We start from the raw sequence: 144,179 nt of genomic DNA, 5'->3' as shown, positions 1-144,179 counted from the left end.
AGCTATAATTAAACCTATTACATACCGGAATGCTTTCATGTGACAACCCAACTTCTCTCAGCAAGTATTCAGCACTAGAATTCATTCCTGTCTTCAGAGTGGGATTAGATTTCTTTATTCATTTGTTTATAGGATCTACTAGTATATTTTTCTACCAATAAACCATTGAAAAATATCTCCAAGTTTTCTTTCTACCAATACATTTATACGACCACAGCTTTTGATAAGGGGAAGGATTATTCATCATAACGCATACAGCCTTTATGGAGTATATGGAGACTAGAAAGGAGACAAAAAAAAAATTGACTCTCAGGGATAAGCGTGCGTCCGTAGCCATAAGCCTCGTACACACAAACAAGCCGTGGACAGTAAATTACGAAGGAGAATATCCATGGAGTCTTTCTCCTCTTCCCCCAAGACCTTCAAACACAAAATCCCTTAATTTTTCTATGATCCGGAACGAAGGTATGAGGCAGGGCGGAGAATCGATGCCCGCGGCCTGAAAACTCTATTTAGAGAAGATCTGTCAGAGTTGGAGCAGAGCCGTAATATCCTGGACCGTGTCTTTGGAAGATCTTGCCTGAAGATTAATCATTGTCGGTTCTTCCCTATGTAATATTCTCTATACCCCAACCAATCTTCAGTGTGACACCTATACGTAAAGTAACTGCTAGAATTATCAAAAGTCTTTGTTCTGAATTAAATCTACGTTGTAGAAGATCTCTTAAAGATTCTTCTCAATATCTGGAGGTGAGGGAGGGAGAGGCAGGGGGGGAAACATTCTACTACAAGACACGCAGGACATCGGGGAGAGAAAAAAATAAACTTAACCGGGTTCGAACGCCCGGCACTGGTGATGGAGGATGAAGTAATTTACCAGACAGAATTAAAACCTGCCCCGCAGCGCACAAATATGATTGGATTCTGTGAGGTGGGCAGCCTGTAGCCCCTCCGAGGTGGGGGTTCCTATTACCGCTGTTGCAGGTTACCATCTCTACAGTGACTCCGTCAGCCCTGGTAGGGACGTCTGCTCGCTTGTGGTTCCTGAAGGGCGTGAGGGAGCAATAAGTATCTATATCGTCTGCGGATTACCACAGGACTGTGGTCCATAACCCCAGCGAGACGCGGGGAGCAGATGAGTATTAACGGGGTAGCCAAGGGGAACCGGGTTGTTATGCTTGTAGAGGTGGTGGTCACTGGGTCGCTTTCAATTTCAGGGAGCGGAAATTCTTTAATTTGTTCGTATCTCCGTTAATGATACATTTAGCTCGAGTGAGAAATTAATATAATTACAGTGCGGTCGGATTACAGGATAAAAGTCGCGGCGAAATATAATTGCCCGCTACAGTGTATTTCCCTGTTTACTGTGTTATATTTGTTGTCATCTTCAATGTACTTATTTTGCCCAGTTCGATGCAGCAGTTACTAGTCCCATGTACCCTCAGGAGTAGGGCTCAATAAATTGGAGGGACGAACCAACTAAACACAAGAAAACATGACAAGGGTTGACCCGAAAATTGCCATGACGAACTCTTGTGATTTGTTAAGATGAGCAAACAAGCGACAGCAAACGAGTTTACTGTAATTGTATCCTAAAGTAATTGCTAGAGCTGTGAGGAAAACTGAGTGTATAATTAGCAAGTTGAGACACAATATGATTACCAATGAGAAGAATGCAGTGAACTGCAGATATTCTTGCGGTATATCACGCCCCCCCCCCCCCCCCCCCCCCCCCGGTGCAGTACGAGAGGTCATATTTACTTCTACAACAGATTACTTTAATACTTACAACTAGATAAGTATCATGCGTGCATTTTATCAAATCGGTTTGTGAACTGTCCACTGATAATAGAATACCTTGAGTATCGTCACTTCTTCTTACATCATAATGTCTGTTTTACATTTAATGCTGTGAAATTCACTAGCTTTGATAGCATAATTCTCCGCACTTGTTCGTCGTTTCTCTCTTAGTGACGTAGCCTTATGAACAGGCGGAGAATGATGTCATTTGCTTCCATCTGTTTCTCTAGCCATTATGTATAATGCACCAAAACTAGAGTCCCCTTATCCACAGCCAATTCACACAAACCTTTCAGTGTTCTTCAACAATTTCTCTCCCTTGAAGTACACTTATCTATTTTAGAGAAACTCCTACTTTTCCCACTTCTATATTTATTATCTAAAACAGCTGTAAAAAGATCGGAACGTGTACATACATATTCCCAGATGCCTGATTGAATAAAATATATGCTAGAAGTCTGGGGAAATGAAGGATACTTCCAGATATTTTTCGGCTGAGCATGGGAAAGGTTTGCCATCTGTGTCAGGTACTGTGGAAGGTGCTCCCACAAGGAGGTAGACAGGGCGACGGTATCTAACCCTAGCGATTCGTGGGAATATTCACGAGGGTAAGACAAGATGAAGCATCCAGCTTTACCAATGGAAAATTGCTGGTCTGTGAGTAACATTTAGCGTATCAGTGATTTTCCTTGAATGGAATATGTCTCTAGCTTAGGCTGAAAATCTTGTCCACGAACTCTCTGCAGAACAGATGTTAATACATACCATGTCCATTCCATTGTCCTAGATTATATACGTCCGTCATTCTTACGCATTTTTTTTATACGACTCCAGCCTATAATTACATGTTTAAATCAGGAGGGTAAATGGTTTAATGTAGATGAAGAGAGATTTCTCAATCAGAACCATGTAATTTATTGGCAATGATTATAATGCCCTGTGAGCTATGAAAAATATATATGATCGGCATCGACAGTGTATTATGGAAGGAGAGAGAGAGAGAGAGAGAGAGAGAGAGAGAGAGAGAGAGAGAGAGAGAGAGAGAGAGAGAGAGAGAGAGAGAGAGAGAGAGAAGAAAAGTGGGGGAGATAAATGTCAACAAGGTAAAGACTGAGGAGCAGGCATGGAGTCAATAAGGGAGGGTAAGGATATGGAAAAAAATGTGAGGGAAGAGAGCAGATAGAGGATGACAGGGGAGGATGACAGGGGAGGAGGAGGTACTCGTGAGGTAGGGCGGTCCTAGGGAGGTCAGGTGGGGTGGAAGTGAGTATCAGTAGCGACCATGGGGTCACTCGTTAAGATAATTAGTCTCATTACAGGATTACTGAGTGTAGGACGGAACCGACCCCCCTTTCACACACACACACACACACACACACACACACACACCCTCTGCTCTACCTCCATTATTCCCCTGTGATATTCAACCCTCCTCCCCTCCCCTCTCCCTCTCTCTCTCTCTCTCCCTCTCTCTCTCTCTCTCTCTCTCTCTCTCTCTCTCTCTCTCTCTCTCTCTCTCTCTCTCTCTCTCTCTGCAGATGCGATGGCATTGTTCCAGCCTGCTGGAAAATGGTATCAGAACGACGAGGGAAAAAAATATATATATATATTGAAGTGTTTTAAGTGCTCGCCTGTCTGTGAGCTTTCTCCCTGGCCACGCTTCCTGCTCGTCACTTGTCAATCGCCCTGACAGTCAGTGGCTTCAACTGGTGATTAAAACAGCAATTACGATCAAGATGGCTGACCTACTCTGGGCCCAAACTACCAACAGTTCTAATTAATAGAGGGTCATTTCAATGGTCTACTGCTCCAGCGACCAGGTTAGTAATTTTGTACCGTTCGTCGCTCGGCCAGAAATTTGAGGAAAAGTTCTGTGTTAATCTGGCCTGGATGACGATATAGATTTCCCGGTGCGCTGTAGAACTTCGGCCATAATCGTGTATGAATTCCGTAACTCATGCCAACATTGCATGCATAATTAAACTGAATGTCTGAGAGTTAAATGCCTGTTAGAATATGTTTAGAGGGACAGAGAGGAAGACGTAATGATCAGCTGACGAAGAAATAGATGAGAGAGAGAGAGAGAGAGAGAGAGAGAGAGAGAGAGAGAGAGAGAGAGAGAGTAGAGGTGAGATAAGACAAAAGGAAGAGACAGAAAAAGAAATGAATGAGAAAACAGAAAACAGCAATAAATGAGGATATAACAGGAGTGAAATAACAGAGAAAAATAGATGAAATAGACAGAGACACAATACGTGTACAGGAGGCGCCCAGCATGATCCAAACACGACACAGTGATGATCACGTGACCTATTACCGAGGCAAACTGTATCATTAGGTCCGGGGTAAATGGCAGTTACGTGTGACAAAACAACCCAGGAAGGGCGAACGATTGTTGGGTTCCGTCTTAATAGCGTCATTTGAGGAACTCTTAGGAGACGCAGGCACAGAAAAGACGAGGAAATTCTGTTACTCACAGGAAAAGGATGAGAGAAAATTATTGTACAGGAAAGAAGACAGTGTTGGTTGATGATGAAGAAGGTGTTGGTTTATATGGATCATTTCTGTCTAATAAATACTCTACAAAGTGTTGGTTTATGAATAATGAAGGTGTTGGTTTATATGGATCATTTCTGTCTAATAAATACTCTACAAAGTGTTGGTTTATGAATAATGAAGGTGTTGGTTTATAGGGTTGATTGCTATAATATAAATAAACGTAAAAAACATTGCTATTGAAGAAGAAAATTATGCGATCTACATGAGAGACATGCATACAATAGTAAACAAAATCAAACAATTTAGGTTACAAAATTAAGCAGAAGTTTAACAAGAAAAGTAATGATACTTTGAAAAAAAAATCAATTGTTTACAAACAAAGAAACACGAGGTGTTTACCAAAGTTAGGACTGAGGTTTTGTTAGTTTAATTAGTTTCACATTTTTAGTCAAATAAATAAATAGAATCTTAGTATTATATATATACCTGGTGGTCTGGCACAAGAGTAACAACTTGAATAATGAACAGCGCCTCGTACAGGGTGCTTCTCTGGGTTATTCTAATTAAGAGATATGCAAGAAGGGATTAAAGTGTTAGTCATCACAGAAAGAGAAATGAGTCTTCGTAGAATGTGGGAAAGTAGTAATAGTAAGTGTTTGGAGGGAAGAAAAAAGTTTCTTTGAAGATAATGAAACGACTTGAGAAGGAGAATAGTTATCATTATCATTAATGTTATCATTAGTGGCAAGACAGTTCTTTCTGTCGTCTCTAACAAAAGCCAGTTTTTGTTTGGGAAGAAATACAGTCTGCTTCTTTTTACAAGAAATTCTTGTCATAGATATCGCCAGATTGCTGTTGAAATTTCAGTTGGATGGTTAGTTGCTTGTTTGGACTCTAAGCCTATCAATTGCCAGGGTCATTAAGGCTGTCAAAATCAAGTTACAATCACCAACAGAAAAATCTTTCTAGCACCCTTTTCAGGTGTGAAATCTAAGACCACATATGCTCTCGCTAAGTAACTTCCTGATGCGCTGTATCTTCACAGAATGACTCCTTCACTGACCAGTGGAAACTAATTGACATATGACTGATACCATTTTTGAAAATCATGGACGGAAATGAATAAAAGAGACCGTAATGCAAAATGAGAGAAGTGAAAGAGCCTCGACAAGAGATATGAAAAAAATATATATATGAGGATTAAATGCGTATGGTAAATCGATGTCTCCCCCTTCTCTCTGTACGAGGAACAGACAGGTTTCAGGGAGAACTAAGGTAATTTTCACAATGTGGGCGACAGATATTCAATGCCCGGGTGACAGGCACATCGCAGCGCTGACAGGGGGCGTGACTCGCTTGTTTTACCAACCAGTTAATCCGTAATTGCGGATGGAATTGAGTTAATTATACGTTAAAGTGCTGCTCTTTGCTTTTGACAATGTCTTCATCATTTCCACCATGATATTTGGTGTGGGATAAAACATCATGCGGCCTGGCTGAAATGATCACAGAGAGAAACTAGCGAGGTGTCAAACACGTTAATCCAGAATTTGCAGTTCGCTTTGCACCTTGGAAAATCCACTGAACTGAACTAAAGGAAAATGATACTAAAACGTAAGGATCTGTATGGTTCAAGAGGCGCTGGTGACGTGGACAGAACCCAGTTAACAAGAGACAGACAACGTCCACAGGAGAAAGTTATATCTGTCAGGTTCTAAAGTGACGGAGGCAGATCTGAGAAAGAGAAAACCAGAGATAAGATATTTCGTCAATCTGAGGTTTTTATTAAATCTTGAATATATATATATATATATATATATATATATATATATATATATATATATATATATATATATATATATATATATATATATATATATATATATGTATATCTACTCGATGTTAGTTTGAGCTAATACCTGTAATAAGTACTGCAGGTATTTCTCTTATCAGATAACATTCAAGTTTCGTAATAAGTTCTGATATTCTAAACGTGTAACTATCAATGAATCTAAGCTTGACGCAAGACATGGTCTCTCTCAGGTCTTCCTCGTTAGGCTTATGTTTAGACTAGTTTAACGTTACGTCTGAAGTGACAGAAGAAAATAGACCTGGTGAATTATAACCTGTTGTTTACAACTTCAACATTTTATTGGTTAAATGGTATACTCTCCTTGTTTTGTATGAGTACAGCAGTTTGTAAGTTTGAATTACCGAGTCCCCAGAGGAAGGTGTGTATGATAATGATGCAATTCCACGTACAAGTAGACTGTAATTAGTCTTCTGTAATATCCTGGGAATCCACGCTGGACACGAAGGAATTCCCTCCTTGTATTTTGACTGCTTGACTGAGTGTTGTCGAAGGAACAGGATCTTCGTCTCTGCCGAGGGATCTGTGTAGGTGGTGACAAAGGTAAATGACCCCCATGAACTTTCTAATTCTTATCTGGTATATATATATATATATATATATATATATATATATATATATATATATATATATATATATATATATATATATATATATATATATATATATATATATATATATATATATATATGTAACGGGAACTTTCTGAATGCTGGAGCAGCTACTAATATACTTACAAGGAGTTACCGTTGTAGTTGTAACTTCTGCCGTTACTCATGTTGTAGAAGTTGGTTCATCTATTGTTGTCACAGACGAAGCTATTGTAGTAAATGTAGTGTGTGCCAGTGTCTCGGTGGCTACTGTCGTAGCTGCAGCTGTCCTGGTTGTATTTCGTACACGTCTTGGATACTCATGTGGTCAATATTGTCACTGAGAGATTTGTCATACATCATATAAACGAACTCAAACAGAAACAGAGCCTGTTGTAGCGAGTATCATTGTTGTATATCGTCCTACTTACTGGCATGAATACAACTGTGATATCTTATGAAGTTACAGTTACGCTTGTAGTATATGTAATTGTCGTAGATTATTCTGTAGGTAATTTACTTGTTACTACATTGTAATTACTGTTATCAAGAGTACCATCGTTGTACAGTTGGTTTCCAATTACTGAGACTGTAGTCAAAGACAACTTAATTATTGTTGTCATGATTGCTGTAGCTGTGGTTCGCAGTGCTCTACGTACTGGCATTTCTGTTGTAGTTGACGGAAGTTATACTATCTGTCGTATTAATGTATTCCAGTTTAGCTCAGAAATCCCCTTGTGGGTGATCCAGACCTCCTATCATCCATAAGATCATAACACAGGCGTAGAGGTGGAGAGTGTATCAGAGAGACGGATCCTTCTAATGTAAACTATATCTATTGTATGTCTGTATAATGTGAGTCCATCTGTCTACTGCAGGCGCGTCCCTCTGCTGTAGATTTGTCTGTTGTATATATATATGTGTGTGTGTGTGTGTGTGTGTGTGTGTGTGTATGTGTGTTCTCCTACGCCACCTGTGTATCATCTCCATATTCTCTCTTGCTCTGACTCAGCCCCCTTATTCCCTGGCAGACCCAGACACCCACCTCTCCACCCCCAGCTACCCACATGGATAAATTATAATCTCAATTTTCCATGAGACGTGATGGTCCAGAGCTGGACAGGTAACATTTGTCAAACGGGAGAAGTGACAAGCTCCGACCTGCCAGCCGTCAACCACAACTGTCAACACTTGACAGGTCATCTTTGATATTCTCCTATATGATTGGGAGATGATTTTGTTTTTATCATATTGTTTCTTGATCTTTTCTTGATAGTCAAACTGATACTCTCGACCCAACAGTTATATAAACAAGATGTCATCTTTGCTTAGGGAAATGGAAGGATAAGATTATCAGCTGGGACGAGAGAATTAATCTATGTAAATCCCCAACAGAATCTTGGCTTTTGCCACGGACTATGTTGTCGGTGGGGTTGATTAATCAAAAGATTCGTGTAAAAACCTGCCTCACGGGAACACTGGGTATCATGCTGTTGGTCAGGCCTAAAGATAAGCTAAGATAGTGACGAAAGGGACGTTTGCTATCTTAACATGAGAGGAAAGTGACACTATTATTGTCCCACTTCATCTTCAGGCACTGCGTGTGTGTGTGTGTGTGTGTGTGTGTGTGTGTGTGTGTGTGTGTGTGTGTGTGTATGTGTGTGTGTAAAGCTAATGGTGGTGACTGTAAACAAGTCGTGCATCAGTGTATATTGGACCTGTAGTAAATCTACGCCAACTTGTAAATCATATAGTCTAATATGTTTGATGGTGGTATTTTTCGCCTGACGAATCTATATTTCTTATATATATTATGTCTTTAGAACTGTATCATACATCTCTGGTACAGCATCAGGATAATATCATACATCTCTGATACAGCAACATGATTGTATCATACATCTCTGAGACAGCATCTTGATAGTACCCTGCATCTCTTGTCTAACAAAATTCTCTTGAGAGTTACCGCATAGTTTCCTGGATTGGAGAGTCCCAAAAGTAACAGTATATATGTACTGTAAGTGCATTGTAGCCACGATAATGTAGCACCTTTTGTACATAGACAGTGCTGAAATGAATGAACAAATCGTACCATACATCACACCTACACACCCTGGGTTGCTGACTATAAGCGTCTACCACAAGATTCTTATGATGGATCAGAAGACAAGAAAGATGAGCGATCATTGTATATCTGTGCCCTCATTAAAAGAAAAAAATTCCAGCGATTGTTTATATTTTAGGAAGTTTATGAGTTCAGCACACGTGCAAAACGTTGTGTGACTGTATAGAGAGCTGGAGATGGGGCCCTATTAGTTTAGAACTCATGCCATAATGTACAATGGTTTCTTAGGTTGTCACATTTGAGTGAATTTTCATACTGTTATAACCACACTAATATCTGAATATTTGTATATCGCAAAGCAACCAATGAAAGGCATGTTTGACAAAGTTTATCCCTGGCCAATGAGATGATAGATTCACTGTCTAACCACCTCATGATAATTCCACGAGCCCGTAATCATGGTGTGATGAGGAAGGCCTGTTGTTGTACATATAAACTCATAACTACATACACATAGGATAAATTGCATTCTTAACCTGTGCACAGCATCCAGAGATTTAATGTAGTAGTTACTCTTGTATTCTCAACTCTCTATCTCTCTCAGATCTTCACAGAGAACGAAGTATTTGGGTAACTCCTATAACCTTGAATGATCTGACCTCTACCAAATATGTTCTGCTCAACCCATGTGTTTTTCCCACCAGGTTTATAGTTATGCCTCTAAATATTCAAACTCTTTTTCCTTATCTTCTCTTCTAGAATATTACTCCTTATAACTAATGTTGTGTCATTAAAAGAAGTCTTAACTTTTTCATTTCCAGGCTGTCATAAAGGAAGATTTTTCGCTAAATGTAAAAAAGAATAGTGCTCAAGGATGATTTAGAATAATATGCCTATATTTCAGGAAGCTGGTTCTCTTCAGAAAATAAGGTGAACTCACTAAGGGTTTCCTGACTATATCTTAATTGCTTAGTTACTCTGATTTGTGGATAGGGTCATGTGCATTATCGTATGCTGAAGCTGGCCATATTCTTTGGCACTTCATTAGTGATGATATCGGGAATGAAAATGGTCAGAGGTAAGTGAGCTGACTTATTCAATGTTATTGTTTAGATAAATGTACTGTAACAGTCGTTTGACAGATCATAGGGAATCATAAGGAATGGTAAACCATAATCACTCTGTCTTAGTCCAAAAATTTTGATGTAAACTTTTGTACTGAATCTGAGGTGTGTGTGTGTGTGTGTGTGTGTGTGTGTGTGTGTGTGTGTGTGTGTGTGTGTGTGTGTGTTCAACCAGCATTCATAGTTGGTCATTATTAAAAGAGTATGTTTGAATCTTCAGCCAATCACTTAGGTACTTTAAGCGCATCGCACCACACTAAACTATAGCTAAGGTACAGGGGTGTATCTAGGGATAATAGCACCTATGGCAAGCACTGAAATTGCACCCTTAGCTTGATCAAAAATGTGCATACCGTGGATGTATATGAAAATGTATACAGTGTAATCATAAACTGTTGAAGATTCAGGCCAAACTAAAATCTATATAAACTCTTAAAGACTTAAAGTTAAAGACTTATTTGATCAAAATTGTGATATAGAAGCGGTAATGCAACTGACAATAGCAAAATGTTACTATAGTTGAAAAGTAGACGAGTTTCTTTTTAATCTCACACAACCAAACTGTTTGAAATGTCAATCGGGGAGCATAGGTCAAAATACAAACCAGCGAGTGGTCAACAATATGCTTTTGGATCTTTCTTTATATCAAGTAAGACTACAGTTAGATTTACCTTTAATACAATTCGGCTGATATGTAAATGAGACCAGTTTCCTTATATGATCAGCTGATTAAAGTTTGCCAGTCCAGCACCACTTGTTCAGCAAAAATATCCTGTATAGAAAACTACAAAATAAAATCATTAAAACTTTATTCTGTACAGTATTGTAGCTCAGCGAAGGAAAATACCATATGCAAGTTCACTAACCCTTAACAGACAGGATCTATATATGTAGGTACAGAGATGAGACGAGAGTGATGTATATCTTGTACATCCATTAAACTTTACCTGTGGTTGAGATAATGCATATATCACATATGAAGGAGAATCAGCAATGCACAAACTGTGGTGAGACAAAGTTCCAGTTATATATGTAAAGTATTTGATTATAGTCATTTAAGGAGTAGCTGTGCTACTGTATGATCCTATGGTATATGACTTTGATTGGAGATCATCTTAAAGCATTAAAATAATAAAAATGGATCAGAAAACTTGCTATTCTCCACCAAATGAGTTCTTAGAGCGCTTGGCTCTGTGTCCTAAAGGACCACACTACCTCACTTAGGATGTTCAGAAGGTAGATATCTCCAAGGCAGATGGAATGAGTCGTGGAGAACAGTTGTAGTTTACTTAGATAGACAGTAGACAGTGAGTGAAATAATCTAATTAGCATTGTACTGGCTATAGTTCTGTAGGAGTGCATTTCTAATTTCTGGGATGACAGAGAAAGCCGTGGAGATGGCGAGGCGTTACTCCTGCACCAGCAGAACGGTACTGCGAAACCAGCAATGGAGAACGATGGAACATCTGATCGACAGTACGTGGTTCATCGAGATGCGGTGGAGACCAGCGGGTCATCATCACTCTTCGTCCCGCACCACGGTACAGTTGTCGTGTACGGAGTGTCGTAACTCCGAGAAGCTGAACTGAAGGGCAATGACCAGATACGTCACCACCGAACTTGCAACCTGTAACACAAAATAAGTCTTCTTTTACGTAACATTTACTCTGTCCTCAGCAAGGAAGGGGGGACATTAATTGGTGGTCCTGAGACGCCACATGTGTTGTGTGTGGCTGCTGGTAATTGATTATTGGATACATAACGACGTAGCATCACACAAGGGGCTTGAAGGTCGTCCTCTGTTGGCCTCGCCAATAATCAATGACAGAGTTGCTGTGTAAAGGTAGTTCACTCTGACAGGGAGATGTGAAACTTCAGAAAATTTCCATCATCATGTAACATTATATGTATACACATATATATATATATATATATATATATATATATATATATATATATATATATATATATATATATATATATATATATATATATATATATATATATATATATATATATATATATATATATATGTATATATATATACAAACCAAAGGAGATATCAAAACAATGATATTATGAGCAATTCCTCGAGTAATTTGTACACACGTGCAACAATGATATCAATAAACTCGTAGATATTAATCCATCACTTACAACCTGTCGACTGTGTCTCAAGCCACTGAAAGCCAATCGAAACTTTTCATCTTCTGAACTTATCATTCCAGCGACTTTACCTTCATCTTGATCGATGATATAAAGAGGAATAAACTCTACTGGAAGAAGAGAGATGATGATTGAACAACTCACCGAGAGTATGATGTGGCGGTCTAGTGTGAAGAGTCGACACACAAGAAACTTGGTGCTGGTGCTGAGAATCTTCTCCACATCCCGCAATCCTGACTGTTGTTAGAAACGAGAATTAGAGCCATTTACTATGAATATATATATATATATATATATATATATATATATATATATATATATATATATATATATATATATATATATATATTGTTTTGCCAGACTATAACTGTACTTACTAGTGAGTTTATCCTACGGAGATCAAGGCTGTGCTATTACCAAATACGTCACAAGTGTTAGGCTCACCTCCATGTGGACGTTAGTAACTTTAGTAGCCAGCAGACGACGCACCAGCCTCAGGCTCTCATCTCGCTGAGGGGAAATACACCTAGTGATTAATGGGAGCTTTGTACAATAGTTATGAGTCTTCAGTGTCGCTTAAAGATCTTGATTTACTGGTACGTGCACTTACCTTACACCAGAGGCAGTCAGGGATGAAGGTAACCTGCACAGCACTCAGGGTCTTGAGGGTGATGTAAGCCACGTAGTAATCTGAGAGTTTGGTGATGGTCTGGTAGAGCATGATGGTGGCGTTGACGGTGCTGGTGAGGAGTATCATGGCGGCGGCGGGGCCTGTGTACTCCACCACCTCCATCACTATGTCGTCCAGCTCCAACAGTAGACGCGAGACGCGGTAGCACACGTCTGTTGTCGACTCCTGGGGTGTTATGGAGATGATCTTCAGTCCTGGGGCAGCTGTTTGGTGTTGGTCTTTGCTCTGAGCGTATAGACAAGACGTATTTTACTAACGCCCTTATTTAGAAAGGTGTAAATTCCATACAGATTGTACAAAACTCTATGTGTTGGGTAAATATCTACTTTAGAAAATAGCTTATTTTATGTTATTTCAGTCAGGAATAGTACAGTGCAATGCAAGGATGCACTTTAATTGTCTTTTACCATACACAGTCGTTGGATTTGGTTATGATATTCTAAAAGATAAATTCATACTTCATGACATTTCTTATGTTGTTGAATTTCATTGCTTTTAGATATGAATAAAAGATAAAAAACTATCTATATCAAAGTTCAATTACGAAATTGCAAAGATACGAACTTACCCTTGTCTCTATGCTGGGTTATGACACATCACTGGAGCTAGTGTTACGATCAAGTTGGAAATAAAGATTATTACTGGCACTCACTTGAGGTATTACAGGAACCTCCCAATGATGACTGAGACACTGACCTCCAACATACCGGTGAGCCGTTGGTTCCCTGGCAGCTTCAACACCTCACTCTTGTTGACTGGATTGTTCTTTGTTTGTTTAGGAGGATCTGGAGATGGATCCAGATGCGCTACAGCAGCTTCACTCTCCTGACTGAGGATCTTCAAGATGAAGTAGAGGAGGAGGCCAAGGGTGACGGTGGTTGTTTCAATGACGATATCACAAGAAGTGGCTGGGATGTCGTAAACCAGATGTTTTCTGGTCGTTGGATCGGTAAACATAACACTCAAAGACTTGATCGTTGCGTACGAGAGTCCAATAAGGATGCCCGTCATGCAAAAGATCTGCATGTAGTCTTCCTGGCCGAGGATCGGCCGTCGCATAGGGATGTGAGTGGCGTTCATCATGTGCAGAATATGCGCTAGCTTGTGGCTGCGGACGGCCAGGTACGGGAAGAACACGGCGGAAGTGAGGTATGTCAAGTAATTCAGGATGTGAGTACTTATGGTCAATGTTGTGCCGTGCTGGAAGTCCGGAGAGTTGACGACACACGATAGTGACATGGAAGTCATCCCAAGCACCATTAACCACGACCAAATCATAGCCAGCACAGACCTCTTGACCTCCAGCAGACCATCGGGGAGATACCTCCACCTGTATGGGAAGGCCCCAAACACCCTCAAAATACCAAACAACAGAAACAAAAGACTGCACGACCTGCGTGCCATGGTTTTGAGATGATTGCTTCACCTTTGGTACGAAAAGTCACCCAAGAAATCTGTATATTCCACGGCCTAAAGCCTCCCTCCCAAAGCCTGTTTTTCGAGGCTCTCCACCTCACTCCAAAGTCTTCATGCTCTAGGCGTCAAATGTTCCGTACTGGAAGAGGTAGACGCAAAAAAAGCTGCATGAATGAACGTCCAGGTCTTCCTGATACTGAGATGATATAAACAAGAAGCGATGTGGCTTAAGTGGAGGTGACCCCGATGTGTTGCCGCGACATCCGCCAGAACCCAACTGGGGCGCAGCTGCTGCTGGCGACCTCCTCACCTCGTCTGCTGCCAACTCTACCCAGCTCTTGCCTCCAGATTGACGCAGGGCAGAGGGAGGTGAGAGTGGGTGGGTGAACCACGGGTAAGAGAGTTAACGATGATGGATGAAGGACAATCCGCAGACGCTGAGAAGGGGCATTCAGGGTCTTCTGTGTGATACAGTGAGCTGTTCGATAATACCTTGTCAGAAACTTTCATGTGGTACAATGGTTGTCCCACCATAATTCATCAGAATCTTTCTCACAGTGCATTAGCTGTTCCCTTGTACCTCCTGAGTACAGGCGTTCAATCATGGTTAATTGGTTGTTTGGGTTTTAGGCCTATCAACTGCCATGGTCGTTATGGCCGTCAATGCAAGTGACATCCACCAACCGGAAAATCTTTAACGTCTTCTTCAGGCGTTAAAGATAATTCTAGGACCACATACACTTTCACTATGCATGTGGCCCATGGCTCAGTCATTGTACAGGCCTGAAAAAAAAAGAAAGAAGTAATGAATGCCATAGGTGAAGTAGATCTCAATTCTATACAATAATGAAAATATGTAGAAAATCTTTGCGACATTCAAAATCTGCATATCAAGTCACTGAACGCTTTGGTGCAAGCTAGTTCACCGTACAACACCGCAAGCGGTAACTTGTGTGAGACACGGAAAAAAAATCATAAAATCTTGAAGGGTGGGAAAAAGTGATCGAGTACGGTGTATAAAATCCTGCAGAAATGTTTGTTATCTGCCAAGTTTGACGAGTACATCAACAACAGCTTGGCAGCCAGTACCTCCAGGCAAACATTGATATAATAAAACCACGATATTCTTTTTCTTCCTCTCCATCTCTTCCACAAGGAGCTTGGCTATATCGTTGGTTGGAGTCCCCCGGCAGATTGCACGTAGTGAATAGCATTCTGTCATACATAGATGATATGTACACATCGCTGCTCCTGTGTGTGATATTACCTGGTGGAAGCTCCTACAACATATGCATTGTTGTGGTTTGGACATCGATCCTTCACGAATCCTAAGACGTTGATACAAGGCTGTGGTGGAAATCTGTGAGTCTGAACTGACTAGATGCAAATACAAATGAAACCCCAAGACGAGTCTTAATTTCTTCAGGGATGAATATGGAAATGAACTGGACCATCATATAATCATTATGGAAATATCGTCTCAGAATTTTACAATCTCTCTGATCAACTAACACAAAATGTAGGACATTCTCCTTCCAACCATCCTCTTTCCAACCCTACAAAATTAAATTGTTTGGCACTTATTTCGATGAGGCTTTACCGGACTTGCCTTCTTGTGGTTACCCCACGAGCGAAAAGTCTTCAGTGAGTTTGTATAATCGAAAACTATGTCATTCGAAAGGAGTCCTTCCTTTCCCTGCTACTGAGTGTAGTGCAGTATTCAAGCTGCAGGATTCCCTGGAGAAGGGGTCCTGGAGTTATATAATGATAGCGGGACCACAAGAGTGATAGAATTGCTCGTTAACGGGAAAGACCTTCCATTACCCAGCCCTGTAGTGTTAATTGTCCCATGAATTTTAGAATAACGTACTCCAAAGACAACAAAGCCCAGTAGTCAGACGGTAATTGCTTCATTTGTGGAGACATCGACCAGATAATTAGGAGAGAATTGGTAAGATCTGGTTTCAGTACGTAAATTAGATAACACTGAACCCTTGATAGTCACAAGTTGCATGGGAATACAAGAGTAATATTCCATCTTACTGCGTAAAAGACTCGTCAAGAAACTTTGAGCTTGTTTACCATCAACCCAACTCCAATTACCAGCTAATTCTTGTGTAATCAATGTTTGTAAATACAAGCCAAGGCAACGCAGTACCATCCTTCCTGATGACATGACTTAGGATACCTTGAACAACGTTTTCATCTTTATGTATAAAGAGAAAACATCCTTCACCTCACCTTTGAATTCCTAGTTCATCAGAATCACCATTCAGCATTTCACCAGGACAAAGTACATAACAGGATCTTATCTCATGTAGGAAATATTCCTCGCTGGACAGGTCCCAGCTTATGATACAGACTCATTAGAACAATACGCCACAAGGAATTGAACTCTATTTGCTGACCTATGTTAAAATGATGGAAATGCACATCTACAAGATTCACTCTTAAGTTACATACCTAAAGCAGGGAACGCTCACGTACGTACCAAGTTGCTGACCGAACTCATTGCTTCAGGATATAGACCAAAGGAAGTGCATTTATGACATCCAATGGTAAAATAAAAGGGAGCAATCCGTGGAATCCTTTAGGGTCTTAGTGAAGTCAGTGGGAGAAGCAACGTCATTTGTCCGTTTTCTCTAAAGCTATGTCCACTTTTATGTATTAGAAAGAATGTAATTTTCCGTCATAGTAGGAGGAACGATTCCATTTGCAAAAGCTGGGCAAGAGAAAGAGACATACAGATAGAGAGAAGGAGAGACTATGCAATTACTACTCTTTGTGAACAGTACGAGGAGAAAGTTCTACACTCATGGGGCCCCAGCTCTTGAACTTTTTCCATCGTCATACAACTATTTGAACTCTTTTTATGATGCTATTAGTATATACAATTTCATCACTTACCTTACATCATTCAACCACTACTCATATGATGTTACAGCACTTCTTTATATCTCTTTACATTTGTTTTTCTCTAACTATCGCCTCTGTCTATTCCATCTTTGCGTCTTCCGAAGATCTGTTCACTGTGGACATCATCAAAGTGGTAAGACTTTTAACAGTTGTGGTCTAGTTACCACTTACTCTTATCTTTCCTCATAGTGGCCAAAGTTAAGGCCTCAAACGTATCCCTTTAACACAGTTCTCTTCATTCTGGTTCCATCTTTGCTGCCTTCCTCTAGACCTTCTATATTGCTACATTATGCGTTTTAGTTTTGGACGATGACCGAAGCTGAGAAGCATGTTATGTACCTGACCTTATGACACAAGGAATGGAGCAAGGTGGAGCAAGGGTGAGAAGAGAAAGAGGAGGCTGTGATGGAATTAGACTTTAGGAGAAACTATAGATATCATAGCATAGTGTTACGTTAGATAGGATGGTGATGGTGGTCGTGGCTTCCATATATTTTACAGTACCAGAGAGTGACTGCCTCCTTTGTTGACAAAAAGAAATGTTTCATAAATTCTCTAGTAAATCTATTCATGAAGTGAATTGCAATGACTGTGTTCCTTTCCTAGACGTTGTTATGGAGGGTCTTTGACCTGACCACTAAGGGTTAAGTCCAACAAAGTATGTTATCATACCCAAATGCCTTACACTAATGCTCGAGAGAGTATGCTTTCAAGTTCAAGTATTATACCATCGTGTTCGAAACGCTACTGTCTTCATGAACCATTAAGGAAAGCAGAGACACTCGTGGCAGAATTATGTTTGATAGATAATTCCAAGAAATAATGGATATTGATGCTACCTTTGAGATAAACATTCAAGACAGCACCAGACTCTTGCGATGAAAGAGAAATAAGTCACACACATAGCGGTGTTTCCAGTGAAAGATTCTTCACTAAACTGGAGAACATGCCACACATTCAGAAGGATAATACAAAGCTAAATTTAAGCTGGACAGAGTTGAAAGAAAGCGGAGGAATACTGCCTGGCGCTTGGGCAAGTGGTGCTTTGTTCGACTCCGTCTGAAGTCTGACAAAGACCCTTTGTGACCTCTTGCGCACAGCTCACAGGATGAACATGGTAGGATGAACGTGGAGTGTGCAGCGAACTGGCTGTCGTTAGCAACAAAAATAGAAAAAACACTGAATTGCACTGACGTTAAGTAAACAGATTTCGTACGCATACCAGTAAACTTTTGCAGTAAAGGAATATTTTTAAGAGTCGAGATCATTTCAAAGATAAAAAAAAGGGTAGTAATCTAAGGATACATGTGTGTGTGTGTGTGTGTGTGTGTGTGTGTGTGTTAGATCTACATTGTCAGTAAAGAGGAGCATGTATATATCAAAGAAGCAAAAAGACGTTCGTCCATTTTCAGAGACATATATCAAAACGACCCACTACCGCTGCATGTATTTCTTACAACATGATAAATCATGCAGGAGTAAGCAGCGTTGCAAGTGGGTTTCAATAACGCCTGATATATTGCGGACGTTAGGAAACGAAATTACGTAATGCAATGGCAAGAAGGAAAGCCAAATTCACTCTCTTCAAAAGCATTAATCAATATACCATCTCGAACATATTTAGGGACGTGAACCTTCTGAAAACATTCAGTAAGCTTTGTGTATTCAAAACTATTATCCAAGCTTGATTCTTTCATTTCTTAGCACATTATCAAAGCAAAACAAAAAATTGCATGACTAGAAGAGACCTTTGTGATTTTATCATTAATAAAGAAATGAGACGCAACGATAAGTTAGAAACATTGATCAGACTTCAAGACATGGTTGGTAATCCAGCTGTTAAATCACCTGCCTGAGTGAGAGTGTGTGTTCGATATTCAGCAAAAAAAACGTAAGGTTATTATAGGGCTCAAGGATCGTAAAATTTACATTAAAACTGTAAAGATCTTTGGAAGTTCGATAAATGGGTGTATTTAAAAGTTGCAAAAGGGCCTGGGCTGAAGGTGAACGTTTCACTTTAGAAACAGAAATTTGGGACATTATGAGATTTTAGAATTGGGAAGAATTCAAGAAAGCAATTTCAATCTAATTCTAGATTTTAGTTTTAAGTTGTAAGAAATATTTTACTGTTCATGCCATGGAACCTCTGTTGCAGTTTTTCATTGTCATTTATTCTGAGAACTGTTCTCTTGTTCCACTGAACCATCGACATTTCTTAATCCATATATTTATGTTTTATTCATATACTCAGAAGGAAAGGTTATTATACCAACTGCCTTTTACGAGACTTTACCAACTCTGGAAATCAAGCACACCATTTCTTACGTTGTATCAGTTCAAGAATACAAACTTCTTTCCCTTGCAAAATACATGGCAAAATACATGGCAAAAAGAAATCATGGAAAACTAGAGAAACTAAGCACCTGTTCTGAAGGCAAGCCATCTTGAATCCTCTTTTCCTCCAGATTTTAACTATCAAGTTGGCGCGGAGTTTTTAAGACGAGCTCGCCTGATTACGCTCATCAAGGTTTCTTTCTCAGGAGTTAAGGAAACTTGTGAACAAGTTCTTACAAAAAGAAAAAACAATTATGACTGAACCAACCCATCTTAACATAGAGTTGATGTAAGGAAATAAGAAAACGTAAAGCCGTTCCACATCTGAGTGCTATGTTATAATACTTTCTTAACCCGTTCAGTTTCCAGTTTTTCTATTCCTTGATAACTTTCATTACTGCTTGAAATGATGGTCAACGCAACAGCCATGGAAAAAGGACTAGAATCTAGAAACGCAGATTTTAGTGTTCTTCACAATGCTCTTCAACAGGATTAGATCGGATGACGTAGTAATTTAAAAACAAATGAACGCTACGAGAACAGTTTTGTAGACTATTCATTAGTAAATGCATATCTAGAGCATTTGATTTTATTTCCGGCGGCAAATATTATCTTTCTTCTTAAATTGATTATGCACCGAGAATCATAAATTCTTCCTCACAGTAAACAATAGGAGTTATTGGACAGTGCCTGCCTCTTTCTCTCTGTCTCTGTCTCTTTCTCTTCTGATGCAGAAGGCGAATCTGAGGCATTTCCACAACTGCCTGACTTTCTCTCGTACATCTGCTCTGTGGATTAAATTGCTGAGCTCATGGAAGGTCCCTCCGCGTGAGCTCACGCTTGCTCTCGCGCATGAGGAGAATCCTGGCTACAACTCCCTTCTTCTCGTCGAAGACTGTCAATAGAACTATTTATTTACCTTTTCGTCCAACACATACAGGTTAGCCTCTCTCTTGTGTATATGTGCATGATTGGTGATCCTCTCCCCTTCAGAAGAATAAAACGAATAAGATGCCTTTGGTACTCAAAAGACAGTGTACGGAGAGACACAGTTAACGAGCGAAGTTGAAGGCATTTGTTAGTTAAACTGACGATGTACGAAGCGAGACACGTAACGAGTAAAGTTAAAGCATTAGTGAGTTGACTTGATTGTGTACGAAAAGTCACAGTTTATGAACAACTTGAAACAACGGAACGTGTGGCGTAGTTACAGACAGGGAGGCAAGATGAGTCTTCACCAGCAGGAGAGAGGATGGGTCTTCACCAGCATTATTAGTTTGAGAAGCATCCAGACACAGTGCCAAGTTTTCATCAACCTTGGCGCTTAAAAATAAGAATTAGGCGTCGTTATTGAATGACATACTACACGAGCTGAAGGAAAGATGGTGCATACAATCATAGTGTTTCTAATAGATACATATGGAGACAAGGAGGGTAAGAAAGTGTAAAAAGAAACAAGAATGAAGAGGTAAAGATAGGCTCGGCGTGTCCATGAGCGGCGGTACCGGGTAATGTGACCAAATGAAGACGATGCAGTGCTGCCGGGTTGGCCAGACGAGACGCCAAAACCCACCTGAAACTGTTGGAGAAAATTGAATCTAAGGGTAAATGTGGGTGAGTGTAATCAGCCACGCTGTACAGAGGAGTTACTGTCAGTATATGGTATCAAAGTGTCACAGAGGATTGGGGGAGTATCTTCTCTCACGTCAACACAGGATCGGGGATGTGCAGTCATATCTAATGATATGGGACACTGGCATGGACGGTGGTACCTTACAAGTTATGAATATACAGTGGCTGACGACAACAACCGAACGCGTGTGTACAAATCCGCTTCATGAATTATAGTAATGTCACAGTTTTTTCATCATCATTTTGATGGTAAACACAAGGTTCTTAATGGTTCCTGGAGGTTTTTGATTATGAAAAGAGATTAAAGAAAATTTCGTCGACGTCTTTCTGAGCCAGAAGGCGAACGTGTTGCTATCCTATGATCCTCCAACCTTTTCTAGTGTGTTTGTGTTGGGAAAACAAACTGCTGCTGCCCTAGACATAGTCTCAACGTGTGTACATTATATCTAAGCTTATGTTAGTGCTATCAGGGTCATCCTTGACGTTAAATGTTCATATTTGCCACCATGATCATTCCCCATCATTTGCATATCTATATTTCTTATCTTAAATCTGATCGTTCCTCCTGTCTTAATGAGGCAGCGTCAGGAACACATGTCTGAGTCTTTGCTTTGAGGACGGTTCTTCACTTGGCTCCATCCTCTGTTCCTAATTTTGAGGAGTGCTAATGCAGGAGAGAAAGATTTCCAGCTTCCTATTGCCGCCCCTTTTCTTTGCCTTGTATGACGAGGAGGATATACAAAACCAAAGACTGGTTCTTCTTCCTCGCAAGAAAACCCCACCATAGACTGTCTCTACCATAGAGCCAGGATACGTTTAAAAAAAAGCTCTGGCCTGGACTGCTGCCGTCCCCTTTAAGCACACCCTCCCAGGCAGTGTTTCCTAGATCCGATCGAAGGGATTGCCAAGCGGCCTTATCCTACGGCTAGGTGGAGCAAATGGATTCATCACCGCGGGCCACTGAAACGGCCAGTGTGATGAGAATGTGACGCTCTCTCTCTCTCTCTCTCTCTCTCTCTCTCTCTCTCTCTCTCTCTCTCTCTCTCTCTATATATATATATATATATATATATATATATATATATATATATATATATATATATACATATATATATATATATATATATATATATATATATATATATATATATATATATATATATATATATATATATATATATATATATATATATATATATATATATATATATATATATATATATATATATATATATATATATATATATATATATATATATATATATATATATATATATATATATATATATATATATATATATATATATATATATATATATATATATATATATATATATATATATATATATATATATATATATATATATATATATATATATAGGGGTATAAAGAGAGGAAGGATTACAAATGAGTGAGGGTTGAAACAGACGTCAGAAATAACAGATGAGAAACACAGAGTTGATGAGTGAGCGCAGACAAATGAGTTGACAAAGTAGTAATAGATGAATAATAGATATCATTTAAGATGAGAATAAGATCTGAATCACAATGAAAATGGAACGCACATCATTTGGTGGATGAGAATAGAGATGAGTTAGAAATATTAGATGGATGAGAGATAACAGATCTGTGAGAAATGACATACGGACGTGTGATGAATGATGAGAGAAATTACTAATAAATGAGAGGTTCCAGATGGTTGACATGTGACAGATGTGTTAGAGATAAGAGATAGGTGAAGGGCGACATCCTGAGTGACAGAGAATGGATGAACGAGAGATAACAGATGAGTCAAATATGGAAGATGGAACACCTCGCGGTTGGCCATATAAAACCTTCCATTAAGAATCAGGTAGATCATAATTGCTGACATTATCCATCAGCGACCATTATTACCGCTGCACCATTGCGTCGCTCGCAGTGAAATTGGTCTTTGGTATCAATTAGGACATGATTAATGGCGCTAACATCCCATTAGGACGGCTGTATGAAAGGGCGATAGTGTAGGGTGAGGAAGTCTGGAGGACGAAGATTTAGGAATAAAAGAAATGCAACAATTGACGACGATTTCGATGATTCTTCATAAATTCTTAAGCTAATGTGATGTCACCTTATACTTTAGAATCTATTAATTGCCCATATACCTGCATTTTTTTTTTTTCCAAAAGAAGGAACAGAGGGGGCCAGGTGAGGATATTCCAAAAAATGCCCAGTCCTCTGTTCTTAACGCTACCTCGCTAACGCGGGAAAATGGCGAATAGTTTAAAAGAAAAAAAGATATATATATATATATATATATATATATATATATACAGACGCAGATAGACAGAGAGATATTTAGTATATATATCATTGGTTCAGGTACAGAAGAATCATCTTACAAAATGTGTAACTTCTTCACCTCTTTCTAAACAAAAATGTAACACTGCCAATATGCCAGACTGAGTTTCATGGTATGTAATACACCAGTTCCTGCTAACAGTAACTGGATCCCTCCAGTGTTACCCTAGGTCGGCTTTGTTCACAGAAAGGCTCCAGCACGACCCGAGTTGGAAGCACAACTCAAACAGACTCTAGTCGTTATGACTGAGGAGCCAACAAGCAAAAAACACGTTGCCTGAAATATAATTGGTTTGTTACTGGGGTTTGTTTTCTGGCCATCTCGCAGTTTGAATAGCAGGGTTGTTTTGTTTAGCCAGACCGGTATTTGGCCTTTTTAGGTACGTAGCGAAAAGGGTGCATGTTTGGACATTTCGGTGTTTGTCTGTGCAAGCTTTTCTCTTCTTTATTTCTTTATTTGTAGCTGAGTGTTTTAACTCTCAGTTTTGTCTATCAAAACCACCACATATCTGAGCCAAGTTTAGGTTCATCCACTATACATCATTGATCAACCGCTGGAGAATTAAGATTCAAGTTTTACTTTCCAGACGTATCTTCCGTCTATGGGGCTGCTGAATGACATCAGCTCCAGAAAATACGATGGCTTATCCTGGCCAGGAGATGTGGGTTCTATATAGGCCTGTCAGGACTGACTGGGGAAAACCTATTCAGCTAAATCACCCAGAAACCATTCAGCATTTGTGAGGACTCTCAAAGTGGGAGGGAGGCGAGAGAACCGGTAGATTGTGAGGTCTTGGGTTGGTGACGGTGAGGGGGCGTTTGATGACTGTGTGGTCCGACTCGGCGATGGTCAGTGGGGGATCAGTGTGAGGTATAGGAGCAGCAGGGAGGAGGAGAGGCAGAGATGGAATGGTAGAGACTTGGGATATCACAGACTGAATATTAAGGAGTCTGAGAGGCGTGGATGGGGTAAAATGAGTTAGATCGATGTGCTCTAACCAAATACCTGAAAAAACAAGAAAAACAAAGGTGATGACTAGTGATTCGGGAGATAACATAGATTAGGAATGTAAAATAGATCATTCACAACCTTTCTTGTGTTTTATATCATTTACGATATTCCAGACTTAAAAGAACAGGATAAGAAAAATATTACATTCGATTTATATTTAGGTATATCTGTTTTCGTGAAATTAATCCCCAGCTTACGAAGAATGTCTCTTAAATTCTTCAGTCACTTTCAGCCTCTTGATTATAAATGTTGTAGAAATTTGTACCGCAGCAGATCTTGATAAAGTAGATAGGATGATGATATCAAGTGAGAATTATAAAGGGATTCAGGGATTTGAATCGGAATAAACCACGTATATGCTATAAAGTGAGTGGAGTGTGATACAGTCTATGTGCTCCCTCCGTCTCTATAGAAAGACGTATTTTGCAGACCTTGCAAGAAAAGATATGATAGGGAAGATTATAGAGTGAATGAGAAACGAGCTTATAGGACAAGAAATATCACACTTTTTCTTAGATAAATCAAGAGGAAGAGAAAGACATGATGTGAGAGATTAGACAGAGTATTTCACGAATATGTTGAGAATAGTGACAGGAACTTTGAATGATCACTTTAGACGTAGTGTTTAATCATATTCTTTTCACCTTTGAAATCGTACTTCTTTTCTCTAGTACAGGACAATAAAAACTGACACTACATATATGTAGCATTTATTTCCAGTCCATCATGGTGTGTGTGTGTGTGTGTGTGTGTGTGTGTGTGTGTGTGTGTGTGTGTGTGTGTGTGTGTGTGCGTGTGTGTGTGTGTGTGTGTGTGTGTGTGTGTGTGTGTGAGCAGTGGATGTCCATCCTTGGGCTCCTTAGGGGACCATGCACTACCCATCACCACCACACCCCAAACAACCCCCTCTTCATCTACCACCAAACCACCCTTCCCCACCACATACCTAACCACGACAGCCACGCTGCCCCAGCGGTATAATCTCGCACAGGGAGAGCAACAGGAGATGAGATGTGGTTCAGGGAAGGTAAAGGAGACATATGGGCTGCGAACAACACTAGAAAAATAGTGTTAACTTCCAGTGGGACCAGTTTATTGGCTGTGCAGTTCGTGAATGAGAATGGAGAGAGGGTGTGTGTGTGTGTGTGTGTGTGTGTGTGTGTGTGTGTGTGTGTGTGTGGTGTATGATGTGGGAGAAAGCAGGTAAAACCCTCTATAGTAAAAAAGGAATATACCAAAAAAGAAACATAAAAACAGAAACCTAATAAAGTACATTGATTCAGCAATTCATCGCACTGGCCACATAATGTACGTGTTTATAACACTAGTTAGGGACTGGCCATCATTATTTAGTTTATAAACAAAGTAATGATAATACTAAAGCTTCATTAGTATATTAAAGGAAGGATAACGAAATGAAAACGTAACGGAAATGAGCATTTCGTGAAAGGCAATAATATGATGATTGCACACAACAAAGAGCAAAATTAGAGAGATAAAACTAAGATACATTTATGATAATGAGATATATATATATATATATATATATATATATATATATATATATATATATATATATATATATATATATATATATATATATATATATATATATATATATATATATATATATATATATATATATATATATATATATATATATATATATATATATATATATATTCGGTCTATGCACACCTGGAGTTATCTTCACTTCTATACTATGAAAATCTCATGCCATTACACCTGAAAGTCCTTGTGAGTCCTACACATAATGCCACAACACGTCTTGACTTGCTCAGTCTGGGAACCGTAGTCTAAGAATTTAGGAAGAATAAACCAAGGAAATCTAGTGAGTATGTCGCAGCAGTACGTGTCTCTCACATGAGTACTTTAGTGTTATTAGGCTGGTTTTATGGGAGGCATTATATGTTTCTTAATATTAAGATTCATAATACAAGACAGTCCTCCTCTTCCACGTGTAAATGCGCAGCAAACTCCAGAATGTCTGTTTGTATAACTGAATATAAAACCTTACATATTTATGATATATATATATATATATATATATATATATACAGTGTGATTATATTCTAATCCTCATTTATTGTTTAATTGTTAGTAGAACATTCATGGATGCATGATATATTTTAAGTATCTTGTGTGTATTTCAGTAAGGTTCTATTACCACGATCGACTGTACTCTACACTATACATCACCAACAGGTTTATCAACTTTTCAAATGCCTTCTTATACGCATTCTTGAAAATGGTGTCATGATCTCTACGCCATTCTTTCATACAGAGTTTGTGAGAATACCATTTGATAACACTTGATCCTGACGTAAAGCTCTTTTGCTGTGTAGTTCACATCCCAAAGTGCTTTCAGCATATCTTGAGCAGTTATGACTGACACTGAGAATCCATTGCGCTGTGGTTTTCCCCCACGTAGCTGAAATTATCATTTTATGGTAGCAAGAGGCACTTACGATTAAACAACTTTGGCAAGGGAATTCAAAGTACCTAACGACCGTATTGGTCGTAACTCTGGGCCTTTCAAATGTTTGTTTCTCTTCCATATAACTCCTTGCTGCTGCCACCTATGAACTGACAAACTACAGACGATGGCGCTACGGAGGTGGTGCTCAGACGTGTGTAATGCCTGTGTTGTTGGTCTCCGCTCTTCTCTCGGCCAGGGGCACGGCCTTCCAGCCTGCGGTAATGCCAGGGGTGCAGATGGCCAACACCGGCACACAACAAGGCTTGAACAGCTCACGGAAAGTGTCTCTGAACTGCTGGCTCATGGAGCAGTACAGCAGGAAGTTGATGGCGCTGTTGAAGAGCACCAACATATCCATGATCTCCCCAAGCTTCTGGTAGCATGGGAAGAACCCAGAGTCCGGTATGACCGTCAGGAGACCTAGGATCCCCTGTGGCACCTCAGAAGCGAGGAACAACACAAGGATGGCGAGTAACATTATGGTAACCCGGTCAGCTTGACGCTCAGCGTCTCCACCACGGCCTGAGGAGTTTCGCTTCATGAGCTGTGCGCGTCGTCTTGCGGCACGTAAGAGCTCCTGGATCAGAGCAAACGATAGGCCAGTCAGGGCTCCGCAGGGAAGCAGTTTGAGCATAACGGCATAAATCCAAAAGTTGATGCTTTTCAGGAAGCCGCCATGAGCCAGCGCTAAGTGACTGAAGCCCACAATATACAGTATCTGTCCTTCGTGCTTCCTATCGCTGATGGTGAAGTTGAGGTAGTTGGGAATGTTGCAAATCAACGAACAGATGAAGGCAGCCACGATGACCCTGTGTGTGCGATCCATAGAGCACCACGTAGCGTTGTTCTGTGGGTAAGCGATCGCTATGTAGCGCCAGACGGCTAGAGTAACAGTGAGCCAGATGGAGATAGTATGGAAGACCTGGGCGAAGTGTGCATGGAACAGGACGAAGACAGCCCATCCCCACGAGTACTGAGAGGCGAGTGAGCGTCCCCGCCACACGTACTGGTGCATGGTGTAGGGAATGTACTCCACCATGACCAGTAGGTCCGTTACTGCCAGCCCCGTCAGGATAGCATTGGTGGGAGACTTCATAGTGCGCCTCGTCAGCACCACCATGTTGATCACGTTGGCCACCGAACCGAAGAGACACACCACCAGGGACATGCATCCATGAACAGCCTGGTAGCTTTGTCGGAAGTGGTTCCACTCGGCAGTGCTGCAGTACTCCTCCTGTAATAAAGAAATAATATATTTGAGGTTAGTCAGTAGTAAAGGGGAAAAGTAATATTAATTTCTTGACGAAATATACAAAGATTCTTTCCTAAGAATATTCATTCTTAATGGTATGAATACCTCAGAGCCTACAGGGAAAGATGCGTGCGATGATGAAAGACTCAGGCTGCTAATGTGAGAAAGCGAGGGATGGAGGTAGTGCAGAAAACATTAGCCAAAGCCTAACTAGACAACCTCGGTTAATGACTCTCTCTCTCTCTCTCTCTCTCTCTCTCTCTCTCTCTCTCTCTCTCTCTCTCTCTCTCATTATCCAGACTTTTACTTCATTAAGACATGCTCAGCGTCTTGCTTGGAAAGCGAAGTGAAATATCATCGTCTCATCTCTGGCTGCCTTGTTCGTACCATTTCTTAATACGTATAAGATCACAGTGCAAATAATTCTCCTCACACGATAAGATCTTCTTCCCGTAATGGATCTTGCTATTGACCATCTTGAAGATGTTTCCGACAACCTCAGATAATTTTCATGTGTTAGATCGTTTTCCGAAGTCAATCCAGCGTCTTATTAAGTTAAGCAAGCAGTTCGTACTAACTATATAGATATCACAATAAGGGCCCTTTCTTCACAGAAAAATAAGAGTAGCACTTTATCTTTAATGATGTATGTAATAATCATATATGATTATACTAGTTTTAATGGAAATTATGGCTATAATCAGGAGAATTCAAACGCAAAGATGTTGTTTCTCTAAAGCAAATCTATCCAGGAAGGACCTCTTAAACCTCTTGATTAATCCAGCGCAGTTTCGCAACTAAAAGAAACGAAAAGAAACTCTCCTTAATACACAAGTGTGACGTGTGACATTAATGTGATGCCAGGATGTAACATACGAATGAGACCAGATAATGTTACCTTCCTGTGACTCACACTAGTGACACGCAGGGCGAGTAGATCCTTCTTCCCACGGAAGAGACCAACGAAAAAAAAATCTAATTGAAAGGCGGTGGCTAAGGGCAGGGCAAGCGAGTAATAAGAGCTGGGCGTGTGCAAACACTTGACCCAATCAAGATAATAGATAGTGGGAGGATGTGACGGTCAGGGTGGCCACTGGTATAATTAGCAGTACGGATAGGCACAAGGACGATCACCCAGCGGCCCACACCAGCCCCTCACAATCGCCCAGTCTTCCTTCACCATCTGTGACACGGCTCTGAACCTCTTCACTAGCCCCTGCTACTTTTCGCCTCAGAGATCTCGACAAGGTTGAGTGCTCTCCAAACGAAATCCCTGAATAGAGTATCCCAGGTACTCTATACAACTTCCAGAGGGACCCGGTCTTTGGCTAAGCTACTGTCACATCCTCTACCAAAGCATATTCACTTCCCCACACTTTTCGTGGAAGCTGGATGTATAATTTCACCGGGTTAGTTTCTGTGGTGAATAATTCACAATGAAAATGTTTTTCTCGCTTAAATTCGGTCACCAACATCTACTTAACTAATATGATTTGAAAGATAAAAAAAGATAATATATAAAGTAATATGAATGTATATATTGTTTCGTAGGATGTGTAATAACACCTGAAAAATCTTCAACTCTTCGTAGTATTCACAGCCGAGCTGGTAGCCATAGTAACAGTAATACTAAATTGGAAATGATAGTTGTAGTGTGAGCATCTTTTGCTTTTCTTGCTGCTTTGGTTACTAACATTTTTTGTCCCTTCGCTCATGAATATCATTAGCAATGGTACTGGTACAAGTAGCAGCTATTGCTATGACATTGATGATTATCTTGTCTATAAAGGTGTTTTTATCAACCATTTTCAAGACAAATAAACTGGTACTAGTAACAGCTGAGTGATAGCATTAGTAGGGATAGTCTCTGATTATAAACATTACTGTCAATAGTATAAATGTATATAGTCCTCCAAGGTGTAATAGTCACAGGAGAAGGAGGTGATGAGGTGATATTATCTTACGTAATACCTGCCCCCAGAGATAAGTTAATATATGGTCTACTTGGCTTCCCCAGCAGTGTTATTGCCCTACCGTCACTACTTGCCCCCGAGAGATGAATAAATATTCAGACTTACTCAGCTTCCCCAGTCGCTATGTATATGAATTTAGGCCTAAACGCCTGCTGTGTACTTTATAGCTACCGTCATGACACGGAATACACCATGCCACACTTACAGCCATCTCAGGTAAAAAGAAAAAACGTAAGAGAAATAACTGAAGAACTCTATCATGGATCCACAGGTGTTTGTAGCCCAACTCACCATCTCATAACCTGACCTGCTGTTAACCAACCAGTTCTTTCCTTCCAGGTTGTAATGGTACATGACCTCATCCAATGGACCAGAAGACGATGTGTGGGTGAATTAATAGACTAATTGCGTAATTACGTGCTCGTCCTGCTATTATAAACATGTATTCTGTGGAATTCATATTATCTCTCTGGACTATCTGGTAATTCCTTGGTGATGCTATCTTTCAGACATGTAAAATGTCGCTTATATCCCTATCATTAACAAAATAATTAAAGTACCCTTGTTGTTTTGAATCTTCATAAGATGGGGGGAATGTAAATGTCATGAGAGAGAGAGAGAGAGAGAGAGAGAGAGAGAGAGAGAGAGAGAGAGAGAGAGAGAGAGAGAGAGAGAGAGAGAGAGAGAGAGAGAGAGAGAGAGAGAGAGAGAGATTTACCATTCAGTGTGATGAATGTATCTGGTGATGTACCTTAGAGAGACAACATCAACTCTCCTCCTTCCCCTCTCGTCATCTACGACACGCAGGATATTCTTCGCTAGTAATCGTTTTCTCTTATCTCCATAAATAGATAAATAAGATAGGTAGATGAATAACTCACCCAAATTATCATATACGCAGGACACACTAGCTAACACAGAAACATACAAGTGTAGCAGGCACCAGGTATCAAAATAAATCAGACTCACATCCATCAGATACCTTAATGGACGTCGTGTTACTCACAGAGTCTGGCACTGTTATGTTGGCCTTAGTATCGTTGGCTGTGACGTTGTAGTTCAGGTAGTCTGCGTCGTTGTAGTCCTTTGTGTCGGAGAGGTCGACTGTTACGTTAGCCAGAGTTGCGATGATAGCCAGTGTGCCTGTCACCCCAGCGTCGGTCAATGCCTTCATCTGCTCCATGTTGGGTGTTTGGATGGAGGATGAAGACGCTCCTCTGTTTAGATTCTCTGAGGAGTAAAATGTACCGACAGAGGCGGCTTTAGTACGAGGGAATGCAAGAGATGATGACTGAGGGGGACAGGGTAAAATGTTGGGGCGTCTGGTACAAAAGTAGAGGAGAAGGGAGTTCCATGAAAGATGAAATAAAACAATAATTGAAAAAATAATCAACCAAGCAGAGAATACGGTCGTTTCTTGTCTTAGATTAATATATTATATGAAGATTTAAATGTATATTCTATGGTTGACTCTTGTCATGATAGCAGGAAATGATAAAACAAATCGTAATATAACAGGCTGACCCGACTTTCGGTGTTGATAACATGGGAGGAAAAGAAAATGGGTGTTGGTGTCGAGGTCAAGTTTATTCTTTATGGTTCTTTCACTGGGTTCCCAGGTGTAGGTGTCCTGCTTTTTCTGTTATTCCTGGCTTGCTGGAGACAGAGTTTATTAATCTATGATATATAGTTTATGTTTCTCCTGTTCATGATCATCTTGGTATCAGAATTTAAATATCTTAATCATCTTAATATCAACACAGTAGTTATAACTAGGACTGTTTATTTGAGATGCAAGAATTACTTGTGAATTTTCATTTTCGTTATCACTTAACCATTTTCACTTGCAGTTCAAAGACGAAAGTTTCTCAGACAAGCTTTTCATCATGAACATTGTTATGAACTTAATGAACATCAGTTTTCACAATTACTTTCCATCACATTACGTCAGAGATCCTTCGGGTTGCACTGCCAGTAATGGATAGTCGACAAATTACTTTCAGATATGGAATATACGTCTCGTCCAAACGATCGCCTCACTGAGAATACAAGTTATGAAATACATCAAAGATCATCATCCAAATATTTGCCTCACTGAAGTTACCACAGATCACAAAATACAGTACTTCAGACCTCATATCCTAATGTCCACTACATGAAATTACCGCAAGTTACAAAATACTTCAGGTATCATGTTCTGATATCACCTTCACTAACAATACCAAAGATTACAAAATCCAAAACTTCAGTTTTATATCCTTCTCTTCGCTTCCTTGAGAATAATACAAACAAAACACAAGAAAACGTTGGGATTTAGTGCTCTTGACCACAGTTGTGTTGGCAAATGGGACAAGTTGAACGCCTCATACCCTGGGCTTGTAATTTCCGGGTCCAGACCGACATCACACCATCGACCAGTCTTGCGTTGTCTTATACCAGGTTGATCTTAGACTGCAGGCCTCTTGGTTACCACACTTCCTTATGTCCTGGGGAAGTAACATTGGTTGAAGTGAGCGACAATATGAACAGCTAGAATTGTAAATATATTCAACACAAACGCCATATGTCAACTAATTCTACTTTATCAATTAAATGACATCAACGGAAACAGAATTCCTTTCTTTGACATTTCTCCCTACCTCCTTTTAATGTATGATCTCCTCATTCTTTCCTCTCATACCACTTATCACCTCTCTCTCTCTCACGTCCCACAGCTTTTATTGCACATGCTGCTGGGACATAACTCTCTCACAGGAATATGAAGCACTGGCGAGAGAGGTAAAATAAATTTTACACACACGCTTGAAACTTTGTTGCAGCATTTATAAATAAAACAAAGTTTCCTCTGCAGCCACTTGAGGAAGAAATGTATCTGCAAATTCGACGAATCAAACAAACATTATTAATGTATATGTAGATGTATACATATCCTTTTTTTTTTGACATACACCTGATTGCTTCTCCCGCCGTAGCGAATGAACGCCAGGAACAAACACATCCACTCTCTAGCTGCCACGTACAACGCACTGAAACCACCGGAACTTACCAGACCACTTCACATGCCCTCACTCAGTATACTGACAGCACGTCTACCCCTATATACCACAACGATCCTCTCCATTCTGACGCATGCACGCCTGACTACCTACACAGAAGCTCCATCACACATTCCTAAGAGAAGTTTCAGTTATGCTAAATATATGCAAGAATTGCAAGAATTATTTTTCTCTTTGTAGCTGAATATATGATCACGTATCCTTTGAAAGAGATATACACACACCATTCGCATTTAGCGGAGGGAGTCTAATGTCTCCTTTACACTGGTCGATAGTGAGAGACAGACAGAGAGAGATAATGAAAGAGATCACCGTACCCACGTACCTACGAAGAGATTTTGCCAGAACAGACGGGATATCGCACAAGGGCGAGGGAAGGAGTGAGAGCGAGAGATCATCCAAGACCACCTCGGGACAAGACAACATTTATAATCCATTAGTTCATCAGTTAACTACGAACCCCATCACTCAGCACATCGGCCTTGGTTACACCCATTCACCTCGCCCTAATGCAGTAATTTCCTTGGTAATTAACCTCCCTCGTCTGCCTGATGCTCTAGTGATATGCAAGATGAGAGGGATAGTGTGTTGCATGGACCCCCAGGCGCTGATGCAAGATGATTAGGGTTCCACACACACACACACATATGTGAACTGGTGGAATAGATTAATATACCGAGCAATCAGTGATAAACTGATGGAATCCTTCCCCTTTGTATTGTTAGATAAACATCCTCTGCTTCTCCCCGGATCCATCAAGAATCATTTCAATTCGTCCTAATTTTTTTTTTTCTCTCTTCTTCATATCTTTTTAATATTCACTACAGATTCGGGAGAAGGTAAAATTGTCCTTGAGATTCCTGACCCACTGGCTACGTAAAAGAATTAATCTTTTATTTTTACAGATTTCTTACGTTTTTAATACATCGAGGAAGGAAAAGGAATATCATTATTACACCTGGTCACTATTTTTGATGAAGGAACTAGCTTGTGACGCAGTGTGACAGGTTATGGTGACCCAGTGTGACAGGTTATGGTGACCCAGTGTGACAGGTTCTGGTGACCCAGTGTGACAGGTTATGGTGACCCAGTGTGACAGGTTCTGGTGACCCAGTGTGACAGGTTCTGGTGACCCAGTGTGACAGGTTCTGGTGACCCAGTGTGACAGGTTATGGTGGCCCAGTGTGACAGGTTATGGTGACGTGGCATAACAGGTTATGGTGAGAAAATTCCCCGAAATTCTTGGCGGTCACGAAGAAAAATATAGCACGTTCTCGGAGAGTTGATGGTGTGCTAATTAAGCGGTGTCGTAATCTATTTCAGTCCCACTCTTGTATTTTACCTTCCAGGTCGGACTCCGCCGTCTGCTCTGAACCAGCACGGTCACGTAGTTGCCTGGTGATGATATATACATATAAATGAATGTACATATATATATATATATATATATATATATATATATATATATATATATATATATATATATATATATATATATATATATTCCTATGAGTCCACGGGGAAAATGAAACACGGGAAGTTCCCAAGTGCAATTTCGTATAATAATCACATCATCAAGGGAGCTACAAGAAAGAAATATAAGTCAGTTGATGTATATACGAGGATAATGCTAACCAATGAGCACACACACACACACACACACACACACACACACACACACACACACACACACACACACACACACACACACACACACACACACACTCGCTCATTATCGGATATTCTGTTTCAGTAAATCACATTTCTTTGCCAACAGTGACACCCTGATTACCTCCTTTTCATGAGACTCTATTAAGTGGCGGTAGAGCATGAAAACTGAGGGAAAATGTGGAAGATTCCAGAGAGTAATCAACGCCGTCATGTCTGGATCCTGTGTCTCTCGCTTAGATATTCATTGGCTCCAAGATGATGAGGTGTTCCTGAGATCATTAAAGAGATGGAATCACTTTCTGCAGCCGCTGAATTAATGAAAGAGAATTTGTACGCTTCATTTAGCCAAAGCTTCACAGATAAGAGGACCTTCTGATATCAGTATCGACCTAGAATGTTTCTCTTTTACTAAATACTTCGCTTATACATCGATCACTCATGAAAGAAATACAAGTATTACGTAAATGTCCAAAACAAATTGGCAAAAACGTGTTGAATGTCGTCTGGTATTCATAACACTGTGATGAGCCGTGGGAGTTGACCCATGTGTTCACCGTTGGTCTGCGTACGCCAGGCGTATTTCATTATCATTTAGAATCATCTCATTAGCACTGGACTGCTATCCTCCCGTCAAGGTCCACCGTTACCCTATCCATGTTTCAGTAATGAAATTTACCTTCAGGGACTATATCATTATCTTGTACTCCTCTCTATGTTCAGATATATATCTGATATATATATACAGAGAGAGAGAGAGAGAGAGAGAGAGAGAGAGAGAGAGAGAGAGAGAGAGAGAGAGAGAGAGAGAGAGAGAGAGAGAGAGAGAGAGAGAGAGAGAGAGAGAGAGAGAGAGAGAGAGAGAGAGAGAGAGATCCCAGCAATGAAATCCTCTTTGTTAGCGTGATTCTAATTACTGATGACATGAACATAACTTGAAGTGAATCTTCTGTGGAATGAATCGTATACTCTGGTGTTCTCTGTCATGCCGTCAGTGGAAACTTTCATACTTATTCTGGCTGTGGATTCATGTAAGGTTTAAAAGCTCCTTTCTGCACGGAAGCTCTGGTGTATATCATTCTTTCTTCTAAACCACTGGGATGTCGAATGAAGTTATTTTGCTAGAGTTTTGAGTCTACTGGGAGTAACTGTTCTGACCAAACTTAGTATGTAAACTGAGTTTGAGGAAATGTGGCTTCCACATAGTGTAGATCTTTCATAAGTTATTCCATCTGGTCACATTTAGTCTTGAGCATTTCTGGAGAGTATGAAGGCATGAAATATGATCTGAAATAGTACAAAATGCTCTCATCAGCGTGTGGGGGAGAAAGAGGCAGCAGATGAGTAAGGAATGAAAGAGGTGGGTATTAAGTGAGTGAAGAAGGAGACACCACAAAAGACAGCACCTCCCTAAGAGTATCTATTGCCAGATCTTGCCTTTGGGTTGGGCAAGCGAGCAGCGCTCACCGTAAGAATGTTTACGGCAAAGTGTTAGTTATTCTTTAACGTTGACATGTGACATTTCACTTTCAACAGATATCCGACTTAGTTCAAAGTTGGTAGAGACGTGGAAACCAAAGGTGAGTCTTACTTGGGATTTATATACAACAGGGACCCGTAATATGTGGCTCCTTGCAGTGCAGGAAGGCCATGTCCTGCTAAGAGGCCACTTAGGGCTAAGATCTAATGGTTTCAGTTCCCGGAAGACGCTGTAAAGCCTGTAAAAAGGCTATTTGAACGCCCCATGAACTTTCCGTCCTAAACTTTTATACGTTTAGAAGGTCTTACGAAAGCATCTGGCCACAGAAAACAGCAACCAACCAGAATGTGAGGCTCTTAGTTTGTGTCTCAAGTCCACTGAAGGAATATCATCAGATTCACCTGTCTGGATTTTCTGCTCAGAACTGAGGAATTTATAACCGTTTCCTTGGACTATAGTGTGTACTGGTGTGACTGACTTGTACTGGTGTGTGTGTGGTTTAACCTGGAGATGAATCGCCTTGGTCGATCAACTAGCTGTCACTGTGAACCAGTCCATCCTTTTTGCATGTAAATTTTCATTGATTGCACGTCAGTCACATCCTGCAAGGCGCCATCTCCTTCATCAGATTGGGGAAGAGCAGTGTGGTTTCAGAAGTGGTAGAGGATGTGTGGATCAGGTGTTTGCTTTGAAGAATGTATGTGAGAAATACTTAGAAAAGCAAATGGATTTGTATGTAGCATTTATGGATCTGGAGAAGGCATATGATAGAGTTGATAGAGATGCTCTGTTTAAGGTATTAAGAATATATGGTGTGGGAGGCAAGTTGTTAGAAGCAGTGAAAAGTTTTTATCGAGGATGTAAGGCATGTGTACGTGTAGGAAGAGAGGAGAGTGATTGGTTCTCAGTGAATGTAGGTTTGCGGCAGGGGTGTGTGATGTCTCCATGGTTGTTTAATTTGTTTATGGATGGGGTTGTTAGGGAGGTAAATGCAAGAGTCTTGGAAAGAGGGGCAAGTATGAAGTCTGTTGGGGATGAGAGAGCTTGGGAAGTGAGTCAGTTGTTGTTCGCTGATGATACAGCGCTGGTGGCGGATTCATGTGAGAAACTGCAGAAGCTGGTGACGGAGTTTGGTAAAGTGTGTGGAAGAAGAAAGTTAAGAGTAAATGTGAATAAGAGCAAGGTTATTAGGTACAGTAGGGTTGAGGGTCAAGTCAATTGGGAGGTGAGTTTGAATGGAGAAAAACTGGAGGAAGTGAAGTGTTTTAGATATCTGGGAGTGGATCTGTCAGCGGATGGAACCATGGAAGCGGAAGTGGATCATAGGGTGGGGGAGGGGGCGAAAATTTTGGGAGCCTTGAAAAATGTGTGGAAGTCGAGAACATTATCCCGGAAAGCAAAAATGGGTATGTTTGAAGGAATAGTAGTCCCAACAATGTTGTATGGTTGCGAGGCGTGGGCTATGGATAGAGTTGTGCGCAGGAGGATGGATGTGCTGGAAATGAGATGTTTGAGGACAATGTGTGGTGTGAGGTGGTTTGATCGAGTAAGTAACGTAAGGGTAAGAGAGATGTGTGGAAATAAAAAGAGCGTGGTTGAGAGAGCAGAAGAGGGTGTTTTGAAATGGTTTGGGCACATGGAGAGAATGAGTGAGGAAAGATTGACCAAGAGGATATATGTGTCGGAGGTGGAGGGAACGAGGAGAAGAGGGAGACCAAATTGGAGGTGGAAAGATGGAGTGAAAAGGATTTTGTGTGATCGGGGCCTGAACATGCAGGAGGGTGAAAGGAGGGCAAGGAATAGAGTGAATTGGAGCGATGTGGTATACAGGGGTTGACGTGCTGTCAGTGGATTGAATCAAGGCATGTGAAGCGTCCGGGGTAAACCATGGAAAGCTGTGTAGGTATGCCTATTTGCGTGTGTGGACGTGTGTATGTACATGTGTATGGGGAGGGTTGGGCCATTTCTTTCGTCTGTTTCCTTGCGCTACCTCGCAAACGCGGGAGACAGCGACAAAGTATAAAAAAAAAAAAAAAAAAAAAAAAAAATATATATATATATATATATATATATATATATATATATATATATATATATATATATATATATATATATATATATATATATATATATATATATATATTTGCTATCTACTTAGTAAGATAAAGAGACGCTGTAGAGCAGGATTATCAAGGAGCTGTGACTTACAAGGAAATAAACATAATACCGATTTTCAAATGAAATTCTGGCTACCATCGCCAAGGCGCGACGAGGCAGAACAAACGTCGAAAGAAGAACAGAAAGGAATACAAAAGAAAAAGAAGAGAACAAATAAAGGTTAAAAGAAAGCTCTTGACAATCTCCTTAAAGTAGAGAGAGATCAAGAGAGAGACAAGTAAGTGTGGCATCTGGCTCAAATTGAACCGCCAAATGGGAAGTAATGTTCAGTTGATGCTGCCTCCCTCGGTCGCCTTGATGCCAGTGCTGGGCTGCAGATACTGGCCCATCTGATGCAGTGAAGTGGAGAGGATTTTATCAGAGACGATAGCTTGCGGAGATAGGGATTTCACAGGACTTTCTTTATCTATATTGTTAGAATAGAATGAATAAGCGATTCTCTTTTTTTCCCACTAGAGGTTGATCTTGGATATTGCAGATGAGAAAGTCTTCCTCAAACGTAGTTATGCTTGTGGCAAAGATGTTCATTGTGTTGGTGTTGCTGGAGAGCATTCTCATGGATAATGTTGTACAGGAGAACGGGGGAAGGGATGCCCTCCGCCAGGCGTGGTGGAGTGCAAAGTTATTGGAAGAAAGAGGCCACTGCTTCAGTGCTGACGAATTGTAAATGAAACACAGAGTAACCTGTTATGAAGAAGGTAAGATCTTACGATGGGGAGGAGTTAGTTTACATATATGTGTATATACATGTAGAATTATACTTCTCCAGTGAATTCTAGAAGTTAGTATCAAGTTAATCAAAAACGTTCGCAAAAAAAGGAACACTATTGAAAATTTAAAGATATAAATGAGACATTTCAGTACATTGCTTGCATCAGATAAATGATGTATTGTTCTGCGGTAAAGTGGTCAGTTATGATGTCTTCATAAACCTGCCTATCCAGGTTGGAGTTCTGCTCTGAGTCAGCTGCTTCATGAACTAAGCCTCCCATTCATCCTTCCCAGTGGGGCTGGTCTGTATATACGATCCTAAAGTAAGCTGAGAAGTGGCAGAGCTTCAATGGCACTGTTTCGTTTAGCTAGGTGAGCAGACTTATTCAATGCTGGCTTAAATGCCACGATTTTGATGTGTGTGTGTGTGTGTGTGTGTGTGTGTGTGTGTGTGTGTGTGTGTGTGTGTGTGTGTGTGTGTGTCGTCTGGCATCAGCTGTGTGGCTGAGTCTTGTCGACAAACACCGTAAAACTCTAATTATCCTTAATAATGGCCTCAAGTCCCTCTCCATGTAAACAGACTGTTGAGTTTTCCAGCACTACAAGAAGAATTGCTCAGCTATTACGTCCATTTTGACTTCTCAAACAACTTCCCATTTTTTCACCTTCGTTCCGTCGTGTTCTAGTGCAAGGGATCAAAACTCTCGTCCGATTAAGGCCATCTGGAGAATACGATCAGCAGAGGCCATAAGAAGGAGAGAGATGCTCTTAAAACTCGAGATGTTGGGAATGTTGAATGGAGAGAGAGAGAGAGAGAGAGAGAGAGAGAGAGAGAGAGAGAGAGAGAGAGAGAGAGAGAGAGAGAGAGAGAGAGAGAGAGAGAGAGAGAGAGAGAGAGAGAGAGAGAGAGAATCAAGAACAGCTAGCCATGTACCCCACCAACAGGAAAATCTCCTCAGTAGAAGCTGTAACCTAACCACTTCTCTCGTACCTCCCAGGAGAACTGTGAGTCAAGACACCCTGGATGTCCCCACACAGGAGTCGCTGCTTCATAAAGCCCAGAAACCTGACGCCACTAATGCTCAAGATCAGACTCCAGGTATGGACGGCATTAGTGGTGTGTGTGTGTGTGGTAGCAACGGTCTGCTTCATAGCGCTAGTTTACAAGGCAAAGTTTGCTGCCTATGGCACAGCAGATAAGTGTCCTCAAGAGTCCACACGAAGGGAGATTTCATGCATGATCTATGAGCTTAAAGTTGCACTCGTCACACTTGTGATAGATTCTCCAATATTCGCGTCTGTGTAATTTTCCGCCCGGGTGATCGCATGCTTCGGTGGCTGGCAGTGGGTGCTGATGTGAGAGAGATGGAAGAGGAGATCTGTGCCGAGCGTTAGCAGTCTGATGTAGCTGGCTACTGCAGCATCATGCAGCGCAGGTATGAGCTGGTAAGGTGTGTGAGTAGCCCTAACCCATATATCCCCAGTCCCCTCTTTCCTCCAATCTACATCTCCTCAAAGCTATTTCTTCTTAAGTCTATCTCTTTTAAAACCTATCCAAACCTATATATATATATATATACATCCCTGACCCTACATATCCCCAAATCAACCTAAGAACTTCACTCTCCCAAAATCCACTCACTTAAAGCTCTTTACTCCTTACCTTACTTCATTCAAGCCTCCCTCTCCCTTACCCTACCTATCCAGACCTCCCTCTTCCCTCACCGTGTTCCATCTCCCTTAACATAATATCTCTCTACTATATATCCCCTCGACCCCAGCACGCCTAGAGCAAAGCTTCTCCTGACGAGCCCCCACCTGCCACTCACAACACAACGATACTCCGAGATATGATTTTCATAATGTTCTGTTTCTTGTATACTACACACACACACACACACACACACACACACACACACACATATCCCTACATGACTCCCAGTCAGACACCAAGACGATACTAATGCCAGAGGGGCAAGCGTGAATCACATAGCCAAGGTGTACTCCACGTATCTTGGGTTATACACAAATAACTTTCTTTTCAGCTGTCTTGTTTACGTTAACTGTTTTAGATGGGCTGAGTAATGTATTACCATATATAAGAACAAATGTATGGACACTATATTTGACAGAAAAGATTACATCAATCTTCCATTATGATTTTAGATGTAATATCTTTATTTATTCATTAAGAAGATTTCATTTATCCTCCAAAAGGCCATGGAAAAGACTAAAACCAAATGATGAAGATGAAAAAGATTTAGTCATATAGAATGGCTACAGAAAAAGGTAAACAAAGCAAAAATTCACAGCTAGAAATCAGAGGGAACGAATATTTTTTTGAATAAATGAAACACTTCTACAGTCTTTCAATACCCTAACAAGGTGACAAATGTGACCTCATTTCTCATCTATAAATTGACCTAAATGCAGCAACAGGTTGCTGCTCATCGCAGTCTGGAAGGGGTCTCACGTGGCTCCGGAGTTAATCAAAATAACTGAGTCTTTCAGATCAGCAACTGTGGTTGATTTCAGGTGAAGCACTCTCGCTCTGACACTGCCTCTCTATAAATCTGGGGATCAGAGGGCCATTGGAATTCAGTTGCGTCACTGATAGAGCGATCTGGAAATTCTTTCTTCATCTTCAAGTAAGCCAAGGAAAGTAGATCGTGACAAACTCAATCCACGCCAAACTTAATTTCTGTAGAGTTAGTTGGTGCTTCCTCATGCTCTTGTGGCTTATAGATCAGCTGCATATTCATGGAAGGACGCTACTGCAAATTATGATTAGCATTGTGTAGCCTCCACCAGATCCAATATTGCGATCAAGTCTCGTTTGAGGTGAAGGATACAAGACTCTCAGTCAGTCAACCTGATGACGACAGGTGACCTACACAGCCATCGTGATGTTCAGTCAGATTTCATCTCCCGGTGTTGCGACCATCCCACTGGTGCGTCATCATGGCCTGATGTTCTCAATCGGGTTCACGTGGGAAGACCTGGAAAACCAGTTGAGAGGTTCACGTGGTGAGGCCTGGAAGAGCAGTTGAGAGGTTCACGTGGTGAGGCCTGGAAGAGCAGTTGAGAGGTTCACGTGGTGAGGCCTGGAAGAGCAGTTGAGAGGTTCACGCAGTGAGGCCTGGAAGAGCAGTTGAGAGGTTCACGTGGTGAGGCCTGGAAGGCCAGTTGAGAGGTTCATGTGGTGAGGCCTGGAAGGCCAGTGGTGAGGATTATCTTATCATGATCTCCAGATCGACTTCTCACAGTTCCAGGGATTTCCAAAGGATTTCTATTCTGCAGGAAATAGAAGTTACCTTCATCTGGTGCCAACCGTGCGTCGCATCCTCCAATATTTCCACATATTGCTTCCCTGCATCCTGACCTATATCGGCCATTTGACCGATTCAACTTGCTGTCAATTAGGCCCGATAATAGATCGGTCGATATGTCACAGTGGCATCTTGTTACCTTGGCCGTAGCCTCGAGTAGGGTTGTTTCGTTGGACTATGTGAAATAGATCTAACCTGGATACTTCTTACATTACCCACACATGAGAATTGGTCTGGCTTGTTCCCTCTCTCTCTCTGTTAGCCTGTGACGATTCTGCCAATTGTCCTGGCTGGCGACTTTGTCCTGAGTGGCACCAGAAGCACCTGTGCCACTTATCAACCAACTGGTCTGCGATTTCCTTGACCATTTCCTTCTCAGTCACATCACCAACATCCCTGCAGTAGATCACTCCTCTGCGGGAATTTATCTTAGTGAGAATGAAAGAACTTACGACAGAGTAATGGAATTACTTAAATCTTCGCAGTCCTTAACTTGATTTACTGACTAACTTCAACAGAGTGGTCGCCATTATTTTCACGACGAAGTCTCCATTACTCTGGTTTCTTACTTGTTCCACAGCTCCTACGGCTTTCATCAGTCGGCTTTCTACAAGCAGAGCCTGTGGGGCCCGTGAGTGGTGGAGATATAAGGGGTCACACAATCAGCATTTCCTGAATATATAATGTTCAAAGTCGGTGGCAGTGGGACGTGAAGAACACTTCCCCTAACAACGCAATTGTGGAGGCTTGAAACAAGCTTATGAAGAGACGAGGCCAAACTGGCGTACAGGCCAGATCCGGTACGGATAACACTTGGGGCAGACAGGCCGCTGATATATACTTATAAACATTACATTTAGTAGTACATAGCCATACCCATCGCCAGAGCTCCCAGAGGAAATGGCATATAGACACCGAAACATGACCATCCAGAAACAAAGATAAGAGAGGTCTTATTACCCTGGGGAACACTATGATTTCCCAGCCAACAGCCAACCACTAAATCTTTTTCCTTTTTCCAGCAGTAAACATGTGCACCAGGTGTCCGAAAGCGTCTTCAGTACTTCGAAATTAATTCGATAAGAAAAGTCATACACTCAAGCTAATAAAGTTTATATGCAGCAGACAAAGGTATATTCACACATCCGTGTAGGTATATGTAACCATGTCTTTATGTATATATTTTTATGCATAAAAAACAGGCAGGAAGAGGTAAAGGTAAGTATACACACACACACACACACACACACACACTAAGACATACACATTCAAATACACAGAGAATACATGCACACACAAACACACGAAATGCAACACATATACCGACAAACACATAACAGTCGTATATATTGGTTGCATATATTGCACTCATGAACACATAGAACATGTGACGTGGGGATAACTTTATCCAACACAACAAGCAACTGGTAGTTACTCTATGGGGAAGTTAGGCCAGGCGCCGTTCAAACACCCATCATGATTTATTCTCCTTGTAAACAAAAAATATCTTATGCAAAGTGAGAACAAAGAGTAAGCAAGCACAGTAAACATAACCTTGACAAATAGGGTGAACAATAAGAAAACAAACGGGCATGTTCCGGGGAAATCGATTACTGGCCTGAAGATAAGCGTTTGTCTTTTGTTTTTTCTTGTTTTCTTTTGTTTAGTATGTGATATGTGCCACTCCACTCTACTCCACCTGTGTACTGCTAGTGTTTATTGTCCCCATACATCACTGCTATTTCTTGCCGTCCCTGGTGTGAGTCCCTGCTGTCTCAGGCCTGTTATGTGCCACTCTCTCACTAGATGGCGTGGTGGTGTCCTTTGCGCTGCGTTCCTGCTGTGTAGAATTGCTGTGTGTACGTATGTATGTATGTGTGTGTGCGCGCGCGTCTGTAACCGAGTGACTGTTTGCATTCATAATTGTATTTTCGAAGCTAAGATAAATAATCTAGTCTAAAGCTAAAAGTATCTGGGAATGCTTTCTGTATACGTATGTTTTATGCATGAAAATAATCCTTTGTGAATAGACCTGATGAAAAATAAACTACTCTACATCCGGGGAACCCAGGCTCTGTTGCCCGGGCCATTACCATTCATTCCCCTTGAGACTCGAATCATTTTCCAGTTTTTAACTTTTTCTCCCTCAGTTTTGGCCTCGTCTTTCACCAAGACTCGTAGCTTCGTGTCAAGAGAAACTTAATATTGTCTATTTCAGGACTTTACAGCATGATGTAGTTAAGTAACTGTTATACCTTTGAAAATATTATTATTTTCCTCACTCTGTTTCAGCGTCGTGTGTCGTAATTCTTCATAAAAGAAAGATATTCACTTTCCCCCAGTGTGCCGAGGTGTGTGTGTATGTGTGTGTGTGTAATAGACAATGTCAAATCGAAGCTTGTTATCGCCACCCAGGGGAGGTGGTAGTTATGGTGGTATGACGCGCGCTGACCATGTCTCTCATTGGTGGGGACTGGCCTTATGAAGTTCAGTCAAGCTTAGGACCCTCCCAGAGCGATGATACTTTCACCATTACCTGTACACACACACACACACACACACATTTGTCTGGTACAAGATTATCCTCATTCAAATGGACTATTTTTTTATATGAAATATTACAAGAATGTGTTTTACAAGCTTTGCAAGTGGTGACGCAGTGAAGAAAGAAGGAATATATCAGTTACACCTGACTGTTTGGTCCTTCCTGCCGTATATATGTTTACCAACGTTTTGTTCTACATGATATTATAATCTGTCGTCTGTTGACGCGAGAACATTTGATATAGGCATCATATATGTAGGTATATGCCGATGTGCTCGCGTATGGCATTCTTCTCAACGCTGTTGGCTTTGTGATTAGATATCTCCACGTGTTTCACCTTCACTTGTTTACATCATGCGACCTGTCTATTATGTAGGTGATCATAACATCGAGAAAAATGATTGATGTTTGCAATGCTTTACAACAGAAAATGGCTGAATTGTTACTGACTCATTTAATGTGTACATTAACATTTTCAGCGTTCGCCATTGTTTGCGTTTGTCGTATGCCCCATATTGCTGTATTTTCTTTATGGATAAAGAGCTCTCTGGATACCGTTTCTAAATACTGGGAAAGATCATGTAGGGGGGATTTCACATATCCCTTGTTGAGCAGAGTGAATCCATAGACTCCTGCCTTTCTCCTAAATCAAGTCCAGCATCAAGCGAGTTAAAATCTGGGATCACCCTATGCTGTACTCTCCTATTTTCTGTCTATCTTTATATATATATAAAGAAAAACTGGAGGAAGTGAAGTGTTTTAGATATCTGGGAGTGGATCTGTCAGCGGATGGAACCATGGAAGCGGAAGTGGATCATAGGGTGGGGGAGGGGGCGAAAATTTTGGGAGCCTTGAAAAATGTGTGGAAGTCGAGAACACTATCTCGGAAAGCAAAAATGGGTATGTTTGAGGGAATAGTGGTTCCAACAATGTTGTATGGTTGCGAGGCGTGGGCTATGGATAGAGATGTGCGCAGGAGGATGGATGTGCTGGAAATGAGATGTTTGAGGACAATGTGTGGTGTGAGGTGGTTTGATCGAGTAAGTAACGTAAGGGTAAGAGAGATGTGTGGAAATAAAAAGAGCGTGGTTGAGAGAGCAGAAGAGGGTGTTTTGAAATGGTTTGGGCACATGGAGAGAATGAGTGAGGAGAGATTGACCAAGAGGATATATGTGTCGGAGGTGGAGGGAACGAGGAGAAGAGGGAGACCAAATTGGAGGTGGAAAGATGGAGTGAAAAAGATTTTGTGTGATCGGGGCCTGAACATGCAGGAGGGTGAAAGGAGGGCAAGAAATAGAGTGAATTGGAGTCATGTGGTATACAGGGGTTGACGTGCTGTCAGTGGATTGAAGCAAGGCATGTGAAGCGTCTGGGGTAAACCATGGAAAGCTGTGTAGGTATGTATATTTGCGTGTGTGGACGTGTGTATGTACATGTGTATGGGGGGGGGGGGGGTTGGGCCATTTCTTTCGTCTGTTTCCTTGCGCTACCTCGCAAACGCGGGAGACAGCGACAAAGTATAAAAAAAAAAAAAAAAAAAAAAAAAATATATATATATATATATATATATATATATATATATATATATATATATATGTGTGTGTGTGTGTGTGTGTGTGTGTGTGTGTGTGTGTGTGTGTGGAGAGTGGGTGTGTATAAAGATAAAGCGGAGGGAGCAGGGCACAAAAGGAGGGAAAGAGAGAGTCAGTGAAAAGCAAAATATGTGAGTGGCTTAAACCCTTCGGCGCTGTATTGCTTTTTATCACCAGACCGTAGGCGAGGAGACTCTTGCTTCTTGCATTACTGGATATGGAGGTTTTCCTGAGCATTAATCTCATGACTACAAATGAGAGCTACACTCCACTCTCTGTTCAGGATCGCATTAGTTCTATTGTGCCTCACGAAAATGGAGGAACAGTGGAACTCACGAAGTGAGCATTACTTTCAACGACAACACATTTAAAACACTTGTTAAAACATCAGGAGATTGATGCATGGGCGGTATTCGTTGATCTCCCACGCCTGGTCAAGGAATGGGTTAGGCTGTAATCTTCAGGCGAAGATGAAGAGCACCTGGCGCTTTGAGGAAGTAATTTTTCATCAGATAACCTCGTCACGGACCATCAGGTCTCCTGTTACATGTTCTTCCCATATTCTCCCATGTGCTGCCTTCATGAATCAGAGGTGTTACCTGTTCCTCCCAGGTACTCCCATGTACTAACCTTGAAATGATTTTCAACCATAATATTTCTTTCTTACATCTTACCCTAACTATGTGTACGGGAATGTCACCAGAGTCCACATGCAGATCACCCAGAAGTTTAGACTACTTTTCTTGTTTGTATACAATAGAATTTACTTGAAAGCTGTTACCTCGGAACTCCTTCCAATTTAAAACTTTGTTTCGAGAATTCTTAACCTTAAACTTGCTTTATGACACAACAAGCAACAGGAAAACGTGTATCGCTCCTGCCAGGACAGCAATGTGTTCTGGTACAAAGTTTATGGAGAAGGCCGAGAGATTTGCCCCAGAAACACTTGTCTCAGCTGTCTGGTCTTAAATCTGAGTTCACCCGTGTAACTAAGAGTTAATGCAGCCAGTTTCTCTCAGTAGCAGGATGGAAGGTGTGGTGATCGTCATATGTATGATGCATGAAACACTGACCACAAGTGATCGTCCTGCTGGACTGGCTCAAAAAAATTACGCATTGCCATCAAAAGCAAACCATGGGAACTTTTGACCTTGGTCTACAAGGCCAGTGGCGCACCCGCCGCTATTTTCTGACGTGGCTCGGGGCAAATGAACCACCATCCTGGCAGCTCAAACCTGGTCCCGAGAAATAACCATCTCTTTCGAAAATCGAAGTCCCACCTGTGCGTTCGCCGCTCTGTGGATGATGAGGAGCTTACAGAGTCTGCAGGAGCCTGATCCGACCAGAGATGGGAAGACTTCTATAACCCTGGCTTTTAAGTTGATGACTTTAAGAGAACCAGCACCAAATAATTCACAATGGAAATATATTACAGTTAGATCTGGTCTTAAAGATTCCTGATAATGAGCCATTCCCTTGCGTGTCCAGGGTCGATGATTCTGCCTAACCTTCGATAGGGCAGAAAAAATGTCCTTTACGATTATCTTTTCGTATATTTTCCGTACATGAGAGGTACTCTTAGTAACATATAGATTTCATTCACTTCTTACAAATAATGCAGTAGCATGGTCCAGTATCAAAGTATTCTGCTGGAGTGCACTTATTTCTGGACAAAGACATTTTGGAACATATTATGGAAGGTGTTCTTAGTAAAGCGATTAGGTCTATAGTTTATAACGTTTAGGTACAGCAGTGGTCCAAATTCAGTTTCAAACAAACGAATTCATTTCACCATCTAGTCCTCAACTTACTCGTGTAGCCACTTTCACACCTGCTGCCAGTAGGGCACTGCGAGGACTCTGTCAAAACTCTTTCTTTAGGTCAGGTGTCAATCGAAGAAAAATCTCCTGCTTCGGTTTGAGATAAAGATTCTGCCGGGAGACGAGCGGAAGGAATCGACCCGACGCAACCATCGATCGTCAGGCTAGCCTGAGTGACTTTGGGCTACGTTGTCTCTAAAGACGTACCTCAGGATCTGACATAAGATTTCATAGCATCAAATTAAGTTGATTTACACATGTTTAGTAATATATGATGAGGAAGATGTTAACATATATACATATATATGTTGATATATATATTCTTTCTATGGAATAAAAAGGGGTTTAACAACGTAATGCCATCTTATCGAACTGGCTATTTTCTTTATCTTTTTGTTGGCTTCTCGTTTCTATTGACGTTGACTCACTGTTGGCCAGTGTTTGCACACTCACGCTCTGTACACAGAGACACAGTCACACTCCGTTACACAAACACATTCACATTTAGTACACAGAGAGATACAGCTGCACTCCATCATACTCAAACACCCACACTCTGTACATACAGACAAGCACACTCCATACACAGACACACTAACACTCTGTAAACAGACACTGACCTTCACATAAGTAACAGCTAACATGTCTCTTGACATGAAATGTTCCAAGGTAAGGTCGCTACTTAACTGAATTACGGATGAATTATATCCCCTTGTTCCTGCTCAAGATAACAGCAGTTACGTACTGATTCTATTACAATATTTAACGTCTTTAATAATGCCAAAAATTTTGGGTTAGTTACAGTTATTTTATGAATATCATCACAACTGGTGTTAAGAGTCAGGTGTCTTCATCTACCAACATAACAAGTGATGTCTGGATATATTCGGAGAAAAAATGAACGACTTTTACACCGTTGGCTGTGTCTAATCCAATTAAAAAAGGCGAGTCTAACTTTTGAAAGGTAATATTGAGTTTCTTTCCTTACAACGCTATGTAGGACTACCTCCCCAAAAAACTCATTTGTCAACGTCAATTGCCTGGCAACGTTCATTTGTCAGTTGAGGACCTGATCAATACTTTGTGGTGCCCTCAACGAGCAATGTGTCGTTCGGTATTGCCTTTGGGGAACGGGCGGCAATATCCAGCAAGCCAGTCACTTCCTCCAGTACCAAAATCTGTTGGACATTATTTACATGACTAGGAAAAAACAACCACCATAGTTGGTTGGTTATTTGGGATTTAGACCTATCGACTGTCAGGGTCATTTGAGGTCGTCAGTGACACGTGACGACCATCATTCGAAAAAGAATTCTTGTGCACCTCTTTCAGGTGTTCAAGGTATATATATATACATAAGGCCATATATGCTCTCAGTGCGTGTGAGATTACCCTCAAGGTCTTTTGCCTTATGACCATTCTATCAAATGCAGGAAGGGAAACGGTGGCAAGAGGGCCCAGATAACGTAAGCAGAGGCCCCAAGGATCACATCACTAAAATCCCGAAACAATCAGATAAAGTGCACAGGGGAGAATCGACGTGTTCCATCCAACGTTGACGATGTGATAAAGATTCTTGACAAATCATCGGTAAAGTGGAGTACTGTATAGGGCAAACCAAGTCTTGAAGACTGAAGATATACCACTGAAGTCCGTTAGCTCATCTGTGAGGTCTAGTGTCTAGCACTTCACTAGGGATTAGGATGAGAAAAAGTTGACAAGTCTATTTATTGAAATATGTAGTGTCTAATCCTGGAGAAAATGACCTTTATACTATTTCATTTACCTATTCATTGAGTTTATATATATATATATATATATATATATATATATATATATATATATATATATATATATATATATATATATATATATATATATATATATATATATATATATATATATATATATATATATATATATATATATATATATATATATATATATATATATATATGTATATATAAATTACTAGACTTTTTTTTCCAAGTGGTTACACAGCAAGTCACTTTCGGCGAAACTAGACCAGGAATACCTCCTCTCCCCTCCTTCCTGGAGTGCAACCTCGAAGCTGTAAGAGGCATCTACAAGGGTCACTTGTGCTGTATAATAATATCATCATCGGTGATGATAAATCAAAAGGTTCCTCAAAAGACGTCAAAACTTCTCAGCTGCTTGACGTCATCGGGTCACGTAATAGGAGAGAGAGAATGACGCAGCTGATCGTCTGCATCGAGATAGGTCACCTTACGTTATAAAAATACTGATCTACGAAGAAAAAACAAAGATACCAAACATGCTCCACATCTCAAGCCTTGCACCCAGTTTCTAGAAAGCTTGTTATAACAAATATATTTGCACCTGAGAGCTCTTGCCGATGCACTCAACCCCTGGACAGAGGTGTGAGAGCGATAATGAAAACACTTACCGATCTTCCCACCAGCGTCAATATCTGAGATAAGAGACAACAGGCAAGGTTGATATAAGACTGGAGGGCCCACGATGAAATGGCAAAGTCATGGCCTGTAAGCTCTGCCTCTCCTCTTGAAGCACTTGTGCCGTTATCTGCCTCAGATTGAATCGGTGATGATATTCTTGTCACTCTTTCCCTCAAGTAGCTGGATCAGACAAGTAAAGTGGTTTGGGCTAAATTCCAGACGTAATTTGATACGTTTTTTTACATCACTGTGACGGAACAGGATGAGAAAGGGCTCCTTCAGGGTATGAGGGTCGTTGTTGAAGCCTTATACTTCTTTCCGTCCACAGAATGTTATACAGACTTGTTCATGATGACTGTTCTCCCTCACGTTCACTTGTATACAGAGGTTTCGTATCTTCCTTTCCCAGTGGCAGTGGATCATCCGCATGCGGTAACACTAGCTTTTCAATCGTCCACTGCTCTTATATATAACCTTGCCCAGCGCCACACGCAAATGTATTGCCGCGGCAACAAAACATATCCACTCCGCCTCAAGTTACAAATGGAAGAAGCAATCTCTTTGGCTTGCAGTTATACTACAACATTCACTGGATAGATTTTTCACAACGTGAGTTACTCTGTAGTGTGTTACCATGTCTATCTATCTGCCTCGATCACTGTGTGCCGTCGGCTGTCTCTCTCTCTGGCATGAAACAATCGGGAATACTATTTTTTCTTTCAAGCTTATCTTAGAGATGCTATTGTGAGTCGTATGGGCTACTCAGTATTTTCCTACACAAATATAGAATTACATTGAAGTACTTGAACCTCTCCTTCACGTCCATCACTTTAGAAATACATTAGTACAATAAGAGGATACGTATGAACAAGACTCTGCCTTGGGAGTTTAAGAAGTTGCATCGACAAAAGGGAGCGGCCCGTTTGCAGCCGCTTGCATCTGTGAATGCTGATTAAGATGAGCGCTGGGGGAATGGAAGAATTCAGATGCGTATGTAGTGTAGTTTCCTCCTGCAAGGATGCCGGATAAAAGATACCAGTGAGTGTTCAGCCTTCCTAGATTTTGTGGAAGGTCTTAGTAACGAGCATTTGTACTTGGAATATTTTAAGCCTGGTGAAGGGAGGTGACAGGGATGAAATATACGATAAAGCAAATTTCTGACGGGTGTAAGATAAACATCAGAATCAGTGATGGCGTTTGTGAGTGGTTTGTTTTCGACATTTTGAGTCAAAGATGTTTTACATATTTCACATGCTTGCAACACCGTTATAGGTTGAGTTTTGAGTTACACCTTAGCTGATGTGTAAAGGCAAGAGTAAGGTTACAGACGGTGGAAACTAGGAATGTAGACGGTACTGGTCATGCAAGACATAGAGAAATACTGAAGTATTGATATCAAAAGTCCTCGATGAATACGTTTTATGTAGTCATCAGTAATTGTTGAACACGAACAAGATTACTGTATATAGAAACAAGAAACGTTGATGAAATGTTGGATGGTTTGAGTTAAGAGGGCTTAGCATCTTACATACATGAGGAGGACATCTGTTGTACATTGTGGGTTCCAGGCAGAGATCATGGAGGATTCTGAAGGGCAAACTAGAAACAAGTCGAGTGAGGAAATTGTAGGAAAAGAGATATCAATCCACAAGTATAGTGAGGACTGTTAAATGTGAAACGTGAGTCTTAATTGTATAACAGTAACATTTGAAACAAAAATTTTTCTTTAAAGAAGCGTGTCAGGAAGGAATTGAATACCGAGAACTTGAGAAATAAAGAGAGAAATGGTTTACTAAGCGAAAAGCAGCTAATAAAGTATCCCCATCTGGGAGAAAGATATACTTAAACTTACTGAGGAGGTTTATATGAGCGAGATGGACGATGGCAAGATAAGGGTAGGTAGGCCGGATGTTTAATGGAAGAGCCAGGTAACGGAGTACCTGTGAAAACGTGGAAATAAGGGAGGGTAAGCGGGCTTAAAGAAGATCTCATAAGCCACTATACTGTTTAGCGGACGAGGAGAACGGACTGGCGTTCGATATGTTAGTGTCTGTATCTGGTGTACAGCCATGCATCACTAACAGAACACAGCCCTTATTGATCGTGCTGCATTACTCTTCCCCCAGGCTTGATAATGTCATTACACAGACAGCTCATCTGGTTTCCATATCTCAGACGAAGCCTTACCAACAATGGTGCCTACATATGTGCCTTGTGAATGAGGTTGGCTCCTGGCGTTATTGGATGGTAGAGATTCTTGCTGGTTACAAGAAGTAATTCAGCCTAAATGAAGAGGTCGACTTGGGTTAGACGTCTTAATTGCCGTGTGGAGTGGCGGCCTTATGCGATCCTCCTGTACTCAGAGGGTAGATATTACTCCTCCGCTACTGCTCGGCTTGCGTTAATCGTTTCGAGGTGGGATTAATAGTATTACCCGAGCATGGCTCATACTCCATGAGCCAGGACGATATCGTTAATGCTTCGAGGATGTGAGTCAATATTAAGAGAAGAGAAGATTGGGCGGATATTGAGAACGGCTGGTTGGTGTGCCAATACTGCGTGTGTGTGGTGGGGAGAGGAATATTAAGATCGTGTGAACTAAAGTCAATTTACAATGATGTTGACTGAAGGAGCACCGAACGAGGCGGTAAGTCAAGGGATTTTTAGGTTTAGAAAATGTTATCCATATATCTAACATAACTAACTTCACTCACAACGTTTATGAGATGAATCAGGTACACACACAGCCTTTGAAATCACTCATACACATCCTTACTCCATGCTCAGTATATGTGCGATGTCAAACTGCTTCTGACAGTACAGGAAGACGCAATCCATCCACCCTTCTCTTTAGCCTAAACCGGAGTTAACCATCACATTGAAATATACATTGATTACTATCCCTATATTCGCGTTGTCTCTCACATAGGCAGTTCCTTCTTTGTAAGCAGCCATCATTTTCTACTTGACTGTCTTTTCCAGAGTTCTACAGACCACATTAATTCGAGAGACTAATCCGTACTTCAGCACAACTTCTCTGTCTCCTTTCTTAAAGATAGGTACGATATTTGCCCTCTTCTACCCCCATAGCACCATACCTTTCTAAAGCGACATATTAAACAACACATCAATGCGTGTGTGTGTGTGTGTGTGTGTGTGTGTGTGTGTGTGTGTGTGTGTGTGTCGTGAGAGTACGGAAGATATACAAGCGTCATTTTCATTTAAGGAAACTGTTGTCACATTTGTGCTTCATGGCTCTCAGTCCATCCATATCCTGAGGCATCTGATGGTGTTCACAGTCTCTTTGCTCTCTCGACATCCCACCCCACATTGTTCATACTCTAGTAATGCACATTTACATGCAAATTCACCTCTCTGTACACTCTCCCCAGCAGGAAGTTAACGTGTTTTCAAATATCTGAATATATCTGCAGAAAGGGGAAGACCGAACATCCAATTTAGCAGAAAAAACTCAAGATGGCGAATAAAGGGTAATTGTAGCTGACAGACGCTTGGGCCAATAACGGTTGATGGTTCTGAGCCGTCGGTTTCTCCCTCGACCCACGTCACAACCTGCACGTCAGATTATAACCTAGCCATCTCCAACACCACTTACCATCTGCTCCAACACTCCACCACCACCACCTGCCATCTCCTCCAGCTCTCCACCAGCAGGAAGATCACAGCCTTGTTTACATCATTTGCTGTTGCACTCCGTCAACAATGATACTGCTGTGCTTCACCTTGCCACCTGCGTATGTGTCCAGCTTCAGCGAAAATCTTTGATGATTTAAACCTACTGCAACCCGCCTTACCCTGCTTCTGCGTGGAACGTAGCCTGGAATGATATATATATATATATATATATATATATATATATATATATATATATATATATATATATATATATATATATATATATATATATCAAGAAAAGAAACAAATCCCTTTCTGATCAATGTGTTTCTCGACTTCAGCAACAGATGGCGCACCTATCTTCATGAAAGCACAAAGTTTCGTAATATGCATCACAGTCACCATTATCTGGCAGCTCTTTTCTAAGTATTTATGCTTTTAACGTCATGGGACTTTGATGTATATTACCTGCAAGATTATACTATGGAATAGTTGATTTTCATATTTCTCTCTTTGGCCACGCACGAACGTACAAAAGTTTTTGATCCCGCGGATCCACTTCTGTGTTTTCCTAGATTTTCGTCGCTGGTGTATCGTTCAAATCCCCTCCCTACCTTCCCTTTGTGAATTTAGCGTCAAAGGAACTCTAAGAAAGTTTTTCATTCGTTGAACGTTCGCACTTCTCACGTAGTGGCAGACGCGTTTGCATGACCTGACGTTAGTGGCTATATATTTCAAAGCAGTTTACAATGACTATCTACGTGTTACACTGATCTAATACTCTCCATTCAGAGTAAGATTCTTAGCCATCAATACTGCGTTTCCGTCACCAAGAGTGACTCCTCACGCCTCTGAGCTTGAGCATATGGTAGGTGAGGAAAGCCTTCTCTAGCCACAGTAAGGGAATGGCATCTATCTTAAATAGTGGTAAGGCCAGTCCACCTCGCTTTGACCTTGGGTGTACGGGTGTGTGGCCTGTGTATCTCTCTCTCTCTCTCTCTCTCTCTCTCTCTCTCTCTCTGCTCATAGTCTTTAAGCTCCAGCTTATCCCTATCACCCTTCTTCCAGCTAAGTGAAAGGCGGGGAGGCTGGAGTGAACATATGGCAGTAAGGGGAGGTTGGGTGGTTGGGTGTGTAGGGCGGAGGGAGAACCCACGAGGAAAATCACTTCCTCCTGAAAAAAATGAGGACCACCACCCACAGTGCTGCTCCCTGTATACCTCTGTAGCATGCACCTTAACTCTACACACGTCTTACGTAGGTGTTCAGTGGACATACGTAACTACCCCCGTCTGAGTGTGGCTTGAAAAAAGGCAAGACTGAAGTAGAGAACAGAAATATGTGTTGTTACGTCATTTTCTTTACCTTTATAGAAAATGTGTATTTAGATGCCTGATGATCAGGGCTTCGTTAATTCTGATTTTGTTCTGACTTCATGATTTACAGATGGAGTGACTGCATTAAAGGCTCAGTCCAGTGATGGAGACTACGAGTAAGAGAATTAGGTAGCATATTTGATTCCGTTTGTATTCTTTACAGTACATTTGTCTCATCAAGACGAGACAGCTATAGAAAATTATTCCTATTGATGGTGACCTCATCGATCTCTTTGTGTCTCGTATAATTAGCTTACTAATGATGTTATTATCCTTTTTCCTTTGTTTGGCAGAGGTAAATACATTTGTCAACAAACATTATTTATTGTAGGAGTTAATATTACTTTGTTGCTGGAGCTTAATACATGTCCCGTGAATAAAGGAAAATGTAAATCGTGCATGACTGAATAATATTGAAGTTTTCTGTAAGTTGAATGTGTTACTTGATAGCAATAAGACCACTATCACTTTCTCCTCATTAATATCTAATAGTTGTAACATACATATTGCATACCTTTCTCTGTATTCCCGGATCTTGTTGTACGTCTGGACAAAGGCACAGGTAGTCACAGTGCACACCCTAACGATGATCATTTTGAACATTGAACCCAAGAGTACAAACTCGTTTACAGAGTCCCTCCTCACAAGCTAATGACGCGTTGTCACTGGAAAAATCGGTGACAAATGACCCGTTGCATGAAGTGGTGCCCGGAGGCAAAACTTTCCACCACTGGAACAGTGGTACTCAGTGCCTGCCACGGTATCGGGTATATCTTGATTAAGCGTAAGAGAAAGTGCCAGAATAAAAGTTACACACTGGTGGAAGTGCTGTGGTTATAGGAATGTCTCAGACTGGGACGTTAGTGCCACTATATTAGGGAGGTACTGCAGTGAGATACAGTAAGCGGGAATGTTTCGTAATGTTGATAATCTGTTGATATTGTCACAGAGAAGAAAAAGAAAGAGAGAAAATCTATTGTGAGAAAATACTTACTTCTGTGCCTTGAGAATGCCACAGTGTTACATGGACGTCTTCTTAACATTGTACTTACGTAAGGAAAATACTGGAGTGAGTTGGGAACACCACAGTAAAAGAAAACTGGCTCAGTAAGACAGAGGCTTTAGTTATAGAAACAAACGGTAGCGAATGGTGAAATGTTGTTGTGGGAGAGAGGTACCTGAATCGAAGGGATATTTTGTGTGAGAGGGAAGTAACATACCAGGCGAAATCCCCAAAGGTGGAAGGAATTTGGACTAAGACACGAGGACAAAGACTGAAAAGAAAAGTGCCACTGTGAGAAGAAGTTAGCACACAGAGAGTGGGGAGTAGCATAGTCAAAGAGAAATATGAGAGTGGATGGTGAGAATTGCTGAAATATGGATGCCCTGGGAGGATAAAGAGCGAGAGGAGTGGGAGCTTATGATGTGTGTATGAGGGACTTTCCTTTGACTGGCTTTACCTTCACCAGAAATATTACTTCAGGAGTCTGAATACAATCAGGAAAGGGAGGAAGGAGGAAGGGAAATGTATGGGCGAGAGATAAGCATCTTTCTTAACACGACTTTGCGAGGGGTATGAGTGGGATTGAATTTTGAGGTTAGGTTGATGATGTTAGAGCAAAACAAGATGTAAATGAATTCGAGGCGACTATGCAGATGTAGAGTGAGTCAAGATAGTGAAAATCATTTTCATGTGAGGATGCATGAAATAATTCATGGTGTGTGAATGATTGTTATATCAACTATCACTTGTGGTCGGGTAAATTGGCATTTACAAGAGTAACTTGACTGAGGCTGAAGTTCTTTTCATCATGTAATAGATGGTTACTCGTAAATCGTTTTCAGCACTGGTTTGGAACAAGACATTTCCTCAGAAGAAAAATAAAAATGACCCCCATCGACTTTTCTATACCATCGTGTGAAAAAGATGCAAGGAATATGATTATCCAATTTTCATTATCTTTAAATGTCACATACAGTTTAATTCTTCCTTCTGTAACACTGAATGCCACACATAGTATAATCCTTCCCTCTATAATACTGAACTAAAGACATGCAGTCAGTTTACTTGTATGAATCTTCTTAGGTTCTGGCACATGCATAAGCCCTTACATTCTCAATTACCTCTATTACAGTGAAGTGTATGACAGTAATTCATCATTATTTACTAAGTAGGGTGACGTTTTACTCTCTTAACTCTCTGACATCATGTTAATGGCATGGTAATTACGAGATACAAAGTCAACACTTACGGAAAACTATTGTCTCACTTTTCTTCATATGCGACGGAGCTCCACACACCTCCAGAATCAAGCAACAGGCAGCTGTCGGGAACCAAACTTTTCATGTCTTATAGTTTCAGTCTAAGACATGAATTAATCTAGAGCAGTTGCTTCACCATAAAACGTCCGCTTTATACTGATAAAGCGCCAGGTTCACGTAGGTCTTTCTTTTCAGTTACTGAGGAGGATGGTCTTCGAGTGCAGGGAGTTTGGTGAGGAAGACGAGAGGATCAGAAGAAGGTTGTGGCTACGCCCAGCCAAGCTCAGCCGCGATCACTACTGATGGTTGAGTTGCCAGACAGCCCCTGGCCGGCAGCTATCGCACATGTGAACACACGCTACTCTCTCACGCGCGCGTCACGCGCGCAGGCATACACACGCATGTAAACACACACACAAACATAATGACAGAGGTCATGGTTTTGTGCACATATCATACATAGTTTTAAGAAGTTATACGATAATCGAGAATGTTCAAGATATAGCAGGGTCCCACAAGTGCAAAATTCCCTCCCCGTACAATACAAGTGGACAATCAAACACACACACACACACACACACACACACACACACACACACACACACACACACATGCATACATGCATACATGCACACAGCATATAGAAGTTTAAAAGGTTGTATGATAATAAAGAACGTTCAAGAATATTATTTAACTGTTAATAAACAGCAGGAACATAGACGCACGAAGAATTAAAAGGACAAGTGTCCGCTGGAGGGCAAGAGAGATGACAAGTGAGCTGAAGGTTGAGTTTCAGTGTAAGGATGATAAACACAGATCTTCCCACCATGGAACACAGATGACAACATTGATGGAACGAAAACATTTTGACGGGTTCTTCCAAAGATTGAGAGACAGAGTAACTACAGCACTGACGAGAAGTTAAGCAATCCTTTTGTAAGTCAGATGTAAAGAATTACTTTGATATGATCGAGTAGTTGATGAAACAGGTAAGTGATGAAACTGTGAATACTGAAACACGTATGATAACAGAAGGCTCAGGAGATGGCCGGGCCCTACGAGTGTACACTTTTCTCCTATACTATATACAAATAGGTAATCAATTACCACTAGATAATTAATACATACCCAAAATCTCTCTCTCTCTCTCTCTCTCTCTCTCTCTCTCTCTCTCTCTCTCTCTCTCTCTCTCTCTCTCTCTCTCTCTCTCTCTCTCTCTCTCGACTGCCATACCCTTTCCTCTGTACACACACACACATACTGTGTTTGCATTAGATTATTCGACAAACGTGGGGGAGGGGAGTGCTCACTGGGCAGGAGAGGTGTGAGGGAGTTCTGCCTGGACGTAGAACGGACGGTTGTATAACACTGAGGGATGACGGCAAGTCCGGAGTGTGTGAGTGACTGATGAATGACGGATGCAAGTGGTGTGAGGGACGGGGGAAACAGTGGATGAATGGGATACAAAGTGGATGAAATGGTGACACAGAGTGTGGCAGAGTGACAGAGTGGATGTATAGGTGACACAGTGGATGTACGGGTGACAGAAAGGATGCACGGGGGAGAAAGTAGATGGATGGGAGACAAGGGTAAAAGGACGAGTCGTCAGTGAAATATCTTGAGAAAGATTTAGGCCAAGTGAAAGATCCGAGTGTAAGTAAGAGATGTATGATGGAGGGGAAGATTACTGTTCTCATGCGTGATAAACGTCATGTTTCATCTTCTTTATTCAACACATAAGGTTGAGGATTTACATTCTACTTGTCCAGACCTTTGGTAAATCAATATATCGTTCCCTGATGTTTTCTCAGTAAACAGTTGACTCCTTAATGATATATCAATATACCAGAACTTCAAATTACCATACAAAAAATATGTTATCTACACAAAACACAGCTAAGTCGTTTCAAAGTTCTATGCATCATAGCTTGTATCCAGAACGTATAGTATTAGAACTTGATCGATAATGGTCTAAGGAAAGGAGCTGTTGTTCTTAGGTAACCGTAGATAAAGCCACGAAAATGTCTGGTGAGTTATTCAAACAAGTCCATGACCACGTTTATTGACTTCCTTTCTTCTCTTCTTTACTAACATAATCAAAGTCATTAATGTTATTATTGCTATGTTACTGTAGTAGTTAGCATTTCTATGGTTGTTCTTACTATCACCGTCATCATCATCTTAAGTTATTATATTTTCTAAATCTAACGTATTAATGACCGCATTCTTCGTATGCTTTCATTAAACAAAAAAGCAGTTCACTCTTAAGTCTTTCATCAAAGTTCGATACTTATCTTCTTCTTCCCTGAACTCTCCTAACCTTCTTGTTTTTCTTTTTCTTTATTTTTCCTCCTTGATCTATCGCCCCGTCACACGATGGCAAACAACCCTCGTTTTTTTCTCATTAAGGCTGTAAGTAACTCTCTTTAAGTCTCGTTTACCAGTGATTATGACGCAGTTTAGGAAAGCTGAATAAATGATAGGAAGATGACTGACGTAAATGGAGAGTTATTATGAGGAATGAGTTAACAAAGGAGGAGAAAATATTGGACATCTTTCTTGGATGTTGGAGGTGGAAAAGATGGCATGGAAAATGTCCACTTTCGATCAGTAGAGAGAAAAGCAAAGACACCGGGACGAAAGGCATTAGAGAGATCAAGAGTACGGCGAGGATGAAAATAATGCTTAATAAGAGATGTCATAATATTCCTGAAATGCGTCCTGTAATGGGCCAAACGCTGAAGAGAGTCGGTGCTGGGCTGCGTGTTTTCTGGCAAGATATGCGAGGCCGGGAGCAGAGAGGAGAATAACAAAGAACTGGAAATACAAAGTGTTGTACTGGCTTTTTAGAAGAAAACAGGAGGAAATTATCATTAAGACACGAGGGACCGAATCTTGAGTCTTACTTGTGTAAGCTTCGATTATGTGGAGATTGATCATTAATAATGATTATTTCAAAACATGTGCATCATACATATGATAGTGAGAGATCAGCAAGGATTCATACCATGATGCGACCCGAGCCAGAACATCCTGATGAATATTACAGATGAAAGAACGACTAAAAGCTAACGTCTACAGCTTTTCTTTGAAGAGAAGAGAAGATGCATGAAAGGGCTTGGATGGGAAGGGACTTCTGAAGTGTACTGAAGAAAACTTAAAGCAGTATCTCATACCTTGTTGATGAAAACCCTTTATGTTAATAATGTGTAGAGCAGATAAGGTTTTACTGAAGTTACAGAGAAGGATCACACTGTAACCTTAGGGTTGCACAGAATCCAGACTGATCTTTTCCCACTAAAAGTGTCCACGACAAATTTCATACATATCTAAAGATATGCAGAAATATCCTTACCATCACGAAGAGCCATGAAAAGACGACGCCTCTGATTGAATAGAATATGCTCCCTTGACCCCCTGCCCTTCCTCACATTTGCCTGGGTTGTTAACAAAGTTTCCTTTATGCCACGTCTCGTCTGGATTGATCCAGATACAAAGGAATGGCAGCTTGGTCGTGTCTCCTCTTTGATCTTGCAAAATCAGGAGAGGGGGTGGAGGATGACTCTCGATATCGAGAAAAGGAACGGGATTTAAGCAGTTATTGTACTACAGAACAATGTTTTATAAGATGTTGAAGTCAACGTAGAATCAAAGGATAAACGACCCCTCTATAACCCAGAAGAAGAGACATGCAAAACATATATATATATATGTTTTCACAGGCTATAGTTGAAGCAGAGACAGTCACAACAATGCATTTTTTTCATAAGCTTCCTTCCCTTCAGATACATCTAGTATGATAAAAGTAGTTTTCATTTATTCTATTTTATCCTGCCGCTCATTTACTTAAATACTTCCTACATGTTCCGTAAATGTAGTTTCGATCTTCATTAGGGAAGTTAAATATTGGTGTCAGGCCCTACATACATCCTCTCTACATACCTCCCATACCGCGACCTACACCACTCATGCTAAGTCCTTGACAAAAAAAAATAGTTCAATCTATTAAGTTTTGATCAAAGTTTCTATTTGACAAATTTGTCGCACTTTTTTTCCCTACCGTTCACTCTACGTGAGGCCATTTTCTTCAGACGAAGACTATAAGGCAGGAGTTCATTGTCACGAATCTGGCAATAATCTTCTGAAATAATGTGGGAATCTTCTGAAATAGATATTTTACGTTTCAGTGGAAGGAAACTATCTTTATTTCCACTTCAAGAAAGTTCTCTGTTTAGTGACATATTGCACTAAAAAATATAATGGAATAAAGGTGACCTAAGACAAAGTAGATATAGATATACCAACATTATCCCATTATGCATTACTGTGAGACGCCCAGAGTGACTTCAAAAATTTGAAAAGCTTCGACACAATTTTCTGCTTAGCCCAACGTTCGTGGAAGATGGTTGCAACCACATAATGACCTACGAACGCAAGATCTAAGAAAATCTAGTTGATATTGTTTCGGTATCTTTAGTGATTCTATATTCTTCCTCACATTTAGAAAAAGGAACTTATCTTCATCATAATAATCCTGTTAAGTTCTAGTGTGCTTCCAACGTCACCGCAAAGATACATCAAAGTCTGATATAACTTTTCAGAAGGGTGACATTTTTCTTGGCCTAATCATGAGTTCAGGGGAAAGTTCAGGAAGATGCCATCAGAAACTTAGGAACCATCTGTCAGGAATTTTTGTCTCCAAGAACTCCAAAGGAAGAAAGAAATTATACTGGTGCTCGCTGCAAAAAAAAAAAAAGAAAGTGTTAGAGATTTATGTCTCCACATAATTGCTCTCTCTCTCTCTCTCTCTCTCTCTCTCTCTCTCTCTCTCTCTCTCTCTCTCTCTCTCTCTCTCTCTCTCTCTCTCTCTGTACTTCACTTCTTCCATCCACATCCCACCCCTCCCGCGTCACTCCTATAAACTTATATGCCCCGTCTACCCTAAACACCCCAGGCAGCAGCCGACACCCCACAAACCAGTCGTGTCACCTAAATGCAATTAGTCATTTTTACATAATATTCACTTTTTACTACTTTATGAGCCACGGACTCGCCTTCCCAAGACGTGCATGAAATACCCAGTGGATGCTGGCTGCAGTACGCTTACAGTGGATGCTGGATACAGTACGCTCACTGTGGGCTCCTCGTACCTGCTAATTCTTTTGAGAATATATAACCGACTGAGACTATCCAGGCTCTCATAAGCTCTGCGTTCTTATGCAGATGAGCCAGAGTCGAGTTCCAAGTATATATATATATATATATATATATATATATATATATATATATATATATATATATATATATATATATATATATATATATATATATATATATATATATATATATATATATATATATATATATATATATATATATATATATATATATATATATATATATATATATATGCTCGCGCGCGTGTTTGTGTGTGTGTGTGTGTGTGTGTGTGTGTGTGTGTGTGTGTGTGTGTGTGTGTGTGTGATTGAATATAATTCGGATTCAGCATTTCTTACTGATGTTCTCAAATTGTCTACTGATGCTCATGTACTGCTCAGTAGGATTACCTATATTCTCGCCCAGGTTCACAATAGGGGTAAAATCATACTCATGCGCAAATCAGTAGCATAATTCTTCTTAGGTAGTCAGAGGAAGACTGGTAGATAAGTAGATAGATTGGTTGTTATGGATGACTAGAATGATTGACGGACAAGTAGATTGGTCAACGGTAGACGCAAGAAACTGGACACAAAACGAACGTTTGACAAACAGCCAACTGGCAAACAAGAGATACATACAGATATTAGTCAGACATGATTAGTCAGACATAATTAGTCAGACATAATTAGTCAGACATAATTAGTCAGAGGAGAGGGATCAGAGAATCATGTGTGAGATGATTATTGAAATGCCATATTTTCATTTAATCCTGAAATGAAACTGGCCTTTGTTTCACAGGGTGGTACAAATATCAGAAGTTACATCTGACATTTCCTGATGAAACAATATGTCAAATGTTTCATATTTTCCGGTGACTACATATTGCTGTTGCTGACAGGGGAAATTTTGGACGAGCTATTACCAGTGCAATCCAATTACCTAAATCAGCCTCGCATATCTATCTCACGTAAATGCAAAGTGGTGCTATAATTTTCATATTTTTTTCTTTTAGATTTATGGTAAAAGAATTACCGCCACAGTCATCATCATTGCTATAATACGAATTTCATACATACATCCTCAGGGTATCGCTCATGAAACACGAGAGAAATAGATCATAATCTTGTTTCTCAGCATCACTGCGATGGCAGCTGAGTTAGACTCTTGTGAAAAGAGACATCTGGCTCTCATAAGGATAAGACCTGGTTCTTGTGATCGACAGAACCTCTGGTTCTCCTAATTGACTGACCCTCTGGTTCTTGTGATGACAAGACCTTCTGGTTCTCGTATATGGCAGATAATCTGGTTCTTACAATGGACAAAAATTTGGTTCTTGTAATGGCTAGATTATCTGGGTCTTCATTATGGGAAAAACCTTCTGGTTCTCATAACTGCAAGACCTTCTGGTTCTTGTAAGAACAAGATGTTTTGGTTCTCGCAAAGACAGACCTTCTGGTCCTTGTAAGATCAGATCTTCTAATTCTTGTAAGAAGAGATCTTTTGATTCTCAGATATCTATATTCTTTGGTGGTTGATAGTGTGCTTATTTGTATCTAAGCAATGGCAAGGTCACTCTGACTTGTAACGGCAAAGAACTCTGGGTTTATCCAATGTGAGTATTTGGCGTGATCGGTGTGAAAGTTAAACACGTTCGGTAGTAATGGTGGTCATGTGACGCTCCAAACTCTGGACACATTAAGCCCAAAGGTTGGCCTTCATGAGTCCACATACTAGATTTGATCTGAGCACCATTTAGCTGAAGCCCTGGACACTTTGCCATCGAAGGCTGGAGTCATTCACTCTGGAAACTGGATTGATACAGCCCAGACCCTGGGCGAAGTGATATACGGGAATCGAATGGCTCTGCTTTCCTATGCACCCCATTCGCTGACCTTACGAAAATCATTGATTAAAAAGGCCTTCATGTGCAGATTGTGGCATGAACTGTATTACCACATAATGAAGTCCTTCGAGCAAACTTTGAAAGCGTTCTCCCTCGCCTCAAGTCGTAAGATTAACTACATGTTTAGAAGTCTTAAGCAGCGATGAACACGTCCCTGTACGGGATATGGTAATACATAACATCATCTAAAATTGCATCATGAGTTTCATATATTCCAAATATCATAAGTAAGGTAGAGATGTACTGAAAAAAGAATTTGATTATGAAATGTGTTAGTTATAACACCTGTTCTGTATCTTATTAATGTTCTTAATGGAGCCTTGTACGAAAGGGATTAAGTTGACCAAGAAAGTTTCAAGGAAAACGAACGCCCCTTGAGAAAATGTTTCACACAAAGTGTTGGAGGCTAAACGTAGCTATAAAGTAGCAAGACTCGATGAAAGTAATATATATCCAATCCTATATATAGAGAGACAACAGGTTTCATTATGCACAGCTAAGTTTAGTTAGATGTGGGTGCCTGAATTTTGACTTGATTACATTCTATTTCTAAGTTTTGAATGTGAAGTCACCTTCGTCAAGGCTGTATCACAGTAAAAGGAATATATATATATATATATATATATATATATATATATATATATATATATATATATATATATATATATATATATATATATATATATATATATATATATATATATATTCTAAATCAGTCCCAGGTTTACATGAGTCTAAAATATACAGTAAACCCATGGCAGTTACAAAGGTGTTTGTGGTGAAATATTGACATGTCGCAACGGTTCCAATTTCGCTTGACACTTGTGGCTGACGCGGGTGGATGGGGTCATGATGGCTGCCACATCCTCAAAGTACGTTACTCTTTTACTCACAACTGAACCAGAAAAGCCAGTCAAACTAGATCCTGCTCATGCAGTGTGTGATACAGAGCGTCCTAAACGTGCGTATACAAAAGGAAATAAAAAGTTACGTGTATCATGAAGTGCATGACGATATGCTGCCGAGGGATGTTGCACGAGAGAGAGCAGGAAGAACGCGGAAGCGAGGGTTAAATAGTCAGGTGCTTTGTACGCTGCTCATTCATGGCAGATGCTGTAGGCTCGAGGATCCTCGCTCAGTCAGCGGCCGAACCAAAGAGGAGGAGAGAGGCATCAGCAGCAGAGCTCTGACAATGGTAAGGACTGTTCTACTGTTCGTATCCCTTGTTAGTTGGGAGAACATCTAGAAATAACAGTATGAAGCTGTGGATTTGAAGTAGCATTTGAGGCCTTCATTACCTCAGTGATTACGGTGGATGAGCTGAGGAAACGAGGTTGGCTCAGGGTATGAATAAGTAAGAGGCATTCAGGACGAGATGCCTGTGTGGTGGATGGTCTTTGTTGTAGCGGGTTCCTCAGATGTCTCAAGATTATGATCTGTGAGGCTTACTGCACAGAGAACACAGGAAATAACTCCGAGTAGTTTTAAATGCCGAAGTAAAAGCAGATGATTCGACGGAGATAAATATACTCATGCTATTTCACCGCTGATATCCAAATATCACGATATAACTACAGAACTGATATGGACGGAAAGCATTCCATACTGTGTACCTCAACGAGCCTAAGCTATCAGACATCTATATAAGTCTAATATGACTGCACAGTTCTGATCAAACCTTACTTGCATTGGGTTAGATTCGATTAAATGACTTTCGGGAGGGAATTATGCATCTCTTCCGGTGAAGGAAGACATGCTATCCTTACTGTTAGTCAAAAGTCATCCAAAGTGAGTTGTTGATCTGGTTAGACACAATCAGCTCTAAGGAAAACCTGTATTGTTAATGGTACTAGATTATGATTTCTTACCCAATAATGATCGTTTATTCTTTTAGACAAAAAAATAAAAAAAAAAAACAAATTCTGGTGAAAAAGACGACTATATCAGATTGTCAATATATATATATATATATATATATATATATATATATATATATATATATATATATATATATATATATATATATATATATATATATATATATATATATATATATATATATATATATATATATATATATATATATATATATATATATATTGTCGCAGTCGTATTCATGCATGTAGGAACTAAGAATGATCAGAGATAATGTATTCTATTTCATGGCTCAAAATACTTTATGAAACGAGGTAATATCCGTGCAAACAGCACCTGCAACAACAAAAAAATTACTACCTTATGTTGAAGATGAAATTGCAGCTCGTACGTATGTCATAAATGAAAATAACTTCATGTGTCTATAAATTATTAAAGTTATTTTGCCTGACATGTGTGCGTGTGTGTGTGTGTGTGTGTGTGTGTGTGTGTGTGTGTGTGTGTGTGTGTGTGTGTGTGTGTGTATGTGTGATCGTTTAACCTCATACATTTCAATGCTCCATAATTTTGCAGGGCGCTGCTGGCTTTGAGAAACTTAGGGAAATGAACATTGCCTCATTTGACTACTGCAACGAGACATGGGGACGTGACCTTCGCCTCGTGAAAGCGAGATCCAGATCCGTCGAACCATATGGTCTCTGTGTCGCGCCAGTATTTAGCGCAGGGCAACAGGTTTGGTGTAGCTTATTCTTGCACAGATCGAGATTTTGAGGTAAGTGATGGCTTCCTGTGGCTCGTGTCCTCACCCTTTGTATTCTTCTAGAATAACAGTCTTGTCTCTGTTTACTTGTATTACGTAGGCTACAGTACGCCTGGTGGCAGGACCATATTGAACAATGGCTTGCTGCAGTGACGTCATACTCTCTCACATTACGTTAGACAATGGAAATTTTGGCCGGTGTTTCCATTGCCAAATAGGAATGTCAGGCAGTGTGACGCACAAGAATATGATGCACACTTCCCTGTAGGTATTCCTTCCTAACTATAGGTCTTCTCTGTACCTTGAGCAGGATGATGAATACACTCTAATGGGTCATTCTTATTTCCTACATTGAGCAGCAAAAAGTATGAGGCCTTCTACATCATCAACTGGTGCACCACCTACAGCATCAACCAGTACATCAGCTGCAACAACTACATCAAAAGGTGAATCATCATCACCAACAACTACATCAACCAATACATCATCACCAACAACTACATCAACCAATACATCCTCACCAACAACTACATCAACCAATACATCATCACCAACAACTACATCAACCAATCCATCCTCACCAACAACTACATCAACCAATACATCATCACCACCTACCACATCAACCAACACAGGAGGAAAACAGCCAATATGACAGACTAATTTACGTAAACTGACTGAAGAAAATGTTTATATATATATCAAGGCGAATGGCATTATGATGCATACATTGCTCAAATGTCACAAGAATTCAAAATAATTTTATGATTATGTCAGAGAAAGTGTCATTTCAACGCTAGGTGGTCCATAATTATCAGCTGACTACAGTGAAGGTCTGGTAACTACAGAAAGACTTCATTCATATCATACTTCAGTTTCAGGCACTAAGCCAACGACGGTGTCTATCATCCCAGAGTCGCAGGCAACTTCCTTCTTTATTGTTGCTCCCCGGAAAACCATCATAACCCTCCAGATTGACAAGGAAGATATTCACCATATGAAAGCCAACCTCGTCCAAATCCTCACATTTGTCTTCCAGGTCAGTAGTACGACACTCATCCACTTTGTACCTTACACTCTCATGACTCTGTCTTCCAGGTCAGTAGTACGACACTCATCCACTTTGTACCTTACACTCTCATGACTCCTTCCTTAGAGTAACGTTCCATAAAATGTTCAGTATTGTAAGATAACACATTAACACAAAACGTTCTTAATGTTCTTCGTCCAACTACAGTTGATTGCCATTTAAACCATTAAATATACTTATATGATATGCATCATAACTGTGAGGAATATGCTACAGCCACTAAGAACATACTGGTGCAGCATAGAACACAAGAATATAATACAACATTTAAGAATATGCTAACATGGCATGGAGCATGATAAGGCTATAAGAACTATACCATAATAAAGAACTTATCAGTAAGTGTTAGTAATGCACTGTAACCACTGCAAACATACCGTAACGAAGGAAATATATCATGTATATGGAAGAGTAGGAAATATATTCTGTAATATGTTAGCTTTGTCATCCCATTATCTTCCCTTATAAACCGATGCATTTGAGGTAATGTCTTACTAATTATTACACTCAGGGTAACAAGTTGACGGAACTAGTCCAGAACTGATGACTCTCCAAACTCCCTCCCAGGGTCTGCATTGTATTGTTTTCTGTTACCATCATTTCTATCCTGTAATTCTTTATTTCACGTACATATGAGGCAAGTTCTGTACGTTTTTATATTTTCAGGTTATTACACGTTCCATTGCACTGTTGTCTGTGTAGCTGTCAGTCTACTATGTGTCTGTATGACTGACAATGCTCTCATATGTCTGTGTAGCTGTCAGCGTTCTCATGTGTCATTTGAAATGACTTTCCATATATCTCAGCTATTGGTTCCTCTTACACTATAGGACAGTCCCAGGAAAACTTAGAATTTATGTTATGTTAAGGACAATCTTTAAGCCAGAACGAATGGTGGGTATGATATGAATATAGACGGAACAATTGGTGAAGAGGACAATATCTTATCCCACAGGCGGTCTCCAGCGGGGATATTAGCACCAACTTCTGCATCCAAAGTGCCAACGGAAATGCGTGTTCGCCTCAAAAGGTGACCCCAGCCAATAACTTTCTTTCAGTCTTAAAGGGTCGGGATGCTAGGGACATCCCAGCTGGCAGAGTTACATGTATACAGACGATGACGTAAGTAATGCTACTGCTATTGTATTGGTACAACATAATGTGAGAAAAATCAAATCAAGTACAGTATGTGAGAATCGCAATTATGTAAACATTGATACCATCACCACAATGTATGTTAGAGCTATATGTTTACAAACAAGACCACAACAAGTATACATTCGTATCGTCATCATCATAAAGTATCTTTCTAACCTCTGTTGTAACCCTTCTGGTAACTGTGGTGTCTTGTTCCAGCATAACCATTATGGAGGTGAGGTTTACAGATGCGTCCTCCGGTCAGCCCTACCCTGGTTGTGACCCTAACAACCAGGATAGATCTCCTCCTCCCTATGTCGAGTTCCGGGACATATACAACGTCACCACCAGGTATGAGGGATGTCGTCTCTTGCTACATTATAATGTACCGTTGTCAAACTATCGCTCATGCAACACCTATCTTTTGTGTGTCCAGCATTACTAGTTCTAGAGAGCGTCCAGCGACTGCTGGTTCTTGGCTGTGTCCAGGGACTGCTGATTCTAGATTGCGTCCAGTAAATGTGTGTAATGTATGTAACGTAATGTTGGAATATTTATTGTCTATAGTTTGTTTCATGTGTAACTAGTGGTTGTAGTTCTTGTTTATTAATTAACTGAAGATTGTGCTTAGAATTATGTAGTAACTTATGATTTTGGTTGATTTCCTTCCAGATGATGATCTTAGTTTGTTTACTGTATGACTAATGGCTCTATTATAACAACGTTTTTACCAATTAGTTCCTGGCTGTAGCTTTCTTTGTTGAACGATCCTGAACTCTAGTTTCTTTGCTGTGTATCAGCTGACTCTAATTATTGACTGTTTGCCGTGTAAGAGTAAATATCAGGCTTTATCTCACTTACACTTTACCATCCACAGGATCTGCAGTTTGGAGACGAACCTAACGTTCGTCACCTTCGGGGACGAAGTGGAAATGAGATTTGTCTGGAACGGTGACCACAATGTGGTCCCAACCATCAGGTGAGTAGCAAGGCAGAGCTAAAGTGTTCCATCTTATACAGTGAAACAATATTTTGGCCATCAGATATAGTCAACCAGTTCTTTGACAAACCATAGGAGATTAACTATTGGAGAAGAGCAATTAACTAATGAATGGTTACCGAGAGAACATGTTCTTCCATGGAAGTTGTACCATGGCAGACCTAGAGTAGCTGGTGTTCTTCTCAGAGTATTTCACATTACGATTCATAATGCCACCCACTTACATGCCTCTAACAAGATTCACTTGGTAGGAGAGATCCGAAGATTCTTTGATATGCCTCATAATGCCAGCGAATAATAGCATAAGTTCTGCTGTAAAGTTGATGCCTTATCAACCAAAGGTAATAGTGATTCCAGCGTTGCCATGGAAGACAGATAATACAGTATGCAGTGTGGAGAAGCTTACTCTGGTGGTCTTTAGCTTCCATAAGACTGCTGTGAGTCTACTTATCCTGGAAGATAAGCGCTCTGAGATGAGAGCTTCCTTTCCAGGGTGGAGCAGAGGAGGAACCAACACTGTTGTGGTGGTGTGTTCTACGTCCAACACGAGAGTGGACAGAGTCTCAGACATCATGTCGCTACTTCCCTCAACTACCCAAGGAATTATGAGTCACATATGGAGTGTCCTTACGTCTTCCGGGTAAGCTTAGCCAAGGCTCTCTATTTCTTCACTTTCCTGGGTACGTCCACCGTATATATCTTTCTTACAAGATTATATATTCCGTGAAATATTTCTAACCAGATCTCTGTTCATCTTTTCAGAGAGGATCAACAAGAGTTTTTAACAACCTTAAGACATTTTGGATATAAACCATCTACTCTCTCTACTTTACAGTGTATTCCAAGGACCTTCGATCGCACTTGCTCAGTCAAGCTAGATTTTATTGACTTTGGGTTGGAGTTTGGTAGTCCTGTACGAGAGAGTGACAATGGTCAGTGCCAGGGGCAGGATAACATAAGGGTTACAACATGCAACGCCATCAGCAGCAGCCACACTCAAACGTTAGCAGCATCCATAGTTGGTTCATCAGTGCAACCCCAGCCTCTCTTATGTCCATGACTAGTTAGAATTTTATACAAGATATAATTTAAGCTTACCATAAATGATTAACCCAGTGGTATAACACTATGATGTGTCTGCTATTACTAGCCTCTCATGAGTTGTTTCTGAGATGGTAAAGAAAACCAGTGTTCACGTGGTAATATATCCCGTCTTATGGGCACGTGGTGCACGTGCTTCCTCCTCCTCATACCTTCTCCTCAGGTACTGCTCCGACCGCCCACCCACGACAAGCATCACGGCTGAGAACCAGATCCTCGTTTTCTTCTCCAGTAACAACGAACCCACGGTTGGCCGAGGCTTCGCCTTATCCTACACAGCTCTGGACGAAGTCTACGGTGAGTAGCCTCAGTGTGGCTCGTTTGTTGAGAGTAATTATGGTCTGGATCACCAGGCAGGCCAGTTTATATAGATGACCAGAGGTGTGCAAGTCTTGGTGTTGTTTACTTCTTCCTTCTTTATTTTTTGGTCTTTTTAGAAAAGATGTTATGAAGTATTGCTACAGTATGAGAGTTGTGGACGAACGGAAGAAAGTGAAAGATAAAATTGAGAAATCAGACAACAAACAGAAGTTTAGAAACTTATGTGATAGTAGAGAAGGTTCAAGAAATGGGGCCCATTAGAAATAGGTAATATATGCATATATAGACACATAGCCATACTAACACAAACACACACACAAATGCAAAACACGTGTGTGTTTCACTTATCTTTCATAACAAAATGACTTTCGTTTCTTTCAGGTGTTTACGGGGACATGGAGATCGAAGCCCACTGCCGTAAGATGCTTATTTCCTTTGTTCTTTATCATATAATTATCATCCCCCAAAATGATTTTGGTGGCTAAGAAGTAGATAGAAAAATTTTGATCATCAGAATTCAGAAATAAGAGAATATTATCAAAGGTCGTACATGAGGAGGAACAGAAGGAGCAATTGAGGATCGAGTGTGTAAGAAGGTTGTGGAAGAGACGCAATAAGAAGTATGTGTGTTGACAGTGGTAGGGAAAAAGGACCAGGTACTTGAAATTTCTGAAGAAGGCAGAGAAAATTATGAATAAACGTGTGTGAGAGAGTACGATGAGGAAATGGTGAGGAGTACTTTCATATGAGGTGACAAAGAGAGGAATAAACGAAAGTTGGTGTACAGGTATATGAAATGAGGAAAACATGTATGGAAGGGATATAGCAATGATGAAGTGCGGAATACATGGATGAGAGGGATATAGCAATGGAAATATATAGAATACATGTATGAGAGGGGCATAGCAAATACGAATCTAGGAATATGTGTATGGGAGGAGTAAAACAAAGACTCAATCAGGAATGCAGATGTGAGAGTAGTAAACCGAGGACATCAGTTCCTCTCTCACTGTGTCCCATCTCTTTATAAGTTGCCAAAGAGGAAATATTACTGCTGTTGTCTTTGTAAATATCTACTATCGTCTTTGTACATATCTATCAATTCTCTTCGACATAGTTCGTCATCAACGAGCATTGTACCTCCCTATTCTCTTTGGTTCTTCCCATACGTCTGCTCACTCGTATGATTCCCACTCATCATTTCTCTCCACATACCCAGGCTTCCACAGTACTCACTCCCTTCCCACAATAAACTCTTCTCCTCACTCATCAAGTGCGTCCCTCGCCACTCTCATCCGCTCTCACTCCCTCACCCAGGATGTGGCTCGTCCATCCCTGAGTCTATCATCAGGCAAGAGGAGCAGCTGAAGATCTTCAAAAATGATGTGAAGTTGGAGAAGAAAAAGAAGATGTTAAACAAAACAAATCTGAAGAGGAAGAGGAATTCAAGACTGATAAAGAAAATAAGCAATGAAGATGAGGCAAAGGAGACAGTTAGAGGAAAAGGAATTAATAACAAAAATGATAACAGGAAGAAACTCAATAGGCAGGAAAAGGTTAAGAGAATAAGAAATCAAAATAGGAGAAAGGTGAAAAAAGAAGGTGAGAAACAATCAGTCATGAAAAAACAGGAAACACAAGTAGGAAAGAACCATAGGGAAAAACAAATGAAGAATAGATACAAACAAAGGAAGACTCGCAACGGAGAGAAACCAGACGTGGAAACAAAAGAAACAATGAAGATTTCAGATACAGATGAAGAGATGAACAGTGGAATTACTGGAAGTAAAGTTCAGCGTGAGGAAGGAAAGACGTACGACCAAAATGCTTCAGCTCAGGAAAGTCATCCAACAAGGACAACTGCCAAGCGAAGACGTGAGAAGCATCAGAGGTCGAACAAGAAAGTCAAGGAGCAGCGAGACGCTACGATGGCTCTGCTGAAGGAGAGAAAAACGAGGCCATCAAAGAGAGATTCTGTCTCGAAAATCTCAAGGGTAGAGGGCGGGACGATCAGCAAACAGCAGGAGCAGCAACCCTTCATGGTAAGTTGTACTGTGTCCACCATATTATCATAGTTACGTTCTGTCAAGGATTGTAATTCTGTCATTGACCTTCACATGGGATGTATGTTCATCACTCGATATGATAACTATTGCTTATACCACCGCAAGGACTCGTTCCATTATCATGTGACTTGAACGATGCTTCGAATTTGGTCTGACTCACTAACGTACACCTGCTTTTAGAACATCCAGATTCACACATATATATATATATATATATATATATATATATATATATATATATATATATATATATATATATATATATATATATATATATATATATATACATATATATATAAAAGTGCTATGAGTTGTCTGAGGATCATGTCATAATGTCTTGCTTATAATAACCAACTTATATACATCTTTTATAATAAAGTAAGATCATAAACCATTCCTCCAGGTCGCTGTTATCCAAATGCCACTTAAAGTTTTGCCAAGAAAGGAAACTCAGGAAACACAAAGAAGTAAACGTCAGGTACCCAGAGAAGCAGAGAATAAACATAAGAATAAGAATAAAGATGATGATAAAAAGAAGAAAAAGAAAAAGAAGAAGAAGAAGAAGCCTAAAATCGAAATCGCTCGCATGTGTAATGGTGTCCTGGTGAATGACCGGTTCGTACTGACGTGTACCTCCTGCTGTACATACTGTTTGTGAGTATTCAGCTGTTGTCACTACACTCACTGTTGGTAAGACAACGTTTTCTTTATTATGTTTCCAAAGGTTTAATATTTTTTTCGTCTGTGATTTACGCATATTCTCGTCCTGCATTATTTTTCCTGGTCAAAAGCCTTTATGTTGGATTTAATTTCTTGTTTCTTCATTCATGATTGTGTAATTGATAACAGCTGTCTTTACTCACAGGGAAATCTGGAATGAAAGATTTAGAGAATCCCAAAAAACATCTCATTCTCACCTTAACGCTGATGGAAGGGAATTATCGCTGAGCATTGATGGAGGGGATGAACCCTCTATCACTAATGGAAGGGAAGATCCCGCTGATGGAAGGGAAGAGCCCCTTAACGGTGATGGAGGGAATGGGATCGCTGATGGAAGGGAAGGGGTTCTCAATACCGATGATGAAGGCGGACCCATTAACACCAGAAGACTGAGGCGTGATTCTGAGAGGAGAAAGCAAGGCAGCGGAACACGAGTACGAAAGATTAAGAAGCTGAGAACAGTGGAAGATAAATTGAATAAATCAAGCAATAGGAAAGATGAACTTTTGAAGAAGGGCCTTGCTGAGCACAGAAACAGGAGTGGGGGCATGGTAGAGAGAAAGAAAACAAACGAGAAACTAAAGAGAAATGACAACAGCAAAGAAAATGTTGGAAGCATGGTAAAAACTTTGGCAAAAGACGTTGGTAAGAATTCTGATAAACGAGGTAGAAAGTCCGGGAAAACAGGCAAACGGAGGAATAATGATGACGATAAAGCAAGAAATAAGGGCAAGAAAACAAGGAGAAGAAAGAGAAAGAGAAAAGTACAGAAAAAAGACACGAACCAGATGAATGCCAAGCAGACGGTCAAAGAAATGAGGGACCACAGTGCACCAGGCATTTCCACACAGTCAGCAGAGCTCGTTGATCATACGAAAGGTAAACAAATAAGCGGCAGTAACAGAGTGGAGAAAAATAAGCAGAAAAAGAAGAAAAAGAAGAAGAAGAAGAAGAAGAAGAAATCCACGTTCGAAAAGCCCACGATAAGGCATGTACAACTGGCTATTGGACAAATTAATTTAAGGAATGACAACTTAGCCAAGGCCGACCTCATACAGCCTTTAGCAATGTGGATCCCCGAGGAATGTTTTGAAAAAATGAATAAGAAGGAAATAGGTGGGTAAATCTTGCTGACTGTCATATACACTGCTGCTGTCGACTGGACGGTAGCTACTACGACAGACACTCATGGATATAAAACTGCAACTGTTATACTTATAAGTTACATGAATCATAAAAATTTGCTGTCCACTTTGATACAACTTTCCCAGCTCGCCCCGTTAAGTGCTAAGTGCCTAGTTAAACACACACCATAGCCACTTATAACATTATCATTCACTTTTAGATCATATTCATACATTTAACTCATTGTAAGTACTTCACTACAGATGGCCAGAAGAGATTCCCCGTCCAATGCCCCGTCCTGCTGGAACTAACGAACCCAGTAGACATTGGTCCTAAAATATCACCAATATGTTTACCATTCTTCGACACCTTCAACCTGGTGGGGATAAGCGGCTCTTCCATCGGTTATGGCTTCAAGAATACTTTGAAGGACAGTTAGTATTGTGCTTTAATAGTTAAATCATTATCATTTTCATCACATGAAACTGTACCCACCAGTCATCTAACTTTAGTTCATCATGTTTTAGAGAATACCGAAGTGTCTTCACATGAAGTTAATAAGAAAAGAATGTATCACGAGGAACTGAAGATGAAGATTAACTGAAACACTTCTGTAGGTTATGGTGAACTTGTTACTCTGAAGGTTGTGGTCAACAAGTTAAAAGTTATGAGTAGAATAACGGTTGTAAAAACTGTCATTATCTTGATAGCTATCTAATGTTTCATTGTATGTAGAATAAAAAAAAATCTGAAATTCATAATCAACAAGTCAGCTTTGGCCAGTTCCATCACGTCATCTGCATCACACTTACTAATTTAGCTTGGCACTGTTCAACAGACAAATATTGGCCTCAATATCCATCTTCTTCCTCAGAGAATACCAACCATCCTTTCACGTTGACGAACATAAGAGAACTGCCAGCACCACAGTGTCAGGAGAGACTTGGTGGTCAGGTGGTGGACGAGACCATGATGTGTACTGTGAGCGGCCACAACAGGGGCATGTGTTATGTGAGTTCCTTCTGCAAAATGGCACTTAGAACGTCCCAGATTTTTCGTATTTATTATACTCTTTCTCTGAACAATAAAATCAAATTCTCTTTATCAGTATGGAAGGCAATTGTGGTAGATTATGTTGCTAGTGATCCTCATTTGTTCATATATCATCATATTGATCTCTTGTCATCCTTTCCTGGACAGAGAGATGAGGGAGGTCCTCTCATGGTATACAGGACCAGGGAGGCAGGTTATGACTCCTACCTCACTACTTACGCTGTTCTGGTGAGTTCCTTCACATCCAGTACCCATCTTTCTTTATTCTCTCTTCCTGTATTGTTCTACACATTGTGATCAAATACATATCCCTTCTCTCTCGTCTTATTTACCTGTAAAACTTACATATTCTATTGAGATGATATACTGCTTCGTAATGCCAAAGCTATATGACTGACAAGAGTTGTGAGGCAGTAACTAGAAAATGAAATGAGGTGAAATTACTTATCCAGAAAACATTTTGTTGTTAAGGAAATTTTCTCAGTTCATCTGGTAGATAAAGAAATACTATCAGTCTACAATACATTACGTTTAATTGGTTTTCATAATGCATCCTTTTATGTAATGACTTACGACCGTCAGTGTTTGATTTAAGAGAACTATTTCTTTTTTCAGTTTTTATTTCTGTTTGTTTTTTGAGGTGCAGCCCCGTCTGCTGTACTGAACAATGAATGAAATGATCTACTTTTTCTTAAGATGATACGACTACTGTTATATTATATACCTAGGCAGATATCACCTACTTTATCTGTTCCCATTTTTTTGTAATCACCAGAAAGTGTGTTGGTCAGGTGTATGTGCAACGATGAATAACATGTCATTAGCTATCGTTTTCCACAGTCTGTTCCAGGATGTAGGAAACGGACTAAGACGCCATTTAGATCAAGCTTCCGTAAAACCCGACGAGCTGCTGACAGGGACAAGGAGGAGCCTGGCACGACCTACACTGCCGAGCCTCCGCCAGGAGATAAACAAAGGAAGAACACGACGTCTGTATCTGATGACGATGAGAGTTTGAGGCCTGAGAAAACACAATCACACAAGAAAGGGAAAGGCGGAAATAAGAACAAAAATAAGAATAAGAAAAAGAAGAAGAAGAAGAAGAAAAGTGTTCCTCAACCCAAAAAATACAACAAAAATCAAACAACCAACGTCAATGTTGACGTCTGGATTAAGATGAACTCATACGTCAACTGGATCTTGAAGGTGGTGTTCTATCAGAGAGACTACCTCATATGCCAACGTCCCCTGGACTTCAGCTCGGCTCAGGAAGGTGGCGCTGCTGCAGTTCAGAGGTGCAAACCCTAAACATCCATATTAGTGGTGACTGTCTGTTACAGACCTTAAGACACAAAACTTGGATCCAGGGCACCGGAGAAGGCCCACAGCCCGAGGTTAGAAGGTCAAAGATGATAGACTCTTGTTGTATTGGGGGTTTGGTCACAGGGATAGTACTGACGTGATAAGTCACAGCAAAATTGCATATTACAATGATTTATGAAAATGGGTCTTTTTTTTCTCAAATATCACTGCAGATTTATCGTTACATATACCAGCCATATGTTTCCCCTTAAGCCCTACTGAACTAATACTTCTGTGTGATATAAATTTCCTCTTCTATTAATCCTTTCAGTCGTTGATTCATACACATCTGTAGCACACACCGTGAGTTGATATTAAAGATGAAAACCAGGAAGCCGTTTACTTAAACACCATTAAACTGTTGGGTTACGAAGAGAAGAAAATAGTAGGAGATGTATTACCCAGAGGATGTCCAATAGAAGAAACAATACTAGAGAGACACATCACACTGGTGACAGGAATGGATGAAGGGTAAGGTCTACTAGAAGGGCAAACACCGTATCCGGGGTTGGTTCTGCTCCAGCCTGACCCCTTCCCTCCCATTGCCAGAGGAGACAGGTTAGAGAGCAAAGATACTTATCGTCCTATAACGCAGGAAGAAGAACCCAAACTGAATCTGAAATAATAGTAAAGATCTGAATGGGTAAATCAAAATATTTTCATCTTTAATTTGTATTGACGGGGAAGGGGGTAATGCCCTAACATTCTTAAGTCTACTAAGATTCACGAAGTGTAGATCTAGTGTATCATCATCTTATTACTTATACTGAAGTTCTCAGAACTAAAGGTACATAAGATTCACGGATCTGTTCAAAAACTAGTTCCAGTGAACCCAAATGGCTGCTGGACCTTAAGTAAGATTTAGACTATCAACACAAATCTCTCAGCTGGAGATTTTGCTGAAGTTGCCTACACTGAGACGGGTTGCTCTGGATGGCGTTCCTGAAGGAGTCTATATCTTGCTGTACGGCTGGGGGACACACACGACACTGGAAATTAGTCCGCGACAAGACGTACACCATATCTGTGGAGAGTAAGGAAGGAGTCCTGTCGGTAATACTGTTTGATAACTGCAACGAAAAAGATAAAAGGGAAGTTATATGAAATTTAGATATATGTTATATTTCTTTCTTGTATCTCCTCTGATGATGTGATTATTACACGCAAGTACACTTGGGAATGTATCGTGTTTCATTTCCCAGTGGACCCATAGGAATATATATATATATATATATATATATATATATATATATATATATATATATATATATATATATATATATATATATATATATATATAAAATAATTGGGATGAACTATGGTACAGCTAAGTACTCACTTCTGACGGCGCGGGTCCTGCGATCGCATCCATGTGTGGAGGGGTCGGAAAGGCAGGCAACGACGAAGGGAATGTTGTTGGGCCTCAAGAGCTGAGCCAGTTCCTGCCTGCCCTGGGGCGTGCCGGCGTTAAGTGCTGCCAACACATCCTGCTGGCTGCTGGAAGGGTCGACCAGCCACACCAACAACACCGCCAAAGGTATCATTATCAGCCGTGTGCCCCACCTGCAGGAGACGAAGGAGGATGTAACTAGTGGTGGCAGTGTAATAAAGTAAAGGAATACACGCACACACACACACACACACACACACACACACACACACTGGAAGAGATATAGGTGGCAAAAGCAAAGCAACATTCGAAAGGTAAACGGAAACCAAAGAATTATTATATCCAGCCAACGAGGGAACAACAAGTGAGGTATAGAAGCACTTTCTTTAGATAGTCAAAGAAATTTCCTAAACTATTCCACTTGTAGAAAGTATATAGGATCAAATAGCACCCCAGTCTTGTGCAAAAAAAAAAAAAAGCGATAAGTTCCCAAGTGCACTTTCGTGTAATTATCACATCATCAGGGGAGATACAAGAAAGAAATATGTCAGTTGCTATAAAACGAAGAGACGTAGCTAGGACGCCATTTGGTAAACAAGTGGCTCTATTTGATCCTTGATACATCCTACCACCGGAAGACTAAAGCAAGACCTGGGCCTTGGACTAGCGTGAGCATCAACATCACTACTCCTGCTGGATATCGAAGATGGTACTCACATGTTTACTGGTGTTGCGTTACTTCACACTGGCGTTCCTAAGCCGTGGCTGAGAGGACTACCCTCTGCCTCGCCTTACTTATACCTTGACGTCCAGCCTTACAAAACACGGGTTGCCTAGTGGAATATGGGCTATGTGGAAAGAGGAGCAACACGCAATAAAAAGCTAAAGATTACATCAATTCCAGTTAACACAGATGATATATCTTACGGTACAAGTTAGGAAATATGATGATTAACAATGGATAATGTTATCTATTAGGTGAGAGAATATGATCAGGAACCCATCACTTGCTAGCTTATCTAATGCCTTGAGAAAAGAAAAAAAATAAGATGCCTCCAAGTCTTTTTCTGTGGCGGCAGATCACCTGTACGTGACTACTCAGGGAAGAGTGACTGTTTGCGTGTATATGGGCATCGTAATGGCTTTACGCCATTTATCTCCTCACTCAGTATTTTCCCACTGGCTGATATACTCAGTCATAAAGCAATTCGTCGGTAATGCTCAACTTAAACCTTCTCCAATACAGTTCACGTTTTCTCTTTCATTCATCCTCGAGAGCCTGTCTATGTAACCTTCCCTCTTTCCTATGATAGATAATCTACCTGCTTACGTGCCTTACATTCCATCCTGATCATTTCCATTCGTTGCACGACGCAAAGCTTGTCCTACAATCATGCCGAGTCACTTTTTTTTCCGGACACAGCCAAGGTCAGGGATCGCCTACGCTCAACCACATACGGCCAGCAAGGTGACCATGATCGTAAGGGTTCCGACAGGTGACGTAAGTGATCTGGAAGGGTACGTTGTTATATAAAAAGTTATCAGAACGATGGGTTTAAAATTATCCCTAAACCAGCTCATTTCTTCCTACTATAAGATCTCATTACAGTTCATGAAGGTTACATAGTTAATGTAGTCGCAATGCAACTGTGATATGAGTAGAGGTCTGGTGAATCCATAATGTTATTTTCCTTCACCATTTCATGCGAATCCAATACCTGTCCAAAGTATGAAGTTCACACATGATACATCGTAGCCTCTTACATACACTACCACGTCTAAGCCACCCATCCCAGGAGAGGCAGAGATGCGTGATGTATTCTCCGGTTATTTTTTTGGGAGGTGAAGAAAAAAAATGTGCTGCAGGGTGTGTAGAGAAGCCGTTGGTGTAGTTGCCAACTGCTTGAGTTAGGTTCTTCAGCCTCAGCAACATCTCTGGTGTTAAAGCTGGGTTTCCATGATTACTGCGATAGACAGTTTCTTTCTTCTCTTTATCACCTGGAAGATGATAAGAAGAAACAATGAGCGCTTCCACGAGATCTGTTTCTCATACGATGAAAGGTATGACCTTGTTCGTCAGGCAGGGGTACAGACGGAGCAGCAAGCGAGGATAGTGGATGACAAGGTAGCGACGGCACACTCCCTCCAGACCAGCACCTTACACTTCACAAGATCAAATAAAAACGTGTTTGAGACACGCAGTATAAACATACGACCGAGACACAAGCTGTAAACACAGGCAAGATTTAGATAGCAACAAATGTATAATAAACTTAGTTCCCTCGGAGTCCTTAAAAGGTTACTGAAATCCTTCACTACAGTGAACAGGTCTTGCCTCTGCTGAGCGACTTCCGTACTATAGCAACACACACACACACACACACACACACACACACACACACACAGTTATGTGAGCCAGGTAAGTACCCTGCAACTCCAGTTAAAACCGGCTTTAAGAAGTGTGTGATACAGAACCTCTCTCATTAACCCTTCATGAATTTAGTAAATTAGCAGAGTATTACAATAGAATAAGAGCATCAAAATACACCTGCAGTGATAACAAACTCTGGATAGCATGTTGGCATTGAAATTTATAAAACAATTTTCGCTTATGTGTCATGACTCAGCAATAGCTGGCTTAGACGGTGTGTTATACAATCAGGTTCACAGAAAACGAGTGGAATAATTCTTATATAAGATATATGTAGTAAAACTGGCATTGTCCTTGTTACATATAACCTGACCTCTAGTCAGCATGTTGTTTTACGTGGACGATTTTCATTCATTTATTCATTTATGATTACACAAGGATCCCTTTGTTAGAACGGATTCTGTGGTTACCCAGGACCTCTTTGCCAAATGCTTCTACAACACCACGATGCGTTTAACTCAGCAGCAGGGAAGGGTGTTCTCTGTTTTCATCCCTGGGAGGTTAGGTTAGTTTAACCTTTCCATCTACATTCTTGCACATGTTATCGTCCTTGGATTACTGCTGCATTACCGGACTCCACCAGCATATAGTGACCCCGCGAGTGTAAAGTCATCCTCGTTCGACGGAAAAGAATAAACTTTCGTCGAAAAACTTCCCACTCCAAAAGATTACATACTTTCCCTGCTACTGAATGTAGCACCAACTTAAAGCTGCAGGAGCCCCATGAAAGAGGCGTCCTTGGGAGTTATATGATAATTGATGAATAATCATGAAAGTGTATTTCATCCGTGCAGACGTAGCCTGGAGGACGGATGTGTGGCTTGCTAAAAACAAATTGGAATATCAAGTTTTTGTCCTTTTCTCACGACCATGGCTGAGATGTGTCTTGACCTTGGCTGGGAAGGTTGCAACACCACCCAGTATGTTCTGGGATTTACCGTGAAGGGAAGAGTCTTTTAAGGAGGTCTGTGTGTTTTGACTGTAGCCTTGTATTATTCACATAAGGTTAATACATGGAACAAGTTGTTCCATATAACATTTTGATGTCAGCTCCATTGACACGAGAGAAGTGAACAGATATGTGTTTGATTACTGTGATATTCTCTGCAAAATACATTGATGAATATGTATTAATTCACGTATACTACATAACAGCTGGCTGCTTGGGTTGGCATGTGTCACTATTTAAATTCTCAGCTGAAGCGAGTCAGGAAACGACCCTATCGCTGACAGTCGTTCCCTACGACCTCGACTTACTTGTTCGTCCTCTCACACATGCATATACACAGCTCGGTCGACAAAGAATGGTCAGGCCGGGGCATAGACTAAGCAAGACAGATTTGAATTATTATCATTCCAGTCTATGTTCCTTTAGGCCATTACGTATATGCAGCCCAGAGTTTATTGATGAAAAGTTTGAGAAGATATATCCTAGGTTAAAGTTTCCTAGATCTTTCGTTAATAAATCTCTTAAGTTGACAAAGAAATCATGTTATAGAGGTATGATCCCGGAAGCCGCTAACTAGTTTACCTGTTTAGATTACTCGCTTCACCTTGACGGGGTACGAAATGAATATAACAAAATGAAATGATTATCCACTATAGCACATGGATTATCATGATGAATTACTTGCCAAAATAAATGAAGTGATATTTCATTAAAAGTTGAAAAGTAATGGATATGATATTTAGGAAGAATATTATACAAAAGATCACAAGGCAATGAGATGGTCTCGAATTCAGAATGTTCTGGGATGTTTGATGAGCCTTTATAGTGTAAAGTAAAAGGGAAATTGCCAATAAGACACGAAAGATGTTTCCTAATGACAACATTTTATCTTGTTGACCGTAGTGCTTCCATAAGCAATCTACGCTCAGAGAGAAATTCCTCAGGGCCAAGCGTTTTCACACAACGTCCATGAGGTCACTTGTTAAGGAGGTTCCATGTCATATATTCTCACATCCTTCACCATGCTATTATTCAACAATAATTAAGTTTCTAAGGATCATAATCTCAAAGACAAATGATGTGTAACTAAAACCAATTTACCATTTGAACCTTTCCTGTCTTTTTGCTCCTCCTTCCTCCAAAGCTCCACCCTCCAGCATGTGCCATTTACATGATATTCCTGGTTGTCCGGGTATAAATAGAGAAGGACACAGGACAAGCCACACAGTCACGCTCAAGCACCCTCAGTGTCAGCTAACCCGTCATCGAGCCAAGCATGTGAGTATTACCTCCAACATACAGTAGAAGTGGTAGTGTTGCTACTCACACTGGTTGCCCAGGTCTTGCTTTAGTCTCCCATTTGTAGGAGGCATAAAGGATCAAGTAGACCCTAAGTCCATGGCAATATATATACTTTTTATTATTTGTATTATACTTAACCGCCATCTCCCGCGTTAGCGACGTAGCGCAAGGAAACAGCCGAGGAATGGCCCAATCCACCCACACACACATATATATACATGAACGCTCACACACGCACATATATATACATATACATTTCAACATATACATACATACTCATGTACATATCCCTACTTGCTGCCTTCATCCATTCCCATCGCTATATATATATATATATATATAGATAGATAGATAGATAGATAGATAGATAGATAGATATAGATATAGATATATAGTCACACGTGTGACTAGATGTATACAAGTCTGTGGAAAGAAATATGCGTCCCTATGTATGTCTGTCTATATTTGTGTATGCGAATTTGTGTATGTGAACGTTCTGATATGTGGCTATGTACGTATTCCTTTATTTATAATGGCATGGGATCGTGTATGCGTAGGTATGCGCTGTGTGTGTGTGTGTGTGTGTGTGTGTGTGTGTGTGTGTGTGTGCGTGTGTGTGTGTGTGTGTGTGTGTGTGTGTGTGTGTGTGTGAGTGACAGATATTCAAGGCCACAAAGAATCGCTTGAGAACAGGTGATCACCTGTTGTAAGGGAAGTGGCTGATGGCTTTAACCTTGAGGCCTAGGGCAAAAAAAATTCACCACTGTTAAGTGATGGTTATCCCTCGTTGCTACGGGGAGTATACACACACACACACACACATACCAGCTTTCCTGCTAGATGATGACGATGATGATGTCATGATGATGATGATGATGTCATGATGATGATGATGATGTCATGAAGATTATACAAGAAACTCGTTTCGTGCATACATGCTTCTTTGACGAATCACCGTACGTCAAACAAGCATGTTCTCTCTCTCTCTCTCTCTCTCTCTCTCTCTCTCTCTCTCTCTCTCTCTCTCTCTCTCTCTCTCTCTCTCTCTCTCTCATAAGCTATATATTCACCTTATCAACAGAGGATTACTTCCCTCGAGTGTTTACTCTGTTTGCTTATTCGATGTAAACTGTGACGTTGTTGTCAATTAATTTCCTGGAATTTGCCGGCTCAAACAGGGTGATGACACGCTCAGAGAACGGCAGGTTTTGTACTGCGCCTCAGCCATCTACACCTGAACCAATTACTCATTATGTCGACCAAACCTTAGGAGTGGATGAACAGCTGGGTTGGCTGTGAACCAACTGCCGCAACCAGGATTCGAACTTATGCTCTCGACGCTGAGCGGCCCGTGAATCCATCATGGTCAAGTGCGCTAACAGTTACACCACGGGAGTCAATAAGCGATTGTTGCTCTCTGATTGGCAGATACGATACGTTTCTGTGAGGAATTAGCTTTGAATTTGTTTTCCTAATGTTAGCTGAGAGGACACAGTTAAACGACTCCCCGCTACAAGACGGTAGTCTATACTGATCATCCTGTAAATCAAAAAGACTTAGTAATGAAATAATGCGTGAATGTACGATAAAGGTATAGAAGTACATGGATATATGCCATGGATGCGTGACAATAAATGTAGACATCTGTGAATTACTTGTACACGACATCTGAGTCTACTGCGACGCACTGCAGATGGCTACAATGTTCTCCCTGCAGTTCGAAAGTCTGATGATCATCCTTCTGGTCTCTTACAGGTGGAGCGCACGTCTGATAGCGCTACCTTTAATGGTGGTGTTGGTGTGGTTGGCCGACCTCTCCAGTGGGCAGGGGGATGCCTTAAGAGCCCTTAAAGCGGGCACAGTCGAGGGCAGGCAGGAGTTGGCTCACCTTCTGAGGGACGAAAACATCCCCTTCGTCGTCAACTGCCTCATAGATCCCGGTGTCAGGAATTGCGACCAGAGGACCTCTACCGTCAGAAGTGAGTACCCTATTGTGCCATTGCTGTTGTAGGAGGTAACATTGTACCTGTGAGTACCCTAGTGTGAGAGATAACATGGTATCTGTCAACTTAGGTACCCCAGCCTGAGCCAGAAGAGCTACCTGAAGTAGCATTGGTCCAATCAGTACAGTGGTTGTCATTTCGAACGTTATTCATTCACATTAGAAATATTAACCAATGTATTGACTGGACCAGCTCTGCTCTAGTGAAAACTCTCTGTTCGGGAGAAATGTAATAATTAAGCACACATAGAATTAGGACGTCAATGTTAGAGAATATTCATATAAACAAGATAGCTTTATTTATGAAATTATTTTAACATTCTAATTTGTCTTGAGAGTGTCATGAAATGTAATGGCCCGACCACCAGAAGTCACATTTGCGTAACCGGAAACAACTATCACTTACACACACACACACACACACACACACACACACACTTTAACAAAGCATATTCAAAAACATATCAACAACATTTAGTCTTATGCCTAATGTTTTCCAGTTAACGAATAGTATTTCAAACTGGAATCTTCCATGATTCTTCACAGATCTGGTGTACTTCCTGTATCGAAGCAATTTCCAGTGTCGTGTGTGTCCTCCACCCGTGCAGAGGGATATAGACTACTTCAGGGACAGAATCCACAGCAATCGCCAACAGTGTCAAAGGCTTCAGACAGGTCTCGGTCTGTCAGGTCTATGTTAGTGTAAACTTCTTGTCGAGATTCACCAAAACCATTTCAGTTCAGTAGACATTGAGTTATCGAGCAAACTCGTGAATCTCAATAAAATCCCAATCCCGGTATTAGGTGCATCAGGTGTACATGCTCAGGAACCTTGCATACCTTCAGAATGTAAGGGCACAGCCCACATCCCTATCAGCACTGAGTAAAGATGAAATAATATTTTGGATAAGTTTTTTATATTTTACTCCTTTTTTGTCCCCCCCCCCTCTCTCTCTCTCTCTCTCTCATCAATTTATGTAGTCCCTTGGGTGTTTGAAGACTTGACTCACAAAGAAGTACAAGTTTTAAGAGGAGAAGGAACATTAAAGAAGGAGGAAATTTCCATTGATCCGACGTTCAAAGAGACTTGGAGTTATCATAACGGCCAGTCCTCCTTTGGCTGCTCTCCTCACAGAATCTGTAAGAAGCAGCTGCCGGCCGAATACCACTGGCCCACGCTTTAATGACAGACACTCAAGCAGACAGCTTGCAAGAGCAGTAGCCTAAAAATGCCTGTAGGACAGGGAAGGGGCTGCACTGTTGAAGGAAATGAAATGAGATGCTTAATGGGACGTGATAGCAGGAGTTAGTGAGGAGGAAGGCTTTTGATTCCATTCTGGCTGACAGATAAACAAGAATTATTTCCATAATGGGATTCTAAGAAAGAGATGAATTACGTGCAGAAAGATCGAATGTAGTTGGGACGTACACTTCTTTAAGGTATTCTATCCTGAACATACCACTTACTTACATGTAGATTTAAGAGTACTTGTAACACCTGGTATACGGAAGATAAAGGAGAGGGCACATATTCAGTGGGAGAAAGAGTAGATATGGGATAATCTAAAAAAAATATGGAAGAGATTAAGGTAGTTAAAGGAGCGGCTTTATCATAAGAAATGTCAGCTAAAGATTTATCTCGTCGGGTAAATGAGGAAAGACCGAATTAGATTCGCTGTTGGAGGTGCTTTATGTTATGACTAGGAATATATACCCATAGAAGATGAAGCTGAATCTTCACACCTTCTTTGATAAAGGTGTAGTGTGACTGCGAACTGCATCTTTACAGATCGTGAGCAGTAATGGAGGCAGAGAAGAGGAGAGTTTCACTACTAATTACATTCTCCCCTTAGGCATTAGAGCAAGAACGATCAAACAGGAATGAATATTTTTTTTTAGATTGGACCATAGTCTTTTTATCGCTCTATCTACTCGTGAAGAAAACTACTGCTGCCAAAAAGAACATAAAACTGCTGTTAATAACTGCCTCACCACTTCATTTTATTAGAACACTATAAACATCCCAGCGCACGTCTCACGTCGTAATGAACATTGTCACAGTTTCATTAGCCAGATCACGCGTAGAAAAATGGCATGCCATGAAAAATTGGAAAACATCACACTAGAACAACAGGTGCACAGCACAACAAGTGTACATCACAACAGGTGTACAACAGTACATGTGTATAGAAGGACAGGTGCGCAGCAATATACTTAACAAAAGCATTTCGTCTTTGAATAGAAAAATAAAATAACTTCAGATCTATCGCGTTTCAAAGTATATCTTACATGTTACTACAACGCCAATCTGTGACAGGAGTTACTGTTATCACAGGGCTACTGACTGACATTCATAGTTCAGCATCACAGGGCCAGTCTGTGGCAGGACCATAGACTGGTGTTCATGGGTCTGATGAACTGTCGCATTCTCACCGAATATTCAATAATGCAAAAAGTTTTTTGTTAAACATTTAGTGATGAAAACTTCCTTAACATGAGTCACACATGGCTTTCTCGATTCAAATGTATTAATTTACTTTTTCAACAAAAGCTAAGAAATATGTCTTTCCACATATATAAACAATTGGTTGTTAGAAGGTGACCAAACCCCCAATACAACAAGAGTCTATTATCTTTGACCTTCTAACCTCGGGCTGTGGGCCTTCTCCGGTGCCCTGGATCCAAGTTTTGTGTCTTAAGGTCTGTAACAGACAGTCACCACTAATATGGATGTTTAGGGTTTGCACCTCTGAACTGCAGCAGCGCCACCTTCCTGAGCCGAGCTGACGTCCAGGGGACGTTGGCATATGAGGTAGTCTCTCTCATAGAACACCACCTTCAAGATCCAGTTGACGTATGAGTTCATCTTAATCCAGACGTCAACATTGACGTTGGTTGTTTGATTTTTGTTGTATTTTTTGGGTTGAGGAACACTTTTCTTCTTCTTCTTCTTTTTCTTATTCTTATTCTTATTTTTGTTCTTATTTCCGCCTTTCCCTTTCTTGTGTGATTGTGTTTTCTCAGGCCTCAAACTCTCATCGTCATCAGATACAGACGTCTTGTTCTTCCTTTGTTTATCTCCTGGCGGAGGCTCGGCAGTGTAGGTCGTGCCAGGCTCCTCCTTGTCCCTGTCAGCAGCTCGTCGGGTTCTACGGAAGCTTGATCTAAATGGCGTCTTAGTCCGTTTCCTGCATCCTGGAACAGACTGTGGAAAACGATAGTTAATGACATGTTATTCATCGTTGCACATACACCTGACCAACACACTTTCTGGTGATTACAAAAAAATGGGAACAGATAAAGTAGGTGATATCAGCCTAGGTATATAATATAACAGTAGTCGTATCATCTTAAGAAAATGTAGATCATTTCATTCATTGTTCAGTACAGCAGACGGGGCTGCACCTCATAAAACAAACAGAAATAAAAACTGAAAAAAGAAATAGTTTTCTTAAATCAAACACTGATGGTCGTAAGTCATTACATAAAAGGATGCGTTATGAAAACCAATTAAACGTAATGTATTGTAAACTGATAGTATTTGTTTATCTACCAGATGAACTGAGAAAATTTCCTTAACAACAAAATGTTTTCTGGATTAGAAATGTTCACCTCATTTCATTTTCTAGTTACTGCTTCACAACTCTTGTCAGTCATATAGCTTTGGCATTACGAAGCAGTATATCATCTCAATAGAATATGTAAGTTTTCCAGGTAAATAAGACGAGAGAGAAGGAATATGTATTTGATCACAATGTGTAGAACAATACAGGAAGAGAGAATAAAGAAAGATGGGTACTGGATATGAAGGAACTCACCAGAACAGCGTAAGTAGTGAGGTAGGAGTCATAACCTGCCTCCCTGGTCCTGTATACCATGAGAGGACCTCCCTCATCTCTCTGTCCAGGAAAGGATGACAAGAGATCAATATGATGATATATGAACAAATGAGGATCACTAGCAACATAATCTACCACAATTACCTTCCATACTGATAAAGAGAATTTGACTTTATTGTTCAGAGAAAGAGTATAATAAATACGAAAAATCTGGGACGTTATAAGTGCAATTTTGCAGAAGGAACTCACATAACACATGCCCCTGTTGTGGCCGCTCACAGTACACATCATGGTCTCGTCCACCACCTGACCACCAAGTCTCTCCTGACACTGTGGTGCTGGCAGTTCTCTTATGTTCGTCAACGTGAAAGGATGGTTGGTATTCTCTGAGGAAGAAGATGGATATTGAGGCCAATATTTGTCTGTTGAACAGTGTCAAGCTAAATCAGTAAGTGTGATGCAGATGATGTGATGGAACTGGCCAAAGCTGACTTGTTGATTATGAATTTCAGATATTTTCATTCTACATACAATGAAACATTAAATAATAACTATTATTCTACTCATAACTTTCAACTTGTTGACCACAACCTTCAGAGTGACAAGTTCACATAACCTGCAGAAGTGTTTCAGTTAATCTCATCTTCAGTTCCTCGTGATACATAAACTCAACTTTTTCTTTCTTATTAACTTCATGTGAAGACACTTCGGTATTCTCTAAAACATGATGAACTAAAGTTAGATGACTAGTGGGTACAGTTTCATGTGATGATAATGATAATGATTTAACTATTAAAGTACAATACTAACTGTCCTTCAAAGTATTCTTGAAGCCATAACCGATGGAAGAGCCGCTTATCCCCGCCAGGTTGAAGGTGTCGAAGAATGGTAAACATATTGGTGATATTTTAGGACCAAAGTCTACTGGGTGCGTTAGTTCCAGCAGGACTGGGCATTGGACGGGGAATCTCTTCTGGCCATCTGTAGTGAAGTACTTACAATGAGTTAAATATCTCAGGAACGGCATTGGAACCCTCTACCATCTCATGTCTTTCCCAGTAGCTACGACCTGGCACCTTTTTAAACAAACAGTTTTTCAGTACCTTCAAAATTTTTGAATACCTTCCCTTGTTTCCTCTTATCATCTCTCATATATCATTTATGGCCTGATCTTGATGTGGAATCTTTCAGTGACTAAAGACTCAAAAGAAAATAATATACAAATACTGAGTAAGCCATCCTGTGTGCTAACAATCTTACCGAAGACAAAGTACTTTACTTCATTCGAAGTTTGTGTCCATCACAGCCGATGAGACCAAGACATTATATATACAAAAATGTTATATGAGAATGGACATTGCAGATCTAGTATAATCCCATGTTGATAAATCGGAACTTTGCTTACCTTTTTTCCTCTTCATTTTCTCAACACATTCCTCAGGAATATATAGCGCTAAAGGTTGTTTGAGGTTGACCCTGGATAACCTATTAATTTTTATGTTGGTTTGTCCAATGGCCAGTTGAATATTTCTTATCGTGGGTTTCTCACACCTCACCTTCTTCTTCTTCTTCTTCTTCTTCTTCTTCTTCTTCTTCTTTCTCTGCTTCTTTTCCTGCATTCTTTCACTGCCACTTATCTGATTACTTCTTGTCTGACCACTGAGTTCTGCTCCCTGCTTCACAGAAAGGCCTCCTGTAGTGTGGTTCCTTGTTTCCTGGCCCGTCAGTATGGCATCCACTTGTCTTGTGTCTTTCGCCTGGTTTTGTCCAGTCTTCTGAATTGGTTTTCTTTTCCTAATTTTCCTATTCTCTTTTTCGTCTGTTTTCATGCGGTTTCCCCTGCGTTTATGATCATTCTTTTCTTTATCAATCTGAGCTTCCTTTATCTTATCACCACTTTTCATGATCTCTTTCGTGTTCCCTTTATCCGTTTTCTTGTCTTTTCTATGTTTCTTGTTACTAACCTTTCGTTTTTGTGTTTTCCTGGCCCTATTTCGTGCCCTAATATTACCATCATTCTTCCTTTTGCCTTTTTTCACAGCCTTCAACTTGCCTTTGTTAGAGTTTTTACCTCCATCTTCTGTCAATATCTTTTTGCCTCCGATATTTTGTTTAATATCATTCCTCAATTTCTCTTTTGCTCTGTTTTTCCCAACCTTACCCCCACTCTTGTTTCTGCGTCTGGAAAAGCGCTCCTTCAAGGCTTCGTCTTTCGTATCTCTTATTATATCCAGCTTATCTTCCAGTCTTCTCAGCTTCTTAATCTTTCGTACTCGCGTTCCGTTGCCTTGCTTTCTCCTCTCAGAATCACGCCTCAGTCTTCTGGTGTTAATGGGTCCGCCTTCATCATCGGTATTGAGAAGTCCTTCCCTTCCATCAGCGATCCCATTCCCTCCATCACCGTTAAGGGGCTCTTCCCTTCCATCAGCGGGATCTTCCCTTCCATCAGCGGGATCTTCCCTTCCATTAGTGATAGAGGGTTCATTCCCTCCGTCAATGCTAAGGGATAATTCCCTTCCATCAGCGTTAAGGTGAGAATGAGATGTTTTTTGGGATTCTCTAAATCTTTCATTCCAGATTTCCCTGTGAGTAAAGACAGTTGTTATCAATTACACAATCATGAATGAAGAAACAAGAAATTAAATCCAACATAAAGGCTTTTGACCAGGAAAAATAATGCAGGACGAGAATATGCGTAAATCACAGACGAAAAAAATATTAAACCTTTGGAAACATAATAAAGAAAACGTTGTCTTACCAACAGTGAGTGTAGTGACAACAGCTGAATACTCACAAACAGTATGTACAGCAGGAGGTACACGTCAGTACGAACCGGTCATTCACCAGGACACCATTACACATGCGAGCGATTTCGATTTTAGGCTTCTTCTTCTTCTTCTTTTTCTTTTTCTTCTTTTTATCATCATCTTTATTCTTATTCTTATGTTTATTCTCTGCTTCTCTGGGTATCTGACGTTTACTTCTTTGCGTTTCCTGAGTTTCCTTTCTTGGTGAACAGCGAAGTTTCGTTTGCATAACAACAACCTGGAGGAAATGTTTACCTTCTTAACACACACACACACACACACACATACACACACACACACATACACACACACACACATATATATATATATATATATATATATATATATATATATATATATATATATATATATATATATATATATATATATATATGTATATATATATATATATACGTGAATCGGAATGTTCTAAAAGCAAGTTTACGTTAGTGAGTCAGACCAAATTCGAAGCATCGTCCAAGTCACATGATAATGGAACGAGTCCTTGCGGTGGTATAAGCAATAGTTATCATATCGAGTGATGAACATACATCCCATGTGAAGGTCAATGATAGAATTACAATCCTTGACAGAACGTAACTATGATAATAAGGTAGACACAGTACAACTTACCATGAAGGGTTGCTGCTCCTGCTGTTTGCTGATCGTCCCGCCCTCTACCCTTGAGATTTTCGAGACAGAATCTCTCTTTGATGGCCTCGTTTTTCTCTCCTTCAGCAGAGCCATCGTAGCGTCTCGCTGCTCCTTGACTTTCTTGTTCGACCTCTGATGCTTCTCACGTCTTCGCTTGGCAGTTGTCCTTGTTGGATGACTTTCCTGAGCTGAAGTATTTTGGTCGTACGTCTTTCCTTCCTCACGCTGAACTTTACTTCCAGTAATTCCACTGTTCATCTCTTCATCTGTATCTGAAATCTTCATTGTTTCTTTTGTTTCCACGTCTGGTTTCTCTCCGTTGCGAGTCTTCCTTTTTTTGTATCTATTCTTCATTTGTTTTTCCCTATGGTTCTTTCCTACTTGTGTTTCCTGTTTTTTCATGATTGATTGTTTCTCACCTTCTTTTTTCAGCTTTCTCCTATTTTGATTTCTTATTCTCTTAACCTTTTCCTGCCTATTGAGTTTCTTCCTGTTATCATTTTTGTTATTAATTCCTTTTCCTCTAACTGTCTCCTTTGCCTCATCTTCATTGCTTATTTTCTTTATCAGTCTTGAATTCCTCTTCCTCTTCAGATTTGTTTTGTTTAACATCTTCTTTTTCTTCTCCAACTTCACATCATTGTTGAAGATCTTCAGCTGCTCCTCTTGCCTGATGATAGACTCAGGGATGGACGAGCCACATCCTGGGTGAGGGAGTGAGAGCGGATGAGAGTGGCGAGGGACGCACTTGATGAGTGAGGGGAAGAGTTTATTGTGTGAAGGGAGTGAGTACTGTGGAAGCCTGGGTATGTGGAGAGAAATGATCAGTGGGAGTCATACGAGTGAGCAGACGTATGGGAAGAACCAAAGAGAATAGGGAGGTACAATGCTCGTTGATGGCGAACTATGTCGAAGAGATTACAAAGACAACAGCAGTAATATATCCCCTTTGGCAACTTATAAAGAGATGGGACACAGTGAGAGGGACGACTGATGTCCTCGGTTTACTACTCTCACATCTGCATTCCTGATTGAGTCTTTGTTTTACTCCTCCCATACACATATTTCTAGATTTGTTATTGCTGTACCGCTCTCATACATGTATTTTATAGACATCCACTGCTATGCCCCTCTCATCCATGTATTTCACACTTTATCGTTACTATCTCCCTTTTATACGTGTGTTCCTCATTCTATATCGCCGTACACTACCTTTCATACATGTATTCCTCTCTTCGTCAATGATATACTCCTCACATACAAGTATTCCTCACCTCTACCTCGTTTTACTCTCTCACGCTCGTTTATTCCTGATTTTCCCAGCCTCCAACAGACATTTCTATTACCTGGTCCTTTTTCCCTACCACTGTCAACACACATACTTCTTATTGCGTCTCTTCCACAACCTTCTTACACACTCGATCCTCAATTGCTCCTTCTGTTCCTCCTCATGTACGACCTTTGATAATATTTTCTTATTTCTAATTCTGATAATCAAAATTTTCTATCTACTTCTTAGCCACCCAAATCATTTTGGGGGATGATAATTGTATGATAAAGAACAAAGGAAATAAGCATCTTACGGCAGTGGGCTTCGATCTCCATGTCCCCGTAAACACCTGAAAGAAACGAAAGTCATTTTGTTATGAAAGATAAGTGAAACACACACGTGTTTTGCATGTGTTTGTGTGCTGGTGTGAGTATGACTATGTGTCGATATATGCATATATTACTTATTTCTAATTACCCATTTGTACTGTATGGGGAGGGAGTTCTACACTCAGGGGGCCCATTTCTTGAACCTTCTCTACTATCACATAAGTTTCTAAACTTCTGTTTGTTATCTGATTTCTCAGTTTTATCTTTCACTTTCTTCCGTTCGTCCACAACTCTCATACTGTAGCAATACTTCATAACATCTTTTCTAAAAAGACCAAAAAATAAAGAAGGAAGAAGTAAAGAACACTAAGACTTGCACACCTCTGGTCATCTATATAAACTGGCCTGCCTGGTGATCCAGACCATAATTACTCTCAACAAACGAGCCACACTGAGGCTACTCACCGTAGACTTCGTCCAGAGCTGTGTAGGATAAGGCGAAGCCTCGGCCAACCGTGGGTTCGTTGTTACTGGAGAAGAAAACGAGGATCTGGTTCTCAGCCGTGATGCTTGTCGTGGGTGGGCGGTCGGAGCAGTACCTGAGGAGGAGAAGGTATGAGGAGGAGGAAGCACGTGCACCACGTGCCCATAAGACGAGATATATTACCACGTGAACACTGGTTTTCTTTACCATCTCAGCAACAACTCATGAGAGGCTAGTAATAGCAGACACATCATAGTGTTATACCACTGGGTTAATCATTTATGGTAAGCTTAAATTATATCTTGTATAAAATTCTAACTAGTGATGGACATAAGAGAGGCTGGGGTTGCACTGATGAACCAAACTATGGATGCTGCTAACGTTTGAGTGTGGCTGCTGCTGATGGCGTTGCATGTTGTAACCCTTATGTTATCCTGCCCCTGGCACTGACCATTGTCACTCTCTCGTACAGGACTACCAAACTCCAACCCAAAGTCAATAAAATCTAGCTTGACTGAGCAAGTGCGACCGAGGGTTTTTGGAATACACTGTAAAGTAGAGAGAGTAGATGGTTTATATCCAAAATGTCTTAAGGTTGTTAAAAACTCTTGTTGATCCTCTCTGAAAAGATGAACAGAGATCTGGTTAGAAATATTTCACGGAATATATAATCTTGTAAGAAAGATATATACGGTGGACGTACCCAGGAAAGTGAAGAAATACAGAGCCTTGGCTAAGCTTACCCGGAAGACGTAAGGACACTCCATGTGTGACTCATAATTCCTTGGGTAGTTGAGGGAAGTAGCGACATGATGTCTGAGACTCTGTCCACTCTCGTGTTGGACGTAGAACACACCACCACAACAGTGTTGGTTCCTCCTCTGCTCCACCCTGGAAAGGAAGCTCTCATCTCAGAGCGCTTATCTTCCAGGATAAGTAGACTCACAGCAGTCTTATGGAAGCTAAAGACCACCAGAGTAAGCTTCCCCACACTGTATACTGTATTATCTGTCTTCCATGGCAACGCTGGAATCACTATTACCTTTGGTTGATAAGGCATCAACTTTACAGCAGAACTTATGCTATTATTCGCTGGCATTATGAGGCATATCAAAGAATCTTCGGATCTCTCCTACCAAGTGAATCTTGTTAGAGGCATGTAAGTGGGTGGCATTATGAATCGTAATGTGAAATACTCTGAGAAGAACACCAGCTACTCTAGGTCTGCCATGGTAGAACTTCCATGGAAGAACATGTTCTCTCGGTAACCATTTATTAGTTAATTGCTCTTCTCCAATAGTTAATCTCCTATGGTTTGTCAAAGTACCGGTTGACTATATTTGATGGCCAAAATATTGTTTCACTGTATAAGATGGAACACTTTAGCTCTGCCTTGCTACTCACCTGATGGTTGGGACCACATTGTGGTCACCGTTCCAGACAAATCTCATTTCCACTTCGTCCCCGAAGGTGACGAACGTTAGGTTCGTCTCCAAACTGCAGATCCTGTGGATGGTAAAGTGTAAGTGAGATAAAGCCTGATATTTACTCTTACACGGCAAACAGTCAATAACTAGAGTCAGCTGATGCACAGCAAAGAAACTAGAGTTCAGGATCGTTCAGCAAAGAAAGCTACAGCCAGGAACTAATTGGTAAAAACGTAGTTATAATAGAGCCATTAGTCATACAGTAAACAAACTATGATCATCATCTGGAAGGAAATCAACCAAAATCATAAGTTACTACATAATTCTAAGCACAATCTTCAGTTAATTAATAAACAAGAACTACAACCACTAGTTACACATGAAACAAACTATAGACAACAAATATTCCAACATTACGTTACATACATTACACACATTTACTGGACGCAATCTAGAATCAGCAGTCCCTGGACACAGCCAAGAACCAGCAGTCGCTGGACGCTCTCTAGAACTAGTAATGCTGGACACACAAAAGATAGGTGTTGCATGAGCGATAGTTTGACAACGGTACATTATTATGTAGCAAGAGACGACATCCCTCATACCTGGTGGTGACGTTGTATATGTCCCGGAACTCGACATAGGGAGGAGGAGATCTATCCTGGTTGTTAGGGTCACAGCCAGGGTAGGGCTGACCGGAGGACGCATCTGTAAACCTCACCTCCATAATGGTTATGCTGGAACAAGACACCACAGTTACCAGAAGGGTTACAACAGAGGTTAGCAAGATACTTTATGATGATGACGATACGAATGTATACTTGTTGTGGTCTTGTTTGTAAACATATAGCTCTAACATACATTGTGGTGATGGTATCAATGTTTACATAATTGCGATTCTCACATACTGTACTTGATTTGATTTTCTCACATTATGTTGTACCAATACAATAGCAGTAGCATTACTTACGTCATCGTCTGTATACATGTAACTCTGCCAGCTGGGATGTCCCTAGCATCCCGACCCTTTAAGACTGAAAGAAAGTTATTGGCTGGGGTCACCTGTTGAGGCGAACACGCATTTCCGTTGGCACTTTGGATGCAGAAGTTGGTGCTAATATCCCCGCTGGAGACCGCCTGTGGGATAAGATATTGTCCTCTTCACCAATTGTTCCGTCTATATTCATATCATACCCACCATTCGTTCTGGCTTAAAGATTGTTCTTAACATAACATAAATTCTAAGTTTTCCTGGGACTGTCCTATAGTGTAAGAGGAACCAATAGCTGAGATATATGGAAAGTCATTTCAAATGACACATGAGAACGCTGACAGCTACACAGACATATGAGAGCATTGTCATTCATACAGACACATAGTAGACTGACAGCTACACAGACAACAGTGCAATGGAACGTGTAATAACCTGAAAATATAAAAACGTACAGAACTTGCCTCATATGTACGTGAAATAAAGAATTACAGGATAGAAATGATGGCAACAGAAGACAATACAATGCAGACCCTGGGAGGGAGTTTGGAGAGTCATCAGTTCTGGACTAGTTCCGTCAACTTGTTACCCTGAGTGTAATAATTAGTAAGACATTACCTCAAATGCATCGGTTTATAAGGGAAGATAATGGGATGACAAAGCTAACATATTACAGAATATATTTCCTACTCTTCCATATACATGATATATTTCCTTCGTTACGGTATGTTTGCAGTGGTTACAGTGCATTACTAACACTTACTGATAAGTTCTTTATTATGGTATAGTTCTTATAGCCTTATCATACTCCATGCCATGTTAGCATATTCTTGAATGTTGTATTATATTCTTGTGTTCTATGCTGCACCAGTATGTTCTTAGTGGCTGTAGCATATTCCTCACAGTTATGATGCATATCATATAAGTATATTTAATGGTTTAAATGGCAATCAACTGTAGTTGGACGAAGAACATTAAGAACGTTTTGTGTTAATGTGTTATCTTACAATACTGAACATTTTATGGAACGTTACTCTAAGGAAGGAGTCATGAGAGTGTAAGGTACAAAGTGGATGAGTGTCGTACTACTGACCTGGAAGACAAATGTGAGGATTTGGACGAGGTTGGCTTTCATATGGTGAATATCTTCCTTGTCAATCTGGAGGGTTATGATGGTTTTCCGGGGAGCAACAATAAAGAAGGAAGTTGCCTGCGACTCTGGGATGATAGACACCGTCGTTGGCTTAGTGCCTGAAACTGAAGTATGATATGAATGAAGTCTTTCTGTAGTTACCAGACCTTCACTGTAGTCAGCTGATAATTATGGACCACCTAGCGTTGAAATGACACTTTCTCTGACATAATCATAAAATTATTTTGAATTCTTGTGACATTTGAGCAATGTATGCATCATACTGCCATTCGCCTTGATATATATATATACATTTTCTTCAGTCAGTTTACGTAAATTAGTCTGTCATATTGGCTGTTTTCCTCCTGTAGCTTCTTATGTGCTGCCTTCTTGGATAACAGTGTATGTAGTTTTGCAAAAAAGAGAGTCAACTAGGAATTGGTTGATGTAGTTGTTGGTGATGATGTATTGGTTGATGTAGTTGTTGGTGAGGATGTATTGGTTGATGTAGTTGTTGGTGAGGATGGATTGGTTGATGTAGTTGTTGGTGATGATGTATTGGTTGATGTAGTTGTTGGTGATGATGTATTGGTTGATGTAGTTGTTGGTGATGATGTATTGGTTGATGTAGTTGTTGGTGATGATGTATTGGTTGATGTAGTTGTTGGTGATGATGTATTGGTTGATGTAGTTGTTGGTGATGATGTATTGGTTGATGTAGTTGTTGGTGATGATGTATTGGTTGATGTAGTTGTTGGTGATGATGTATTGGTTGATGTAGTTGTTGGTGATGATGTATTGGTTGATGTAGTTGTTGGTGATGATGTATTGGTTGATGTAGTTGTTGGTGAGGATGGATTGGTTGATGTAGTTGTTGGTGATGATGTATTGGTTGATGTAGTTGTTGGTGAGGATGTATTGGTTGATGTAGTTGTTGGTGAGGATGGATTGGTTGATGTAGTTGTTGGTGAGGATGGATTGGTTGATGTAGTTGTTGGTGATGATGTATTGGTTGATGTAGTTGTTGGTGAGGATGTATTGGTTGATGTAGTTGTTGGTGATGATGTATTGGTTGATGTAGTTGTTGGTGATGATGTATTGGTTGATGTAGTTGTTGGTGAGGATGGATTGGTTGATGTAGTTGTTGGTGATGATGTATTGGTTGATGTAGTTGTTGGTGAGGATGTATTGGTTGATGTAGTTGTTGGTGATGATGTATTGGTTGATGTAGTTGTTGGTGAGGATGTATTGGTTGATGTAGTTGTTGGTGAGGATGTATTGGTTGATGTAGTTGTTGGTGAGGATGGATTGGTTGATGTAGTTGTTGGTGATGATGTATTGGTTGATGTAGTTGTTGGTGAGGATGTATTGGTTGATGTAGTTGTTGGTGAGGATGTATTGGTTGATGTAGTTGTTGGTGAGGATGTATTGGTTGATGTAGTTGTTGGTGATGATGTATTGGTTGATGTAGTTGTTGGTGAGGATGGATTGGTTGATGTAGTTGTTGGTGAGGATGGATTGGTTGATGTAGTTGTTGGTGATGATGTATTGGTTGATGTAGTTGTTGGTGATGATGTATTGGTTGATGTAGTTGTTGGTGATGATGTATTGGTTGATGTAGTTGTTGGTGAGGATGTATTGGTTGATGTAGTTGTTGGTGAGGATGTATTGGTTGATGTAGTTGTTGGTGATGATGTATTGGTTGATGTAGTTGTTGGTGATGATGTATTGGTTGATGTAGTTGTTGGTGAGGATGGATTGGTTGATGTAGTTGTTGGTGAGGATGGATTGGTTGATGTAGTTGTTGGTGAGGATGGATTGGTTGATGTAGTTGTTGGTGATGATGTATTGGTTGATGTAGTTGTTGGTGATGATGTATTGGTTGATGTAGTTGTTGGTGAGGATGTATTGGTTGATGTAGTTGTTGGTGAGGATGTATTGGTTGATGTAGTTGTTGGTGATGATGTATTGGTTGATGTAGTTGTTGGTGATGATGTATTGGTTGATGTAGTTGTTGGTGATGATGTATTGGTTGATGTAGTTGTTGGTGAGGATGTATTGGTTGATGTAGTTGTTGGTGAGGATGTATTGGTTGATGTAGTTGTTGGTGAGGATGTATTGGTTGATGTAGTTGTTGGTGATGATGTATTGGTTGATGTAGTTGTTGGTGAGGATGGATTGGTTGATGTAGTTGTTGGTGAGGATGTATTGGTTGATGTAGTTGTTGGTGAGGATGGATTGGTTGATGTAGTTGTTGGTGAGGATGGATTGGTTGATGTAGTTGTTGGTGATGATGTATTGGTTGATGTAGTTGTTGGTGAGGATGGATTGGTTGATGTAGTTGTTGGTGATGATGTATTGGTTGATGTAGTTGTTGGTGAGGATGTATTGGTTGATGTAGTTGTTGGTGATGATGTATTGGTTGATGTAGTTGTTGGTGATGATGTATTGGTTGATGTAGTTGTTGGTGATGATGTATTGGTTGATGTAGTTGTTGGTGATGATGTATTGGTTGATGTAGTTGTTGGTGATGATGTATTGGTTGATGTAGTTGTTGGTGAGGATGGATTGGTTGATGTAGTTGTTGGTGAGGATGTATTGGTTGATGTAGTTGTTGGTGAGGATGTATTGGTTGATGTAGTTGTTGGTGAGGATGGATTGGTTGATGTAGTTGTTGGTGAGGATGTATTGGTTGATGTAGTTGTTGGTGATGATGTATTGGTTGATGTAGTTGTTGGTGAGGATGGATTGGTTGATGTAGTTGTTGGTGAGGATGTATTGGTTGATGTAGTTGTTGGTGATGATGTATTGGTTGATGTAGTTGTTGGTGATGATGTATTGGTTGATGTAGTTGTTGGTGATGATGTATTGGTTGATGTAGTTGTTGGTGAGGATGTATTGGTTGATGTAGTTGTTGGTGAGGATGTATTGGTTGATGTAGTTGTTGGTGATGATGTATTGGTTGATGTAGTTGTTGGTGATGATGTATTGGTTGATGTAGTTGTTGGTGAGGATGTATTGGTTGATGTAGTTGTTGGTGAGGATGTATTGGTTGATGTAGTTGTTGGTGAGGATGGATTGGTTGATGTAGTTGTTGGTGAGGATGGATTGGTTGATGTAGTTGTTGGTGAGGATGTATTGGTTGATGTAGTTGTTGGTGAGGATGTATTGGTTGATGTAGTTGTTGGTGATGATGTATTGGTTGATGTAGTTGTTGGTGATGATGTATTGGTTGATGTAGTTGTTGGTGATGATGTATTGGTTGATGTAGTTGTTGGTGATGATGTATTGGTTGATGTAGTTGTTGGTGAGGATGGATTGGTTGATGTAGTTGTTGGTGAGGATGGATTGGTTGATGTAGTTGTTATCTCAAGAACCAGGACTTGGGAAGGAATCATGACGATGGCCATGTTCAGAATCAGTCTTCAGTCCAGAACGCTTCTAGGAATTTAAGTTTTATTGACTTTGACCTGCGAATCTTATATCCAACTTTATTTCTTTCTTTCCTATAGCCATCTGGGTAAGCAGTTGAATGGGGGAAATCCTTGGGTCAGATGCTTAGGTGGTCTAATGAGATCTGTTAAAGTGTCGCTCTCTTCTGTTACACGTATGTCATGTCACACAGAGTTTCAACACCACTGGTGAAGTGTTTCAACGCCACTTGCAATAGTATCCCTTTGGTGTGGTGACTTTCAGAAGACACGTGTGGGAATGTAACAATCATTTGACATCTGTTGCCTCCCATGGGAGGCCTCTCTCATGATGAAAATGATATGTATATGTTAAAAGACACACACACACACACACACACACACACACACACACACACACACACACACACACACACACACACACACACACATATATATATATATATATATATATATATATATATATATATATATATTCTTAAAGAGTTATTTACTCATAGTTCATGAAGATGATATGAAGCTGTGTAAGCAGAAAGAGTACTGAAACCCAGCTGACAAGGATTATTTTGCCACGATTCCCAGGTTATCATGTGTTATCTTCGTCTGGCAGAGGTGGGCTATAAAGCGGTCATTCTTTCCTCGTCTCTGTCACTGTCCACCAGGGGACCCGGCCTCCAAGATGGGTAAGACCAGACAACAGATTTATTGGGCGAAGAACCTCAACACCGACAGCAATTTTGACTACGCCAAGTACAATTACAAATCACATCTGTTACATCTTTTATTTAGGATTTTGTCAAAGAGTTTACAGATGGCCATACTTAAAATGAACCAAGATATATTTTGACTAAAATAGAAACTTTCCGGTAGGCAAACTGAACATATTTCTCACAATCAGACTTACAGAGTTCCATCGTAATGTTACCAGCCATGTTGTAGATTACTACCATCCATGTGGTCCTCACTCTACAGACAAGTAACCTGTGGTATTTTGTTGTTTTTTACCACAGGTAGACTCATCAGTGCCACGTTTGTTATAGTTCTTGTAGTAGCTGAAGCACCATCACTATGGTCATATTCTTTACGAGCATCGTCACCAGGAGCGCCACCTGCGGTGGGACCACTTCGAAGCCTAACTCCTCAAGGAGGCGATTCATACCTTAAGTCTCGTCTTCTTGAGCGTCTACACTTGCCAGTTGTTGGGCCGGAGAACCCTCTTCCCTCGAGCAACACTGCTAAGGGTATGTTGCGCCAGCGTATCAATTTCACGCCCTTTTGGTGCTCGTCCTTCACGTAGTTTGAGGATGTGGGAGAAGGAATTAATGTTGCCCATCTTCAACATCCCTATTTCTTTCAGGTAGACATAATCTGTCTATTTACACTTAGTCCATAAGGCATACTATCACTTACATGTCTTCAGATATGCAACTTTATGGCCTGACTATCGCCTGAATATCTATAGAAGTTGTTTAGGATACAAAAGATGTACCAGTCGACAATGTTCTCGCTGGAGAGAATACAGAAACTTCACGTTGTTAAACTCCATCATAACTTTCACTACAGTGTGAAATACCTACTACATTGACAGCCTTCAGTTACAGCCCATAACACCTGTGTATTGTTCTCCTGCAGCCGACCTGTTGTGCCTAGAATGCGCGTTGGCGGTGTCGACTCTGCAGGCCCAGTTAGCAATTGGAGTGCCCTACGACACCTTGGTACAGGAAGCCATCGGCGTCTGCGTCAGCACCACCGGCATGAGCCAAGTCTACTGTGAAGGATATATTCCACTGGTTGCTGTTAGTAAAAACTGGTCCTCTAATGCTCGTCTGAACTCTCTCTTTCTCAAATGTATTCTAAAGAAACCAAAACGTAGACACAAGTTCACTGTTTGAGTCTACATTACTTTTTCGTGTATCATAGGCCTTTTTTCCGCAAGTGAATGATTATTCTACAGTGAGAGTGAGACTGAAATATGGGTCATTAATGAGTGGAGATGACTTGGTTAGTCAGTTAAGTCGCCTTTAGACCTATTAGCTACCTAGGTCATTAAAGCCATCAACGTCAAGTTACGATCACTGATCGAAAAGTCTTGAACACTTTCTTCAGGTGTTTAAATAAACTCTAAGACCATACATGCTCCTGCTGCATCTAGATTTCCTGGTAAGTATCAAGGTAGACACAAGGTAGTGATTGCTCGTAGGCCACTGATGTGAATGGTGTTGGAACGCGTCTGGGAAGTTGCTAGATCTTCATGAAGATTAAACTGTAGTCGGCTGAAACTCAGGCATCGTAGATGTCAGCATATCAACGAGCAATTGTCAGCGTTCTTGAGTTTTTAACGGAAGGAACTCTTCTAGAGCAGCTTCCGGGTCATTCCGATGTTATCTAGTTGTTTTGTGGAAGTAGCTGGAGGTGGTAAAGTTTCTGAATCACTGTTCTTGTGCGTCACCAGCCGGTGGTGTACCACATCCTCACCACCAACGACATCGCCGCCAGCGACGTCTGTGGAGAGATCTTGACCAACGCAGGCTGTAGGACGACAGACCCCGCCAGGGACTGGAGCGTCACCATCCACGGAGACAAGCCGCCAGTCGTGCCCATCCTCCCACCTGAGGTAAGACTCGTTCCTTGAATCATGTTTCTTCTTCATGAGTGAGTTATCTTAGTCTTGAGGGGTAAATCCTGTCCTAGTGGTTAATGTTTAGATGAAGTTCTTTCTCTTCGTGTCCTCTCTCCTACGCCCTTCAACAATACGCTTTAAGATAACCAGATGCACAAATAGTTAAGTCTATTCCCAGGAGATTGGAAGAACTGTCTGGATGCTGAAGAAAAAATCTTTGGAACAGTTGTTCTGTTTGTAAGAAAAAGAAATGGTTTATTCTCATGTGGAGTACTGCACTCACATCTGGGGAGGTTATATGTCTACACTTTTACAAGACAAAGTCAAGTACAAGGTAATCTGGCTCATTTACTCTCTCAATCTGACCTCAGAGCTTCACCCACTTGCCCTACGCTGCAGTGTTAATTCTCTTCCTTTGGTTGACATTACCTAAGATGTCTCTACCTTTACATGTCTTTTCTGACACCTTAAACCTGGTATTTTTCAAGGATATTTCCCGTTCCTCCAGACTTCTTAGATTTCTCTTCCTATTCCCTCAGTTATTCTCCACACTCTTTAGCCTTTCTTTGTATCATTTAAGGCTTGGCCTTGATGAAGAATTTTCTCTATGACGGTAACACAGGAGGACGCCATTAGACATAATATATCTGCACCTAGTATTATGATGCTTACTTAGATTCTTTTTAAATCAACAATTAAGTTAGTTATGTTGCTATTCTAATGATTATAGTTTCAAGGAGTAAGACGGTATATGAGAAAAAGTTCATTACTGTGTATCATCAGTGACCTGATTCTTTTCAAACACATCTGTTCATACAATATAAGTCTTCTCACTTACCTGGTAGCGATACGTAGCTCTTCTCCGGTACCAAAGTCATCTAATGATATCTCATGCAGGATGACGCCCCAAAGATAAAAGTGCTCCACTTGGCTGACACTCACATGGACCCTCTCTACTCCCCTGGTGCAAATGCCGTCTGCCCCGAGACCCTCTGCTGCAGATTGGACTCAGGTACGTGTGTATATGATTACCCCCAGAGGATCAGACACACACCAAAGGACTCGAAACACGTTCAGTAAATCTGAAGCTTATGTAGAGGGTTTTGAAGGCAGCATCAGAGGTTCTGAAACATATGCAGGAATCTGAAACACATTCAGAGGGTATGGAACACATTTAGAGGTTCAGGAGAATCTTAAGAGGGTCTGGAGCAGGTTCTAATAGCCTGGAACATATTCACAGGGCTTGGAGTCGTGACCTAGGGACACCCTGGGACCCAACACCCTATGATTGTGACTTACATTCGCTCGCAAGTCTAAGATAAAGAGTATGTTTCTCATTTTCTCATGCATACGCATAGCATACTCATAAATGCACAGTCATGCATGCATACACATCCATGCATACGGATAAACACATTTAAACACACATCACTACATGCGCACACACACATAACGGCACCTATGCACATACAAATATGTAAACACAAAATACATGTGCTCATATGCATATCTACATGTGTATACACGCGTACATACACACTCCCAATGATACAACTTGGGCACGACGGTACGACCCTTAAGTACAAAGGGCATCATAGCCTGCCGTTTCACTTGTTTCCCAGGACTGTGGGACATTAGAGGTGATGGAAAATATCAGAAGTGAATCGGAAAATATCATGAAAGTGATTTACACCATTTTTTTCTTACATCAACCTGTAAAATCTACTTAGTTACAGTTTGTATTTTTGTTACCTAGAGATTTGAGGAGAAAACAAACATGACAACTGGTTGTTTTAGATCAAGTGAAGGACCTCGATTTTCTTGTAATCACCCGAAGGCTTAAATATGTCATTGAGGGATTACAATGTGTTGTGGCTTCGGTCCAGAAGTACAGTGCCACCAAATTCCCGAGGGTATGAGTGGTAGGAGAGCCTCCCATGAGGGTGCACTGTCCAAGGTCATCAAAGATAAATAAGGGCACCTTATCAAGATAGCATATCTGTATCACTTCTCTGGCTCCCGGGGAATCTGTAGGTACCCATAACAAATGTTGGGGCAGTGAAGGTTATGGAGAAGGAGAAAGATAACTTTGTGATGCATTTCTGTCTTCCTCTCTCTCCTGCAGGCGTGGCCGCGTCGGAGGAAGACAAGGCTTGGTACTGGGGAGATTACAGGTACTGTGGTTCTCCTACATGGATGTTGGAGGATATGCTCACCCACGCCAGGACCGCGCACCCGGTACTCATCCTCTCGTATTCATACAGCCTCACCATACGTATAATCCACCCAGTCCTCTGGGTTATATTGCCATACTCAGTAGAAGAACGCTTTGATCACGTCATCCACATAGTATTCATGGCTCTTCCATCCACTTTGTGGTCTGGGTACTTCATCCACCCGATAACTGAGAGTATGTCATCCACCCAGTGCTGCTTCATCCTACGTTCAACCAATAGGATTTTTTTTACTCATTTGCTACCTCGAGAATTGCACCCCGCTGACTGTCAGTCATCCACCTGGTGCTCTGAGTTCATCATCCATGTACTCCTCTTAGTATTTCCTCCAGTTGGTATTCTTTCATCTATTTGATAATCTTCATCATCCACCAGTCACTCTTGGGTTTTTTCCTTCTCGTACTTTCATTAATGATGACAATGATGATAATTGATAATGATAATAATGATCATAATGATTAATAGTAATGATAATTTCACTGATTCCCTCCGTACATTATTGCCAAGATAACCAAGTACCTTAGGAAAAAAATATCTTTAGTTTAATTTCCCGAGACAAAATAATCAACTCAGTGATATTTTATTGAAAGTATCTTTTAGATTTTTCAAATTTCATGTTTGCTATTTATTTCATACACTGGAAATAAACTGACCTACAATAGCACACACACACAGCCTCTTCTCCCAAAGGACGTGGACCTTACACACAGCCACTCCTCCTACAGGACGTGGACTACGTGGTGTGGACTGGGGACGTGGTTCCTCATAACATGTGGTCCACTTCTCGGGAGTGGAACCTCCAGCTGGTGCGGGAGACATACCAGATGATCCGCAACTTCTTCCCAGACATCCCAGTGTTCCCCGTCGTCGGCAACCACGAGATGAGCCCACTGGACCAGTGAGTGCCATATGAGAAGCTTAATGGTCCAATGAGTTTCATGAGTTCCCTGAAGCAGTGAGTTCGTTGAGCCTTGGTGGACTAGTGAGTTCCACGTACCCTGGAGAACCAGTGAGTGTCTCCATTACAGTCTGACTGAAAGCAGCTTCTGGACGCCTCTTCCAAATCACACGATCTGGCGCTCGTGACATGTATTAGGTATATCTGGTGTCGCGCAGATTGTAACAATACCAGGGAGAGAATGACGTAACTCCCCTCATCTCCTCATCCATATAAGCAATGGTCAACCTTACTTTCCTGATTTCCTGTGACCAGGATGACTGCAGAAGGATGGCGTTGTGATAACCTGTGCAAGTTAACCTTCAAACTTTCTATTTCCAGACCACGGTGGCCCCTACTCTACTTCCTTTTCTCACCTGGACAGGTTTCCTGATCCGGACGACGCACCGGTCGAACTGTCCGCCGACTGGCTGTATGAGGAGCTAGCGAAGCAATGGTCACGCCTGGTGCCCCACCTCGATGACAGCACCGTCAGGAGGGGCGCCTACTACTCCGTCCTGGTTAGGCCGGGCTTCAGAGTCATCTCCTTCAACACCATGTTCGGCTACTCCTCCAACCTGTGAGCATCGCCTGATCTTGTACACCCTATTGAATCCCCCTTTCACAACTGGTTTTTGGGAATCCTTAAGAGAGATTATGGCAGGATGAGATTGTGTGTACTTATTATTTGCTACGAGAAATGTTAAGAGATTATTAAGGACAGGATGTGAGGCTGGGACGTTCTTAGTTGGGGCAGCCAGGGAGAAGTTCCTCAGTCATTCTTCCTACTCGTAATGTAAACTATAATCAAGTTAACTTTAGAAAGGATTCTAAATTGAAGTATGTGGACCATCTTGTGATTTTGAACAACTCTACCTATCTCGCCGGCCTACTTCGACCGCCTTCATGTCTCCCTGCGTTTCTGTGACTCGATCCTCTCCCTCAGGTGGCTGGTAGAGAAATCACAGGACCTGGGAGAGGAGCTGGTGTGGCTTGAGGCGGAGCTGGGCAAGGCAGAGGCAGCTGGTGAGCTGGTGCACCTTCTGGGTCACGTGCCTCCAGGGCTCATGGAATCTGAGAGGACCTGGTCCCGTGAGTACAACAAGATCGTCGTCAGGTAGGTCGTCTGGGTGCTGAGTGTGGAGGGTGCTAGGCCTAGTTGTGAGCAAAAATTCTTCATGGACGAATACACTGCTTTCTTTATTGAGAATGGACGAGGATGTTGTGAACACAGATATGAATGATCCGTAAGCGGGTGAATATGTTCTGTATATGGGGAAGAATGCTTTCCATATTGGGTATAAGTACATACCTTGAGGATGAATATGAGGCATCGTGTTATCAGGAAAAGAGAGTTTACCTGATAACAAAATCCATATATTTTCATCTCATATATGAAATACCTCGGCTTCCTCACCCTCTGCGTCTGCCACAGGTATGAGAACACCATCCGAGGTCAATTCTTCGGTCACACTCACTACGACGAATTCGAGGTCTTTCACGATGGAGATCGACCAGTGGACGTGGCTTACATCTCCCCAAGCCAGACACCGTGGTATGGCCTGAATCCCGCCTACCGAGTATATCACATTGACGGTGATCGACCAGAAACTACCAGGGTGCGTGTCTCTTGCTTCCTGTTGTCGGGGTTGTGATCTTTCTTACCACCTGTGTCGGATGACGCAAATTGCGTCATGTGCTTGTCCGATATAGCCGCAGGGCCTTGAACGCTGTGCGAAGATCATGGCGTAATGCTGTTACAGAATATATGTGAGATCACATCGTACAAAAGAATTATGGAGACAGAAATGCTAAAGAATGAGAGAGAGAGAAAAAAAGCATTTCCCTCTATTAGTCTGCTCAGCACCCGTCTCTTACAAGGTAGATATATGTGAAAGCAATGTTAGGATGCTGTATTAAGGGTATTTGATCAGAGAGAATGAATAGATCGTAAGTAGAATGATAACAAAAACCAAACAGCATGAAAAGATCTCTCTCAGGCTTCAGGTCTCACGACCCGCGTTTGACAACTGACTAATATCTCTCCTCCAGATGGTTTTGGACCACGAGACTTACGTGATGAACCTGACGGAGGCGCAGCAGACAGGATCAGCTAGATGGTATCAGCTGTACAGTGCCAGGGAGCAGTATGGAATGGCCAGCCTCACACCCGCAGACTGGCAGGACCTGGCTGAGCGCATGGCTACCAACCGTAGCCTTTTCGACCTATACTACAGGTACCATGAAACCCCAGCGATACACTCGTGACTACATAAATCTTACGTTCTGGTAGCTCATCGAGCGCTGTACAACCTGGGAACTTAAGGGTGTCGTTGGGAGAGTTGTAAGTCCTTTCCTGAATTATCACATTCCAAAAGTAGGTACTAAAGAACGCGCAAAATGAGGATATTTCCCCCGAAGGCTTACTTCCTGACGCTAGCTCGCTAAGGCGGGAAGGGCATGCTTCATGGCGCTACCTTGCTAAGGCAGGAATGACTAAACAAGAAGAAAAAAGAATACTTCGAATATTTCTTTTACACCGATATTCATAAGGGGCCCGATCCTTCACTGTGTATATCTGTACTTCCTCTTTTATACTCCCGAGTTATACCAAGGTTCTGGGATAATGATATTTCATGTTAGAAGTTGTTTAAGGTTATCTAATTTTACGTTTTTTCTTATGCTAACGAACTTCACTTGCTCTCCTTGTGTCATGAGTCCTGCCACACTGTGTGTGTCCACTTCCCACTGACCCTACATCTCATTTGCTACCCAGCAGCCCCTCATGACCCCGTAATTCCCCTTGTGTCGTCGGCAGCAACTTCGTGAGCGTGGGCGACCCTTACATGGAGGTGGGTTGCGACGACTTGTGTTACGAACAGAGGCTGTGCGATGTCGTGACCTCCAGCAGGAACGAAATAGACCATTGCTCGGCCATCCTAAGACGGAAGAGAAAGCAGTGAATTGATCTGACGAAGATGACGGAGGAGAAGATGACCAAGGTGCTGTGAACGACGTAGACGGAGCCCGAAGATTCCACGCTCCTCAAGTGCTTATTGAGGATCACCTGAGACACTCACGACGGTGTTCCGACGCACTCAAAGTGTTGATATGCTCATGACACTCAGGCCGAACGAAACACCCAGACACACTCAGATGTGCCGATACAACTAACACACAGTTCCGATGAGACATTCAGGCACACTCAGATGAGAGAATGTGCTCATAATAAGCCTAAGCCCTGATGATACTCTCATGAAACACCTCACAAAGCACTCATGCCTGCTGATGCACTCACGTCTGATGAGACTCATGACACACACGCGTCCTGCACAGGGACCTCAGCCCACTGGGCACGACAATACCATCCTGAAACATCATGATACGTCCCTTGGGTCGCACCGTCGTAATTAAGGGTCATACAACCGTACTTAAGGGCTGTATGCTCAAGGGATCAAAGTCTCTTTTATCCTCTGTCACATATCTAGTGAATTTGAATCAGGAAACTAAATAAACCAGAACCTACCATAAGTGTTTCTTTACCCTCTGTTGTCTGAGAGATAATCCTGTCGAGAGAGATGGATATATTCCTAACTATATATGAGAGAGAGAGAAGAAGAGAGACAATAAGACGGCATTCATCAAGCCATGCGAAGGTTACGACAAACTTATATCCTAAACTCACTGTGTATTTCTAAGATCGTTGGATGATTTAACAGCACGTAACAACGGCGGTGAATTGGAAGAGAGAAGATTTGATTTCTTCTGCCATGAAGAACAAAAGTTTAGTAAATAATCCACACCACCGCCATCCACATCAACACCATCCACACAATGACTTTTCACACCATGACCACACCACCGCTACCTTCCACACCATGACCGTCCACACCACCGCTACCTTCCACACCATGACCGTCCACACCACCGCTACCTTCCACGCCATGACCATCCACACCTTGCCACTCCTGCCCCAAATTCCCTCTCTCTCATTCCTTCCTCTGATCCGATCTAATCATTTTTTTGCCACGAGAGACAAGAGAAAAGTCTTCATGAATCGTGCAGGTACGTGCATTATTACAGGCATTCTCTGTGTCTGTGTGTGTGGGGGAGGGGTGAAGTTACCTTTGACATTCATGGCCCCTGTGTCATGCTACACTGTACACCAGCGGCCTCCTATTTCTCGGCTGGGAAATGCTCTCATGGAATTTACTTGACTTAGATTCGGCTGGAGTTATTTTGGAGCTACATGATCGGTTGTTTAACAGGAGAGACACAGTTGAATCTTGCCACAGCCTGCACCATCACATCACCACAATAACTATGCTACAGACTGCGCCACCATACTCATCCTGCCACAACCTGCCACCATCACAACACCAAAGAACTCACGAGGACACAGAGCACCATCACGCACCCTCATGACCCCAAGCGGTACCCCCACACACTCCCATCTCCACAACCAATTGCCTCACTTCGCCACACCCGGACAGTCACTCACAACCTGGGAAACCCACACAACCTTAAACCATAATAGAAAACACATCTATAACCTGACATCCCAAATCATAAGTTTCTGTTTATACCAAACTTACAAAACATTATTTTTTGGATACTGTAAAACCAACAAACATTTTGGAATCCCAAGTTTTTTAGGAACACTGAAAACGATGTAGTATTTCCTTTCGAAAGTTTCAGTGCTCCATGATAACATATCCGTACTACTGTAAATAAAACTTTGTATATATATATATATATATATATATATATATATATATATATATATATATATATATATATATATATATATATATATATATATATATATATATATATATATATATCGTTTTCAATTACTTGCAACAAAACTCCTTGCAATTCCCGGTTGTAGGCAATAAATCCTGAATCCCCAAGCCATTTGCCACCTGTGTGATGCAAAAAGGTCCCCGTTATTGCAGAAATTCATATATAGAATTTTCGATTCTTTGCAATCAAATCTAAATCACTATGTGGTCGAGTCCAACTGATTTTTTTTCTAGCCATTTAATATTACATGGAGAACAACCTGGTGAACTTCTGCATGATAAATGTTCGTCTGTACACAACTCGTGCAGTATATGTAACATAGAATTTTTTTTTTTTGGTTATTGTCGTAGTGCAGCGAAAGGGACGAGTTTCAGTGTAGTCGAGATGCGTCACACTGACCCACTCTGTATAACTGCTGACGCCTTGATACTGTGCGTGTCTGAGCTGTGTGTGTTTATGTTGATGCCTGCATCATTAGATGATAAAATCATGAAGAGTGACTTGCCCCTGTTGCAGATCAATTGTGAGTTGAAAACTTCAACTTCTCAAATATTGTTGCTCTAGAAGCACAATGTTATACTGCAGGACACTCCAGATGACGAAATACATAGGTGTTGAACCTGGAGAATATAACGACCATTTACATATCTCCGCTAATCATTTGATTCATCCAATTGGCTAAGTATCCAAATGACCTCGTGCAATTGTTCCATAATGGGTCGCACCCCCACCTCTTGCCTGACTATTCTGCTGTTATGATCATTGTGCAAACTGTGATATGTAAGTGGTTAGCATTTTGGAATATCTATTGGCATGTACAGTGCCAATGAAAATGGATGGCTCATTGACTCCCCTGTTGGTACATTGCAACCGAAACTATCATTTCCATTTGGCTATGTTATAATCCCGAAATGACATTTGGATTCACGTTAGCATGATGGATACAAGTGTGCCTCTTTATCTCTAGTGTGAAGCCCATCTGACCAGGAAATGTTCTTGATAATCTGATCTACACATACGCTTTTCTTACCTTTTAGATTCAGACATTGAGATCACAGGTTCACATCATCCTAATACAAGTCATATGGTCGTGATTCCCGTTATCTAAACTGGTGTAAAAATCCTCATTACTGAATTCTTTTTCTGAGGAGATACACGGTCTTTTTGGCACAAGCGATTTTCACTTTTACGTGTACTTTTTATACAAATATGGGATTCACAGTTCCATGATCCTAATATCGACAGCTAGATCACGGTTTCCTAAAGCTTGAAAAATCAGCTACACTTTATCTTTACTCAAATTTGTCTTAACATTCATAGTTTTTAAATTAGGGATCCCCACATTAAATGTTCTTTCACATTCTTTGATTATTTGTGAAGCAGTTTTATTTTTTTGCAATGATTCATCAAAAGTTATGTTCGCTGTTATCTGATGGATCTGTGCATGACGCTGTAATACAAAATATTAGCAATTATTGTTATATATATATATATATATATATATATATATATATATATATATATATATATATATATATATATATATATATATATATATATATATCATGTATGCATATACGTGAGCGAGGTAAGGTAGATTCCTTCTCTTTCTGCCATATAAAACACTGAAACCAGATTGTTCGTCTGTCGTAACCTCGACCCCAGTATTCCCGTGACACGAGTGGTCAAACTGAATAAGAAGATATGAAAAATGTGGTCAAGAGATTTAATCAGAAATCCGTAGGTTTTGCTTTCTTTTTTTTTCGAAGTTTTTTTTTCATAAAATGTAAGTTTTCCGACAGTCATGGCTTCCGAATAGGCCATATACTTGTGAGGGAAACAAGAGAAACATTTTTCCACAGTAGCCTTCGTGGTACCACATCATGGTCAAGCCAACCTTTCGTAAACAATGGTCTCACCACTTTCTAAACCTCGCTGGTAAGACTCCGTTAATCATCACGTCTTAAAACCGTCCAAATCACCAGTTAACTACCTACCATCGTCTTAATTGTTGCGTAATGATAGCCCACCCGTTGATTACCAAAAGGTGATAAAATTTCATTACCTGTAAGTGTCAGATTGATGGACCAGAAATTATTTTACGACCTAATTATAGCTTTGACCTTCACGGGTAACTGCCTCATTTCTGTTTCCAGGACTTTCCTCTTAGCATTGACTTACATGAACATTTATGAAACTCAACGAGGAAAAAAGGAAAAAAAAAATCAATTTTCTTTAACTTTTTTTCTGGTAAAGGTTTTCAAAAGTCTGGAATTTTGAGACTTCAAGCCGCGTGGAGGCGGGAAAGACCTCTGGAAACGTGAGGATCTTCATCCCGTGGCGAGGAACACATGTGGGTCTCAGTATATGTTCCATGTTTGTTTCGGGAGGCGTCCTGGGTGTTGGTGGAGCCGTCCGTCATGCGCGCCAAAAGTGATCAATACGACTCGTCTCCATAGGAACCTGGCAGCCTCGTCGGCGCATCGCCACCTGCGCAAGTCAATACCATACTCTTTTTTACATCCCTTTATCTACATTCATGGGTCATTCTCCGGCGTAGTGTGTAGGAAATTGAACTCTGGTATTTGTTGAATTAGTTGAGAGATCGGCGTTGAGCGAACGACCTCCCGAAGAAATCGACTTCTTTCTGATTGTTGGCATCGGTCGACGGTAGAGTCGCCGCCATATTGGATCCCGCGAGTCTGCCTTCCAGCAGCTGGTACCAAGGTGAGTCACGAGTCTTGCTCTCATTTTCCAAAGGCCAGTTCCTCTCTCCTGCTTAGATAGACTGTGTTCCATCCAGATATACAAGTTTATGTGGGCTTTGATGTCTCTTTCGAGAGAAAATCCTGTGAAGGTTTCCTCTCCCCCCCGAGGGCTGAGCCAGGGAGGAAATAGCCATGGCGTTGTGACCAGTCTGCATGACACAGACCCTCAGCCAGACACCAGTCGTCCCGCATCAGTGAATGCGATCAATCCTACACGTGACTGTAACAATAAGAAATAACACAGAAGAAATTACGGGAAATCGTAACGTATTTTTCACATCTGGGCCTCGGTCATGGAGGGTTGAGTGCTGTGTGTATATGTTTATACATGTTTACGTTTTTTTGATGTATTGTTTCATGATATACGACGTGCTGGACGATTTGTGAAACAACTGTGGCAGAAAATAAGATCTGAATGAAATCGAAATGTCGATAGCCTAACATTACACCTCACAACTAACCTGTTATTGCACTGCCTTGATAGATAATCACACTGTGTTGTATATGTGTTGTGAGTGTACTCTCTATGTACACAGAGTGACAGCTGTGTCCCGTCTGGATAATTAGTAAATTATCCTCCAGGTGTAACAGTAGCAGCGTGCCATGTATGTACCTAATGTACAGAAAATTGCGTCAAATACATTTTTGTGTACTAGATTTGAATTATTGTTATGCTCTTCAAGTAGTGTAATATGTATGTACTTTTAGCGTGGTATATGTATGCTGAACATATCAAAAATCTATAGTGTTAGATCACCATATGTATACTGTCCATATGTATACTGTCCATATGTATACTGTCTATATGTATACTGTCCATATTCCGTAGCTCTTTTTCTGCTATGTGGCTAAGTGTTATGATTACCACCGTCCTCTGGGGGCCCCAAAAGTTTACATCTGGTGTACCATATGGGCACTTCTAGTGTACCATATGTGCACTTCTAGTGTACCATATGGGCACTTCTAGTGTACCATATATGCACTTCTAGCGTGCCATACGTGCACTTCTAGTGTACCATATGGGCACTTCTAGTGTACCATATGGGCACTTCTAGTGTACCATATGGGCACTCCTAGTGTACCATATGGGCACTTCTAGTGCACCATATACTTACATCTGGTGTACCATCTGTGAATTTCTAGTATACTACTGGTACTGTTATGTGTCCCTTTAGTGAACTCTTTGCGCACCAGCTGTTAGCTGTTAAAAGCACCATTTGTGTATTGTCAGTGTACCTTCTTCATATCAAGTTTACTATCTGTAGAGTTGGTCCCATTTCTCAGTCATGAACACACACACACACACACACACACACACACACACACACACACACACAAAGGGTGACGTGATCACTACCTTTAAGTCTTTAAAACGCTAATGGCACACCAAAGTATAATGATGTTTTGTATACCCTTAATCAAAGTATGTGCTTTGGTGTGTACGTGAATGGTGGCGAATCGTTACAAAATGACTCAACAACCATCCAGCTTGTAGGGTAGTTAAGAATACCAGCAGCAACAGTTAAGTAAGTGACGATGGTTGGGTGAGCGCGCCTTATTTACCTCCTGGTTCTATTGTTGCAGATGTTGACTGCTGGTGCACGATCGTGGGTGGTGCTGGTGGTGCTTGGGGTGGGTGTCTCGTCCCTCGCTACTGCCTCCTACGTCGCTGGATCAGCGGTGAGTGGTGGCCACAGCCTTCAGCCAAGGCTGCTTCATACTTAGTTTTAGTTGATTGATATAAATATGTATGACGATTATGTTCATTTTTGAAAACAAGAGGGTGTGTGGACCAGATTTTCTGGCTCAGACAAGTAATAAAACTGTTTTATAGAGAACGAAGGCGTCACTAGCAAAATATTTCGAAAGACATAGGAAAAAGTGAATTAGGAACCGTTTAATTAAGTTCTGACCCTATATAGCGAGCATGGAAGACTCCTCAATGCTTTTAAAACCTTTAATATGGAATTGGTGTGTGTGTGAGAGTGGTCTGAATGTGAATGTGGGAGTGTGTCAGGGATTATGTGATGTCACTGTAGTTGCTTAATAGAGTCTTTTTAATGTTATGTCATTATGTGAGATGAAAGCGAGCTGGGTTGCTAGAAATTTTATATTTAACCATAAAGAGAGAGAATGAAATCCACCACAGCTGATGTACGTTGATGATGCTGATATATATATATATATATATATATATATATATATATATATATATATATATATATATATATATATATATATATATATACTTTGTACGTCGCTCTATCTTGTGTTACTTTTCTTGTAGGGCGCAGATCCCATGGGCCTCTCTGACGCCTTCCTGAGGGAGATGGTGGCGAGGATGGGCAACGGTCTGGCTGACCCATCCAGAGATTACCTCGACCTACCTCCACAGGGGTAAGCCACACGAATGTAAAGAGCAAAATAGTAGGATTTAGAGATCAAAATTCCTCTCTAATTATACCCTCATGTGCCACGACATCCGACATTGCATTCAGATCCCAAAGCCATATGATTCAGTCCTTTCTCATCACAAATGTGAAGCACTTACGGAGCGTTTCCCAAAATGTACACTACATTCTATCATTCTTCTCTGTCCGAAGCTTAGGCATTAGCAATCATCCACTTCTTGCTGTCTGTTTCCATTGTAACCCACATTAATCTCTGAAGGCCAAATCCTTGCACCCGATCATATTCTTACTGCTTGTTCTGCATATATATATATATATATATATATATATATATATATATATATATATATATATATATATATATATATATATATATATATATATATGAGAACACTATATAGTCCCCTCCTCATCCACCTATACAAACCAACAAATAATCAGGTAAATATATGGAAAAGAAGAAAAGTTGTGTGATGTCTTGGGCCTAGCACACGCCACAGAGGACAAAATACGATCATACTGGTTCGTGGAAGGCGAGGTCTCATGTTCCCCGAATTCTTCGTAACGTGTTGTGTTATTTCTGGTTCCTGAGCGAGGCCATCAGCCATCCCTTCCCAGAGACCTTTGAGGTTATATATAGCAGGATGGGCAGGCGTTCCAGGGCCTTACTGCTTTAGTGCCTGGAACTGGGTTTATAATAAGAATTCCTAACCAGGAGACTAAGATCCAATTCTGGAGGCTCTGAAAATTTTTCCTGAATATAATTCAATATATATATCAATATATGAATGCATATATGTCTGTGCATATGTAGATATATACCTCCTGGCGCATCCTGACGCATCACTACCAGCTAAAGGAAAATTTACAAGAGTCTTGGTTATCGCAAGAAAGACATGGAGTTGTCTTGACTAGTGACACCCACAACCTACGTGGCGAGAAACATTGATCATTTGGGAGTTCTTCCTTCAATTCTTCTTTCCCTCTTCCCTTCTTTCCTTCCTCTCCCCCCTCGATTAGAAGTTTCCAATCATTCTCCTTTCCACAGAGCTTTATCATACTGGATTATTACATCATATTTTGTTGCAGATCTTACCCTTGTGAGATAGATAGATAGATAGATAGATAGATAGACAGGTAGATACATATAGGGACAACTATGAGGTCAAACAAAAGGAAAGCTTACGTAACTGAGAAATCATTGGTTGACCCAGAATGCAAGGTCGACATCCAAGTTGCTATCTCAGTATCCGGCTTATATTACCTTGTTTTGTGTATGTTCAAAAACTTAATGCTCTTTCCAGTGTTCCATTGGTTTTATGGAACACAGTATGTAAGACAAAGACCTGGCCATCTCACCTAAGAAGTAGTACCGTCATGCTCAAAATTATTTTCCTACCTCGCTCATTTGTTGTGTTTGAAGGTCGTAATTACCGTCGTGATCAAGGGTCATACCATCATATTCAAGGGATTAAGATCGAAGTAACTATTGTATGGGTATCGGGCGAAGGTTTATGTTACCTCCTACCACTAGCTTCATGCCGTTTGTGCTGCATCTTTTCTTTCTTTTTGGTCTGGATAGGATGACTGGAGGCTTCCCTTTGCTGCGTCTGACTCATACGTAGAAAAGAAGTTTAGCCAAAGGGTCTCTGTATCCTTTTTAGCTGCAACAAAAGCAAGCTGAGGATTATTTTTACCTGTGAGAGATACAAAGGGGAGGACGGCCTTTTACATCATCCACAACAGCTTTTATCACACCAGGTGTATCTATTAGCAAAGCCATCCACACTGTTTACCTTATCCACAATATCTCCACTATCCACATCCTCGGCTCCGCAATGTTTTGGTTCTGATCTCTTATCTTTTTCCTGTAAAATTAAGGAAAATTGTGGTCGAATAATGGCTTAAAAAAATATTTAGGCTTTCGGTATATCTAAGACTCACCCACCCCAAGTCTGTTCATACACTCTCAGCTTACTCACCTCAAGTGTCTCCATACATTCTCATCTTTGCCTTTCTGAAAGCCAATGATGTCTTCATTTTATACATATGTTTTGCTGGTCCTCGACCCTGAGTGACACACACACACACACAAGTATTCTACTAATTCATCATGAGTTCTGACTAGCGTACACTGGCATGTTCTGATGCACCACCATACCCTGTGACATACGCAGAACCCTACGTATTTTGACTCCTTGAAATGTATTCATGCACTCAGATATTTCTATTGGAATAAATACATTTAACTTTATACAAATAAAACTCTTAGAAATGAAACTCTTGATTTCCTACGGTGTCCAACAACGCGCGCACACACACACACACACACACACACACACTTTGATACCCTTCCATGTGATGTTTACACTTGCTCTCAACTCTTCGAGAGGTCTCACACTTCGTCCTGATAATCTTCTTACGTGCCCAGCTCTCGTTAGGGGGCGCTGCACTGAACGTCACTCCTTTTTATTTCTACGAGTCTTGTGCTCGTAGCCTCATCCAGGCTTAATGATATGTACGTAACTGCTGCCTGAGGGAAGTGGAGTCTCCCATTAACTTAGTTTAAGTTTGTCGTCATTATCCGTTAAGTTTTCGTACGTAGGTTCTTATGTTGGTAGGTAGATACACAGATACATATATGGGTACAATGATAGTGAGATATATGGATGGATGTTTGTAAGTTTTATGTTTATGTAGAAGTGTATGAGAATGTATTTATAAATGTATCTATATGGATTAATCTGCATGAACATGTATTTAACGTTTTTGTATAAGTTTGTATCATCATCCATAGTGATAAGCCTTCCATTTAGATAACTGAAGCTCAGTTATCACGAACGTAACGAAAAAGATAAAATCTGTTGATGATCCCATCTATAAATGCCAGATTGAAGACATCACATGGCATACTTTTCAGATGATCTACGTATGGTAAGCGTCTCCTACGCTCATCTTACCCACAGTCAATAAAGGCGTTGAAATACTGGAACAGAACCTTCCCTCTCCCGCTGAGCCTTCTCTCCGTCTCCCATTATGTCCGTTGTTGATACATCTCGCCAGCAAACAAGACTCTAGACGGTCAGTCGCCCGGACTATTTACTCTGTTGCAGGGCGGAAACATGGCGCGGTGTAAAAGGTTCCAGGTCTTTCCTCAGACCTTTGTTTTAATCTGGATTGTTTCACGTCCTTTGTGGCTGGAGCGTTACGCAACGACGCTCTAAGTAGAACGTAGGTTGGGAAGATGGAGTCCTACGCAAGTTATGGGACCTAGGCCGTATTTTTGTGTGTGTTACGTTGGTTAGGACGAGCATAAAGTTGTCTCGCAAGACTGTAAGTTTGTCGTCTCGTTGTCTCTGGCGTCTTGTGTAAGACACTGAAGGTACTGCCTGGTGTCTTATGTAAGACAGTAGAGGAACTTGCTGTATTTGCGATATGAAATATCACTGTATCTTAGACACTGTAGTTAGATGAGCCATTCCATTAAGCTACGTTCTGGTGGATGAGTAATGTTAACTGATATATTGTCATTCGCCTTTTTTCTATCACTGAAGCGTAAAGACGTGCAGTCTCATTGGATAATTTCTCACCCCGAAAGAATCACTCGTTTCACTGATGCTCTCCGTTCGAGTGCAGCCTCTGAGCTGAAATAAACCCATAAAAGGGTCCTGCTGCTTGGCTGTACTGCTCTGTCTTTGTAGATGGCGCTTGATCGCACGTAAAACCCAGCAGCGCGGCCACACCGGGTCCCCAGCGACTCGCGTATCAGAATAGATTTTCCTCCAACGTGGAAGCCTCAAGGAAATCCAATAAACACATCAATCAAACGGAATCTTTTCGTTCAAGGGAATTATATATTTGCCACATTAGTTTTAACACCGGTCACAATGTAAGGAATAGTATCAAATAAATGAAATAGATCGTTAGTCAGTGTTAATAGAGCGAAAGTTTTCTTTTCTTTTGACGTGCATTACTAATGGTAGTCAATGTTAAACCCAGGAAAGGCAAGTGCACGACCTAGCCTCGGAGAAGGAAAAAAAAAAAGGCTGAAATGTCAAAGTTCAGGATACCACCAACTAGAATGTCAAGGTTCAAATGTAGGACACCATTTGCAGAGCAGAAATTGCTTCTCTGCCTGCATCCCCTGATGCCATCGCCCCTCTTCTTCTCCTCCTGTGATATAACCTTAACCCAAGCCCGCCAAATGATCGAAATGTCTGCCAAATCTTGTGATTTTTGCTGAGATTATGATACTGAGAGGTGGCAAGAGGAAGGTTTTGAGCGAAATGCTCAGTGGAGGATGAGAAGGACGCACCTTGAGTCACACTTCCAACTGCACAGCGGTTAGATAAGGCTCTGCAGGACGTGGAGGATAACATATCCCATTCTTCTTACTGAGGAGTTTTCGTGGTAAAGTTCAGTAAGTTACAGGTTCACATCCTCCCTTCCCTCCCAGCTTATGAATCTTTCGTGAGGTTGGAATTCGAATCCCGTCTTCATGATGACCAAGTACTCTCCCATCCTCACGTGATCCACATCAGTGATCGTGTGACCTCACGCCAAGCCTGGCTGCGCTGACCTCACCGTATTCGACTTGCGTAGCAGCACCACTGTCGTGTTGTGTATACCTTAAAATATGATGAAAATGGTCATGTTTGAGTAGCATCTAATCGTCCAGTGATCCGTTTAAAAAAAGCTGCTCAAAATATGACGATAACTGAAGGGCCATCTTTAACTATCCACACTCCTGTCTTGTGTGTCGGCAAGGATCCAAACCTTAGAGAAAACTGATCCAAAAACTCGCAAACAGCAGGTACCTCCCTGTATTGTGGACGCGGGGTTCACATTTCCCCTCATGCGAATAGATTTATTAAGATTATAAAACCTAATTCACCCCGAAAATATTTTTCCCTTCGTCTGGTGGTGCAACAAAGGAAGTGTTGTCTGCAGGAAGGCAATGGGCGAGATACTTAGCTGCTCCACGAATCACACGTCCCGCTAAATATTAGCGTTAAGGTTACTTGACATGTGGAGGAAGACACCCACGCTTCACATGGAGCTCTCCATTAGCTAGCAGGTGGAGGAGGAGGACCGCTTACATTCCCTAGTTACATGTCTGTAATGGGAAGGACGGGGCGGGATGGTAACCCTATAGGATTCACCCTTAATGTGTGTGGGGGGAGAAAATTATACCACAATAGTACAATATACGGGTGTCTAAATGTTGTAGTGACACACACACACAATGCACACACACACACACACACACACACACACACACACACACACATACAAGTTTATAGTATAAGGTTGGTGTATGAGTGAATTAACTGAGTGACAAAATTGTTAATGTGGACAGCATAAAGAAATTTAAGAAGTGTATAACAGGAGAAAACGATTTCTGCGCTATGGTTCTCCTGGTGCTTTCCTGACTAGCTGACACTTAGTGAGATGGACTAATACCAATGACAGGAAGACAGAGTAATGATTAGTCAGGTCTAGCTAATGTATCCTCCTCCTTCAAGTAATCCTGATATTTCCTACTCCAGGTTGGACGTTCCTCTGGGAGAGGGGATGTCTCCCCGGGCCATGAAGGAGCTTCCAGGGCCTCCCATGCCCTTAGAATACGACGAATTGTCCCTAAGCCCGTCCCTCAGGGATCAGGAGTACCTGGCTCACTCCTCCCTCATCAGTTCAGTCCTGGGCAACTACGGTAAGGACGACGGTCCTATAAAAGGCGTGTGTGGTACATAAGGTAGAAGGTTCCTGTGTGTGTGTGTGTGTGTGTGTGTGTGTGTGTGTGTGTGTGTGTGTGTGTGTGTGTGTGTGTGTGTGGTGTGAGAGTGGTGGCGTGGGTGTGGGAAGGTTATGTATGGTAAGAGGGCAGTATGTGGGCGTCACCAGTGTAGGCAAAAGACTCTCTCGACAATAGCCTTCTTCCTCTTATATTTTTCTTCTTCTTCTTCAGTAACACTTGACCATGTCTTCCCTCAGAGGGGAAGATGAAGCAGCGGCCCAAGCCTAACACCAGCGGCCTGAAGAGCAGTAGCAGCAGCAGCAGCAGCGGCAGCGGTAGTGACGGGGTTCTACCCGCATACTGCAACCCTCCCAATCCCTGCCCCCTCGGCTACACCGGTACGTGCAGGTTCAGCCTTGATGTGTTAGAGATGATACGGGTCTGGCCCTGGTTCATGCCTTGTACCAGGTGCGTTTGCTGAGGTTAGTCTAATCTTCCCCTTTGCGTTCAACTGACCCAAGGCCATGTTTACTTTTGAACTGAGTCGTGATCATTACATAAACTTCTCATATTTCAGTGTTTTCATCTGAAAATTCTGAACCAATTTGAACTATATATGGCAGGAATGGTACGTAGATGGCCCTCTCTCAGAGTTGAGTCTAGCAGCCCTAACTAACAACCAAGATGGCCACTGTTATCAATAAGTCCAGGAGAGCGATGGAGACTCATGTGTACCTTTCGTTCTTCCTCTGCAGGAAGAGTTTACTAACCGATATTATTTTTCTAGACAAACATTAGGTGGATTTTTTTTCAATATGAAGATCTACTATTATATTTGAAATGTTTTTTCTAATCTTTACACAGGTCTGACCCATTTGTTCGAGTATCAGATTAATTTCGTAAAGCTTAGGTCTATCCCTTGTATGGTGAAGTTCCTTGTCTCCCTCGAAAGTAAACTTGTATGCTGCTGAGGGTTCACACAATGGCTAACTGTATTCACACAAATACCTTAATACTGAAGGCAAAGTTACCGACATGAGAGACTACATGAATCTAGACAAAGAGGCACAATTTGTAGGGAGGGACGCCGCTCTGCTTTCCTTCTGTGCATGACAGCTCGGTCTAAAACAACAACAAAAATAACGTTCATTTTCTGAGACACTACATTACGACACGCACACCTTCAGTAATTACCCACATAAAGATTTCCAGGTGAGAATACAAAGAATCCCAGCGCCAATATGAGAAAATTAAATGCCCTTTCTTACCGGGTCCTTTGGTTGGTGGGAACACTGTGCTCATCGATACGTGTGTTATTGAATCGCCTCGCAGAATCTACAGTAAGCGGGTCTCGAATGCTAATGTGTGTAAAACAGATAACAAGTTAAAGGTTATGTCCTCTTGGATTGCAGCTTGTGCAGTGCTAGTATTCTAGGATATATCAGGAGCAGGACATCCAGAGAAACGGGATCTGGGAATGATGGCTTTAGACAAAGAGGACCTGAATGAACGAACTCATTTCCATACATCTCAGTCGGTTATGTTGGGAGCGTAAAAGCTTATTTATGTCCTCTACGTCTCAAACCAATGTTCCTGGATCTTGTATGTTTAGATCATCGCTTGTGCCTATAGTATATGTCCTGATTGTGTGTCCATTTCCCCTGTGTTAATAATCAGCATGTCCAGGTCTCCTTGTTGTACATAACCCATGTCCATAACTACTGTTCTATGGGTGAACCATATCCGGACGTCCTAGATATATTAATCAGTGTCAGTATCTCTCGTGACTGGATTTCTCCTGCCACAATTTCCCCTGTCTCTTTCTCTCTCCTTCTCTATAATATTCAATATATATGTACCCATGTTGAGGTTCCCTTCTCTGTGTCTAGATCATCCTGCTTACAGCCACAGCTGCGGCTTGCCAGCCTCCCACTAACACATCTGTTATTCCGACAGGCGAGAACGGATGCCTGGAGGAGTTCGAGAACACGGCGGGTTTCTCGCGGGACTACCAAGCCATGCAGGATTGCATGTGCGACACGGAGCACATGTTCGAGTGCTCCGACTCCACCCACGACTCTGAGATCACGGCCTTGGCTCGATCCATCCAGAACGAGGGCGTCCTGGACTCCACCCTGGACAAGATCATGAGCGACCTGGTGAGTGGGTTAGGGAGACGGGCATGGGAGTACGTGGGAAAGACAGAATCACCTGACGGGCTATGACAAGGTTATCTGCTGGAGGAGAGGATTAAGATCCTACATTCTTTATCTATATACATGGAGATACAATACTAAAGAGTGAGGAAGGTTGGGAGAGGAGAGGGAGCAGTGTTGGAGTAAATTAGGGTTGAGGGAAGGAGGATGAATTTTAGATAGGAGTGAAGCAAAAGAGAAAAATACGAGATTTGAGAGAAGGAAGGAAGGAAAGCGTTGACTGAGAGAGAAAAGAGAGGATTGGATTAGAGAGAGACAGAGAGGTAGTGTTGATCTTAGTTGATGTTTTTCGTTAGTCAACTCAGTGGAACGTCAGAGGAGACTCTGCCCAGAACATCAAGAATATTTGCCTCTCTCACCCAGCCATCAGTATAGCTGTGGTTTCCACTCCTACAGGGCGACTCACACCACCGTCTCGTTGCTAAGAAGTTCCACCAGAAGAAGGTGAGTCCTCGAGTCTCTAGGGTCAGTTATCAGCATTCTTCTGTTGCCTCAGGGTAATGCTAGAGGCCAGCAGACGTATCCTCTCCTTGCACTCTGTACTGACAGTTGCACACATCCTCTCAATACTCCTTGAACATCCATTAGAGTATATGTATTGTTTTGGTTGAGATCTATGTACAAGACGTATAGAAAGGATTTTGTAACATATGAATCAGGATAACCATCATAATCATATGAAGATGTGAATAAGGCTTTGGTTACAGTAGATGTTGTTTCGTGTATTTTACCCACCTCAGCTATGTACATTCGAACAGCGTGAGCTGGATTTTCTTCCGTTATCTAACTGATCTAAATTGACTTAACTTGATTGTATAAGGAAGAAAACCCCGTTGGTATTTTACGGGAAAAATATATCAATTGTAGAATTAAAGCTGACAAAGCATACATAAGATCGACTGAACACGAAGGAAGGATAGTTGAGTAAGAAGGATCGACTCCTCACTTCTACGATAAGAACCTTAGGCTAGGGTATGATAGCCTGACCTCTTGCGTGACCCTTAATAGGTCAGGGTCAAAGGGCACTGTGGGAACGAAGGAGAGAGTGGAAACTGAAACGATGAATGATTGGAGTAAAAGAGGCTTCGTGGCATCGGGACTGGATACACTGGATTAGTGGTATATAGGGGGCGATGTGCTCCAAGTGGACTGAAAAGGGTCATGTGAAGTGGCGATGGTGGATAATGAGGTAATCTATGAGGCTTGCCTGTGGATGTAAGGCAATAGGATCCATACACTACAGCCAGAGAACGGAAGTGTGCAAACGAGGGAGCTCCTCGTTTGCATTTGACGCTCCCTGTTTGTGTCTATCTGTCTGTCTGTACTAGAGAGAGAGAGAGAGAGAGAGAGAGAGAGAGAGAGAGAGAGAGAGAGAGAGAGAGAGAGAGAGTGTACCCCTTAGGTCAATATTTTTGACCAAGGTAATAGGGAAGTATTTATACTCGACCTATTCCTGGACGCTGAGGACAGCCAGGCGACCTCACAACACTGGCGTTACTTGACCCTTGACCTTATGACCCTGGGTGAAGAATGTGCGCCGCAACACTTGTACTAATGTCAGGTGCCGAGGACGTGGGCGGCAACATATGTGCCAGGTCCCACAGACGTGGGCTTCACGTATGTGCTAGGGGACGTGGGCTTCACACACGTGCCACGTGTAGGAGACGTAGGCCTTCACACGTTCCAGGTGCCGTGGACGTATTATTCTAAATTACTTAATATTCTGAATTACAATATATTTCAAATTACAATAGAAAATGGTGCTCATACTTGTGACGTAGACGGGATGTACAAGTTACGACCAGATGTGCTAAACCACAGCTGTGGCTGCAGGTGGAAACGCATACAAACAAGGAGGGGATCACTGACATGGTTACACACACACACACACACACACACACACACATTTATATATATATATATATATATATATATATATATATATATATATATATATATATATAAGAAGTGGTAAATGCGTCTCAGTATTTGAACTTTCACAATGCTTTTCAATTTTTAATCTCCTCTCGATTTAACTCGCTTGGTGTTATTGCTTGAATATTTCAGTCTCACATTTTGTCGCATTCGCATTAGTCAGAATAATTCTAAATAATTATAGAAACTTTGATCAGGAGGCAAGTGGACGAAAATGGGCTACTGCTTAGACATACATGAGCAGCCGGGGGAGTTATGGATGGGTCACACGTCATTAAAAACGTCACAGACACAACCAATGGTTGCTATGCACGATTCTCACGTCAATGATCACGTCATAGGATCAACCAATAGTTGCTATGGGTGTGTCTTTCGTCAGCGAAAACGTCACAGGAATAACCAATGGTTGCTGTGGACGGATCTTACGTCAGTGAAAACGTCAGAGAAACAACCAGTGGGTCATACGTCATTTAACGTCAAAAATAAGTATATTGAATGTCATGGACTCTCTTTCGATTGATCGTAAACAAACATTTATATATATATATATTGCAAGTAGGATTTTCAGATAATTCAACCTTAGAGTTAACACGAGGACATCAAATAACATAACTGTTATAGTTGTTCAAAAACTGTTGTTATTTTTCCAAGCTTCAGTATTGTATGGGCAAAGAATTGAATGAAATAGATATAGTGCTGGCAGCTGTGGCAAGAGATTACTGCTTGTTAGGTAATACTGCGCTTTTTACAAATCATGTAATTAATGTGCTATATAACCCTAAAATGGGTATATATATATATATATATATATATATATATATATATATATATATATATATATATATATATATATATATATATATATATATATATATATATTTGTGTGAGTGTGTGTGTGTGTTTGTGTGGGTGTGTGTGTGTGTATGTGTGTGTATGTGTGTGTGTGTTTGGTCTCTGAGGCGACCTAGGGTATACTGAATATCTCTAAGATTTACTTCTTGGTGCTCAAGGAAAAATAGAGATGAGGTCAGCATTTGTAAAGACAGAAAAAAAATCATAATCTATAGATTTGACTTCGTTCTCCTCCCTTCTTTTCAGGTCAATACCTGACCAAGACCTGAGTTGACCTATTTTCAGGTCACAATCCGAGCATTACTTGAGCTTCCTTGTTCTTAAGTCAACCCGAGCATGACCTTGCTTGACTTGTTCATACACCACAGCTTAAGCATGACCTAATTGGACCTGTTCCCAGGTCAAAATCAGACCATGACCTGACTTGACCTACCGAGTTCCTCACGTGACTTTGTATCTCAGATGTGGAAGATACTTCCAGACGTTACAAATGTCTTGGAAATATTACAGTTTTTGTCTACCCACAAGAGTTTTGTTTTCAAGATGCACAGGAATGTACGATGATTGTATCTATGTCATTTATTTCGTTTAAGAATCATCTATGCTATGCAGACTTTGCTATTGTAACTGATTGATACATATGTTCCATTCTTTCCTGAAACACATAACGCCGCGTCTTTTCACATCTTAATCCGATGTTACATTTTAATCTGGCATTTTCCCTTTCTCTTTCAACTTACCTGGTATCTTGACTAGTGTTTTCTGCTGAACCAGATTATTTCTAAGGCGATTATTATGGCTCATCGTCTGATGCAATTTCTGTCTACCATATATTATATTTTCTTCATGAGGTTACAGCACAAGTGTGTCTATCTTTTCTTCTCCTTTTCCAGAGCTACAACCCATATCTCAGGGAGAGAAGCTACCTGTAGCCGCCAAGAAGGGGGGCCGTCTGTAAGGCTGTGCAGTCGTCTGTGAAGCTTTAAAGTCGTCTGTAAGGCTATGTAGTCGTCTGTAAAGCTATGCATACGTCTGTAAGGCTGTAGCAGTCGCCTTCAAAGCTTTTAAAGTCGTCTGTAAGGCTATACAGTCGTCTGTAAGGCTTTTAAGTCATCTGTAAGGCTGTGTAGTCGTCTGTGCGGTTGTCTGTAAGGCTGTGCACACGTCTGTAAGGCCTTAAACTCTGTCTGTAGGGCTCTACAGTCGTCTGTTAGGCTGTACAGTCGTCTATAAGGCCTTGCACACGTCTGTAGGTGCCTTTAGGTCTGTCTGTGTGGGCTTTCCAGACGTCTGTAAGGCTGTGCAGGTCACAGTGCCCAGATCAGCTGCTGATGAACTGTGATTCACAGCAGTATATAGGAGTACCAGGCCCGAGCCTCTGTTGTAGTAACCCTCATCTTATCTTCATCAATACGAATCATTTTGCTCTCCCTGTCCTGAGCTCAGGAGAGGCTGCCACGCATTCCTGAGGGGGGATGAGGGAGGAAACGGATCTGCAGGAATGTGAGTAAATTCTAAGCTAGGGATTAGAGGACTGTGAGTAACTTCTGAGTCAAGGAGTACTGTGAGTAGATTTTGAGTTAAAAGATTACTGAATTGTGAGTAAGGTTTGAGTGACACGCCCAGTCTCTAGTAGGTCAGTAATCGAGTGTTTGAACATTAATGAATCAAAACATTAGGGTAAAGCGACATTCTGATGCCATCGTCCCGTAAATCTAATTCGGATTTTCATTATGTGAAGATCAGGTGGAACAATTCTGGGCAAAGCGTGGTGTCTTGATCATTATTCCAGTGTTCTGGTAAACTGGATGATAAGCGGTGTTCTCGAAAGCAGAGGTTTTGATGGAAAAAAAAATCTGTATTAACAACAGAGCGTAATTGTCACAAGACCAGTTCTCACTGTTTTATGTCACTAAACGTATTCGAAACGCTTCGATCAATAGCAAAAACGATAGTCGAAACGCTTCGACAAGTAGCTGATGTCAGTTCATTCCTGATCATATATACACGTCAAATTTTGCCTTTAAGTCGCTTTGCTCTCACTCCTCCTGTTGAAAATGTTTCATTGGATGATCATAGCGTAAGAAACTGAGAATAGATGCTGATTACTGATTGTGATCAGCCTATTGCTGATTAAATGTGATCTGTTGGTCAGCGTCAACAGCCCACACTGTAATCACAGGGTCATCATCAACAGACCATCATGTAATCCCTAGTTAATCATCAACAGACCAGCATGTAATCCCTAGTTAATCATCAACAGACCAGTCTGTAATCCATGTGATACGCTAACGTACATACAAAAGATGAACTCAATCTCCACATCAAAACCTGGCGATCATTGAAGAGCTGTTCTCTCTCTCTCTCTCTCTCTCTCTCTCTCTCTCTCTCTCTCTCTCTCTCTCTCTCTCTCTCTCTCTCTCTCTCTCTCTCTCCCACTCGTGGCAGATACCACCATAACCTCTTCCTGTAGAAGTTTGATGTAATATTTGGAATTTACCTCAACTTGCCATTGAGCAACGACAACGAGATAAGATCACTGAGGCACAGAGTTGAAGGAGACGTAATGCAATGCCCCTCAATCCCATGTTATCAAGTAGTCCAGCCTTGGGAAGAGCTTTCCTCCAGTCGACAACAGGAGACATATATTATACCCTTCTACCTCAGGAGGTGTGTGTTCATCATGCATACAGTAACAACATGTACGGTCTTAGAACCATCATGAGCGCATGAGAAAGGTTGTTAAAGTTCTTTGAGTGACGTTACCGACCTCAATAACCCGGCAGTCGATAGGCCAAGAAGCGAAAGAACCAATCAACGAACGAGTTGATTAATAACGTGATTTCCCACACACTTGATTTCCTCTAAATGTATTTGTTGCAGCAGGTGCTGCCCCCTCGTGTGGCTGACCTGCCCTGGACTAAGATGAGGGTTACGTGTATCATGACTGAGGCTGGAGTCAAGGTGACACAGACCGTTTACTCAGTACTGCGGACATTCAGGCTCAAGTCAGGCCAGGACATTCAACGTATAACAGCATAAAAAAATACAAAAAAATATGATATGATATGATATATATATATATATATATATATATATATATATATATATATATATATATATATATATATATATATATATATAGGAACTGGAGTAATACTAAATTTTACTCCAATTATAAGACTCCATTTGATAAATACCTTATCCGTTCTCATCACTAATGATGTTTTCTAAAGATTTTGTGAAGAAACAGCCTTTGGTCTCGAGCGATCTGGTCCGGTGGTAATAGTTGTTTAGTAATGAATTGAGTCGCGGAAACAGTGGGTGCAAGTGACGTAGTGCAGTCTTCCCTAACCCACACACCTTCGCTGGGGACGTCTGACATCCTCCAGGAGAAATCCTGCAGCAGTGGACTTCCTAAGGACACTCTGTTGTAGATCATTAAGTGTGACGAATGTTTCTAGGTAATGCAAAGTCAAGAATGACTTGCCTGCGTCATAATCACTGTCACATTGTTTACCATAACTGTCACAGTTCACTGCTGCGCTCCACCAGACCGGGAAGAGGATGTGGGCTTTCCAATCAGTATTATCCAATTGAAGACCAGACACATGAGGTTAGGGTATTTTTCGAATGGAGAGATTCTAAAGCAAAGATACTTAGAAATATATGATAAACATAAGATTATATTGATGACACATATTTATGTAAGCCATAAAGAATCTATTTATTATTGAATGTGTATATATATATATTTATATAGCAGAAAATGAATTAAGTATTGACGGCATAAGTTTAGATCCTCCGATATTGCGACTACAGCAACACGGTGAGACCATTATCAAGAATTACCTAAGACCTGGTGAAGAAATTTTGGGTTTCAGTAGCTAGAAATATTTCTGTTTATTCTCTACCGATTATGATGAGCAGGGGAGAACTGGTGGACTCCAAACCAGCCATTTGTCACACCCCTGAAGCAACACCGTCTCGCACAAAAGATGTTCCTAACTGGAACTGTTATGGCATTATGGAGTTCATATCATCCCCCTAAGGAGGTCCTACATAACTTGATCTCTTGTGTTTATCGTTGGAGTTCTGCCATGGATTTAAATCATCTTAAGATATGAACCATCAAGAGGAATCTAACCCCCTTATCGAGTGACTGACTGATGTATCTTTGTCAAAAATCCTCAGCCATACATATCCGGGTCTGAAAGACATAGATGAACCACCAGTAATCTTCCAGACGTGAGTGACATGAACCTACAGGGTAATAAAGCTCAGCACAATGTTGACAGCAGACGAATCGAGATATATAAGATCTTAGTTCGAAATACTTTCTTGGCAACTGGGTTGCGATTGGACCCAAACTAGTTTGATCCCGACACGGTTAGTAACAAAGTCTTCCAGTAAGCGCAATTTTGTCTCTTTTCTCTCTCCATTTCCCCATCATGAACCCCAGATGTTTATAACTTCACTCGCGTGGAGAAAGACAGAAACTGATAACGTGTGTGAAGACCCACAGTATCATGTTATCCTTAACAAGCAAGTGGAAACAATCTGCATACATACGACTGTTTAGGTACATGTAATATACTAGGTCAGCTCAACTGCAGATGACTTTGGATTTATTTGTGAAAGACATGTTCTTTGTGTAAAGCTAGGGTACAGCTGTGTAAGTGAAGACGCGAAGTTTAATGATCATTTCATGAACTGTAGGGGTCCATATACTGTAAACTCTTAATCTTACTTTGGTGTGACACAGCTCGACCAAATTAGGTAAGAAATTAAGGACTCTTAACTGGGCTAGTACATGATGAAGGTATGAGACGCCACTTATCCAGAACTGGACGTCGACAGCCCAAAGAGAGGTTTCATGTTTCCAGGAAACTCATTTCCAGAGAGAGACACCCTTGGAGGAAAGGGATAGCGTGAACTCACCTTCGACACAGCTGCAACTTCACCTTTTGCTCGTAACACTTTACTTAATGTGATACGAAACATACCATCGTTTGATAAGGTCACGGTAAAAATTGACGTGGGCTGAGAAAATCTTTCTTATTCTGTACGTTCGTGTAACAGAGGCGCTCTGCAGAACGTCCTACTCATCACTGAGACAAGGAAAACACAGACTGATGTTATCTATAGCTTTTATTTTATGGGGTAATACAATTACTAAGTTCTAGAAGATAATACATTTCATTCATAAACTACGAAAATATGGCAAACATTGTGTATAGGATATATATATATATATATATATATATATATATATATATATATATATATATATATATATATATATATATATATATATATATATATATATATATATATATATATATATTTGTATGTATGTATATCACGTACATAGGTTGGCATTTAAGTGTGTTCAATGTCACTAGCTAACTCCATTCTGTTAATGACATTTGGCGCATATCAACAGAGAGAAGGACTATACTTGCCAGCACCAGACCATTTTCAGTTCATCAGGGATTGTTTTCACAAGTAAAGAGGAGGAAGCAATTACCTTCTCACCTCTGAACTTTCAGTCTTGAACTCTGAACTTTAGCCCCTGTCAGCTCTAGTTGACCGAGGGACAGTCCTCGTTTCACCAATGACATAAAGTGAGAAATAAATCTAATGGTGTATTTGTAATGCAAATACATTTTGAAGTCTAAATTCTTATGAATACTTTAATTTTGATCCTAGATTACGTATGGATATATTTATGATTGCAAAATGTTTTCTTTTGTGGTTTTAATCGTTGAAGACATTATATATATATATATATATATATATATATATATATATATATATATATATATATATATATATATATATATATATATATATATATATATATATATATATATATATATATATATATATATATATATATCACTATGATTATAAATATAAATGAATAACAGTGAAAAATATATTCTTATATTTACAGTGTTATACATATGATATATTCTTAGATATATTTGTTCCATCAATTAAGAGTATACTGGATTGCATGGTAACCTCAGTTATCATCTCTTACCTGTTAACTTCCTGTATTCATGATTTCATTCTTGACTAAGTACATCTGTTCTGTGAATGTCAATGAATATATATGTAACAAAAAAAGATCCAATTCAAATAAAAGTAATTGGAAAACCACACAAAAGCCTTTCAAAAGCCTGATTAATCATGTTATAAGATACTTTTTGTTCTTCTCGTAAACTGACGAAAGATAGGAAAAGGATGAGTTGGTTGTTTTCAAGGGAATTCAATCATCACATTTTCTTCATAATACATTAAAGTATTTTGCCTCTGATTTTCAAGACGCAAGTAATACGTCCAGACAGACAACAGAAGAGGGCGGTCGAATGACTTCATTGATACCACAGACAATACGCACACTTAACATCTTCCCTTTGAAGTGATATCATATTACCTTACACAGTCCATAATAGAGGAAGGGGTGACCCACCCTTTCCCGGTACTAGACCCATACCCTCCTGCAGCCACGGCACCCCCTTCACCCACGCCCCCATGACCTACACCCTCCCTTCTTGCTTCAGCTATTTAGACAACAACTTGTAGTACAGAGAAGGTGTATTGGCGTGGATATCTTATTGCACAGGATGAACGAGAAAGATATTCTGATGTAATTGCAGCCGCTGGGTACCCTGGGGAAGAAAAACTCGAGCCGCTACTCTCTACAGACTAAAAAAAAAAACTCAGAGTACAATATATCATACTGTCTCTTTTGAAATAGCTTACGAAAGACCATTGACTTTATTGTCATTAGTATACAAGTAGTTTTGAGTTCTGAATGTCATGTAAGTCTTATTTTTTCCTTGTCTGTCTTTAGAAAAATATTGATTTTGCATGTTGTACATTTAGAAAGTTATCAACAGTGAGGACTGAAGAGAAATATTTCTTTGATAAAGAAACCATTTCTTTGTATTTACATCTTTTTATAGTCTCATCATTATTACATAAGTGGATTTACAGTGTCTCTCTCTCTCTCTGATAATTTCTCTTATTGATATTTTCGAAGAATTCTTTAAGGTTCTTCTTCATGTTATATGAATGTCCCTTTTCGAATTCTCTTTTAGAGTCTCCAGTGTTCTTAAGCTTCTGGTAAACCTATATAGTGGGATTAAACCTGAGAGAGGGATAAGTTTCGTGGTGAGAGTAATACAACAGACTCTCCTTTTGTGAGAATGACACAATAGACTCTTCCAGTGTTGAAATGGTTAAGGAGTGATACAACAGACTCTTATAGCGACATGATCATAGGATGCCACAAGGTAATCCCTGGTTTTCCAATAGCTACGATATTCCGATCCTTGAGCATGACGGTATGACCCTTGACCACGACCCTAAGGTATGATAGCCTGGTATTTGAACTAACCCTTAAGGGTCAAGTCAAAGGCCAAGCCATCATACCTAACGATCGTAAAGTCGTGCTCAAGACTCCTAGCAAAGTGCATAAGGGCCGTATCGTCTTGTTCAAGGGTTGTACCTCGTGCTCAACAGGATAACAGTATCCTCAAACCACCAGAGAGGCCACAAAGCAGTTCCTGGTATCAATTTCTAATTCAATTTCTCTGACAGGTGCGCGCTTGGCCCCAAGCCAAACACTAAGTGGTAAATGGAGGAAAGGTGTTCCTATGCTAATGTATGTCTTATATGAGTCCTGGTAAGGTCATTTTGCCTCGAGGGAAGAAAGCTGTGATATTTGGAACCATTTCATATCAAGAATTTCCTGGACTTGATGTGAAAGTAAAAAATGGAGAGGCTGCTTTGCAATCGTCGAGATCTGTGTGATTGGTTGATTCTATCTACCGTCATCACGTCATGGTGCCTGGAGATGGAGAATCTATTATCATCATCGTTCACTTGCTGCAGGAAGCAATCAAGGTTAGGTAAGCTTAATTTTCACCTCCGTCGTTGACTGAAAATAAAAGAAATGAGTTGTCAACACACGAGACATTTTTCAACACACGTCGAGTTGACTCACGATACGAACCGGCCAGTCACAGAGCTTTGATATTCATGACGTCAAAATGATAACCAATGAGACTGTTCAGAGATAATGACATCATGTTAACGTCACAAAAATTTGAGGAGTGAGAAAGATATCTAGGCAATGACATCATATAGATCAACCAATCAAAACTCCTCACGGCAAAGATTATTTATTCATTTTTTGTCATTTAATTTGATTTTGCAATGCCTTATACCCAGCTAATGTATACAGAGTTTTCTTTGAGGAATGAATTGAGGGTTTATCAGTATCTTTCATAGAGAAAACAACTTCTGATTATGCATGCATTGTTTTTATAACGTGATCTCCGTTTCCCGCATTATATATATATATATATATATATATATATATATATATATATATATATATATATATATATATATATATATATATATATGGCTTTTGCTGTGACGAATGCAGCAAAACGTCTGCATGTACAAAATACTGCAGTATATCAGTCAGGATTATTTTTGTAGCCTGTAATTCACCGGAATTTTTATTGTTGCATAGCAAAGTCGGAAGTGTGTGTGTGTGTGTGTGTGTGTGTGTGTGTGTGTGTGTGTGTGTGTGTGTGTGGGTGGGTGGGTTGGTGGGTGGGTTGGTGTATCTGCCTGTATACATAACATGGTTATGTAGCATTCAAATATTCACATGAAAGAATTACTGTTAAAATACATCAAAGCACACGCGCACGCACTGTGGGGCCCCATGAGTGTAGAACTCCCTCCCTGTGTAGTACAAATAGACAATCACAAATAGGCATTTGCACGTACAAGGTCTCTCCAGACTTTCGTTTCTCTCACGCACACACTATCCACAAACCTAATCCGTCTGTCTGTGTATGTAAGGCACACTGAGACACAGGAGAGTCAAGCTGCTCCTGGGTCACCCACCACCAGCTCTGGGGCAGGACGCTTCCCTTGTGGCATGCCACTGCCTGACGATGCCATTCCCACTCCACCGACAGACAAGCAAGGGCGGCGTCCATTTGCCTCCCGCTCTTGCCTACCTGTTTGGCATTCTTGGAAGGCCAGCGCACATTACCGCCATGAAATGCCACAATGTCCACACGAAGCACTATACTAGATTAAGTTCCGCGATTCTGCAAACTCAAGCGCCCCTCCCTTAACTTAGGCCAGGTACCTACATAACGCTACTACCACGAACTCTGGAAAATATGGTAGAAATTCTTTCAAGATAGTTCGTGGTGTTCCGTTCTTCATACTCGTGGAATTATAGTCATTTTCAGAGAGTCTCTCATTTTCATATGAATAGACTCGTTTCTATCGTCATGAATCTGTTTATCATAACAAATGCTGTTTGTTCTAGTGTCCAGGTGGTATACAGGCTCACCTGTTTGACGTGTATGTTACACCTGATGAGAGGTATTCATGTGTTAAGGATATGTATATTTATATGCGTGTGTGACTTTATTATACTTAGTGCTTAGTCTCACGAATTTTATCTCAGCAGTTTCTTTTCCTCATTCATTTCCCTCCACTCTGTGAGGCTGGGATGTTGTCAGTGTGGCAAAATCTATCACCTCAATATCTTATATAAATCTGCACGTGCCAATATTCCTCACTGGGCTGAGAGTTGAGGAGTCTTGCATCTCACCAGAATAAGAAGTCAATATTCTCTCCTTCATAGACGAAATTACTGACCAAAGCTATCACGCTATTGATTGATAATATCTCACTATTGATCTAGAATGCCACACTGGCATCTAAAGATACCACCTGCTGACTTAAGATATCACATGATTACAAAATATCTTTATTGTCTCTATTTGTTCTTGTGCAGTATTACTTGCTGTACTGCTGGCCAGCACGACACATAAAACTTTGTTGTTCCGCTGGAGGCAACGCTGTATCGGCACCTGATGTAGTAGCTTTACATGGTATACTCCACACCCACACAGACCCTCACAGAGATTTACGGCTCCCCTGCCATTATCATCATTAGTGTCACGAATAACGAAAAAGACGAACTCAAACGGAATATCTAACTATGTGTACACGCTCCGTGAGGAAGCGTGCAGAACACCCCCTCCGCACTACTGTAGCTTCGCCATGTTTACCATCATTATATAACCTCACGACCCTTGCCTCTGAAGGGAAATCCTTCAATTTCAAGGTCTCGCGACTACCTATAACAGGAAATGATGGGCTCCATTGAAGTTAGAAGTTCCTCGACGAGATTGTACTCCATTTCGTCAAAGGACGAAGGTTATTTTTCACTATCTCAGAGAGAGAGAGAGAGAGAGAGAGAGAGAGAGAGAGAGAGAGAGAGAGAGAGAGAGAGAGAGAGAGAGAGAGAATATTTGCTGTCATCCCTACCCTCCTGTGCGTCCTCTATCCACCAACAAGCCTCTACTCTGCCTTGCCCTCACGGAGGAAATTTCTTCGTATCAATAAGATTGTCTTGACGGATTCAGAAACAGGTGGTGTGACCTTATTGAAAGCTTCCTTCGCTGTGTCAGGCTATTGGAAAACTCTCGACACTCTCCAATAACTGTTCTGGTCAGAGCTTTTGGCAAAATTTATCATAATCTTTACATTCTTTCATCTCACGAAGAAGAAAAAGTATTCTCATTGGTCTCTGACTCCCTGGGTGACTCACTACATGCAGTCTTGGGAACCTCGAGTTAGTTTGAGCCAACTTTGTGGTTTATGCTTATAAGATATTCACTTCTTTCTGTACATATTCTGTTTTCTCCTGTATTTCAGCATCTGCACGATGATACAGGTAGTCAATGAAGCGTCCCTTTCGAAGAGAAGTTCAAGTTTCGAAAGAGAGACGATTCTACCAATGATGGCTTTTTACAAACTCATTTACTTAGTAGTGCAGACATACGTGGCGACCTCCTACAATAGTTCTCCTATTTGGCAGTGTAGACACAAACGGTGAACTACAAGAGTCCTCCCCATTAAGTAGCAGAGAAACAGATAATTGTCTCCTACAAAATTTCTCATATTTAGTGTTATATATACAAATGGCAACCTCCTGCAAGAGTCTCCCTACTTTACTACCTCTACAGACAAACGATACTCGTCTACAGAACTCACCTATGTAGTAGTATACAAAGAAGTAGTTATCTGCTACATGACTGTCGCAATCCAGTTGTTTACAAACAAACAGCAGTTTGCCACAAGACTCTCTTCCTCTTTAGGGGGACACAAACCAGTGGCGCTTTGTTGCAAGATCTCTTATTATGCAGTAGATGATATTGCGGCTTCCTACGTAACTCCCTTTATTTAGTTGTGGGCAATCAGGTTGGTAGCCTCCTACACGCAATGATGAAATACATCATATACCTTTTTATGCAGTACCCCCATGTAATTATGGTGTTCTGTGTGAGAGGATGGTCAAATGTAATGTATGTTCGGGACGCGATATGTAGTTTTTCTACTTAGTCTGTTATGTTCTTCAGAGGTTCAGAGGAAAGAATCGGCTCTGAACACGCAAGTTGGGATTTCAAACACAACCATCGCTGAAGAAGATAATGCGATCCTTGAGTACGACGGTACGACCCTTGACAACGACGGTACGACCCTTGACAACGACGGTACGACCCTTGGCAACGGCGACACGATCCCTGAGACCGATGGTACGACCCTTCAGCACGACCAATGAATACGTCGATACGACTTCCAAGCACAGCCATACGACAACTGAACACAACTGTACGACTCACTGAAAAAACACGACAAGACTCTTTAGCACGACAGCACGACCATTGAGCTTTGCGGGACGACCCTTCATAATGACGGAATAATTCATGAGTATGACGACCTAGCTTTCTGACCTGACCCCGTGAGAATTAGGTGAAAGGTCAGGCCTACAATGGGCCTGCAAGTGGAGAACTCTATCTTACAAGCCATGGTGCATGTCATCTGCATCAAAATCAATAAGAATCAATTCGTTACACAAGGCTAGAGGGAAGGGCTGTGCAGACGATGTATTTGTGCAATGCTGGGAAGAGGAAAGCCACTGCTCCATTCACAAAAAGGGGCGGGGCCCACACCCCCGTCACTATGACAACCGTGGTGACGTCACGGCAGCAACCTCCGCCACACAGAGACCACTGGTCCATCTAATGTTTTTTCCCTATTTTAAACTGGTTCTTCATTATATACATCTATTATATTCACCTTGGTGCAAAGCTGTGTGAGTAATATACCCCCGCGCTCACCGATTAATTCATACGAGACAAACTTTTAGGACTACTGAACAACACTGGAAACTGGACAATAAGCTAAATTACTCTAGAACTTCAATGAGTATCTCATATTTTTCCAACGCAGAACAATTTTCCTCAATTTCGTTGGTCGCTGCTAATGATACTTGGCTTAGAAAGTATCCTATATATAGAATCAAGGCTGCCAATACCACTCAATTTTCTGAATATCTTCATTTGCAAAATTGTTCGTATCTGTGATCCGGAACGGGCCAGAAGCAAACCCAGCGATTTGGTAAACACGTTGCTGATTAAGAGATTGTATTTACCCACGTGCTCGTGGAAAAGTGAGGAAAAATAGCAGTTATCATTAGTGAGGAGAGAGCGGGGGCCGAGGACGCATGTTTTGGTAACCTTGGAAGGACGCGGAACACACCCGCGCTTCATTCATAGATTCTGACGGGGTTCCCACACCAGCTTCGGACAAAGCCACGAAAATACCTCCCTCCCGAAACACGTAGGAAAGTCATGTCAATCGCGTACCTTCTTCGCTGACGTGGTTGTAAGATAAAGATCAACGATAAGGGTTCTAAAGCTCCTAATCCCCGATAAACTGATGATAACATGGATATCAGAGTCTTCCTTGAGGCATTGTCACCGTTTTCGTACTTTTGGCCAACGTTCGGCTTCTGTCTGCCTCTCTCGACCAATCTGATGGCGGCTTACATACTGTTTAGGGACCTATAGTAGACGAGGGGAAACAAACCTACTGTGCAGCGTTGCCGCTTCTTGGGTGACACTAATTGTAAGACAGGTTTCTGTTTACAGTCGAAAGTAATTGCTTCAAAAAAGCGAGTCAAGATATTGGTGTATTACTTGCGTATTAATGATATTGTCTTGAGAAACTACAAAGATCTCTAGGGTTCTCGAATTTACTAATTCCTATTTATTTTTTGATAATTCATGAATAATGAGAGGGTGGTTTATGACGGGAAAATAAGGACAGATTATGGTCGTCAAACTTTATATTGAAGTAGATCCTTATCAGATAACGTTACATTAATCTGCAGATAGAATGAACAGATAAATGATCCATTACCATGACCCTATAACATGATCCCATACCATGGTCCCAAACCATGATCCCATACCCTGCTCCCATACCATGATCCCATACCATGATCTCATACCCTGATCCCATACCATGATCCCATACCATGATCCCATACCATGATCCCATACCCTGCTCCCATACCATGATCCCATACCATGATCCCATACCATGATCCCATACCATGATCCCATACCCTGCTCCCATACCATGATCCCATACCATGATCCCATACCATGATCCCATACCATGATCCCATACCCTGCTCCCATACCATGATCCCATACCCTGCTCCCATACCATGATCCCATACCATGATCCCATACCATGATCCCATACCATGATCCCATACCATGATCCCATACCATGATCCCATACCATGATCCCATACCATGGTCCCAAACCATGATCCCATACCATGATCCCATACCATGATCCCATACCATGATCCCATACCCTGCTCCCATACCATGATCCCATACCCTGCTCCCATACCATGATCCCATACCATGATCCCATACCATGATCCCATACCATGATCCCATACCATGATCCCATACCCTGCTCCCATACCATGATCCCATACCATGGTCCCAAACCATGATCCCATACCCTGCTCCCATACCATGATCCCATACCCTGCTCCCATACCATGATCCCATACCCTGCTCCCATACCATGATCCCATACCATGATCCCATACCATGATCCCATACCATGATCCCATACCCTGCTCCCATACCATGATCCCATACCATGATCCCATACCATGATCCCATACCATGATCCCATACCATGATCCCATACCCTGCTCCCATACCATGATCCCATACCATGATCCCATACCATGGTCCCAAACCATGATCCCATACCATGATCCCATACCATGATCCCATACCCTGCTCCCATACCATGATCCCATACCATGATCCCATACCATGAT

General features: G+C 40.9%; 6 protein-coding genes and 2 long non-coding RNA genes across 12 annotated transcripts; 4 read left to right on the top strand and 4 right to left on the bottom strand.

Moving 5' to 3' along the window:
- Positions 1 to 26,143: 26,143 nt before the first annotated feature.
- LOC139756977 (G-protein coupled receptor dmsr-1-like) lies at positions 26,144 to 58,599 on the bottom strand. Of its 3 annotated transcripts, XM_071676920.1 has the most exons (5): positions 58,262 to 58,599; positions 32,820 to 32,946; positions 32,550 to 32,666; positions 31,187 to 31,410; positions 26,144 to 28,189 (listed from the first exon to the last, which is right to left on the bottom strand). In XM_071676920.1, exons 3-5 carry the CDS (start codon positions 32,581 to 32,583, stop codon positions 27,101 to 27,103), a joined length of 1,347 nt encoding a protein of 448 aa, XP_071533021.1. In that variant the 5' UTR covers positions 32,584 to 32,666; positions 32,820 to 32,946; positions 58,262 to 58,599; the 3' UTR covers positions 26,144 to 27,100. The 3 variants fall into 3 exon arrangements, with proteins under 3 accessions (XP_071533021.1, XP_071533022.1, XP_071533023.1); XM_071676921.1 differs by lacking the exon at positions 32,820 to 32,946; XM_071676922.1 differs by lacking the exons at positions 32,550 to 32,666; positions 32,820 to 32,946.
- Positions 58,600 to 71,705: 13,106 nt separating this feature from the next.
- On the top strand, positions 71,706 to 78,002 carry LOC139757091 (uncharacterized). Its single transcript, XM_071677159.1, has 9 exons — positions 71,706 to 71,836; positions 72,032 to 72,198; positions 72,461 to 72,594; positions 73,000 to 73,035; positions 73,936 to 74,660; positions 75,088 to 75,338; positions 75,550 to 76,520; positions 76,793 to 76,963; positions 77,404 to 78,002. The coding sequence occupies exons 1-9, from the start codon at positions 71,813 to 71,815 to the stop codon at positions 77,877 to 77,879; spliced, it is 2,955 nt and encodes a 984-aa protein (XP_071533260.1). The 5' UTR covers positions 71,706 to 71,812; the 3' UTR covers positions 77,880 to 78,002.
- A 1,598-nt stretch (positions 78,003 to 79,600) lies between these two features.
- Positions 79,601 to 81,141, bottom strand: LOC139757092 (uncharacterized). The gene is made up of 3 exons (XR_011714498.1): positions 81,052 to 81,141; positions 80,284 to 80,507; positions 79,601 to 79,968 (listed from the first exon to the last, which is right to left on the bottom strand). It is a non-coding gene; the product is annotated as an uncharacterized lncRNA (long non-coding RNA).
- A 3,720-nt stretch (positions 81,142 to 84,861) lies between these two features.
- LOC139757090 (uncharacterized) lies at positions 84,862 to 87,918 on the top strand. Its single transcript, XR_011714497.1, has 3 exons — positions 84,862 to 84,992; positions 86,772 to 86,995; positions 87,565 to 87,918. It is a non-coding gene; the product is annotated as an uncharacterized lncRNA (long non-coding RNA).
- A 142-nt stretch (positions 87,919 to 88,060) lies between these two features.
- LOC139757089 (uncharacterized) lies at positions 88,061 to 92,226 on the bottom strand. Of its 2 annotated transcripts, XM_071677158.1 has the most exons (4): positions 91,668 to 92,226; positions 91,107 to 91,243; positions 90,837 to 90,917; positions 88,061 to 90,223 (listed from the first exon to the last, which is right to left on the bottom strand). In XM_071677158.1, exons 1-4 carry the CDS (start codon positions 91,882 to 91,884, stop codon positions 89,753 to 89,755), a joined length of 906 nt encoding a protein of 301 aa, XP_071533259.1. In that variant the 5' UTR covers positions 91,885 to 92,226; the 3' UTR covers positions 88,061 to 89,752. The 2 variants fall into 2 exon arrangements, with proteins under 2 accessions (XP_071533259.1, XP_071533258.1); XM_071677157.1 differs by having other exon boundaries at positions 90,837 to 91,243.
- Positions 92,198 to 103,467, bottom strand: LOC139756990 (uncharacterized). Its single transcript, XM_071676931.1, has 12 exons — positions 103,422 to 103,467; positions 99,913 to 100,076; positions 98,799 to 98,965; positions 98,434 to 98,565; positions 97,806 to 97,907; positions 97,145 to 97,292; positions 96,783 to 96,949; positions 96,383 to 96,516; positions 95,902 to 95,937; positions 94,298 to 95,022; positions 93,652 to 93,902; positions 92,198 to 93,440 (listed from the first exon to the last, which is right to left on the bottom strand). Exons 1-12 carry the CDS (start codon positions 103,465 to 103,467, stop codon positions 92,198 to 92,200), a joined length of 3,315 nt encoding a protein of 1,104 aa, XP_071533032.1.
- A 545-nt stretch (positions 103,468 to 104,012) lies between these two features.
- On the top strand, positions 104,013 to 112,704 carry LOC139757088 (sphingomyelin phosphodiesterase-like). Its single transcript, XM_071677156.1, has 12 exons — positions 104,013 to 104,065; positions 104,393 to 104,623; positions 105,015 to 105,178; positions 105,835 to 105,996; positions 106,900 to 107,014; positions 108,128 to 108,240; positions 108,962 to 109,134; positions 109,559 to 109,753; positions 110,120 to 110,290; positions 110,609 to 110,792; positions 111,226 to 111,410; positions 111,992 to 112,704. The coding sequence occupies exons 1-12, from the start codon at positions 104,062 to 104,064 to the stop codon at positions 112,134 to 112,136; spliced, it is 1,842 nt and encodes a 613-aa protein (XP_071533257.1). The 5' UTR covers positions 104,013 to 104,061; the 3' UTR covers positions 112,137 to 112,704.
- Positions 112,705 to 116,539: 3,835 nt separating this feature from the next.
- On the top strand, positions 116,540 to 135,584 carry 7B2 (Secretogranin_V domain-containing protein 7B2). 2 transcript variants are annotated; one of them, XM_071677153.1, is made up of 8 exons: positions 116,540 to 116,706; positions 118,332 to 118,427; positions 119,035 to 119,144; positions 124,708 to 124,871; positions 125,153 to 125,293; positions 126,852 to 127,054; positions 127,508 to 127,555; positions 130,792 to 135,584. In XM_071677153.1, exons 2-8 carry the CDS (start codon positions 118,332 to 118,334, stop codon positions 130,828 to 130,830), a joined length of 801 nt encoding a protein of 266 aa, XP_071533254.1. In that variant the 5' UTR covers positions 116,540 to 116,706; the 3' UTR covers positions 130,831 to 135,584. The 2 variants fall into 2 exon arrangements, with proteins under 2 accessions (XP_071533254.1, XP_071533256.1); XM_071677155.1 differs by lacking the exon at positions 127,508 to 127,555 and having other exon boundaries at positions 116,545 to 116,706.
- Positions 135,585 to 144,179: the final 8,595 nt, after the last annotated feature.

The sequence above is a fragment of the Panulirus ornatus genome, chromosome 24, assembly GCF_036320965.1.
Source record: "Panulirus ornatus isolate Po-2019 chromosome 24, ASM3632096v1, whole genome shotgun sequence".
NCBI lineage: Eukaryota > Metazoa > Arthropoda > Malacostraca > Decapoda > Palinuridae > Panulirus > Panulirus ornatus.
This window is presented reverse-complemented; position numbering and strand designations above follow the sequence as displayed.

Bases quoted from the DNA above. Each gene is read 5' to 3' on its own strand.
- LOC139756977 (XM_071676920.1), bottom strand. From the start codon at position 32,583: ATGTCGGTCTGGACCCGGAAATTACAAGCCCAGG. The intron at 31,411-32,549 runs GTATGAGGCGTT...TTTACTCCTCAG, and splicing joins CCGGAAATTACAAGCCCAGG to AGAATCTAAACAGAGGAGCG. The intron at 28,190-31,186 runs GTGAGTAACACG...TCTTTATTACAG, and splicing joins ACATAACAGTGCCAGACTCT to GAGGAGTACTGCAGCACTGC.
- LOC139757091 (XM_071677159.1), top strand. From the start codon at position 71,813: ATGGAGTGTCCTTACGTCTTCCGG. The intron at 72,595-72,999 runs GTGAGTAGCCTC...CGTTTCTTTCAG, and splicing joins AGCTCTGGACGAAGTCTACG to GTGTTTACGGGGACATGGAG. The intron at 76,964-77,403 runs GTTAGTATTGTG...CTTCTTCCTCAG, and splicing joins CAAGAATACTTTGAAGGACA to AGAATACCAACCATCCTTTC.
- LOC139757089 (XM_071677157.1), bottom strand. From the start codon at position 91,884: ATGCCGTTCCTGAGATATTTAACTCATTGTAAGTACTTCACTACAGAT. The intron at 91,244-91,667 runs GTTAGTATTGTA...CTTCTTCCTCAG, and splicing joins CAAGAATACTTTGAAGGACA to AGAATACCAACCATCCTTTC. The intron at 90,224-90,836 runs GTGAGTTCCTTC...CGTTTTCCACAG, and splicing joins TCACTACTTACGCTGTTCTG to TCTGTTCCAGGATGCAGGAA.
- LOC139756990 (XM_071676931.1), bottom strand. From the start codon at position 103,467: ATGGCTATAGGAAAGAAAGAAATAAAGTTGGATATAAGATTCGCAG. The intron at 98,966-99,912 runs GTCAGTAGTACG...CTTATCCCACAG, and splicing joins TCCTCACATTTGTCTTCCAG to GCGGTCTCCAGCGGGGATAT. The intron at 95,938-96,382 runs GTGAGTAGCCTC...CGTTTCTTTCAG, and splicing joins AGCTCTGGACGAAGTCTACG to GTGTTTACGGGGACATGGAG.
- LOC139757088 (XM_071677156.1), top strand. The intron at 105,997-106,899 runs GTAAGACTCGTT...TATCTCATGCAG, and splicing joins TGCCCATCCTCCCACCTGAG to GATGACGCCCCAAAGATAAA. The intron at 110,291-110,608 runs GTAGGTCGTCTG...CGTCTGCCACAG, and splicing joins TACAACAAGATCGTCGTCAG to GTATGAGAACACCATCCGAG.
- 7B2 (XM_071677153.1), top strand. From the start codon at position 118,332: ATGTTGACTGCTGGTGCACGATCGTGGGTGGTGCTGGTGGTGCTTGGG. The intron at 124,872-125,152 runs GTAAGGACGACG...GTCTTCCCTCAG, and splicing joins TTCAGTCCTGGGCAACTACG to AGGGGAAGATGAAGCAGCGG. The intron at 125,294-126,851 runs GTACGTGCAGGT...TTATTCCGACAG, and splicing joins CTGCCCCCTCGGCTACACCG to GCGAGAACGGATGCCTGGAG.